The 121,253-nt window shown below is 44.7% G+C and overlaps 1 protein-coding gene across 3 annotated transcripts; it reads right to left on the bottom strand.

The window, feature by feature from the left end:
* Positions 1-28,013: 28,013 nt before the first annotated feature.
* LOC311600691 (uncharacterized protein) lies at positions 28,014-99,140 on the bottom strand. Of its 3 annotated transcripts, none has more exons than XR_014780312.1 (3): positions 99,042-99,140; positions 29,243-29,858; positions 28,014-28,478 (listed from the first exon to the last, which is right to left on the bottom strand). XR_014780312.1 is itself a non-coding variant. In XM_084787696.1 (2 exons), exons 1-2 carry the CDS (start codon positions 80,162-80,164, stop codon positions 29,557-29,559), a joined length of 333 nt encoding a protein of 110 aa, XP_084643822.1. In that variant the 5' UTR covers positions 80,165-80,248; the 3' UTR covers positions 28,990-29,556. The 3 variants fall into 3 exon arrangements, 1 of the variants encoding a protein (XP_084643822.1); XR_014780313.1 differs by lacking the exon at positions 99,042-99,140 and adding an exon at positions 80,134-80,248; XM_084787696.1 differs by lacking the exons at positions 28,014-28,478; positions 99,042-99,140 and adding an exon at positions 80,134-80,248 and having other exon boundaries at positions 28,990-29,858.
* Between the last annotated feature and the right edge of the window lie 22,113 nt (positions 99,141-121,253).

The raw sequence follows: 121,253 nt of genomic DNA, 5'->3' as shown, positions 1-121,253 counted from the left end.
CAACCGACTGTCTCATCTATATTTTTCTCCTAAAAATGACAATAAATTTTGGCTTGTGGAGTAATCTTGGAAAACAAAGTGAAAATGATGAAAAGAATTTAATGGATAACAGAATATCTTCAACTGATTCTTCCACTAACTTTTTTATTTACTATTTATCAAAAATGGGATATTATTTTAAGGCTCTACATTTGATATAGCTATCAGCATCCAAACAATGGTAATAATGGAGAAAATAAATACTTTTAAGTTAATATCACCATAGTTTTTAGCAGAAGCAAGATGAACATTTTTAGCAGTAGCAGATTCATTGTTTAATAATGATTAGATGATGGTATATCATTTAATCAAAAGAAGGCATCTGTGTGTACTTAGGCTTGATGCTGCCTATAAATTGCAAGCTTACTCTAGCTATTACTGGGAATTTGTCTATATGTGTTATAATAAATTGATGATGGCTTTATGATAGAAGTGATGTTTCAAGAAACAAATATGTGTTATATAATCTATTTATTTAATCATATTAAAATAATTTAACTTTTCTTTGTATGTGAGCACTTTATATCTAATGGTTTTGGGAATGACTTTAAAACATCCACGTAAAAAATGGAGTTAAAGTCATCTACGATGCTATCTCTCAGAGAGAATCATTCCCAGAATATTTGTGGGCTTGAGCTATAACACAGTGGCAGAGTACTTGCCTAGAATGAAGCTCTGGATTCAGTTTCCAAGCACCACAAAAATGCAAGTGTGGATACACATCAAAATGAGGCTGCATCATATGTCCTGTTCCTTGGCCTGTTTTCTTTTTCACCTAAAAGCAGTATATTCATATGTTGGGTCTGCAAATATATAACCTTGTTATTGTCATGGTCGCAGGGAACTCCAATGAGAGCATTTAATGCAAGTTATGTCTCCTGTGCCAGTGGGCACTGCGGTCATTTACAAGGGGAGAGATATTACTAAGACTACAGAGAGCAGTTCATATGTTTCTGTGCGTTTATCTAATAATTTCTTTAAGCAAACTCATGGAAGCACAAATGCTCAGTTAAATAAATGATATTTATTGCTTAAGAGATATCTGCAGAAAAGAATTATTCTACTCCCAGAATTCAGCTCAGTGAAAAGCGAATTAAGTCTTGGATTCATTTTTTGTTGTGTCTATCTGTCTTCTATTTATCTATATATCTATCATTCATCTTTATTTATCTACCTATCTATTTAGCTTTCTGTCTATCTATCATCTATCTATACGTGGATGGGGAACACGCCATAGCACACACGTGAAGGCCAGAGGACGACCTGCACCAGTTCTCTTCTCCTGCCTTAGGGATCCCGAGGCTCCAACTCAGGCATCACCAAGCATCATAGCAAGTCTTTTATCTGCCGAGACATCTCACCAGACCTGGGGTTGATTTTTATGAAGTGTGGTAGAAGTTACCATACCGTGAGCACTGTCAGTCCTGCTAAAGCCTGGTTCATCCTGAGACAGTGACACTAACCCACTGACAGCACAGAGGCAACGCATACCACTTCTGCTTATCAGTTTCAGATTTCTGGCTTTCTGGTTCTCTCTCTGTCTCTGTCTCTGTCTCTCTCTGTCTCTGTCTCTGTCTCTGTCTCTGTCTCTGTCTCTGTCCCTCTCCCTCTTCCGCTCCCTCTCCCTCCCTCCCTCCCTCTCTCTCTCTCTCTCTCTCTCTCTCTCTCTCTCTCTTCTCTCTCTCTCTCTCTTTCTCTCTCTCTCTCTCCCTCTCACACACACACACACACACACACTTGCTGTCTTGAGAGAGCTAACCAAATCACATTAGTGGAATCCACAGTGTGTCTATGTGGTTTACTAAAAGTAACCAAAGGTGCAGTGAAACGTCAGCGCCATTAGCTCTTAAACTGAGACCTTCCACAGAGGCAAAACTTAGTCACATGTACTTAACTTTCTCCAGCCACCTTTTGCTTCTCCACCACCAGTGATTAACAGGGCCAGGCTTCTTGTCTTCGTGTGCCTGTTGTCTCCCTGGATTTTCATGAGTTCTGACACCAGGCTAAGTAGAAATTAAAACAGCCTATTCATATACAAAGGTTTATTCTTGAAATGGAGAATTTGAAAACCGAAAAAAAAGTAATGTACACAAGAACACACTTTTATTTAGCTTGGAATCAGTAAGGTAAGGAAATACAATTAATTTTCATAATGAAATCCTTTACGCTTAAACTTCAACAACAACAAAAAAAAGTAACAGGCATTTTTTTTATGTTTTACTGCCAAAAATTAGTATGTCAGAGCAGTGTATATAGAATCACAACAGAAAGTTATAGGAATTCTCCATTCCACAGACCCACGTGAGAAAGCTGTCTTGCCACTAGCCTATAAAAGACCCTATTTTTATTTTTCAACTGCACATGCACTGAAGTTCTACAATGGGAAATTTCCACAGGTAGGTGTATGTCCGAGGAGATGCTTCCACATACAAGACAAAGATGATGAAAATATGCCTGAAAGCTACGGGGATGGGTAGAGAGGGTGGAAAGAATTGGACAAAAGCAATGATGGGGTTTAATCTCCCAATTCTAGGACAGGGTTACCCATGGTTTATACAGCTCCCTGGATCAGCTTAGGGTGAGTGAAAGAAAGTGACCGCAGACAATCTAGCAGCCTGGTTTATCCACTTCCTAGATGTATGAAATAGAAAGTAACAGGTTAAGATAAAAATGACATGATGTAAACCCATTTAATCAAGCAGTAAAAACCAACAAGCCTATTCAACTGTAAAACCAAGTGCGGTTTCAGACCTCAGAACATCCAGTTTACGCTACAATTTATTTAACGATTTAGTGATATGCTGTTTATTTCTGGAATACTTATCTCTAAGAGGTGACCTGACAGTGGTTAAGAGCCCAGGTTCTGATACAAGATTATGATGTTCATACCCAGTTTGGTCATGTCATAGATGCATGGTCTTCTGTGGGTTACCTGATGCCTTTAAATTCTGTGTCTCCATGTCTGTATCTGTGCAAAATACAAGTAACAGTGCTAACTATCATCTGGTACTATTGCAAGAATTAAATGAGATAGCACATATAAAATAACTTAAAATTGTTCTTGGTATGTGTTCAGCCCTCAGTCTACATTGGCTCATGTTATTTTATAATTTTTATTACATTTTACTTATGGGGACACATGTGCCTTTAGCGTGTGTGCTGAGGTCAGAGGACAACTTGCTGGAATCAGTCTTCTCCATCATACATGTGGATCTCAGGAGTCAAACTCAGGTTACCAGGCTTAGAAGCAGGTATCCTTCCCTACCGAGCCATCCCTCCATGGTGCAAGTTTGATGCAAAAATCACGATATGGTGTATCTGAGAGTGAATGCTCTTGAGAGAACTTTCAATGAAAGAATCATGCTATGTGAGGAAAGTCACCAACCTCATTGACTGAAGAGAAGACAGCACACTGCTCTTCTTAAATGATTGACCAATAGAATAGCAGGACTCGATGGCATCTAGAGTTTGCTTTCCAATTAGCATCAAAGCACCAAAGCATGACTGTGCAGCTCCACAGAGGACGCTAGAAAAAGATGCCCACCATTTCTCTCCCAGCCCTCTGGATTCAAGGCGGATTTAACCAAGTGGCTGCTTCTTCCTACGATTCTGAATCTACTGGGAATGAAAGCATGGGCTGGGACAGTCAGAGATTAGTCATGGCTACTGTGCCCTCCTTAGACATGGAGACAGCTGTTGCTGAGAGATGGTGACAGTGATCAGAGCTGGCTTTATGACAGTAACTCTCCAGGACTTCTGGCAACGCGGTGAGTTAGTCAATAGACTTCTCTTCTTCTGTTGTGCACAACTCCTTCCTTTCTTCTTTCCCTCTCTCTTTTCCTTCCTTGAAGAGAATAGTTACCAACCTGTTGTCCTAGAAACTCTTGTATCCAGGCCATTGCTGCTCTTCTCACCCTGAACTCCCCGTATCTTGGTAAATCTCCCTCTATGGAAGAAGTTCTAAGTACAGCCTCATTCCTCTTTGATATGACATGAAATAGCTTTGGTTTCCAAAACACATCTGAGACCCCATGACACTGCTCCAGGCCATCTGTTCCAATCTAGTAACTGAATCATAATTGAATTTGTGCCATATTGTAAGTATGGACTCACCCAGCCCACTGGGAACTTGAGCATCTTATTTCTTCTTTCCCACATCCATGTGCCTTTGGGATACTTCAAGAACACTTGACCCTCTGATGAGCTGTTACTGTTCTTATGTGAATCTAAATATGATCTAAACAATCACAGAAAGGCAATGAGAAGCATTGAATAGTTTCCATTTTCAAACATAAAGGCATGGTAGGTTCCAGAACAACATGGTATTCAGTTTGGTCCAGCCAGCTCCTAGAATAGATTAGTAAATAAATTATTCTATTCATGAGTATTTAGGAAAATGAGCCCAAATTAGCATAAATATATTAGATTCACTTAAAAATGTCACATCGACCTAATTATATACTCCAGAGATTTTCACTACAATACATGAACATAGTTTTCAAAATGTCAAGTAGTTCTCAAAAGCAAGAATTTAAAATGAAACAGGAATATTTGATTCATCTGTTTTCTTGGTTATACTTTTATGTGGTTCTGGTAAAATATTGGGACAAAAGCAATTTAAGGGGAAAAGTTTTCATTTTGATCATAGTTTCAGGGTACAGTTTATCACTGGAGGGAGGCTCATCATGCTGGTAGCAGCTTGAGGAAGCACCTGGTCACCACAACAATAGTCAAGAAGGAGAGAGAACAATGAATGCTTGTGTACAGCTCTCTTTATTCTTTTTATACAACTCAAGAGCAGAGGGAATGCTGCCACCTACAGCAGACAGGTTTCCCAGTTCAGTTAACCTAAATCAGTAGACTCTCACAGGTAAGCCCAGGGGCCCATCTTCCAGGTGATTCTAGATCCCATCAAGTTGAAAATGAGATTAAATATCACACTGGTTCTCAGCTCTTAAGATAGTACTGCATTCAACTCTCCCAGCTATTTATTCCGTAAATTTTAATGACTTCTCCTTTTATTTTATATCTTTCCTATATTTCTACTGTTGCTTACCAATTTTAATGACTTTAAACATATCTATTGACTTGACCTAAAGTTTTCTTTCCTTTAATTTTCCCCATAATGTTTCCTCATGTGCCCTGTCCTTCTCTCACAGAAATGCAGACTGATTTGATAGTTCCTTATGCTAATATGAGTGTAGGCACAGTTAATAGAAAGAGTCAGGTCATGGATAACTATTACAGTTTTTGTCTCAGCTTTATTTTCCTCTTATTTGTTTTGTTTTGTCATATTGTTTTTCTTTGTTTTGAATTGTCTTTCCATCTTGATACAGCATCTCACTATGCAGCCCTGGTTGAACATGAACTTGCCACCATCCTTCCTCAGCCTCCTTGATGCTAGGATAACTGATACACACCCCCATACTTGGCAACTTGGAGGGATTTTTGTCGTTTAAGATATTTTATTTAGCCTAAAACCCTATTGCCTATTTTCTCTTTTTCTTTTTAATTAAGAGTTTCACCATGCGTATAAGATATCTTGATCAAATCTATCCCTCCCCTAGCCCCCTGCCACTTTACCGCCCAACTTCAAGTGCTCTCTCCTTAAAAAAAAAAAAAAAAAAATCCAAGTCCACTAGTCCTGCCCAGGTGCATGGGGGTAGAATCATCTATTAACCATTATTAGTTAATTTAATTAATTAGTTAAATTTCCTGTGCCTTAATCTTTTGCAGCAAATGCTCTCCTTGGCAGGCATCTGCTGTGTGGAGGGTCCCTGCAGGCTTTACAGCTGGCAGGGCAAACGATCAAGGTGAGGACGAATGAAACTCGGTTCAACCCAGTTTGGCACCGGTGCTGGGTCAGAACTTCTAAAGCCAGAGCCCAGGTGGTTTACTTTGGCCATATTTAAGCACAAAACAATTTTTTGGGGAGGGGACAAAACTTTCTCTGATAACAACTCAGTGAGCACAGCAGGGGCTTAAGTCATGTTTATACTGAAATTCTTTATAAAGTACATTTGGTTTCCTTCACAAAAATGGGTTCTGTTGACTCAGATATGGCGCCCAAGATTTAGGGACTAAGAAGATTGACTGAGGTAAATGTAATGCCTATGGCTGTTGGGGTTAGGCTGGCCCAAAGATAATTTAAATGTCACTTAGGCTGTTGTAAAATATGAGTGACATCACTCATTAGTAGGGAGAGGGCCTGGGGTAAGTAAAACTTAAATTCTAGAAGATCTGAGTGGAGCCTGGCTCATCAGACAGCATCGGATCACCAGGTTGTAAACCGATTCCCAGCTTTCCACAAGGAGGACAGTGGGCATCTCTTCCCTCTGGAGGATGCCTGTGAGTGTAACTTCCCTGACTTCTCCAGTGCTTGTCTGTGTGCACAAGGACTTTCTGTCCTGTGGGTATTGAGTCTCACTTATTCTGACAGTCCTCTTCCTGGTTATTTTAAGGCTTCTGCTGCTACTGTCTAATGTTGAGCCCATTATTTCTTGGGGCCCACTTCTTCCTCTTTCTTAATTTATCTCCTTTGTTTTGTTGGAACTTATCATCGAAAAGATTTGTAAGGAAATATCCATGAGGAGGAGGATGAAAAAAGATGAGCGGTAGTTAATTCTGAGTTCTTTTCATAGAGCGTCTCTGGACTAGTGATGTAGTAATTATACAGTGGGTAGCCATGCTCTGTGTGCACATAGTGGAAAAAATATCAAGAGCTGTTTGTCCCTTAAACAATGTATTACCACACGGCCACCATTCTAAGATAGCTACTTCGCACAGTTTTAGCATTTCTAAAATTGGAATTAGTTTTATATTTACACTGGATAGAGAGGCATATTATTTCCTCCTAAAATACCCTATTCAATGGATGCCATGCCATTGGTTTTTAGCTTATAACAGAACAAAGGTGGTGTTTTAATCAAGCATTTGGACACTTTGACATGGAAAAGGGCTCTGAGAATTCCTTTCTAGATCCTCCTGTCATGCCAGGCTCTCAAGTTGCCCACAGTAATGCAAACTGAAATCTGAGCTAGAAGAAGTAGGGGGGGAGGAAGGAGGGAGGAAGAAAGAGGGAAGGAGGGAGGGAAAGAAGGAAGGAAGGAAGAAGGAAGGAAGGAAGGAAGGAAGGAGACAAAACACTTTGAGGGAAATGGGCTAAGAGGAGAGGCAAGTGTGGACAATACCAATCAGTACTGATGAGGCAGCAGTAACAGAAAACCTTGCAGAACTAACTTTAAAAGGGACCATACTGTTATGCGTGGATAAGGTTTGCACACAGACACCCTGGGCATCTGCACAGGCAGGGAAACAGCTGAGAGTAGACTTGAAGCAATTTAGTGAGTTAGGCATTTTCTCTCCATCTTCCATTCTCTTGCAGAAGACTAGCAATCCTTTGCCTCACAAAGGAAGGACCAACTGCACAGTATCTCAGTTTCCATTTTCAGTCCCTGTCAGATTGGACTTGAATTTTTTGGGTCCACTCTGATGTTCCTGGGAGACAGAGTCCCTGCTCAAATGCCTATTTCTGAACTAATCTGCTGCAGACCACAGAATCAGACTCCATCTCATCTGCTTCTCCCCTGAGTCACCAGCAGAATGAGACTCCACCTCTGTGGGAAAGATTAAGCTTTGTCACAGGTGGAAGCAGTCTTGGCGGGCTTTACCCTTGGGGCACCCCATGAATACCTTGTGATAGACTGAGTGGAGCCTTCCTTGGCTTGGAATTCAGGAAGCAGACCTGGGAACCCCACCTTGGTTATTGTTTTCCTAATTGACCCTCAACGGGAGAAGGAGACCGCCCTTTCCATGTGACTCAGGCAGGTGGGGAGGAGAGAACAACAAGTTCAGCGCGTGGGGAGCAGCGATCAGGCCTGACCAGCACGCGGGCCAGAGAGACACCTAAGGACCCGTCCGGTGGAACGGATACCGGAAGGTTCACTCTTTTGTCCCTTTAACCTTTTTTCCTTCTTGTGTAAGCTAGTTGGGTTGTATAATAAAGTTTAATTGTTAAGAAACAGAGCCAACACACCTCTATCAGCTTCTCTCCAGGTCTTTGCTCCTACCAAGTCTGTTCACTAGCACTGCTCCCTAGCACAGTCTGGTTCTCTTTCTTACCTGCCCCTTACAATTGTCCTACCCATGGGCAGCAGATGAGACTGGTACTCAACACCGGAGTTCATGGCCCTTAGAGAAGCTGTCCCATATCCTGTTCCATTCTTAATCTATCTCTGTCCTAGTGTGCAATCTCAGAACAGTTAAGTATTTCACAGTTTGAGGCCATCTACAAGAGGCAGCTGAGCATCTCTGGCATTTTTATCATTCCTTATGGATATAATAATGATGATGATGATGATGATGATGATGATGATGTTGATGATGATAGATGGCAGTAGTATTAATAGCTGCTCTCAACTCCCCATACTACCTAGCAAGCAAACACCCAGGTTCTTTGTGGGGAATAATGTCATCTGCTCCCTTTCTCTCCTTTGGTACTAGATTCTGAATTTCTGGGTAACTGCTAGCAGCAGGTTCAGAAGCAGAGAGCACACATTGCTTTCTACATTCAAAGATCCCCTAGACAAACCTCCCGGATCACTGGCACCTCTGTCCCTCCATTACCTTCAGATGCACAGGGAACAGTGTGTTGCTTTCAGAGACCACATGCATTTCATTTCCTCTTCGTGCTAGCCAGCCAGAGCATAAAGCAAAAGGTTGAAGAGAGGTGTTAAGAGCTCTGGCTGCCCTTCCAGAAGGCCTGGATTCAATTCCCAGCATCTACATGGTGGCTTACAGTTGTCTATAAGCCCAGTCCCATGGGATCCAAGGGCATCAAGAACACAGTGCAGACAAAACATCCACATGCAATGAATGAATGGATAAATAAATAAATAAATAAATGGGTTTTCTTAAAGGTCAAATAAGAACTTTTGTTGGCCTTTCTAGACTAAAATTTCCTCAGCTTAATGTGTATCCTGACCAGAGAGGGCTGGTGAATCCCCCACTGTCAGTCAGAGTGCTTGTGGTAGACCACCTTGAAGCTGAGGTTGGGGGCAGGGAGCAGGGTGGAAACAGTTTCTATTTTGAGTGGAGAAGAGCTAACAGCAGAAGAGGGGAAACTCTTTAACCCACTCCTTGGCGGCTGGGTTTCTCAGCCTTGGCCACTCACTGCCTGAGTCTTACTCATTACACTTTCCATGATAGACTACGGCTCTCAAGACCCTCTGTGGAGCTAGATGTTTCCCATGGGTGTGAGACCACCAGCACAGTCACTCAACTCGAAGGCTGGGGGTGGAACGTGTGCATAAGGTGGGCTGTTCAATAGCAAGCAGGGGTCCCAGTGGAAAAGCTGACCGGTGTTCCACTTGCCTCCACACAAGGGTCACATTACAAATCTCTCCTCATGAGGCCTCATTATACGATGGTGGGCTACAGCACTGGGATTCAATTTGCTTGCTAGGTAATGTACTCTGTGGAGTGCGCATGGCAAAAAAGAACTCTTTCCTCGGAGTTAAAACACCATTACATCACTTTCTCCTTCCTTTTCCTCCCTCCAAGCATATACCCTTTGTGTTTTCTCTCTCTCTCTCTCTCTCTCTCTCTCTCTCTCTCTCTCTCTCTCTCTCTGTCTCTCTCTCCTCTCATCTATGGTCTCTGATATTAATCACAGATAGTCCTAAATATATATTCATAAATAGATAACCATAACTTGCTTGGTCTGCTTGTGTGCAAATCTTGCTAATCTTACTTGTGTGCATATGGTTTCAGGACTGACCACTTGGTTTTGGATAACCAACTGGGCGTGAGGTCCTCCGTGGGAAAGAGTGTTTCTCCCAGTCTCAGAATCCCTTAGCTGTCTATAGGTCTTTGTTTAAGGCTGGGACTCCATGAGATCTCCTCCATCCATGTTGGCATGTCTATTGGTATCATCTTGTTCAGGTCTTCTTTAGGCAGCCATGGTTTTTGAGACTTCCTTGTCATTTCTAGGAAACACATCGCACAGGAACTTCCTGTTCCTCTGACACTTAAAATACCACCCTGTTTTCCTTCTGTGAGGTTCCCTGAGCCTTAGGAGCAGTAGTTGTGTTGTAGGTGTAGCCGCTGGGGCCTCATACCTCACCATCACTTACTCCCTGCATTTTGATCCTCTGTGGTTTTCTGTAATGGTCTCCATCCGGGACACTTACAAGGAAAAGTTTCTTTCCTGAGGGGTGAGGACTTCCCTTTTCTGCGGATATAAGGATAACTATGTAGAATTCAGTCTGGAATTATGCTGGCTTAGTAAAGTGGCAGTAGAGGTTCTCCTCCAAGATCAATGGTTCCCAGAACCAGGCATGAGTTCCCTCTTGACGAGTAGGTCTTGCGCCTGATTAGAGAGCGGTAGTTACCAAGACAGCTGCTTTTATATGGCCCTGAAACTGTTGTCAAAGCATCATGGAGCTCCACTCTGAGACTATTCTTGGCACTCTCTTGGCATCAAGTGAGTTTGGATATCCCTTAAATAAACACTCAAACCACCCTGTCTCAAAGTGTACAAGGGCTGCAGGCCGATGTGAGCGCTGAGTCTGTGGTGCTTCGTTGTATGTTAAGCTCCATCTCTCATGCCATAGACTATATATGCAAAAAAGAGTCGTATGCCACATAAGAGTCTCACACCACATAATTCATTCACTCCTTAGAATCAACACTGATTAAGCATTTAACAACTTTAAGCCCTGTGATATCCCTCGAGACAATGGATGCACCAAACAGAACAATTCAGTAACTGCAAAAAGCACAGAGTTTGGAGGGAAAATAGAGAAGAGACAGTTCCTCTAGTAAGGATAGGATGGGGGGTGGGGATGGGGAGGTGGTAAACCTTGAAGGACCAATCACTAAGACTAGTCTCAAAGGGTGAGGCAAGATTATCCAGAAAAAAGAAAATAACGGAAGGAAGTTCCAAGCCTCCAGAAAAAGACCCAATGGCTGCGAGACCTGGGGAGGTAACAGGTGTGGATATCGGTGGGCAAACCGACAGCACAGTGCTGGGAAGGGCTTCAGTGACCTTTTAAAGGAAGGCACGGGAAGCCTGCACTGGTAATATCTTGCCTGTAATCCGAGAACTCAGTAAACTGAGGCAGAAACATCCTGAGTTCAGAGCCCATCTGGGCTGCGTAGTAAGATCCCTGACTCAAAGAAACAAAACAGAAAGGGAGAGAGGGAGGTTTAAAACCAGCACGTGTGTATTCTGACCTCAAAGGGTTTAGAAGCCACAGCTGAAGCTGTAAACAGTGGTAGTGAAAGCAGAGTCCTAGGCAAGAGAATTGTGGCGATATTGCCAGCCATCCCACTGAAACTGGGGCTCGCTCCAGCTCTCTTACATTCCCCTGGGCATCAGGCAGATACCGGAACCCTTGAGATGTCTTGTTGATTTAACTCACTCCTATTTGAAGGTTCAGCTTCTTGGGGCACTCACGAAAGCTTGAGTATCTTATCACTTCACTGTGTATAAGAGACACTGAAAAGCCCTTGGACTTCTCTGTGATTCTGTGCCTCTTTACCTCCACAGTGGTAGGAGAGGGCAAGGCACCTTAAACTCAGCCAGGAACACCCATGTTGCAAAGGGCAGAGACCAGGTTAAAGGGGAGGTGGGAAGCTCCCAGCTCCTCATCACATTCTCGCCAAGAGAGTTGCGAGGGATCAGAAATACAGTGTAGATGCACTTAAAGCTTGCGGCGTCATCTTAGGCAGATCACTGCCACGAAATCTCAGCCTCCCTTCTAAAAGCTCAAAGAATAATGTCCATGCTGCCTGCCAAGTGTGATTTCAAAAAAGAAATGCCGCCTGAGAAAGCACTTTGTATGCAATAAGAGATTATAAAAGGCAAAATATGGCTGTAGCTGTTTGTGGCTCTGCGTCTATAGAGAGTCAATTAAACCTGTTCATGCGTGTTAAAATCATAATCTGCCATTCGTAGCTCCCTTTATATGTGCTGGTCTCATCCAACCCCCCATTCGAGTAATGGACAGGAAATATTCAAAACTGGTAAAGCACATAAACTGGCTCTTCTTCCTACTGCGATTGTTTTCCCTTGTCACACTATCAAAAAGTGTGCATATATTGAATGTCCATACAGGTTCCAAGAACTCAGAGGTGCATGTGACTCTCTCCTCCAACGAAAGAGACCAGAGTCCAGAGAGACTTTTGTGACTATCAGAGTCACATGGTTGCTAAGCTTAAACCATTTATCACAATCACAAGGGCTACAGTAAAAATTCAGTGGATATTTAAACAGGCAGTTAGCAAATGGTTAAAATAGACAACTATGGTTCCTGCTGTTGCTTATGATAATTGAAATCTCTGTAAGTTAAAGATTATAATGGTTCTGTGGCTATTGAAGGGACTCTGACCAGTTCGAGCATGCCAAGCATGGCTCTGACAGGCCTTGTCCTTCTCCCCTATTCCCTCTGCCTTGCTAAAAACCGTTAGATAGCATTCCCAAAGCCAGCCACCAAGGTCTATTCCTTTATTTGACCACTTCCTCCTGAGCCTGACTACCAAGGTCCAGCTATCAAAGTAATTGAAGTCCAGCAATCAAAAGCCCCCTTTGGCTTCCCTAATTAACATGCCCAATCAAAAACAAAACAAAACCAAAATTGAAACCTCATCATGGGCCCTTTTCCTTTATAAGCCACCATTTGCCTACCGGCCACGTCTGTCTCCTCTCTATGCAGAGGTGGACCTTTGTCCCTGTAGGACAAACACCCCTGCACCCTTTCCTTGTTCTCCTCCCCCTCTTCCTTGTTCTCCACCTCCTGTCTTTGTCTCTCATTCTGTGCCCTCTGTCCCTCTGAGATAAATAAATCTCCTTTGTGCTAAGAACTTGGTCATGGGTGTCCTGAGTCAATACTTTGCCCAACAGTGATTAATGATAAAAACAGTCATAGGGGAGGGGAATAAGGGGAAAATGGGAGGGAGGGAAGAATGGGAGGATACAAGGGATGGGATAACCATTGAGATGTAACAAGAATAAATTAATAAAAATAAAAATAAAAGTTTATTCAACTTAAAAGGATAATAGAATGCTCGTAAATGTGTAGCTTTGGAAATAACAGGGTGGGCTAGAGTTCTGAGAAATGGTTTTATCTTTACCTAGACCTTAGTTCCATTCATTTCCACCACAAATATTAATTGAGGCCTACGGCGTACCATCTGTTGTTTTGTAAGAATAAAATGTCTATGTATCTAAATAAAACAAATAAACCCTTTACTTTGCAGAGCAAGCATTCTCATAGGAAGAAAAGAGAACAGGCAGGCCTGTATATAAAATATATTGGATGTCATGAAGTACTTAAGTATTAAGGAAAAAAACATGAAGATGGAAGATAGAACAAAATATTGGGGAAGGAGTAAGTGATAATGTGGACATGCCATCTGGGAAAACAAGTGTCAGCTGGAGAGAGGGCTCAGCGGTTAAGAGCACTGGCTGTTCTCTCAACACACACGGCAGCTCACAACTGTCTCTAACTCCAGTTATGGTAGATCACACAGCCTCTTCTGGCTTCTGTGGCCACTTCAAAAATGCTATACACAGACATGTGTTCAGGTGCATCAGATAGACAATAACAGGAATATCTACTCCTATGTTTTAACAACTAGAGAAATATTTCCCTCTTGATTCCAACCAAAAGGAAATTTGCCCCTTGGCTCAGACTGAGTCTTTGTCACCCATCTTCAATGGCTACTGTTTAGTATCTGATTTGTTTCCGGATGTTCATGCAAAGTTTCAGTGGGGGTGGAACTGAGTTCTCAAAGTCACACATGCAGCATCTGCATCTCCTAATTGGGGGGCAGGGGGTTCATTTCTGAAGCGATTGCACAGTCGTAGCTGCCCTCACCAGCAGTCACGTTCACAGACACTAGCAATGCTGTTTGCTCATGGTGCTTGCTCACCTTAAGCAATTCTTGCAAGCAGGTCCCATCTTCAAAGTTGTGGTTTCCTGCCCCTTTGTGACACAGACACAACAAACCACTCTTCAACTCTTTTTTGCTATTTCCTCTGCCTTTATCACAAGACAAAAGTAGTCAAAACTCTGCCAAGTGTTTGTTACCGAGTTTCTCTCCCTAGTCAGGAGCCCTGCTTCCCTTCCGGGTGTCATTACTTAGGTCACAACGGTTTGGTGAGTGTCCCTGCAAAGCTCCTGATTTTCCCTCTACTAAGTAGTTAATCTTATGGCGCTTCCATCTTGGCACCACTGCCCTTTTGTAGCCATTTCAGCTCTTCTTCTTAGTGATCCCATCTCCCTACCTGTCTGTAATTTAAAAACTAAAATCATAATTATGCATTTTGAACAGAAAGTAAAAATGAATAATTCTGGACTATAGTTGCCCCACAAGGGTGAGGTGCTGTCTGGCAAAGAAAAATTATCCCTCAGGCCTTTCACTTACAGGCACCTAAACTTGCATACGCATTTCCATGTGTTAAACCACAGCAAACACGACTTAAAATTGCTCCTAACAGCAGCTCCTTTTCTAAGTGCTCACCCTGTATCTGGCAGCCTGTTAGCATTTGGTGTGGATTGCCTTACTTAAGTCCTCACCATATTCCCGACGTGATAGAGACATGAGACCATGGAGAGGTTAAGGCACCTGCCCAAGGCTTCACAGCTAATAAATAACTGACTCGGGGACTAGCGCCCCGCTGGCTTGACTTCTGTGCTTCCAGAATTGACTCCTCAGACAAGAGACAGCCATCTCAGCAGAAAATACCTAAGGGCAATCCCCCCCAACTTACATAACCCAACATCAACTGTGAAGAAAGTCCTTGCAAAGGCGTGATCTTGATGAGAGAAACTTAGAATAAGTCAGTGTGTAATTCTTTGAAGTCTTACAAATTACCTTAAAATCCATGACAATTCTGCATCTGTTCCACAAAACATCCATATTGCTTTTTATAAAAGGAGGAGTTAACTCTCCCAAAGGGTGCAAAACACATTTGTGAAATAGATAGAAAACATTATAAGGAGTTTACTTTCCTCCAGGTGAATAGAATTTATATGAAAAATATCCAAGGACTTTGAAAGGAAATTTTCTACCTCTTTCCTCCTGCCAGGAAACCCACTGGAGCAGTATTATGAATACTGGTGAGCACTGAATTGCTGTAACTTTTGCTGTTAAAGAAAGCTTGCACGGTAAAGGGAGCACTGTGCAGGTGTTGATATGTGGGACACAGTCAGACACATACATCCGTTCTCCATCCTTAGTATCCATGCCCATCTCCGCCAAGACCCCACTCAGTTGCCGAAGGACGAGAGAAGACTAAATCACAAAGCCCATGGCTCGGTCTTGCACACACAGACACACTGAGGGTTTACTCTAGTCCCTCTCTCTCCCTCTCCTTCTCCCTCTCCCTCTCCTCCCCTCCCCCCTTCTCTCTCTCTCTCTCTCTCTCTCTCTCTCTCTCTCTCTCTCTCTCTCTCTCTCTCTCTCTGGAATCTAGCCCCTGCCTTCCTATTTTATATTTATTTGTTTCAATAGTGAGCCTGTGAGAGATAACCTCGCACTAAGAGGAAAGTTGAGCACAGATGTATGGTGCTTGGAGTCACATGCTAACAGTGCTGAGAACTGGTAGGAAGCTGGAGACACACGCGGTGCCTCTCCAGTTGACAGGAGGAGCCCCTCAACCCCGTCCCTCTGTACTACCTCTCTCCCACTACCGTTCCTGGTGCTCGGTGTCAGGAATCTGTAAGAGGGCACCCGAACCTGTCATCATCCTCACCCACTCCCCTGCTCTGCCCTCTGCCCTCCTACCCCGCAGTTCTCTGGCCAGCTGTCTAGTGATGTGTTTACTATAGCGCCCTCTGGTACCACAGCCCCTCCACTGGTGTGATACTCCCCAGAACCTTGTAATGGTGGCTAAAGTGGATATGTGCCTATTTTGTTTACGAAGAGACTGGGATGGAAGCAGGAGGAAGCAACTTGCCTGAATTAGTCACTCTGACAAAGCTAGGCCTCCGAGCAGGCTGTCATCTCCATCTCACCGACCCCACCCCCACCCTTAGAAAAAATAATGGCTCCCGTCAGCCATTCCATCCATGTCAGGCTGAGCAACACTAAGAGGGGTGGCCATGCACGGCTCTTTAGCTGCACTGCAGCGGCAGCACTGCAGAGTCCTCTGAAATGCTGAACGAATGGCAATGTCAGGCCTGGTGCAGTTGATGGAATTCCTGACACATTTTATATTACTCAAATTCTATCCGTGGTCTGAGTCTGGACCCGCCCCACCACTAGCCATCTTTGAGGCAATCAATACAGGAAAACACGAAGGACAGGGACCGGAAATCTAACAACCCAGGAAGCAATGCCCTCTAGAATGCTCGCTTCACCTCTCCAGACACTGTCATCTTCACCTACAAGATAAGGAAGGTAAACACAAAAATCTCGAGTTTCCCATGAAGTTCTAAAAATGCAAGTCCCGTTTTACACGTGAAAAATTAGATGGCTAAACATTGTGCTCTCTAAAATCCTTTCCTGTCTTAACATTTCAAAGTTTCATAAACATATTTTCTGAGTCATGTCTCTCATAGGCTGAACATATGGTCTCTGGTTTTTCCAAGAGGTCCTGTGTGGTAAACATTAGCCCTGTGGGTTGCACTGAACTGGGAGAGTGTGGTGGTCAGCAACGCCATCTGCCAGTTTCTGTCACCTTCATGTAAAATGAGAATCAGCATCCCCTCTGGACACAATGCAGAAGGACGCGCTCCCAAAGTCCTTTTTACAGAGGGCTGAAACGGTAACTCTCTGACTAGATGCCAGCTTCTATGTCTTTCCTCAGCTGGATGCAGATGTCCAGTATACAAGCTTACCTATGAACACAACAGCCCGGGAGAATAAAATAAAAAAAAAAATAAAAATATAAGAATTTGTTTTAAGCCAAAGCCAACCTTTCTGAGGAAAATACTTAAGGGTTGACTCTGGCAACACACAACCTCTAGGCTACCTGAGCTGGACAAATAGGGACTGAGGGACCACTCACATCCAATACTTGCCTGCTACTGATTGGCTAGAGGATAACACAACAGCATCACCCACCAGTCTGCTCTGCAGGATGCTAAAACTGTGATCTCCATGGCCCATGGTGCAAACTGGGCCGATAAACTAAATCTGGCTGATTAACCCGCAGAGGAAATGTGGTCCAGTAAGTTCACCTTTAAAAGACCATGAACTCGTCCAGAGAGCTGAAGGATTTCTCTTTCATTTTTATGGTCCCAGAATGGACCACTGCTTGGTACCAATGAGGTATTGAATAGAAAATTATTGATTGAAGTGGATTTGATTCACACACCCCAAAGCTAGATATTATGGCCATGAGCGACATGGTGAAGAGGGAGTCGAATTGAGGAAAGCCACCCTATGGCTCTGCTCTCAACCTGCAGTTTTACTTTCTAGACACCGGTGGTTTGTCACGTCTCTCCCCACTCTGCGTCTACATCTCCATCATAGGAGACACTTGAAAGGGCTGAAAATTTCCAAACATTAGTTCAGAAGTTCTTCCTGCAGCTCACACAAAGCCACATGCTCCTCAACCTGGCAGGGATACCCGTCAGAACTGTCCCACCACAGCCACCACTGTTCTGATTATGGACTATGGTGACCATTTGTAAGAATAAGACCCTGGGTGATTTGCATTCTGGCTAATGGGCAATTTAGTACTATGTCTTCAGTTGACAAAAAAATAGGTAAATGAAACACTTGTATGTTTCTTTACACGTTTTCTCTTAAAAAAAAAAAAGATAGAAAACATTTTCAACTCAGAGAAAAGCATGGATAATAAAATAACCTAAGTATACTTACTACTCAGAATTTAAAACTAATACAGCTGGGCTGGAGAGATGGCTCAGCCATTAAAGGCTAGGCTCACAACCAAAAATAATGCAGCCATATTTGATTTATTCGATAAGTGAAAGGAATATGGTCACCAAGTTTCCGTCACTGTAACAAAATGCATGGGGTAGGCTACTTGTTTACTTACAAGTTAGTGAAGGTTCCAGTTTAAGATCGTGGGACGTCGTTACTTTGGACTTCTAGTGTAGGTGCCCACAGGCCGTGGTCAGGAGGTGTGGGAACAAACTGCTCGTTATCTCAGGCTAGGAAGCAGAGGGGACTGAGAGACTAGGGTCCTATAGTCCCCTTAAAGGACATACCTCCAAGGGCCCAAGGACCTCTCAGTAGACCCCCACCTCTTAGAAGCCCAGATCGCCTCCAAATATCACTATTCTTGACGCCATGATTTTAATAGACAGACCTTCAGGGGACACTATCTTCATAAACCTATGCCAAGAACATGGGGGAAAAGAGGCCTAACCCAGGAGTTATGAAGTAAAGTTCTCCGTTATCACAGAGAAAAGGTCAAACTTCACCCAGCAACTAAATCACTCACCTACTGTGGCCTCCACGTCATTAGAGTACCCTCTTGGCCTCTGACACCTCAAACACAGCTTTGTAATTTCAAAATTCTTTCTATGTATCCTAGAGGCCTTTTTTCTTATAGTATCTCCTGCCCCTGTTTTCTGCCTGTACTTACATGGCTTTGGGGTCAAGTCCACATCACTGCTCACATGATGCTCGGCTTCTCAGATTTCAGGAAAAAAAAAAATCTCCCATCAAGATTTTAGGAGACCAGAGGCTGGCCTGGTGGAACAGACCTGTAATCCACCTATTACCCCTCAGGAGACGGAGGCAGAAGGATGACAAGTTCAAGGCCAGCCTGTGCCATGGACAGTGAGTTCATGGCCAGCCTGTGCCATGGACAGTGAGTTCAAGACCAGCCTGTGCCATGGACAATGAGTTCAAGGCCAGCCTGTGTCATGGACAATGAGTTCAAGGCCAGCCTGTGTCATGGACAATGAGTTCAAGGCCAGCCTGTGTAATTTAGGGAGACCTTGCCTCCAAAGTTAAAAGTTAAAAAAATAAAAGAGGCCTGGGAATATAGGCTAGTGGCAGATTACTTGCCTAACAAGCTAAAGGCCCTAGGGTCAATTCTCCCTCAAAACTATGAGATCAGTAACCTTCCACCCCCAAACCATGGTCTCCCATGAGTCCTTCTTACTCCCCCTTTTCTCTTCCTCATTCTATTCATTATTATGGCCCCTAGAAGTTAGAGAGAACATTTTATTGCTTGAGCATGTCTGGAAGTCATACCCTCAAACCCAGATAACTGCCAAAGTGCTTCTTCCAAATAAATACAATTCTCTCTCTCTCTAGGAGAGAAATCGGCGAATGGAGGAGTCTTTTTCTTCAGTTCATTGCATTCATATGTGAGATTAATGTGGAGACAGAGTCTGAATATACAGTGGGAGAGTCTTCAGTAGGTGCTGAGCTCAGCCATTAGTGCTCAGCTGGAAGGCAATTCCTTTTCCCCTTCAGAGCAACAGGAAGGATGGGAGAAGAGAGGGAGAATGCCCACATCGTTATATATGGAAAACCAGGAAGTGGAATACGTTATGAAGACTGTGTTCCTTTTAGGAAAATAACCAACACCCCTTCCAGCCCACCACCCCCCAGTGTGGAGGGGGGGTTCACATCCTGCATCATTCATCCCACCCCGCTAAATAAAAGCCCTACCCATAAGATGCCCTAAAAGGTCAACGGAAAAGAGCGAGGGGGAGGCAGGAGAGAGTGTGGTGACATTTACAAGCGGCCCAAAAGCCTGGGACAGTATAAATTTAGAAGAGGTTAGGCAGTGTGCGAAGGATGGGTCATTGTTCTTCCCCGCCCCCCCCCCCCCCCCCCCGTTCTGCCGCGAGGTGACACACCCTAACACAGGAGTACCCATTCACTGGTCACGCCCACAGCTGCCTGCATGATGTGTCATGAGCCTTTCACTGCAGCACCTCCTGACTTCTGACACAGGCCTCCAAGGTGAAGAGAGAGAAACTGTGGGACTAGGGGAGTTGTGGCTTGAGTCTGCTGCTAGGCCAGCACAGTACCGGGAGAGCTGAGGCGGAAGGGGAGAGCGCAGACGGCAGTGTGAGCCGCGCCATGCAAGATCATGTCTGTTCCCTGCCTTTCCCACAAGATTTTCATCTCTTTCATTCCCCAGGCTTCCTGTACGGTCACCTGAGCTGCTTTACCCAAGAAGCAGATAATGAAGGTGAGAAGCCACAGGAAATTACACCTTTAACGTGTGTTCCTGTGTGACAGTCGCAGCCTGGAGGCTTGGAACTCATTAACAGATAAGCCCAGATATTACTTATGCTGAAATAACATGTGATAAGCAAACTAAGTCTAACAGGTAGAAGGATGGTAAAGTAGGGGCAGTCCCTTGTCCCAGAAGTTACTGTTTGCTTTCCTCTGATACACCTCTCATTCATTGTGTCTTATGTGACTTTTCAAACTCTGTAAGAGCAGGAGTCACTGGGGAAAAGGAGAGGGGACACACTTAGCTTTGGCTTTATACACCTTTCTAATTAGAAATGAAGCTCGTGGGTTAGAAACCTGACGAGAAGGAAAGGCATAACCTAGAACATAAGGTTAGCTCTTAGCTTCTGGGACTATAAAGATAACGTGACATTCAGGAGCAGGGCAGCAGGCATGCCTAGAAACACCAAGTGCGCCTCCAACCAACAGGGCACTGCTGACCAGTGGAGAAAGACCACACATGCATGAGTCTGGCCTTGCTCTTGCTATCCCGTCAAACTCTTTGGACTCCAAAATACGAACTTCTATTAGAAACTCTTTTAAAAATTGAATCTCATTCTAAAAAATACTGTGGGGAAGAGATAAATACATGAAATGTCCACAGTATCTTTATCTAAGATTCCTATGAGTTTCATCTCAATGTTTGTCATAGAATCCTAAAGCGAAGGAGAACAGAACCCAAGTTTTTAATTTTGACTTAATGGACATAGGAAATATTTTGAGTTTTGACTTGTAGATTTTTGAACAAAGTTGATCCATATGATATTTGGTCAGCATGGCCTCCATGATAAATTAAATTTTCAAAAGATTTCCCAGGATTCTCACGAATAGCGTTCATACTTAAAATATTATTTCTGGGAACTGAAAGAAGAAAGAAACGAGGGACTGTAAAATGAGCATCGTTGCTTCACCAGACAGAGAAGCAATTCAGTGGATACGTTACAAAGCTCCACAAAATTAGATTAAGAATAGTTGTATCCCCGTCCCTCACCTGCTGAGGCACCCAGAAGAGCAGGCCCTGGGTGTGGGGGTTGCAGAGGAAGGGGCCTGAGACTGTGAGTGCAAGAGAATCTAGGCCCTGCCTCTTGTCTGCTGAGGGAGAAATGCCCTCCTCCCCTTCCTCATTTCGCAACACCTAGGGCAGACCCTGGGGTCATGAGAGCAGAGTGGGTCCTGCTCCTTGCCTGGGCAGCAGGGTAGAGCTGACCCTGGTGAGGTGGGCGGTGCTGGTGAGCAGCCCAGAGAGCTGACCAGCTCAGTACCTCTCAGGCCCACCCCAACATCAATCCCATTGATGAACCCCTGGAGTCCTTGAAGGGGCTGGACCTACAGTTCCAAAGCTGCAGGACCTCCATGACACAGGGCAGCAACAGGAGTCCCAGGGAGGTCCCAGTATTGACAGAGTAGCAGAAGCCAGGGGCCTCGAATCAGACCTAAGAGTCATTGCAACGAACAGGTGCAAGCAAAGAAATGTGAGCAGAAGGGCGTACTGTGGGACACACTATGGCTTCCGCAATGAGCTCTTTTCTTAGGAGTTAGGTTGCCAGGGTGGAAGGTGAGTATGAGAGGAGGGGAAAAATTAGTGGGATTGGGTTATATAATGAGAAAGACATAAAGAACCAATAAAGCATTTTTTAAAAAGAATAGTTTTATACATAGCCCATAGCCCACTGTACCCAAAACTCCACTGTATTAAATACTGTGTAAACTGTCTGTGTTCTCCTCTTCCCTGGGGGCACTGTTGACCACCAGCCCACTGAGGCAAGAGAAGCAGAAGACGAGATGCAGGGCCTGACAGGACATAAACTCGACGAGATCAAACACTCCAGGAACCACTTCAGGAGCTAGTTCAACTTTAATTAGGGAGAACGAAGGCTATGTAGTCCTTGGGAAGTGGGGAGGGGCATCTAGGATAGGTGTTCATAATTGGTTAGGACCAGGCACTATAAGGATGCTTGTTTTGCATTTGCCAGCACGGTCCTATCGTATGAATGGGACACAGTAGCTAGTCATCCTATAGGCACTGGGAGAGGAGAGCTATCAGGGAGATGTGTCAAGGGCCAGAGAGCAAATGTGGTTAGGGGCTTCTATATTTAAGGACACTCTCCAGATGGAGTCAGGCAGAGAGTAGGAAACCCTGCTAGGGAGAGGGAGTCCTGCACCTAACTCCCAGCTCAGAGTGGCTTTCTGGACCTGGAGGACTGCAACCTCAAACAGCAGGATTCTTCCGACAACTGTCCTCCGGTTATCATATAAAGACAGTGTTACAACACCCTCAGCAGAGCTGACCTGAAGTCAGGCTAGTCTTGCTATAGGAACTGTGTAAAAGCATCCTTTGGTTATGAATCATCACTGTCGGGCAGATGACTCGAAATCCTGCTTATCTCTTTTCATTTATTGTTAGCTTTAGATGGTAAGCACTCCCCTACACTAGTTAATATTCTTCAAAAAGCTGCCTTTATGGCTATAAATCCTCCATAGTGAGGTAGGTTAGAAATACAGGGTAAATTAAAGGGACATTCAAAAGGTGTGGAGTCCAACACTTCCCTGAATCTGGCTTAGGTCTCTCAGCGGCTGAAAATGTCACACAAAGCTCCCATGAATCATGTTTAGAGTCAAATCGTGTCTTGACCTTGTGGGACCTATGCATAACAAGACTTCCTTTGACCTAGTTTGGTTTTTTTTTAACCTGTGTTGTTGTTTTATCAGCTATTCTTTTCTGTATGTGCAATGACTATAATGTTTTAAATTTGGATATAGATTATATCCTTTGAAAATATAACTTCAAAGGCTAAAAAAATCACATATGTGTGTGTGTGTGTGTGTGTGTGTGTGTGTGTGTGTGTGTATGAGAATGATACTTTTACCAGTCTCTCTCTGTCTCTGTCTTTCTGTCTCCCTTCCCCCCCCCATACCCCCCACTTCTCTCCTTCTCTTAAGAAGCTACATCCACCCTTTGCATGTGAACTGACTGTCCTTTTCCTAATAAACCAAACTTTGCTTCACACTGACTTAGCTTGAAGCTCTTTTCTGCAGCTTAACCCAGGGTCCCCGCTACACCTGAGTGCTGGTTCCTGGGAGGAACTCTGCAAGCTGTAAGCTGGCAGTTTGCTTCTCTTGCTGTGAGTGCTCAGACAGTGTGATATAACAAATATTCCTCCATGTGGAGACATTTTAATGAGTTTTTTATCATCTTTCTATATCAGAGAAAGCCTTTATCATGTTTCTTTCTTTTGTCTCTTATGGTTGATGATAGACATCAGAACATTTTTTTTAAATATGTTATTGGTATAACTGACAGGGCTAGGGCTAGCAATTAATTCATACATTCTTTCATTCAACAGATAACTAATATGTACTGTAATATGTCATCACTGTTTAGTGTTAAAGATAAAGTCTTAAAGTAGATGAGACAGAAAACAAAGAGATATGTGGTGTTATGGAATAAAGAAAAGCAATCAGGGGAACAAAGAGTGCTTGTGAGTGATGATAGTAGTGGTGGTCTAGTTGGACTTAGGAAAGGCTATCAGGAAATACTCTAAAGTGAAGTTTGAATAGAGATATTATAAAGTGACACCATAGGGAAGCACAAGAGAAGAAAATCCCAGGAGGGCATATCATATGCAAAGACACCGAGGTAGAATAGAAACATATTCAGTGTGCTCAGGGGACATGCAGGCCATTGTGGCTATGGGCACAAAATGGTATGCTAGGTAATGACATGAGAGAAGAAACCAGACTGAGTCCTGGATGGCCCCACCGGCCATCACAAAGTAGTTGTGGCTGATGCTTAATCAATGTGAGAAACAAGCTAGGAAGAGGAAAGCGAGCCAGTAGGTGGCCAAGATGCAGTGCACGAAATCTTAGGGTATCGCCTACTACAGAAATGATAGAGAAGATAGGATAGACAGAGTCAGATGGGGCACATCTGTAAAAAGGACTGCCACGAATCTGTTGCCTGCCTGAGCTGCATAATGAGAGCCTGTCTAAAAGAAATAAAAAGTAAACACAAGAAAGTTGATGGTATCTTTAGACCTGAAAATGAATATCAACAAACACCGAAGACCAGCCTTCAAAGAAGTGGGAGAGAGAGAGGGAAAGAGGAGAGAGGGAAGAGGAGAGAGAGGAAAGAAAATGGAGACCCAGCCGCCAGAGAAGGCAGCAACACCAGATCAAGAGGGAGAGTTGCTGAATTGAATGTGCCTGATTAATGGAAATGAAATTGAGAGTTGACCATAGAGTTGCAAACATGGTAAGTGGTTGACAGCGTGATGACATCATTGCCCAAATCAGCAGATATTTGTAATGAAGCCTGAAGCTCTTGATTAAACTATGACAGAGTGATGGGGACAAGCTTCGACTAATCTAAGCAAAGAGAAAAAATTCTCACCCTAGTGACTGCTGACCTCGACAAAAGCAAGTCTGCTTTCCTTTTCGTTTTGTCTTCTGAGTTATGAAGGGAAAAGGAACTTGGTGGCAATGCATCAGGAGGCAGAATGATGAAAGGAAGTGAAAATGGTGAGAGATAAGCCCTTTGAAGAACTTAGTTGCAAGCGAGAGCAGAGTACTGGACCAAGAGTTCAGGAGTCATGGGAGTTCAAAAGAGACTTCTTCTAGATAAGAGGCAGCAGTCTGTACTTAGATGGTGATGGGAAAAGCCAGAAAAGGAAAAGAGGCTGAAGAGGCAGAAGCCAAGCTAGACTGACATTCTTGGTGGTGTTAGGGATGAACTGGTCTTCCTCCAAGGTCCTACCAATCACAGCGGTGGTAGTCTTAGCTCCTGCGCTCCCAAAGGAGGGGAATTCACATCAGGCCTGGCACAATGAGCCGGCAACCAAGCTCTTTCAGCAGCTGAGAACACAAAAGCAGAAAGTACATTCGCTCTCAAGAGCGGAAGGCAAACAGCTCTGAACAGCAAAAACCAAGGGCTGACTCTATTGTCTGGGCTTGCAAGTCTTGGACTACTATTTCTCTGAACTTTGTCTCCTCCTGGGTGGTCTGTGGTTCTCTCCTTCCTGGAATTGGTAAAGGCTTTCCTAGAAGCTGTCCTTACCCACAGTTCAATCTGTTACAATCAATTAGATGCAGCAGATACAAAATTTTGAGTATAGTAGGTGAAAAGACAGTAGTGTTTTCTGTGTGCTTGGGTGAGGCAGGTCTTCATGAAAGCCAGTCAGAGGCCAGGAGGACTCACGCTGCTGTTTTGCAGAGCTCTGCCCTTCTTATCTAGTAGCCTAGCTACCTCAGACTCAGCCACAAGCCCGCTGCGTTCTTGATCTTGCCATTTTAACTCTTAACATTCACTTACCGCTAACACTCATTTTGTAACAGGGCAATGCAGAGGGTGGATCCTGGAGAAGCTTGCTTGGGTAAAAGTAGGCTTTGGTCCATAAAAGGAGGGGTTGATGGAGAAAAGCAGCAGTGAAACAGGTGGACATCCTCCTCCTTCGATGGTTTTTATCTTCTTGGTGGCTCCAGAAAGCCAAGAAGAATTCAGCCAAGTAGAAAGCATCCTGACTTCAGCAATACAGAAATCAAGCAACCTAGGCTGAATTGGTTTTTTTTCCACTCTAGCTGGTTCAACTCCTGTAGGACAAGTGCTCACATTACCTCATAACACCAACAGAGATCACACAGCTGAAAGGTAAAGAGACCACCCTGAGTAGTTGGTTTTGTCAACTGGATATGATTAAGAAATTCACAGGGAATTGATGAAGCATCTCCCCGAGCCCCTGTCTCTCTATTCCTTTCCTGCTCTCTCTCCCTCCGTGTGTGTGTGTGTGTGTGTGTGTGTGTGTGTGTGTGTGTGTGTGTGTGTGTATGTGTGTGTGTGTGATAGTTTTCAGTGATAATTGGACCATGATGGTCCTTACCTAATCAATAGATTAGTTCCCCTCAATGGATTCACAATATGAAGGCCTCTTCCTCTCTCTCTCTCTCTCTCTCTCTCTCTCTCTCTCTCTCTCTCTCTCTTTCTCTCTCTCTCTCTCTGCTTCCTGGTCCATCATGTTCTAAACTGTTCTGCTTTGCTATGCCCTTCCTGCTAAGATGGACTGGCACCCTTTAAATTGTAAGCCAAGTAAATAATCCCTCCTTAAGTTGCTTATGTGAGGGTCTATGTCCTAGCCCTAAAAAAGTTACTAATACATAGTCCCTCTAGTCAGGCCATTATGAGAACAGTAGGAGGCATTTAAGTGCCCCATGTAGTGACTCTTAGAAGGACAAACTCTGTAGGCATGGATGACTTATCTGTGTCAGAAAGAGAATAAACAGTAAGAAGTGATCTAGGTGCTGTTTTTAAACTCAAATTTATTTGGAGTTCCTTAAGCCTCTGCCTCCCTTCCAATGTCCCAACTCTAGGTAGGAAAGAAAGACAATTAGAAGGGAAAGGGGGCATAGACCTCTTTAGATCTAGTTCTGGCTGGTAAGGGTCACCAGGTTCTTTGGGAAAATGCCTATCTCTGTTGTCAGGATATCTAGCAGTCCGGCAACAGCAAATGGCAAATGCAGAAGGACAAACAAGCTGCCTTCTTCCTCCTCTGTCTCCTCAAAGTTCTCATGCTTTCTTCCCCCACCCCCCACCCTCCACTCCCCCTCCTCTCTCTGGGCTCCAATATTTATACCATCTCAGAGTCCTCAGAATTAAACAATCTTTAGCTGGCAAAGACCATTGCCCCTTTCTGAACCACATGAGGCAGTTATCAGCTATGGATAAACTAAGGCAGTCCCGTATCCCACACTTGGGATTAAAACAGAAACCTGTCTACATAATATAACTGAGTCTTTAAAGAGACCAAAATTTCCACTACAGAATAAATACCCTTGACCTGACAAGAAGAGGCTGGAGGCAGCACTCTAACAGAAGTGTTCTCTACCAAAATGCTTTCAAGCATCCCATTCGGTATTACATCTGGAAATGCCAAGGGAGAGACCCAACTTCCTTGCTCTCCACAAGGAGAGAGACAGAAGGAAATTCAGGAGTCAATTGTTTAGTGGAGATGAGGGTGCAATTGGTAAGATTTAGATATATGTGAGTTGAGGGAAGGACTTCAAAGCAAAGGAAAAAACCAGGCTAAGGTTAGGGGGTCCTCTGGCACCCTCTTACATTAAGGAGTGGACCATACAACATCCTCTCCTCTCCCTGCTCACAATACCCTTTGTGTTAGCCTCTGTGCCACACACTCCCAGTGCTCAGCCTTTTCTAGACTCTCTAAGCCATGACAGGAAATAACTGCCCACAAGTACACTCTATTCTTGTGTGACTCTGGAGTCCCTTAGCATTTGCCAGCACTTTAATTTTAAAATAAGAACAGAGCCATCTGCTTGCATTAGCTACCACAAAGATCTGTTTACCCTTGCCTGATTTGGATGCCCATCCCATGGGCATTACCTGGGGTAGCCAGATGCTGACCCCTGTGGCTTGAATTTGGTGTGTAGCTCATGTTGAAATTTCTCATAATGAGATATTAAGAGATGGGAACCAGTAAATGCCCTTAGAAGGTAATTAGAGCTCTGCCCTCATGACTACACCAATCCACTCTCATGATAAATGGACTGCTGGGTTGCTGGGTTATCTATCTCAGGAGAGGTTGTGCTATAAAAGCCGCTTTGGCTGGTCTTGCATGTTCCATTCTAGTCTCTTTACGATGTGATGACCTATTACACCTGGGGACCCTGACAGCAAGAAGACCCATCACTGGACGAACCACAACAATCCTTTTTTATTTATAAATTAGGCAGCCTGTGGCATTGTATTATTAGTAACAGAGGACTTAGGAAAATACTGCTGGCATTCAAATGTCACAGGTATTATATGATGCTGATGGTGGGAGGAGCCTTTTTCTCAAGGGCTTTAACACTGTTGTCACCATTGCCTTTAGTCTCTTTCTTGACATTTAAGCTTTCGCAACAATTTACCTTTCTCTCCTCTTTGCTTTCTGGAACTTTTTATATGACACTGATGATGTGGGGGAGGAGCCTTTTTCTGAAGGCCTTTAACACTGTTGTCACCATTGCCTTTAGTCTCTTTTCTTGACATTTAAGCTTTCGCAACAATTTACCTTTCTCTCCTCTTTGCTTTCTGGAACTTTGATCTACCACACCCCAGACAGAGGAAATTACCACAACAAGGTGCTGAGACAGGAGCGTGTTTGTGTGTATCCTACAGAATGCAAGTCCATCTCATGGCATCAGCAAACTTCCCAGGAACCCCAGATAGTTCACTGCAAACAGAAGCCCAGAAGTCGATGACTCCGTCCCTGTAAAATGTGACAGGAGGTGACTTTTAATTGAAGATGATAACTGGGAGAATTGGCTAAATCTAAGGGTAAATAAAAAAGGGGGTGTTCAGGTGTCTGAGACAGTGACAGGATTTCCCACGCTTCTCTAAAGTTTTAAACTAGAACAAGACGAATTCTCAGAAATAAAAATAATGCCACAGTTTATCATACCATACAAGTAACTAAAATGTGCTAACCCAGATCTCTTCCACTTCTTAGTAGAGACTGTAAAGATTCACCCCATTAGTATTTTCCATGGTCCACCCTGAGCTCTAGACTTAGAGCTAGCTAAGGCTCCCCGCAATCCCACATGGGATCCCTCACTTCCTAGTTTTCTAACTATTGGTCTATGTGCTCAGATGTTTTAACTTCTACTTCCCCACCTTTAAGATGGAAATAAAAGCAGAGCATACCCTATACAAGGGTGGAAAGAGCACACACAGTGATGTGTGCACAGGCTGGGCCTAACTGACTATAGCACGGGGTATGTGTTAGCTGATATTAGTATTGTTGTTGCTTATATGTCCAGAAGATCACACTCAGTGTGCTCAAAACTTAAAATTGAGTTTACAATTAAAGCTGATCAAAAAAATTAAATTAAAAAAAAACAAAGCTGATTAAAAAAAAGATCACAATTAGATGAATTGTCACCACTCAGAGTGATACTTGTGCATTCCCCTGTAAATTTTTCTAATATTTTAATTAAAATAAATAAAAAACAAATTAGAATTCCTGATGTTAACCTCATAGTGTGACAGAAAAGCATCCCCTGCCTTGCGATTCTACATCACAGCGTGAAAACCTCCGGCTCCTCAGCTGGCTTGTGCACTATGATCTTCACCCTGTGTTTCCTAGCAACAGCTTCCAAGACTTCTGCGAAAGACCTAGGAAGATCATAACAGAAAGCAGCTTTGGCTCATCAAAATCCCAGGATTAAATCCCAGCTCAGCTCATCAGACATGGTGTGAATTTAAATAGATGTCCTGCCCTTCAAAGGCTCAGTTTCCCTGACTGTGGATAATCCTAGAACTCACTTCATGGCCTGCTCTGCACGGTACTACGGGGTTTTCTCAGCGTTCTCAGAGACAGTTAGCTTGGTCTGAGTACTGCCCCCAACATTATCCAGCTCCATGGATGCCAACACAGTAGCTATATCTCCAAGAACCCCCGTGTCCTTATATATGAAGCAAAAGACTGGAATAAGATGACCCGCGTCCTCTCTGGCCCTGGCATGCTCCGTCCGCACTGTGATCCTGGGCCCCAGGTGGTCAGCAGCTATGATTTTATTAAGTTCGCTCTTTCCTCCCCAAGTGTTCTTCGTTTCCTCCGTCAGTTTCTGGCTCTTGATAGCCTCGCAGTCTGTAAGAGAAAGAAAGAAGTATCATTCTTCAACATTTGTTCTAAAAGGTTTTTTTTTTTTAATCTGTATTCCAGAGGGGAAAAAATTGACAATGCCACTTTAAGTAGATCTCAGACCATCTCTGATTTTGGTTTCCACTCCATAATCACAAGAAAGAATAGCCTTCATCCACATGCTCCACACAGCCTCCTGATAAACTGATGAATTATCCTGTTTATAGGCCTTGTCTTTGACAGCTGCAAACCAGGCCTTCCATCACCGTCTCAAGGTGAGCATCGTGGCTGCTCTCTAGGCTCATTCTGCATTGTGCCTTACCTTTTTTGTATGATATTCTACTACTGCTGTAAGTCACTTGGAAGGTAAAGTCTGTGGCCATCTTGCCACACCCATGCCTCAATTATCTCAGCCCCTGCTGGTAGTCAGTGTCAGGGAGCACTTACCTTTTTTTTTTTCAAGGCAGGGTCTCTCTGTACATATCTTGGCTGACCTGGAACTCGCTCAGGAGACCAGGCTAGCCTCAAACTCAAAGATCTGCCTGCTTCTGCCTCCTAAATGCTGGGATTAAAGGTATGTAGCACCATGCTAAGCTTGGGGGATAGTTACTTAATATGAACATTCATTCAACAAAACCTACTAAGCAGTGTCAGGTCGCGAGATATGACAGAGAATGGGACATTCCTGTCTTTGTGGAACAGGATACCAGATGAGTGAGACCTGCTAGACAAATGCAGAATGGGCTAACTATAGCGATCAGCACCAAGAAGAAAATTCACAGCTTGGGATAGTGTCAGAGATACTTTAACATGAAGGAAACTGAAATACAGAGGAAAATCTGAGTGCATCCATTTTGTCACCTTGGTCTGTGGCACAACTCAAACTCCACATGTGTGGCTACTCTGTCACACTGTCCCCTCTCTCAGATCCTGACTAGGATGTGCTCCTCTCCAGCCACACATCGAATCGCACAGCCCGGCTTCCTCCTCTGCCCATCACTTCACAGCACACTACACACAGGTCAAGTCACCTCACTCCCAGATGTCATAGCTCCACCAGTGCCTCCTGTTTCCTCTGCTCATGTTTCCTTCCTTCCCTTCCTTCAACTTCTTGCTCCAATGCTTCACGCCTCACTCACCTCCTTGACAATGAGTTCGGATCCTTGTCCTCCAGCTCATATTTAGCACTGCCACCATTATCCTGAATTTTATTCCCAACCCACATAGCCATCTCATAAGAGAAATGGCTTTACAGTGGCTTCCCTGTGTGACAGGTGTTAATCAACAGGTAACTCCAAGACTCCCCCAACCCACTCCTACTTTATCACTAATTTTAGAAACTTCCTTCCTCATCTGGAGAATCCAGGCCAGGTTTGAGGTCAAGGACTCAGCAGGCTGTAAAAGTCAAATACGCCTGGTGATGCTGTGGAGCCCTGTTCTTTCATAGCTCTGCAGAGAACACACAGACCGCTGAGGTTTCTAGTACTTTCTAAAAGGGTTTGTGGTACTTACACCATTTGTAACCATAGTAACACCTGAAAGGTGGACTTTCCATTGCAGTGACTCAGTGCCACTGTACAATGCTTGGGGGAGGATGTGGGTTAGCTTAAGACTCCACTTTGTTCCAAACTGGACTCCGCAGAATATAAAAACTAATAATGTAACTAATAGGGTAAAGACTAATGATATTGGGGATGAGTATCTATAAACCCTATGTACACTATCAAATAGCACAAATGAACATTTAAATTATACTCTCTCAAACCATGTGGTTTATACTTTCTCAAACCCACATGGTCTTGATTAGGTATGATGTAATGGAGCAATACAAAGTGTCATTAAAACTTTGATATGTATGTAACTTAAAAGTCCTTGACTGTGATAGATTGTTAGCTGCTGAAACTTAGAGAATGCAAACAATTGTAATTGACCTTACTCAGCCATTAAGAAATGAAGTATTTTAAAAGTTGTATCACTAGTCCCAGTCAGTTCAGATTGGCAACTGACAATTCCTATCATTCTAAGGAAGACTGATGATTTAATGACAGTGTAATATCCTCATAAGAAGTAAAAATGACCTGTGCGTCCTATGGTTTTAAGAACAAGTTTTCAGACTTGGAGTTGTGGAATTTCAGTTTGTGTCCACTCACCCCAAATTGTAGTCTTTAGAGTCATGTGTATTGCAAGTTGGATGAGCCAGGGAAATTATTAACAAATAAGTATTTTGTGTGTGTATAGTGGGTGCTTTGTATTGAGAGAAAAGCTTTGAGGTGTGATTAAATCGTAAACTCTAATTCTATGTAGGAGAAACAGGGGGGAAGGTGCCCTTAATTTCTAGCTAAGATGACATAATTTTCAGCTTTTACCCTTAAATTATAATTTCAAGATAATTAGGCATACTATATCTTGTGTTTGATATGCCCCCTCCCAATATTAGGGTTTATTCTTTAATTCCTTTTACTTTGGATATAATAACTTGTACTTCAGATTTCGGTTGCTATCTTGCCAAAATAAGTGTTACTGTGTCCCAAGCTTGATTCCCTTCCCCAATTGTCTTATCTAAAGAAAAACTTAAAATCATACTTCTGAGTCAGAGCCTATATTTTGGTGTAAGACTTGGGATCTCTTTTTACTTCACGTTGAATATAGCTGGGTACCTGAGAAGACCGGTGATAGCCACTGGGTGAGTTCAGTTAGCTAAGGCCTGACCAGTCTTGGACTTCAAACACAAGTGAATTCTTTACCCACTAGTTGGTGTAGGCTCCATCTGGGTTCCTGACTATATTTAAATAGTTGCCTTCAACATTTAAAATAGCACATATTTCTTTCCACAAAAGTGCATTCTGGGAGTTAAGAGCCCACATGGTTAATTTTGTGTGGTCTACTAGCTCATACATCATTTCGATCTTATACTTTGTGTCATCCATCTCACAGATTATAAGACTTTAATAAATGTATATAAGAAAAAAAAACTTCAGTATTGGGGATGGTGAATTGAAGATAAAGAAATTCTTATGGAGAAAATATACACACAGACATACTTCTCTGAAAAAAGATAGACACAGGGAAATGTGGATTGACTGGCCTGTCTGAGATGAGGAGCACACACATCTTCCTCAAGCCTCTCTGCTAGCATAGAGCCCAAAAGAAGGGAGTTGACAGCAACAGTGGTAGTGTGGATGTCACCTAAGTGAAGGCGAGGAAGAAGAAACAAGGGATGGGGGCTGCTTAGCTCCACGCTTAGGACTAAAAGCAGAGAGAAGGACTTCAGAAGAGTTACCAAGCACATCACCCAGGAGTCTGCAGATATTGGCTCATAATGCAGAGAGAATCCAGAAACTACCGCCTCCAGCCACAAGGGATCAGTAAACACAGCTTCACTGATCACCAGCTCACTGCCTCGCTCAGTGCCTGGTCAGGGTCTGTGGTCGATGAGTAAGGCACACGCGTTATCTGAATGTCTGCCACCAAAGTCTGACCTGAAGCGGAAACATCTTTAAGGAATTAAGAATCAAGAGAATGAAACCTCAAATGTATGAGCAGTGAAACTAAATGAATCAAAAATTAAGTAAACAGAAAGCAGAAAGAGAGAAAGTTCCAAGAAACAGGACAGATGTCCAAAAGATCCTGATATATGTTATAATGAGTTTCACATTATTATTATTTCTTGAAGTAAATGCTACACTTATTTTTTCCCCTTCTAACCTTTGGTCCTTCAGTAAAGTCTGCTAGATCCACAAGGATTGTGTATGTACATGTGTGTGTGTGCACGTGTGCACATGCACACATCTGAGTGCATGTACATGCATGAAATCAAATAAAACTAAGTCTTTCCTAACCACACTGACAAGTACGGAATAACAAATGAGTTTGAAGAATTGTCTAGAAATTAAACTGTTTATAGGCAGCAGATGCTCATTATTGCAGACTGTCAAGAAACATAAACCCCTTTATAAAATCACAGAAAACTTCAGAAAGATTTCCACGTAAAATTGGTTTTAACCAGTTCAACTCTAAACCAGCAAGGTGGCTCAGGCCTATAGTCTCAGCACTTAGGAAGCTGAGTCAGGAGGTGTGGCAAAGTTGGGGACTACTCTGAGCTACACAATGAGCTCCAGGACAACCTGTGCTATTCTGTCAGACTGCTCTCTCGCTCTCTCTCTCTCTCTCTCTCTCTCTCTCTCTCTCTCTCTCTCTCTCTCTCTCTCTCTCTCTGTGTGTGTGTGTGTGTGTGTGTGTGTGTGTGTGTGTATGTGTGTGTGAGTGAGTGTGTGTGTGTGTGTGTGTGTGTGTGTGTTGGACACAGACACCAAAACTGATTAAGCAGTCATAGCAAACATTTGAACCACATATGTGCTATTAGCACACTGAAAAGGCACACAGGCAGAATGTTAGGACAGCTGACTAAAATCACTGTTATCTCTGATGGTTTAGGGAACAAGCATGAACTGTGACAGTAGGCATCATGGAGATTGTCATCTCAGTCAGACTGACAAGAAAGCCATGCTTGCTCAGACCCTTTGACACCAGAATCCCCAAAGCCAATGACAGCGCTCAGTCTGTTAGGATCATGAGTGTCTATAATGGTATATGCGATGGTTGATCTTATTGTAAACCATTGACATAGAATGGTCAAAAGGAAGCATCTCTCTTTGTGTCTATAAAGGCATTTTCAGAGATATTTGACTACGGAAGGAAGATCTACTGTGAATGAGCAGCTCCACCCCCATTGGCTGGAATCGTGGTTGGACACAAAGGAAGAAGCAAGTGGGGCATCACCATTCATCTCTCTCAGCTTCCTGACTGAGGACTCAATGTCACCAGTCACCTCACTCTCCTGACACTGTGCTCTCCCTGTCATGGTGGACTTTGTTCCTCTGAATTGTGAGCCAAAATAAACTCTTCATTTCTTAAGTAAATTTGTCAAATACTTTATTACATCAAGGAGAAAAAAAAACTAATTCAATACGGAGCCCAAGAGGAATGATCCCTAACATATCTCACAGTCAATTTCGTGGTTTCTGGGCTGCCAATTTTAGCCAACACTATGACACTTGGATAGCCATGGTTCTTAGCAGGAACTTGGAACAGATCACTTGGAATTGTCCAGGGACAGAGTTTAGAAAGACATAAAGTAGTGCTGCATGCATTGTCTTCCTCTTGAGTCACCATAAAACAAGACCAAACACCACTGAGCTCTTCACAAATCAAAGTATGGTATGGTCAGAACTTCTTCGGGACTGGTTGACTAGAGTGGAGAAAGTTCTAGTCATAAATGACTCATAGGCCTCATGGGCTACATCTATTTCACCCTACTCAATCTTTCAGGACACTATTTCTGTTTTGTAGGAAACTATTATACACAGACTAGTTTTCTCTCCACAGACTAAACACCAGGGCCTTCCTTCAGAATAAAGATTAGGCGTCACCAGTGCAGTGTTCCAAATGGTGCAGCTTTGGAGTCAGATTAAATGTCTGAAATTGACTTTCTAACACTTAGAACTCCCCAAGAGCTAGAAAATGAGAGAGGTAAGGTAGGACAAACACCCAGGCACCCAGCTTCCATCCAGAAGAAGCAGCAACACTGGTCTGACTGCCCGGGACGCCTCAGGCCACACACCAGGCAGAGAGGTAGAAGCCAGAGCTTATAGAACCCTCAACTTCACACCCAGGCTGAGCAGAAGCCCGAGCCCATAGAGGCTGCAACTTCACTCCCTCAATTTGCTGAAACAAATATAATCAGAGCTGAGAAGAGCCTCAACCAGCTCTTTCAGCTCTGATAGAAGCACCAAGCCTTCCTCAAGTTGGCCTCTTTGTTAAGCCAAAAAACGCTAAGTGGAAACCAACAAACACCCTGCAGCTTTGTGGCTGGAAAGAATCTAAGCTAATCTTGCCAATCCTTCTGCTTTACAGATGAGGGAGCTGAGGGCAGGAGCTTGTATCACCCAGGGTTTCAGTCTAGGAAAGACAGAATCGGAGCTACTAGCCAGGTCTCTGGACTCAAGACTAAAGGCTTGAATTAGATCCACAACCTGGCACTCCAGGAATGCTGCAAAGCCAGGACTCTCTACAATTCCCAACAACACATTTAACAATGTGTGTTTCCTCGGGCTGAAAGAGAATCCCCTGGCCTGTCACCAGTGGTTCTGAAACAACAGCCAGATAACATCTGTGAATACTTTTTCAATCTGCTGGGCATTTTACCTCCATCGTTCATTCAGCCCCTCTAATAACCTGATGAGGTGGATACCATTGCTACTCACACTTTACTGGAAAGGAACCTGAGACATCGAACTAAAAATTTTCCCTTGGCCTTAGAGCAAGAGGTCTGTGGTAATAAGATTCAAATATAGGCCATCTTCCTTCGTGACCCAGCACTTGGTCACTGCTATGCTGACAAGACTAACAAAAATACAGTCTAAATTTAACCAAGATAAAAATGGAGTGTGGACCTTTCATTTCTTTATTCACAATTTCCTTTGTTCCCTGGATACTCAACATCTAGGGTTCTGACCCTCTAAACTATATCTATCACCATGGGAGACGGGTCTATAGTCTTGTTCTGTGCTAGCAACCCTCTCAAGCCACCAAGTCAAGATTCTGATGAAGTTGGGAAATTCTAGTGTCTTGAAACCTTGAGCCTCTGTGCAGCTCCAGCTTTGGATCCAGGCCACATCAAGTCTCTGGGATGCAATTAGCGTCTGCCTCTCCTCCCACACTCTGCTCTCTATAGTCTGCAAATGAGAGCTTTAGGGCATGTAAGCAATCCTAAATCCTAAATATTCTCTTAAGAAAGGGGTGGGAGGCGGGGAGCAACCACAAATCAGGCCTGTGTAGGCCTCAGGATGGAAGCTACAAAGGAAATGTTGTGTGAACATTGCTTGGATTAAAGTTTATTGGTTTATTTTAGTCTGTTGTGGGTGGGATTATCAAAATGCTGTGGGTGTCTAATGGTCTTTAGGAGAATCTGTTGCGGTCAGGAATATAACAGCCCTTCCAGGGATCTCTGGATCTGCCCGAGGTCAACTTCTTCCCAAACAAACTTATTTGGGGGAAGGAGGAAAAGAAAGGCTCTTGAAGTGGGGATGTAGAAGAGGACACAGAGAGATACAAGGGTGCTTTGGTCATGATTCTGCGATGTTCTATGGTAGCGACTAAAGACCTCAGGATGAGCAGAAGCAAGGATTGGTAGTAAAGCAAGAGGAAGGATGCATGCGCAGTATAAGTAGAGTGGTATCATTTTTATATCAGGCACAAAAGCAAGTCAGGCAGTTCCCATATACAGCCCCATAGAGCCTCATGCCAGCCGTGTGAGGAAGGCCCTTTAAGGGCCGCCTGGACCGACCTTACATGATGTGCCAGCCAAGGGAGCCAGCGCAGGCTCATATCAAGCCTACATTCAGCTTGCCAAACTACGGTCCCACAGGCCAAAAGTATTGAGTATCTAACTCACACAAAAGTGCTCTAGGAGCTAGCTTGAAGCTCGGGGTATTATTGTCTCACTTACTGACGGAAAACTAAGACTGTAGAGGATGAGCCATTGCTCAGGGTCACCACAGAATATTTTCTGGTGACAAATCAAAGTCTGTATCCTCCCTCGTTTTGTTCCTTCTGCTAGATTGTCACCATATTTGGTGAGTAGGGAGGAAAAGGCAAAGTCAAGAAAACTCAAGTCTAATGCGCTGAGCATCACTGCAAGTGCCTAGTGACATAGTCTGAAACAATCAGAAAGTTCCAGAACAATGCTAATTATGAGAAAGCACAATAGAGGGCAGATATGTACAGTCCCCTCTGTCGTCACCTATTAACACTAGTCAGCTATGTAACAATCAAAAACCTCTGTCTTCAACAAAGATAGGAAGAAGACGACAGCCCTGTGCTTACAGAGCTTGTAACTGATAGCTCCAACAGACAGGTGGAAAACTGAAAATCAAGCAGCTCAAAGTGGAGTCCATCAGATTGTTTGTGTTAGAGAGGGATGGGGAAACTCCACAGAGATACCCTAGAACTTGAACTTGGCCTTTAGAGTTAAGAAAGAAAACTCTCTCTGTGGTAGAGAAGTAAGCATCCAGCCTCAGCCCTGTAAGCGCCATCACTGTGCTGAGCAGTGCTGTGAGCTGGGTAGAGATGACTGTGTCTCGCCTCAGTCTATGCTGGGCTTTCCAGCTGGAAAGACCCAGGTCACTACTCCAACCCCCAACCCCACCTACAATCTCTCTGCTGCTGAAGGTGTTACAGGACAAACAGAAAGGAAAATGGCTGTAGAGAGTTAAAATGAGCTATGACTTAACACATTGGACTTCCTAGGAACTGGAGCACCCTCTCTTTTTATTTTTTATTTTTCTCAAGCCAGGGTTTCTCTGTGTAGAACTGGCTGAACTGGAACTCACTATGGAGACCAGGCTGGCCTTGAACTCAGACACCCACCTGCCTCTGCCTCTCGAGTGCTGGGATTAAAGGTATGTGCCACCATGCCAGACTTCAGCATCTCACTGTCTTGGGGGTGGTAGTGGAAAATGCCAGTTCTTCCTCTGAAGTGACTCGGGCATAGCTATGGTGTTGTGGTAAGGAGCCCAGGCCAGTTCTTTGCTGGGTATATTTGAGAGGCTCGTTTCTGCTGGAAGATAATAGCCAGATGGCACTCCAAAAGCTAACGTTGGGCCTCACAGGGACTATGGCAAGTCTTTTAATGTCCTCTCTTCTTACTTCGTTTGGTTTTGGTTTTTGTTTTTTGGAGACAGGGTTTCTCTGTGTAGCCTTGGCTGTCCTGGACTTGCTTTGTAGACCACACTGACCTCAAGCTCACAGCAATCTGCCTGCCTTTGCCTTCCGAGTGCTGGGAATAAAGGCATGCGCCACCACACCTGGGTTAATGTCCTCTCTTATCCTGCCCTACAGGGAAGGGAGAATAAGCGACAAGCGCACCCCAACACGCACATTTCTCATTCCATCCTTCTGCAGCGATGTTCAGGAAGGGTTTGCCTGTCCTGATCAGGCAGTATATACTTCACTAAGGTCACATGAGGCCTAAGGAACAAAGGCAGAAGTTTAATGCAACTCTCCGTTTAATAAGACAGCTCAGCATGTTGGTAAAGAACACAGAGGCAGGTATCTGGCTGCCATGGTTTTAGGTCTGGTCTTGCTGGCTGTGAGACTCTGAGAATCTCTTTAAACTAATCATTACCTCAGTTTCTTCAACTGGAATGTGCAGATCTATAATAGTAAGGACTATATGTGCTACTGGAGAAACCCACCTAAAGTTATACCTGACGTATAGAAAGTGTTGTATAAAAAGAACAATGCCTCCATGTACTAAAACAAGCAATTTTTTTAAAATCTGAAAACTGGGAAACTGTGGAATCAGAAGGTTTTTGGGAGGCTGGAGAGATGGCCATGCAAGCACGAGGACCAGATTTTGATCTCCATCACCCAAAATGTCCTGGATAGTTTTTATTGTCGACTTAACACAACCTAGAGTCACCTTGGAATAAGAAATCTTAGTTGAATCATTATCTCAATAAAACTCACCTGTGGACATGTCTGCGAGATATTTTCTCACCATTGTTAATTGTTATAGGAGGGCACAACCCACTATGGGCCGTACCAACCCTAGGTAGATGGTCCTGGGCTATATATGAAAGGTAGCTGAGCAGAAGACAGAGAGATAGGCACTAAGCATGTTCTTCCATGGTTTCTGCTTCAGGTCTGTGACCTGGAAGTATAAACCAAATAAACACTTTTCTCTCCTAAGTTGATTTTGATCAGCATTTTATCACAGCAACAGAAAAGAAAGTGGAACACTATGTTAAAAAAAGAATGATGTGGCAGCATCCTGTAATCCTAGTACTAATGTGGAAGCATCCTATAATCCCAGCACTGGTAAAGCAAAGACAGGAGGATCATCAAGGCCTGTTGACCCGCCAGTCTAGCCAAATCAGTGAGTGACAGATCAGTGAAAGGTTATGCGTTAAAATAGAGAATAATTGAGAAAAACACGAAATATGAATGGCTTCCACACATTCAAGCACACACATGCACATACACATACACTGAGCATACACACAATAGAGAAAACAAAAAAAGAAACCACGCTAGAAAAATCATTCACTTATCTTTCCGCCATGCCTACAACCTTGCACCTTACCTATGTGAATGTCACTATAGGAAACAGGCCATAGACAACCCAGTCCTTGAAACACCTGGAAGCTTCTCAGTGGGTGATAGGCAAATAGTCAGAAACACAGATGGGCAGACAAGAGGAATAGATGGTGAAATAATCCAGGTAAACAGGCTTCTAAAAAATGCTCTAATCATGAGTAGAGGTTCCCCTGCTAACAACAAGGCCACTTAAGTTGGGCGTTTATGGCTCCTTTGCTCCATTCTTCCCCAGAGTTGAACAAATGAGGCATCATTTGCCTGCAACTCACATTCAAAGTCTGCAAAGATGTGAGCAGCTGTCACAGAATGGGCATCCTGAGCACTGAGCTGCCAATTTTATATTCAGCATCAATAGGCTCCACCCCCAGGAGGAAGAGCACTTGATAGCCATTGAGAACATAATCGTGGCTCATGGTTACATGTAATTCCTGATTCAGTTATAGAGAGACATTTGAAGGCTGCAATGACAGTGATGGTAGGACATTACTCTGATTGTTGGGGATTCACCCTGGGGTATCGGAAAGAAATAGAAACTTGAGGTCAGAGGTCAGGGGCTGGTACTCTGGAGCACCACTGTCCATCCATGTGACTTACACAACTCATTCACCATCCTCAGCGTCACCTACAAAATGAAGATAGCACTTTTATTTTCCACCATTGCTTAATAAACAATTTACCTGATCTTTGTCCACTGGTTGCTGGGAAAGAGTCTTATAAATCTCTAGAGTTATCTAAAGGTCATCTTCCCATTAGGCCCCTGAACCATGCCAGAGCCCATGCTGAAAAGATGACTCAGGAAGAGGGTACTGGTACCAGCAAGGCTAGCCATGTGATTAACTTTGAACTGCTGTTATCATTTTGAACTTATGACTCTAGAAATCACATTCAGCTATGAGGCCAGTGAGTCAACCAACCATTCCTGTCTAGTGAAACCTCAGTAGAAATCCTAAACTGAGGCTCGGATGAGCTTCCTGATGACAAGTGCTCTCTGACTCCATCGTGAGGGAACACTGGAAGCATTGTGTCTTGACCCCACCCCCCATTCACCACCCACCCAAGACTGAGAAAGAACACTCCAGTTTGAGAGGACAACGATAAAAGGGCACAAATGCAGAAGCTCACAGGCATCCATGGAGAGGAACCCTCATACAAACAGGTGTCACAGCAGGCCAGAAAGATGCCTCGAAGCCAAATGACCCAGGTGAAATGAAAGCATCTGTAGCACCCCATAGGCAAAAGGGAACTGATGAACAACTTGGAGTGATCCAATGTACAAGCTCATGTATACACTGCGTGGTAGTCTTCTAAGAAAGGAAATCTTGTTAAAAAGATTGAGATCACTGCCCAGCTCCCTTGTTTTAGAGATACAAGCAAAGACCTAGGGTGATGCGCCTAAGTTCACCACATGGACTCAGCCATTCAGGGGCAGCACCACAGACTTCTAACTCGATATCACCACTCCCCGCAGGTGCTTTCTCTCACAGTTTCAGATTCCAGTAAATAAGAAGCTAAAAGCCTGCCTTTCGGAATGTCAGGATGTCCCTAGTCTCTCCTCTGGCTATTCACTCCTGAAACAGCAATACACAGGACAACAGCACAAGATGATAGGGGACAAGAGGAGGCTGGAAGGCATTGCTCACGGAGAAAGAATCCAGTTTAACAAAACTGAGCCCACTCTACTGGCTCCAATGACACCAGCCAGCAGCAGAGTTGAATGATGCTGCAAAGAAATCCAGTGTCTGCAGGGTGTCAACTAAAAATAGCGACAGGGCTGTTCAACAAAAACCATGAGCCATATCCTCCTGGAGCAGCTGGATTGTGTGACAGGTGAAGTCAAACACTGCATTCCTCTGCGCTGAGAAGAGACTGAACTTGAACTGTGTGCTACAATACCCTAGGGGACAGAACTTATTCTCTGTCTCTGTCTCCGTCTCTCTGTCTCTGTCTGTCTGTCTGTCTGTCTGTCTGTCTGTCTGTCTGTCTCTCTCTCTCTCTCTCTCTCTCTCTCTCTCTCTCTCTGATTTTCCTCTCTCTCCTCTGTGTCTGTCTGTCTCTGTTTCTCCATCTCTCTCTGTCTTTTTGTGTGTCTCTGTGTATAGGTCTCTGTCTCTCCCTCCCTCCCTTCCTTCTCCTCTCTCCCTTTCTCCTTCCCTACCCCTTCCCTCCGTGTCTCTCTCTCTCCCCCTCTGTTTCTCTCTGTGTCTCTCTCTCAGTCTTTCTCTGTCTCTCTCTCTCTGTCTCTGTCTCTCTCTCTCTCTCTGTCTCTCTCTCTCCCTCACTCCTCCTCCCCACCTTTTCCTTTCCCTTCCCTTCCCCCTCCCTCTCAGCAGTGCTGAACGTCAAACCCAAGCCCTCACTCATGCTAGGTAAACTCTTTACTATAAACTACAACTACAACCCCAGCTCTTCCCCCCCCCCCTGCTGCACCTCTACTCCACTCTCCCCTACATTTTATTGGTCTTTCTACAACACCTAAATTCATTGATCCTATTGCATTGGAAATTCCTGAAGGGCCTTTGACTTGTAAAGGACAGCCAGGGAGCCAAGAACCTGGAATTTGCCTTCCCCACCACCTCCTTTTCCAACACAGGAGACTCCCCAAACAAAAAGGTAAAGCCATGCTGGCTTTAGTGAAGAGAGATACTGATTTGATGACATCTGAGGTTTTTGCTTTTTGTTTTGGTTTGGTTTGGTGTTTTTTGAGATTGGTTGGTTGGTTGGTTGGTTGGTTGGTTGGTTGGTTAGTTTTTTGAGACAGGATTTCTCTGCATAGCCTTGGCTGTCCTGGGGTCACTTTGTAGACCAGGCTGGCCTCCAACTCACAGTGATCCACCTGCCTCTGCCTCCCAAGTGCTTGGATTAAAGGCCTGTGCCGCCACACCCTGCCTGCCATCTGGGTTTTATTATCATTCTTTAAAGGCCATACATAACAGGTCAATGCATATTTTCATGAGAAAAAGATCGAGTCTTATGACCAAGTTCAGAGTAGAGTCGTTAAGTGACCCACCTTGGTTTGGGAGACCCTGTGGTGAATGTCACAAGCCAGTACAGGATGGAGAAGCAGTCTTCTACAAGGTTTCAGATTCACAGCCTTGCACTCAGCTTAAAGGAGCCTCCCACATTCCCCTCTACACCACAACTTGTTTTGTAGTTTATTTTTCTTATGTATCCATGTAAACCCATATGGATAGACCATCCAATCTACAGGATTGCATCACTTAACAGAGATCAGAGACATAACATGGGATACCACTTTAGGGTAAAGTTGCTTTTAAGTAAATAGAAGAAACACAGTAAAATGATAAAAGTAAATGCATGATCCAAAATCAAATGTCTCACACTACACAATAATTGCCTACATTGGATCCGTGTAACTGCCAGCCTCACCACTTATGCTTGAGTGATGGGTTGCAAGACAACACTTGGTGACAAGACCCTCTGAGGTCATTATAATCTTATGGAGCACCCTCCTACATGCAGTTACATCCCTGACCAAATGCCATCATGTGGCATGTCGCCATGGTTACAGCCAGCTATTGCAGGTTAAGAATGTCCCTTTCAGAGCAGTTTGTGTACTAGGGAGGCTCTGATGGAGAAGACCAAATTTTCCTTTGTAAATGGTTATCAATTGGAGACAGCTTCTGGATTAGAGATGGGAGCATGTGTCCATTTTTTTCCTTTCAGCTCTAGGACCCTATCTGGTGTAGACCCATGCAGGCTCTGTGCATACTGCCTCAGTTTCTGCAAATTCATATGTCCATTGGTCCTGTTGTGACTAGAAGGCCTTGTTTCCCTGGTGTCCTGTATCCCTTCTGGCTCTTACACTTTTCCTGCTTCCTCTTCCACAAAGTTCCCTGAGCCCTAAGGGGTAGGAGAGGTGGATTTAATGGAGACATCCCATTTAGGGCTGAGCGGTCCAATGTCTGCCACTCTCTGCCTATTGTCTGGCTGTGGCTCGATGTATTTGTTCCCATCTGATGCAAGAAAAAGCTGTTCTGACAATGGCTGGGTAAGGTACTGATCTGTGAGTATAAAAGAATGTCATCATATTGTTACATTCCCTTAGCAGAACAGGCATTGTGTTTTCCCCTAAGCCTGGGATATCTAGTCTTGGGTTTTTGCTCACCCAAGCAGTGTCAGGTACAGGTTCCATTCCATGGAGTTCGATTAAAAAGGCAGTTGCTGTCCTCAAGCATGTTGAAAGGGGATAGAAAGGATTCTGGGATAGTACCAGGTATTCGAGTTCCATCCAGGAAGATGTGAGGAGGACAGACACATGGTACCTGAGCACAGGTAACCACACATGTGGCAGAATGCAGATTAGTATAAGTGGGTTACTTTACGTTATGAGCTAGTCAGAGAAGAGCCCAGCTGTACGGCCTAGTTATTTATAAATATATGTTGGGTCTCATGAGTCATTATTCTGGGAGCTTGGGGACAGGACGAAAAAACACAATGGTGGTGTGCAGAGTACCTTCTGGTACCAAGAACACTAGCCAGGACAGGTAAAGGCTCTACTCTTAAGCATAAGCCGTACGCTGAGCCATAGATGTCAACAGAAAATGAACTCAAAGGCATATTTGGAGGTTTCTTGGCTCATTATGTCGTGTCAGGGCTTTCTCTTTTTTCTTTTGCTAATTTTATCTTTTTCACTTTTCATTTTTGCTTTTATTCTCTATTCATTTTTCCTGTTATTTTAACCCAACAGGTCCTTTGCATATATATTATGGCTTCTAGTTTTCTCTTTTTATGGGTTTCCTCGATATGCAAATGATTGAGTCTTCTCTCTCTCTCTCTCTCTCTCTCTCTCTCTCTCTCTCTCTCTCTCTCTCCATGTATGTGTGTGTGTGTGTGTGTGTGTGTGTGTGTGTGTGTGTGTGTGTGCGTATGTGTGTGTACCTTGTACCTTCTCTTGGGCTGTTTTCCTTTTATTTATTTGTTTTGTCCTATTGTGATGTGTTTGTTTTTGTTTTGTCTTATTATATATTTTTTATTATTATCCCTTAGAAGCCTATTTGCTATTTACTGAGAGATAGGAAGGGGTGAATCAGAAGGGAAGGGAAGTGGGGAGGAACTTAGAGGACAAAAGAAAGAGGAAATTGTAATCAGGATACATTATGTGAAAAAAAAACTATAAAAGAAAAACAAAAGAATATATTTTTAGTCCTGCAGGTAGAGAATTTCCAATTTGTTCTTAAAAGGTAGGCAGGAAGTCATAATGAGTCTTTTCTTAGGGTTTTCCTATCAGGATTGTCTCTATTTTATTTTATCTAAAAAGAAGTAGGTGGTTCCCTGGGCTTGTACAACATACAGCATCAATGTATGTGTTCAAGAAACAATTCTTGTGTCATCTACTGTTTCAATCACCAGGGATCAAACAATGAAATCAAGGCCTTTCTGTCCTCAAGCCTAAACCACAGAAATGAAAATCAGTAAAGAGTTTTCAGGGCGAGCAAGCAGACAGACGCTGATTGTTAAGTAGTGGTAAGCCCTGTGTAGAGACCAGATTAGCAGAGAGTGAGGAATGTAGGCTGTTATTGTCAGCCTCAGTTCCATTGCACGCTCTCCTAAGGACTGAGCTGAGCCATCATCAAATAAATCAAGAGCACAAGCCCTCAATCGTGAGGACTCTTCCTGTCTATACGAGCAGCATCTTCAAACAGGCATTGGACCGGTTTTGAAAGGAGACCCAAGGTTTTCACTGTGACATAATGAACCTACATAGCATCCTATAAGGACCCGATAAACACTTATCTGCATGGAAATGCCATGTTAAATACCTGCTAGATTAACTCTTTCTTATTGTCCTCACGAAACAGCTCTAATCACTCCAGTACCACATTCCTCTAGAGAAACAAACACCGTGAGGATAAATCGGCGAGATGCTCTTTTACAGTATCTCTCCGCAAACCTGAGCAAAGTTAATTGGAAGCACATGGTGCAGACAGCCCCACTAACCAGGGAGGAGAGACCTGTGTCAGAAAACACTGGGGTTTATTATTATAATTATTATTCTTTTATCTTATTTTTTTTATACATCTTGCTGGGAGAAACCCCTGTATCATGCCATCTGTTTGAAATCCAAAACTAATTACATTAAGAAGCAGACACAGAGTCTGGCAAGAGTGTAGCAGGTTAGAGAGCTTGCTGCCAAGCTGACCTCCATGGTGGAAAGAAACAACTGCTGAGAGTTCTCTTCTGCCCTCTAGATGCATACTGTGGCTCATGTTATGTACACACACACACACACACACACACACACACACACACAAATACATACATACACACATACATACATATTTCTAAAGATGTAAATACATAGATTTTTTTTTAAGCAGTGGCATGCTCAAGTTTCTTAGCTATTGTGGGTAAAGAGAAACAATACCTCAGGGTGTGATGCCTACCTGAGCAGCCTGCTATTGCTCTAGCAGAGACTAGTGTTTTTAAAAGAAAATGTTGCTTTTTTGTCTAAGTAACCAAAAGAAGTGTTTTTCTATATCTAGTTCTGGGCACATTACAAGCACACGGAAGGTAGACATGAAATCTGCAGCTGTTGAAAATGTTGCCTGGCCAGCATAGTCTTTCTCTGCAGCGTCCGGGGTAAACGGGCCTCCTACCCTGCAAAACTGCTCACTTTTCCCAGAGCAGAAGTCTAATCCTTCTGTGGGAAAGCCCAGTAATCTCAAGTTTGGAGAGCAAAGCAATTTCCCTGACTGAACGCAAAGGCATTTGCTCTGTGAGATTGGGTTCTTCTGTAATAGGGTTTGAAGCAGGAAGAGAAGGATTTATAGCCAAACCATGACCAGTAAAATTATAAAGGGAACGGCCTCTACTGAAAATGCCAAACAAACAGTCTTTCTGGGTCACGGTCCCTCTGGTGCTTCTGAAATGGCCTTTCTCAGAAACCTGAGAAGCTGAAAGTTGCACTTAAACAACTTTGCCTAAGCCAAGGCACAAAATCTGAACTGTTTATGAAGAAGCCATAGCAAGAGTAATACATGCAGTCTCCTAAAGGCGGCTATTTCTGTGCTGTTTTCCTTCCTTTTTCAAGTCACCTATGAAAACGTGGAGATTTGTTGTTGAAGAAGAAGATGAGTGAAGATTCACTGGGTGTCTGAATCACTTTTTTTTAACCATGCTATGACAAAATACCTGACCTATGGGAGGAGCCATAGAATTGCCCGCAGCTTCAGTGATTTCAGTCCACGCCCCTTAGCTCCTGAGTAGCTGGGCCCATAGCGAGCCAGAGCACCTTAGAGGAAGTAGAGGACAATCCCAGCCAGCAACACAACCCCCAGGGACCCCAAGGACACTTCCCAGTGCTTCTTCTACCTTTAGCTCATTTCCTTAAGTTCCCACCTGCTCTCCCCCACCCCTCCTCCTCTCCCCCTCCCCCTCCTCCTCTCCCCCTCCTCCTCCTCCTCTCCCCCTCCCCCTCCTCTCCTCACCCCTCCACCCCTCCTCCTCTCCCCCTCCTCCTCTCCCCCTCCTCCTCTCCCCCTCCCCCTCCTCTCCCCCTCCCCCTCCCCCTCCTCTCCTCACCCCTCCACCCCTCCTCCTCTCCCCCTCCCCCTCCTCTCCCCCTCCCCCTCCCCCTCCTCTCCTCACCCCTCCACCCCTCCTCCTCTCCCCCTCCTCCTCTCCCCCTCCTCCTCTCCCCCTCCTCCTCTCCCCCTCCCCCTCCTCTCCCCCTCCCCCTCCCCCCAACCCCACCACAGCACCTCCAGCTGAGGACCAAGCATTCAATCAGCCTGTCGGAGCCGCGGAAAGTCAACCCTCACACCACCACGCACATTGTACTTGACACAACCCAGAGCAAAAACAAGAGGAGATAAATTGTTTTCTTTTCCCTGAGCCGTGGGAAATGAGAGCCCGCTGGCAACAGCAGGGACGCTGACTAGGTTTCTGTGAATGTTTCATTTCTCTTGGAAACCATGGAACCCACAGTGATTTAGTGTCTGACTTTCATGGACAAGGCCGTTTTCCAGGATCTAATCTCCAAGAGGCGCTAAATCAAGAGAAGACTCACCTGGTTATAAAAAGCCCGAACGGCAAATGCTCCCTGAAAGAAACACTTCACCTACTTGCTCACACACATAGGAGCATGAGGAACGCACGTAAGTGCAATGTATTAAGAGTCCTCAGGAAACTGCTTTAATGAATAGAGATCATTTATAAGTAGGCATTATTATCGTGCTAAATACTTGAAAACACGTTTCTCTTAAAGTCGCCGTTACTCCATCCTGCCTTCCCCAGTACTGTCTTAAATTATGTAACAGCTTAAACAGCTGTAATCCCTGATCCAAAGAGCTAGATGTGTTATCACTAACAGTCTGAATCTCTTCTTCCTGCTCACCAAAGATATACAAAGAAGACAAAAAGCATGCTAGAGAGAGGGCTCTATCTGGAAAGAAGAGACAGAAGGGAGAAATAATGTAGTTTAAATTTTTTTGGTTTTTCAAGACAGGGTTTCTCTGTGTAGCCTTGGCTGTCCTGGACTCACTTTGTAGACCAGACGAGCCTCAAACTCACAGAGATCTGCCTGCCTCTGCCTCCCAAGTGCTGGGATTAAAGGTGTGTGCCACCATGCCCGCCTCTAGTTTAATTTTTTTTTTTTAAGAAAAACGAAAGTCAGAAGACCTGTGCATCTAATTGACCTCACTTGGCAAGTGATCAAATGAAGAGCCGCCTTACCCATTAAGTCAGAAGCCTAATTAACATAGAAATAGCTTAAATTGCCCTTTGGGTACTATGACAAAACAGTCATAATATTATTTTCCCTCCCATTTTTTTTTATTCCAGAAAGTTCTTGACCTCATTTGAGCAACTTAGCACTACAGGAACATCAACATTCATGACCCCAAAACTAAATTTCCACTATCATTGGCCAAGGAATTTCTATGATTTCTTTCAACACTAAATATAGAAATTAGATTTATGTTACCATTTGGATTATTTTTTTCTATTTTTCATTTGTACTAAGCCTTAAAACCACTTTAAATGCCTCTTAATATTTTATGAGCAGCATTTAGTGCCTGAGAGTGCTGTCTTAGGTGTTCATGCAGCTGACCTGACCTGGATTCTAGAACTGTCCCAGCCTGACTCTCCAAGCGCATTTTTGCAAATGGCCACCTTGAGTGTCGTTTTCTACGCCTTTTCTTCCTTTGGTATCAGAACGACAGATCGGGTCCAGCATAACTCACTACCAAGGCAAGGGATTGGGTGGATGTTAAAGGGAAGGAACATCATCCCAGAAAAGCCCCTCGTCCTTCGCATTTACAAAAATTCTTTATATGGTTGAACCAACTGAGACAATCTAGGGTAGCAATGTACGGCTCAGAGACGAGACTGGCACTCCGTACTCTGCAGTAGTGTGTTTCATTTGCTTTAAACCTGGAAGTGGTGGTGGTTGTTGTTGTAGTTGCTATTGTTGTTGTTGTTGTTTTCATGCTTTTAAAGGAAAATAATGATACAGATAAAGAGGAGACAAACGTTCCTGGAAGAGAGTAGCAACTACTGAAATGGAAGAAAGCGAGCTGCATGCACTGACGTCCTGTGATGCCAACAGCAGCCATTCTCTGTCCACAAGTGATGGAAAGGCTGGGATGAATGGAGGGGCACTGTGTGCGCTGGTGACAGACAGGAAATGGACTATCTAGACTGGTGCCTTGTGATCCTGAAACCTCGGTACGTCCATAAAATCACAAGCGATTTGTATTAGGAATAGGACCACAGCCAAGAGCCCATGAGATGACCTCAGATTATTCAAGTAAATATGTTGGAACATCAGTTCTCAAAAAGACATCAAGGTGGCTAAGGAGACGTTTATAAGATACTGTTCATCTTACAAGTACACGGATCTGCATTTGGTCCCCACATTTATAAAAAGCTGGGTGTGGTGGCAGAGGTTCCCAATGCTAGGAAGGCAGACGCAGGTGTATCTCTGGGCAAAACTGGCCAAATAGCCCAAGCTAGTAGTAGTCTTCAGGCCAGTAAGATGCTGTTTGAGTCAAAAAAGTGAACAAGACCTAAAGAATGTACTAACCCAAGTATACATATATAAACACATACACACACACACACACACACACACACACACACACACACACACACAGTAAAGTAAGATTATCCTGACAGATAGATAACAAGAAAGATAAGGAAACTGGAGATTGCTGAAGCCAGACCCACTCACTTACTGTAAGTGTGTCATCAGAGATAGTGTGTTAGCCTACCAACAATATCTCAAGTCCAGTATCGTTGACCTTGTTAAAGCATTAAATGCGTCTGTCTTCTGGAGACCTGGGGCTCTTGATTATTGAGAAGATGCCAGCTATAAGAATAAGTGTCACTTGAAACACTTCAGAAAGGCAGTTTGGAATTGGCATGCAGGCCTGTGTTGAAGTTTATGTGGGGGACTTATGAAAATAAGAGGACACTTCAGTCTGTTCTAAACCCAGAAATCTTGTCTTTGCTTCCATGAGCAAGCCATTTAAGTCTCAAGTGCCAAGTCCAGAAGGCAGCCATAGCCCAGCAAGCTATGTATGTGAAGAGGTATAGCAACCTCAAGGAGTCTAGGTATTAATTCAACATGACGGCACTTGATATATTTATTGACTATCTACTCTGGTAGCTGTTGGGAATTCTATAATGAACAAAATCAATCATATCTCCTGTTGCATCACTGTTTCCTCTGAAATTAGAACATTCCATCCTCCAGAAAGTTCCTTAAGCAGGAAGGTAAACAACTCAAAACAGCTTCAGGAAGTCCCTGAAAATGATCAGAATCATTGCCAGAGAGGACAATAAAAGCTGAGATTCCCCCCCACCCCACCCCCACACACCCAGGAGAAAAAAGAGAGGCTACAAAGAAGACTCTCAAAGGAGAAAAGCTGCCAAGAAAACGCTCAAGGACCGGGCCAGCTGCCTGGAAGTAGCAGAAATCAGCCGAGCTGCCTGGAAGGGGTTTAAACTAACCAAGGCTCCTGGAAAGGACGTCCTGCAGCCTCTAGAGCTGCCTACAAGCAGCTGTGTGTTCCAGGTTCCCAGCCTTGTGAGCTGCCACCCATGCTGGGGTGGAATTTGGTGAAGCAGCTCCCTTTGAGTCATTTCTGCTCCTGTAAGTAACCCCTCACCCACATCCCCGTAACCCCAATAAAACTCATTAGTTTCAGCGAGTTCGCCTTTGGTGTTGTCTTCACTCTGTCATGGGCTCCCTATCTGGGGTGACTAGACATGTGTGGTGGTCCCTGCAGGAAAAGCTTTATCACACAACGTTCCTCTCTTGATTTTTTCACTGTCTACAGGGAGATGCGAACAGATAACTTCAGTATGCCATCGGAAGGATTGTCACACAGATAAAAATCAAGACTAGTACAATTTATGCAGAAAATTTTGCTGTAAGAGCTGATTGAAATATACTATAATAAAGTAAGCTATGGGGCAATGGAAACGCACAGAAGAGTTTTATAGGAACACTTACATTAGAGGGAAACCAGGTCCATGCTTGTAATCCCAGCAATTGGGGTGTGGAGGCAGGGGGATTAGGAGTTCAAGATAAGCTTGGTATATTGCAAGTTTGAGACCAGTATGATCTATGTGAGACACTGTCTGAATAGTTGATGATGAGACAGATAGATAGATAATAAAATTTGAACGTACAATAGGGCTTGCTGCAAGAGTACTTTGTTCAAATAGCCATTATTAGTTATTAGATTTTATTAGCTACCAAAAAATTGTTGTCAACAACCATAAAAGAAAGTAGCAAACAAAACACAGAAGAATCCAACCAACAAGATTATCTCATCTTCTGACTGATGTTTATCTGACAAGACACAGTCATTTAATTTGTCCCCAGATCTGATTTCCAAACAAAACTTAGATCTTGCCTGCGATGCAGAAATGTTAGCAAGGTCCTATGGGAAAAAGAGAAGGGGGCAGGGAGGCAGATGACAGGGTAATAGAATAAATTCATACGCAAAAGTGTGTGGCATTGCAGTCATTCTGATCGAAATGAAGTTTCGGTGAAAATACCTGACACCTGACCTGTTCACGAGATGCTTTGTAACCTGATGCTCGCAGGACTTGGAGAAGAAACCACTGCATCATCCCCCACTCTACTTCCCGCCAGAATGGAGTGCCTGTACATTCAGCGGCTCAGCCTGTACTTATTAGCACTTTGAAGACCTTCCCTAAGTATGTTTGCTATCAAACTGGACAGCTTCTGGATTACCTCTTATGCCAAGCATCAGATTCATTGAGGCAAGGCAGGAAGCAACTCTCTGTTACATTACGTCTCGAGTTACTTCATTTCTGGTTAATAATCAAATTTCTCCCCATTATATTTGTTATTGCTTCAACTTTCTCCATATGTGATTGTTATGCACTTATTACATTTATTCCAATCATTCTTTGGAATTATAGTAAACCTCTATTAGCTGGAGAATATGATATTAGCTAATAGAGCCTTTTGATTTCCTAAATGGTACCCACAGAACGTGACCATGCTATGAGAGGTAAACAAATACTCTACCACAAGGGATGGAAGGGGAGAGAGAAAGTAAGAATGAAGCAAAGAAGGCTAAGCTGAAGGACGTTTTTCTCACTCCAATAAACCTGAAAGGCATTTTGCTGCAGAACTCCACTAGTGAGCTTCTTCAATACAAGGATATGTATTGTAATTCTCTGAGAAACGAAACTGTCATTTTAAAAACTTATATGAACAAAGTGCTTTTTCCAAGAAGTTACCAAGCCTTATAGATGGTTATACTTGGTGGACAGTTTGAAGAAATTGTATTATAGGCTATGTCTTATTGCCAGGAGCAGCAGACTTCTCTGTGTCATGTGTTTGAACAAAATTTTCACTGCACTGTGAATTATTTTTTTTAATTATTTTTGCCTGTGTCCCTCATGACTCCTCCTGTATTAATTTGCTGGAGCATCTCAGAGAACTTGGGGAAATGTTAACATTTACCAGTTGCTCAGAGAGGACATTACAAGGGACACGGATGAAGCAATCATGGGGCAGAGTGCATGGGAAATGGTACTGAGCCTTAGTCCTCTGGGAACACCGTCCTGTTCAGCTGCTAGAGGCTCCACCACCTGTGTCCTTTGGGGTTTTATAGACCTCATGACATACACTGCTAGCAGTAGAGACCGGGGAGGGGTCTATTCAGACTCTCATTGGTCTCTTTGTGTGATACTGCTCCATCAGAGTTTGGAGCAGGACCCATAAAAAAAAATGCAGAGGGTCTTACAACCATCAGACCAGGTTGCTTCAAAGAATTCCAGTATGGCCAGGTTCAAAACAGAAAAATAAGGGGAAATTAAGCGGTTCGTAACCAGCCTTAGGGAGGGTGTTATGAGCCAGGAAATGGGAACAAAACCTAAAACACTATGTATGACAATATCACAGGATGACAAAGTGCCTGCCCTGCTTAATTCCAATGCTGCTAAAGAGCTCATGTGTGAAACATAAATAACAGTAAGAAAACTTTGTATCCAGATGACACAGCACCAAAGTTTCGTGATTTATAAGGCTTCCTATTGCTGTTTTCAACAAAACATCTCCTCTAAGTAACCACGGTACTTTCAAGCATCCTCCCTATTAATCATCTCTCCCAGGGAAGGAAATGGACTGAACACACCAGTGTCCTAATTTCTCAGAGGTAGAAAAAAAGGGGTTGCAGGATCAAAGGGGTTTTTTAAGGTTACCTAGGATCCTACTGTGCTAGTGGTTTGGAAAGAACGAGATGCCTGGCTTCCCGCCAGTCAGGAGAGTCTGTTCTTTCTGATTCAAACTTTCATCCAGAGTATGAGACAGCAGGCAATTTAATATCTGGCGTTGCCAATGCATCAAGTATGTGGTAGAAGGCAGAGCCGCATTAATATGCAAATATATGAATATAAAATGACTTTCTTTACTAAGCACAGAGCCTCCCACTTCTCAGAGGCAAAAAAAAAAATCATGTCTATATGAAAAGAGAATAGAACTGAGAAAGATAGCAAGCTACTCAATTTATTTTCATTAGCATACGAGGGAGTGCATGCAGCTATAACTCACTCTTGGGAATAGCTCTCAGAGTGTGGGGAGGAAACGATTCACTGTTCCTGCGGGTGCGCTGTGCCAGCATGCTCTCTCCAAATATTAGCTCTCTTAAAAGGATTTAAAGATCTAAGAAAAAAATCCAAACAAATGCCTAAAGATTGGCCCTACAATACCTCAGTAATAAACCCTGAATCATTTTCCGATCCTCACTCGCTTGCACTGAAAGTGTTGTTAGAGCTGAGCAGATGGGTCTATTCGGAAGCCAGGGCGTAGGAACAGATCCTGTGACGCACCGTGCACAGGTGTAGACCACGCCCCTGTGTCCAGAGAGAAACTGAGTCCAGCCTGTTCTCCCCAGTGTTCCTGACGTCGTTGTCCCCGTTCTGTCCAGCAAAAGAAAGCAACACCAGAAAAACGCTTTCTCGGGCTCTTAGGAAAAGATGACGAGAGAGACAGATCTGGCTTCATTTGGTTGCTTGACTTGGTGAGTTTTAAATTATAAATGCAAACAGGCAGAGTAGAAGGAACAATGTTATGTACTTCACAATAAAGGTTGCTATGCATAGAAGTCCTTTTTAAAAAAAAACCATTCTAACAAATGGCAAGCCACATGTCAATAACCCTTTCTCAAAATAGCCAGTCTTGATTATCAACTTGATGGTCTTTAAAGTCATCATGGAAACACACCTGTGGATGTATGGACAAGGATGTTTCCATGAAAGTGTGCATAAAGGGCGAAGACCCAATCCTCATGTAGGTGGCACCATCTCTTGAGCAGGGCTCATAAACTGGATTAACAAGAGAAAGCAAGGTGTGTGCCAGCACTCATCTTTCTCAGCTTCCTGTTTGTGAGTGTGACTGGCTGCCTCCTGCTTCTGCCACCATGCCTTGGCTGCCATGAGGGGTTGTAGCACCTTGAATTGTAAGTCAGAATAAACCATTCCTTCCTCAATTTGCTTCTTCTTGTCAGGTACTTAATCACAGAAATAAGGAAAGTGAAAAAATATATTAAAATAATAAAATTCATTTTTCTCCAACATTATTTTATTATTGCCATATAATTGTCATGTGTCCCCCTATAATCTGGTGATTATGACATTCTCATTTTATAGATTTTTTTTTTACATAAAGTGAACAAATAGGCTCAAAGACACACATAATGTAAAGAATGGATCCAAAAACATCTTATTTCTGGATCCAAACCTCTATTTTGAACAGAGTTCATTAAAAATACTTAATCAGAAGAAATATAAGAACACACTTAGAATTCCGTGGCCTCGGAGCAGGTCATAATGGTTCATCTTCATCGTTGGCATAACTGGAATTAGCATCACCTAGGAGACACCTGTAAGTTTGCCCACACATAGTTTACACAGAGGTATAACAGAGGAGGGAAGATCCATCCTAAAAATGCATGACACCATCCCATATGCCAGAATCATGCTGTGAATAAAAATGAAAACTTTAAAAAAAAGGGGGTGAGAGTGAGCTGAGCACTGTCATTAGTCTTTTTGTACATCTTGACTGGAATAAAATTTGAGCAGCTGTCTCAAGCTGCCACCACTATGCCTTCCCCTACATGGCAGATTCCATCCTTTCAAGCCATGTGCCCAAATAAACGCACCATCCCTTAAATCACTTCTTGATGAGTATTTGGTCACAGCAATGAGTAAAGTAACCAGGGAGCCAAGAATGTCCTCACAAAACATTAAATGAATACTTAATATAATTGGAATTAAATCACCAATAAGTTCTCTCTCTCTCTCTCTCTCTCTCTCTCTCTCTCTCTCTCTCTCTCTCTCTCTCTCTCTCTCTCTCCCCTCTCTCTCTCTCTCCCTACCCCTTTCAACCCCTCCCCTCTCTTGTTACTAGCAAACTCTGTTTAATACCACCCTTGTACATGAGTGAGGCTTGCCTAAGTGACTCACTGACATTAACTACCCCATAAAAGTGATGGCAAAGATATGCAGACAGAAAATATCAAGAAGACCCAAGGAGCTCATTCTTGAGAGTGGCTACTGTTACTGGTACCATATCCCTATCCATATATCTCTGGGATAATATAGAGATGGAAGCATTTTGCCTCGTTGAATATTAGGATAAATTATATAGACACTATGATTCTATAAGCATAAGGAGCATTCGCAGTACATTTTTGCATAGCTCAGACGGATCCATCCAAGCCCTTTCCATCCACATGGACAAACGTTTCCTTTTTAATTAAAGTGCATTTAGGTCTTCTCTCAAATTCAGCCACTCCCTTTTCTTCCTCACTAGCACTCACAACCAGGGTGAACTCAGCTGCCCTTCAGCCTTCACCTCATGCCCAGAAATGTTCACAATTTCTTCTTCAGAGTTCTTGGCATTTTCCTCTGGGTGACAGACAAAACACACAAGAGAGCAAAACATATTAAAACAAAAAACAAGCTCTGGCCACTGCAAGCAATTCTGGAAATGTGAGATGGCAAAACAATGCCTAGTTCTCCCATCCTACAGACCAAGAAAGGAGAGACAGTCTGCTGCAAGAGAAAATCTAATTCCAGACCCTTAGGCAGGAATGTGTGTGTGTGTGTATGTGTGTGTAGTGAACTCCCACTATCCTCTTCAAAGGCATACCCCCAGTGACCTAAAAGGCCCTACCTTTTAAAGATTACTCCATCCCATAATAGTCCCATAAGCTGGCAGCCAAGCCTTTGACACATACGTCTTTGGAGGACACTTATACAAACTTGTGCTGTAAGATGACTAAGTTCTGACAATATAGGGTACAGCATGGGTGATGATGGCTGTGGTAACTAATTTGATTTTGGAGCTCATTACACAGTGGATGCATATTAAATCATCACACAGTACAACTTGAATGTAAACAACCTTTATCTGTCAAACATTTGTCTAAAAAAATAAAGCAACCATTACTTGGGAAGCAATATGGAGGTTGAATTGGAGGAAGACAAGATCATTTTTAATCAAGATACAAACTGAAAATAGGAATGGCGGGACGAGGGGAAAAGAGAGCGCCGTCTCCCCACCGTTAACTTCCACCACAGCATCCCTCCTCCTGGGCTTGGATACTGACAGTAATTAGGGAAGAGTCTAGAACAGAATTCAAGAGACAGAGATCAGCATGACTTGGTCATTTATCGGATAGTGACGAAGGGCCATTCTCAAGAGTACCAGCCCCAGCAGCTGCATGGGCGTGGCCATCCCTGGCATCACACAGTACACGTCTTGTTGTAAGTTACCCCAGGGCAGATCTCCAGGAGCATCCTCGGTCTGGAGAAGATACAGGGCTTGAGAGATGCACAGAATGAGATCGATGGAGGGGTGCCTTAAGAACTGTACACTCACTGGGCTCCAGGTAGTTCAGGTTCCACTTTGTCAGCGGTCACCATCCTGGAGTTCCATGGGACCAAAACTTAAAGGACAAACAACAGCCATAGAATAGAGAAAAGGCTAACCTAGACCAAAGAGGCATCCTCCCTAGGTTGGGAAGGAAAACTTAAGAGGAGGAGATGACTCTGTTGTGGAACAACTGCATTGTTTACTTTCAAGCAAGGCAGTTGAATCAGTCTGGCAGCCTTGAATTGGCCATGCTAAGCATAAACACATACAACATGATCATACTAAACACTTTCCAAATCTGCCGAGCACCTTTCTAATTGCTCTAACATGTTAAGGGATTTCACCCTATTACAACCCAATGGGGGAGGGCATGTGTTACCTATCCCCACACTGGACATAGAAAAGCAGAGGCACTAGGAGTCAGGTAGCTTGGGCAGTCAGGCTGCCTCCGAGCCTGGGCTCTGGACCCTTGCAGAGCACAGTCTCTCCACAGTGGATGCTGAAATCAGGTTTAGAGGGAGCCTGGAGTGAGTCCAGCTGGCCTCAGACAGCAGCTTGATGGCTTCCTCCTCCCAGCTGAGGGAGATAAATGCCTGAGGACTGCCTCTTGCTGGATCTAGAGGCAGATCTGCCTAGTATTCAGCAGGCCCCTAAGTCTTTTTTTTTTTAATCAATGTGTATTGTTCGAACTATTAACAGCTTGAGGAGGAAGTGTTATAGCCTTGTGATAGGCTAGGGGAGAAAACCCATTAAAATACTCTCTCCCATTTCCTATCCCAGAGAATGCAATCCAAATGCTATCATTTGCAAGGGTTTTTCTTTCTTCTCAACATAATAAAAAATTTCCAGTGGCAGTCTAGCATGTAAGATACCATGCTACCCTTATTTCGAAAAGGGAGAAATACAAATCGGACCAACTTGGTTTTATCAAAAGAAATTGAGATCAACTCTCCCCTTGCTCATGTGACTTATCCCACAGAAAGCAGGAAGCAAAGTTCTTGAATCTGATTTCTCCTAGATACATGTCACTTCTAAGATATCTTCGTTTTGACAAAGGTCTTCCCATCTTCCCAGAGGGAAACCAAACATGGACAGAATTCATCTCACTTACTGTAGCTAGAAGTCTATGAATCTAACCCTGCTGCCCACAGTCACTGCATAGTAATAGATTGGTCATAATCAAGGCCAACCAGATCGTGTTTCTCTGCAATTACCAGCAACACCCATTGGCTTTTACCCAAAGCTCAAAACATTGCTGGAAGATGGGATCGTCAAAGTACCACTGTTCTCTATGTCTTCTTGCTGATTTATACTCCATCCCTTCCTAGTCACGCCTTCTCCTTAGTGGACTATAGCAAAATTATAAGTTGGGAAGTCCCCAATGTCCAAAGCTAAAAATCTGAATAGGACCCAGGACCAAACCCAAAAGTGAGGCAACTCCATACGTACATTCTACTAAAGCAGGAAATATAGCAGTGGGTAATCCATGATTATACTTCACCCTTTGTTTCTTTTATTTATTCACAAAATATGTACCACGCATCGGCTACTATACGGCAGGTGCTATGTGAGGTGCTAAGAATTTGGCGATGAAGATTTAGTCCCTAAGCTAAGGTTTGGTCATTGAGTTTATAATCCGCTGTCTCCTTTCCCATCTCCCCTGAAAGATACCATCCTCACGAGCTGGTCTGAAAGACTAGCCCAGCTAAGCTATTGCTAACAGAGGCTCTGCCTGGTGAGGATCTTCAAATTGGTACCACACAGGAAACGATTTGGCCAGGTGCATGGGTACAACTCTAGAACAGGTCTTTGAATGATGACTTACTTCAGAGTATCTGCAGTCTGTAGGCCCATCCTATCTGGAAAGATGGTCTCTTAGCTACTTGTAAGTAGCTACTAATATCAAGTCCCTCAGCCTCATGTTTCCTTCCAGAAAATGCTGTTCTTTTCAAGCTTAGCCAAGAAAAAAATATCATATTCTGGACATTATTGTGATGGTGGCATGCAAGTGGGGATGCTGTTAGAGTGCCTCCTCTTTCACTTAGAGGAGAACTAAGCTGTGCGGATATGGGGAGGTTTCTGTTTCTCTAGGTGCGTAGAGAACCAGAATCCGAGCCTCTGGCCTCTGAGACAGTATGGCTGAGTTAGCTGTCTGGGATGAGGACAGACCCTTCACAGCCAGCACGTGTGTGTCTCCACCACACAAAGCCAGCCCCAAGCAAATGCCTAAGTCTATGAAGCTGACTATTAAGCATCTAGCACCCACTTTCTCCTTTGGAAAATTTCTTCTGCCTTGGATAGCTCCTTCATTCCCCAGATTCCATGTAACTAAGAACATTTTGTTGTCACTAGAATTCATGTTGAAGGGTAATATTAAGCAGAGATAAAATATATTCAGGAATCCCCCTTGAGCCCCTAGTTCACAAGGTGTGAAAATTACCAAATATTTCACTCTGGTCACTGTTTCCTGAACTTGCAAAGCCGCATTGTTTCCTTTACCAAGTCAAGGTGCAGGAAATAGTTCTATGGTCATGGTTCTAAGAACTGGTTTGTAAGTAAAGAGGCAGACTATTTCCTGTCAGGATAAATTAACAAGAAAGACCATTTATGCTGGTAAACGGTGACTATAATGGATGTCTCCCTCACTTCAAACTGCAAACCTCTCACTGCATCCACTGGGACACGTCTACTAGTTAATACTATTATTATGGAGCAAGATGTGGACTCTGGAGCATCCCATCACAGCTGGAGGGTGTTGGACACGTGGCCGAATCTCCATGGAGTTCAGTTTCTGCACTCAACAACTCTGAGACTTCAATACTGCTCACCTTTTGGCTATAAATGAAAGACTCAGTGAAACGCATGGAAGAACTGAGTGCCGGTCACAAGAGCAGGTTCCTTCTAGGTGTCTGTCATTGTTCCAACTGTCCTGCCTCACTATTGTCCTTCTGCTGGTACTTAAGAAGGGACACTTGAGAGAGGTGTGAGGAGGGTCTCCTCTTCATGCATAAGAACCCAGCACATGTACCATAGGGTTCCCAGCACCCTAAAGGGATATTAGCAATTGAAGGCCAGTTCTTATGATCCTGATTCTTTTTTTGTCACAGTCCCTCTCCCCAGTGACAGCCAGTGGAGATGTCACCTCTTTCCTTTCAGAGGGTAAGGAGGTGAGGATATAGGAAACTGTTATTTTTCTCTGAGGTCCATTTTTTTTTTTAAGTATAAAGAGAACCAAGAAATATAATGAGGAGGAAAGACTTTTCTTCTTTATCTTTGAAAAGAAAGGGACAAATTTAATTCAAACACATGGAACTATTTAGAGAGGTTGTTGCCAACTGTAAGTGAGCAAGAACCCCAACATGAGATGCACTCACAGCCACTCTAAGACAGATCTCAAGAAGAATAGGGTGCTTCGAGGCATGGGGGAGGCAGCCCCAGGGTGCTGACTGTAAAATGTGAGGCTGGGAAAGAGGCTTGTGCAGTGGAGAACGGGATGCTAGGGGAAGGAGAGAGAGGAAGACCGGTGAGAACGTCACAGCATTTACAATAAGTACTTCGTCCTTAGGCAGCAGACACGTCCTGGGCTTTGTGCCAGCTGACCATCACCTGCTCAGAAACCACAGTGGAAGGCAATTTTCCTACCTCAGATTCTTGTCAAGCTGGTCCTCTTCCCACTCAGTTCTACCTCCCTTTGTGCTCTCCAAAAATCATGTCCCCAGACTCAATTGAAATGGGGATCATCTCTTTCCAGCTAATTAACAGGGCACTTCAGAGATGTCTGGATGAACAGCCCACCAGAGCCTGGGACTTGGTGTTTACCTTCTGCTGAGCCAAGCTATGTCCTGTAATCTGAAGTGTGTCCCTCCCAGCGAGCACATAGAGACTTTATTCACCCATAATTTCCCTTGAGATCCTGCATTCTTACTCCCTCTTCTTGCGTCACGTGTCTTTGGGTCACAGAGATAAGGTGCAGGTTCATCGAGGCTAGATTATGTATTTGTTCTGAGAATGCGCACTGAGGTCCATGTTGGTCCTCCCACTGCGGTGACCTGGGGGAATGGAGAACAGGCAGGTGAGCTTTGCTGGGCCAGAGGAAGGGTGAGTTCTGGATTGCACATATCAGTATTCGTTCATTCACCTACATTGGTGTCAATGGGATGTCTAACAACATGGCAAAAGATACAAGGTCTCTCTCTACCCAAACCAACCAGCCTGCAGCCAAAAGGACATCATAGTGCCGTACAGTCAGTGCTGTAGTGGGAAAGCCACAGGGAAATAAAGTCAAATATGCGACAGAGAAGTAACTCCAACTCATGGGGTTGAGGGAATTTTCTGGAAAGGAGGAAGATCCATGTTTGAGGCATAGCCAGCCCTTGCCACATAAAGCATCTTAGGTAAAACCTTGCTCACTCCAAACACACGAGCAAAGAGGGAAGAGAAAAGAGCAATCTTTATGTGAAACTGTGGCCGCTAAGCCATTTCAGATGTGACTTCCTTGTGACCTCGCAAGGACAGGAAGTTGATGTTAAGTGCCCTATGCCTTACAGATTTCAGAAAGCAAACTCGGGCTGGTGGACCAGAGATAGAATTTACAAAAAGAGCTGCTTCCTGAATATTTCAAAATCTCTCCATTAGGGGAAGGAAAATAATGTCAAAAAATAAGTCAAGATGACATCTGTATCAGTGGAAGACAGACTGGGCATAGGTCCCTAGATCCTAATGGTGGTTAGTGTCCTCTCAAAATGTCACTTTGTATGAAGGTGTTAACAGGGGTTCATGGACATCTATAAACAACTGGCCTTGATCTTGATGCTATTGAGTTTGGTGGTCTTCCCTACACTTTCCTCCTCCTCTGGAGACACCATCCTTTGGCTTGATTATTCCTTTAGCTGCCATGTTAGCACCTCATAAACAAGTTTCCCACTCTAATTCTTCCCTGTTTGAGGATGCCTCAAATTGAAGAATATATAGTCATGCATGGTGGTGAGAAACCATGACCTGCACAAGAAAAAAAGAGAAAAGAAGGAAGGAAGGAAGGAAGGAAGGAGGAAGGAAGGAAGGAAGGAAGGAAGGAAGGAAGGAAGGAAGGAAAGCAGAAGAGAGCAACCTAGAACCAGAGTACCACAGACTCAAGGCTAATTGCAGCCCTAGGAAGGGAACAGACCCTACTGAGGGGCGAGCCTTCCACCATGAGGTCCAAGCTTTCACTTACCAGCCAGAGAGACAACTGTGGGTTTCCCTGGCTTGCAGTAGGGGATAAAAGGAAACGCAGCCTTTGTGTCTGCCTCATGCCAGTACTCTCGTTGCACTCTCAGTCTGCTAACAATGTTCAGGATCTATTTGGCTTCATCTCTTAGGTGCAACCTCTCCTAGAAGAGACTCCAAGTGAGCACAAGTGTGTCTTCTACTTATGGGTACAAAAGAGCAAAAGTTGGAAGAGAAAGAGCAAAGACACAGGGGTGCTCGTAGGTCTGTCTTGGCCAACTGCTGTCATGCCATCACTGACACAATACAGAGAGGACACTGAAGTTCTCGTGATTAAATGTTTTCTGAAAGAAGCCTCTGCCATCTATCTACACAGGACCCTGAAGCCTCACCTTCTAGGGCCAGCCTCTATTATCTAGTCTCGAAGTCTCCCCTTTGTGGACCACTTTGCCAACATCTGCCATCCACTCGCAATCCTGAAGCCTCTTCCTTGTGGACTACTTTACTACAGCATCTGACACTCTTCTGATATATATATATATTGATTCATGCAATTTTATTTACCCCTTTTATGACATTTTACAATCTCTGTCTTGACATGTTATCTTGACATGAGCTTCAAGGTAATATTCTGGGGTAAGAAACCCTCAATTGTGACTTTAAATTTCTGTTCCTATAATAGTTACCTAATGAGCACACCTCTCTTATTTTGAAGACTATATAATTCACACACTGGCAATAACCAAGAAGAATTCACTGCCACTGATCATTTATAGCACTATCCCTAAAGTTTTTTGATCATCTGCCTCATGAGTAAAAGTTCTGATCACGTACACTTACTTATAAATGTTATATCTAGCAAATATTTTTAGAGCTCATCTTATTTATTATTCATAGAACTAGAAATTCCAATTTTTACTCCTCTACCACAGCAGATTTTTCTCCCATGAAGGATGTTTGCACCTATTGTGGAGGCTATAATGAAAAAAAAAAAGGTTCTTATTCACCAGGTTTCTTATTGATGTGAATGAGTATCTAGCAAGAAGCAACAGGAGAGGGGAAAAAGGTTTCTTTTGGCTCGCAGTTTGCAGCCACCACAGTGGGGAAGACACGGCAGCAGGTGGCTGCACAGCAATGGGGCAGGTAGTAAGTGAATCACATCTCAGTGGCTGAGAAGGGAGAGGCTAGGGCTGAGCCAGGTTCTAACCTTCAAAGCTCACCCCTCAGCAATTTACTTTGTCCAGCCAAGCCCCACTGCCTAAAGACCTCCACCCTCCCAAGCTGCATCACCTGCTGAGAACCAAGTGCTCACACGCATGAGCCTGTGAGTGCTATTTTATATCCAATCCAGAGGAGATGCCCTGATCATTCCTGCAGTGGCAGTAGCAGCATCCGCAGCCCATCCAATAGTCTTGACACTAACAGATGCTTGGTATGAGGGCCTCTCAGCCAACAGAACAGAACTCTCCATCTACTTAACAAGTGCTGTACAAAAATAAGCTCAAGTGATTCTCTTACCCGCTCGTTCCGGCCTCTCCTCCTCCCAGCACATGCGTGTTGCACTACCCAGCTACAGCAACACTGACAGGCTTGCCGACTGCCTCCCTTCTTTGAGCAATCAATCCCTCGACAGGAACACCTGTGATTAGTGACATGGTCAGGCTCATAGGGAAGAGAGGGAAGTGTTCCCCAACTAGGAAGCTGTTTTCAGTCACCAGTGGGAGGCAGGGGAGTAGGTGTTGTGTTAAACAGCTCTGTGGCCCTCGGTATCACGTCACGTGAAGCCGGTCTGCTCATGAGAAGAAAATGTATGTGAAAAGGCCTGTCTAGGACAGAGAGGGAAAGGAGTCCATTTTCCTGTAACTCTGGTGGAGACTCTTTCTGTAAACTGAAAATGCAAGAGGGAAAACAAACAAGGCATTGCCTTCATGCACTCTTCCTGCAGGTTCTCAGTAATCTTTGAATAAAAGATATTCTGTAGAGATCCACACAGCTGTTCTGACCTCACACTTCTCAAGTGCAGTGCCTCAGACAAAACACAAACACCAATGCAACAAAGCAAGTGGCAGAGGAAGCCTTCTAACCAGCAGGGGTGGGAGGGATCATTAGTGTTACTTAAGCGGAAACATCTTTTCCCACAGTTTTTTATGTAGTCGGGGAGCATTATTTTTCATTATTTCCTCAAGTACAAACTGCCCATATCAAAGCATACTGAAGTCTAAGGAGATGTTCAATCTTTCTTTGTTCCTTTCTGACCTTGGGACAGAAACAGAGCTGCCATGAGCTACACCAGCATCTAGCAATCAGTGCTGAAAAATTACCTGAACACGTGAGAGTCAATCCTCATTGTTAAACCTAACTAAATTTAGGATCACCTAGGAGACATAGTTCTAAGTGCATCTGTGAAGGCGCTTCTACAGAGGGCCACTGGGAGGGGGAGATGAGCCCTAGGTAGGGGTAGCACCAACCTATGGGCTGGGGTCACAGATGAATGGGGGAGGGAAAGGCACTCCTTCCTCTCTCTCTCTCTCTCTCTCTCTCTCTCTCTCTCTCTCTCTCTTCTCTCTCTCTCTCTCTCACTCTCTCTCTCTCTCTCTCTCTGCCTCTTGACTGTGGGCACAGTGTAATCAGCTGCCTCACACTCTCAGAACCATCATAAACACACACACATATATAATCATACTGGACTATACACTACACCTCGTAAATCATGCAGCAAAATCAACTTTCTTCTCTTACTTTGCTTTTTACAGTTATTTTGTCTCCTTCTACCTTTACTGCAGACCTATCTCTCAACTCACAGAGAATTAGTTCCAAGACCCCCAGTTGCCTTGTGAATACCATATCCAAGCACCCTGTGTAAAATTGCCTGACATTTGCATATGAACTATTCTCACCCTCCTGTGTGCTTTAAATAATAGGCAAGACAATGCTAAATTATAACTGCTCTGCGCTGACAGAAACGTGAAGCAGCCACTGCTCCCACTGTGGTAGATGGGGAAGGTGAGGCCAGGCTACCTATACTCAGCACCCCTAGTGCCCCTATCCTACAGCAGGCCCACCTCCTAGTGTCTCCAGTCCCCTACTCTCCCCCCACCCCACCCCCAAAAAAGCCACCAGCTCAGAACAGGTGCCCAAAATATGAGCCAGTGAGAAACATTGAAGATTTAAAGGGTACCATTTTCTTTTACCCATCTTTACCATTCTCCCTCTCCTGTGCCCAATTCTGTTTCAATGCCTGGGGGTGCGGAGGGGCACCCGGAGAAGGCAATTTTCACATGCAGAGGAGCCATACTAAAAATAAAACCCAGAGTCCTTTGCAATGCCGTCCTACCTCACTGACTCATGTTGTACTCCATCTCTCTCCCCATTCTACTCCCTCGCCTGCTCATCTCCTCTCAGATTTCCCCACTGCTCCCACGAGCCCTTCCCTGTCTGTTTCCACACTGACCCTGCCTGCTTTCCTTAAGAGGCCTTATGGATTGGCCAGCTCCTTGGAAGACAGCTACTTTAACTATGGTATGTAAGTGCTAACTTATTACTTTGATTTGTTGTTGTTTTTGTTTTTTGTTTTGTTTTTCAAGACAGGCTTTCTCTGTGTAGCCTTGACTGTCCTGGACTTGCTTTGTAGACCAGGTTGGCCTCGAACTCACAACGACCCACCTGCCTCTGCTTCCCAAGTGCTGGGATTAAAGGCGTGCGCCACCACCACCTGGCTCAGTCTTTTGTTTTTTTCTAAAAGCACTGGTCACCACTAAGTATTTAACAACTTTGTTGTCTGGTCACCATAAGAACTACATTTTCTCTATGGCAGGAATTCCGTTTTGACCCTGCTGTACTCCAAGCCCACAGGGTTTAAGGCTGGTGTACAACAGAAATTTACTCAATCTCTTTCTCTTCCAAAAACAATGTAAAATATGTTTTCATAGCCTGTCAAAAAGTAATAACACCAAAATAGAGAAAATTTATAGACTTTTGAGTAAAAATTAGGTTTGCAAAGAACCAATAAATCCTTGAAAATTGCTGAGAAATCCTCTTCAGAGTTTTTATGTGCCTCTTATCCCTTTTTAATTAAAAGTGTTGTTCCTCAAAGGCTTCCACTCAAAATAAGTATGGTTTAATTTAATTTCCTTCTGCCTTCTTCTGTTTAATCTCTGGCCTCATACCCTTGTGATCATAAACTATTTCAAATGCATCTTATTTTAGTTTTATTTTGAATTATCCTTCACCTGGGCAAGTACACCATTTTTATGTGGAAATATTCCTGATAAGGTCCAAACACCCAGCTTGGAAAAAAACCCACATTTTAAACATTAATCCTTCTGAAAACTAGGAACACTGTTTAGATGGCTTTTAAAGTCTGTAGAATCCCAAGTTAATTTTGCTATTCCCTCTATTTGGAGAAGCAAAACAAAAATAAAACAGCCACAGCAAACACAGCAAGGAGAGATAGACGTGGCCCAGTTAAGCTGCTAGTTCTGCGCACAATTGGTTTTAGATACATCGCTAGCAACCATACTTCTGGACAGGCATAATCATGGAAGTAAGCTACTCCTGTTCAGGGCCCAGATAGAATGACAAGATACCTCAATTTTTTTCTTCTATCAGTATGCACAGGTGACATCACTCACCAGTCACCAGCTCTCACCAGCACTGCAGGGCTCTCTTAAGCCTGCAGGGTCTGAGGTCTGGAAAGCAAATGATGTGTTTGTACAGCCTGCACTGCAGAGGCCTCAGTCCACAACGTGACACCTACCGGCCACCTCTATCACCAGTAAAGGACCAAACTTCAGGATTCTTCTCACTCTGCCAACAACCAAGGACCCGGGGAAGCTGTGCTAGAAGAGGTCTCCTGCTGGGACCGCCCTGAAGTCGCCATGGTAATGCTCTCAGAACTCCCTTCCTGGTGCTCTACTAGGGCTGGGTTCCAGGCGGCACAATGTGCAGCCTCCCAGCTGGTGAGGCTCATTCAGAAGGCAGACATGGTGCAAAGGCGGAGGGACACGGCGTGTCTGTTACACTCAGAGGAATTCTCGTGCAAGGTAACTCACACTGTAGAGACAGACTGGACCTGTGGCCAGAGAACAGACTTCAGAGCATCGACGGTTCTTGAGGCCTAGGAAGAAATGGCAGTATCAGCTCATGCTTAAGAAGGGTCCCCCTGGCTCCCGTGCACACAGAGGGCAGAGGGCAGAGGTTGTGAGAAAAGAGCAACGGAAGTGGCTAACACTGCCTGCTTTGTGCCATGTATATATTTACCCCTCACAACAGCCCTGTGAGGTAAACATGAGTGTCTTCCTGTCATAGAAAGAGGCTGAGGCAGAGAGAGGCTTGGAAGCCCTCTCAGCATCCATCTGCTATTTGAAAACTCCAGAATCCAGGCTGTTGCAATAATCCTGGTAAGGGCGATGGTGACTTCAGTTTCAGTAGAGGATTGTGGGAGGCAGAACAGTATCACCTCCCCCCAATGTGTACCGCTCCTAACCCCCGGAAACTGTCTTGGAGCTTGTTGCAAAGGGAGACGAAGGTTGTAAATGAAGCCCTTCAACTCATGTCAAAATAGGAAGATTACCCCGGCCTATCAGGGTGGGTCAATGACATCACTGGGGTCCTGAAAAATGGAAGAGGGTAGCAAAGTAGATGAGTCCGAGAAATGACTGTGACAGGAAAGCAGAGGCGCGGAGCAGCAACATAACACAGGGGATGGGCACCAGCTAAGGCTGTAAAAAAACAGCTGGAAAAGGCAAAGAAAGTCTCTCTTAGACTCTCCGGAAAGAAAGACAACCCAGCACCCGCTGATGCCTTGAGCTGGCGCCAGTGAGCAGCATGTGCGACCTCTCCCTGCAGAACGGCAGGCTAGTACACCTGCTCTATTGTAAGCCTCCAGGTTGGTGGTCAGGGCAGCAGCAGAAACTCCTTAGGAGTGGAGAAGAAACCACAGATCAGAAGACCCCGGGGAAGGGAAGTTCCCGGAATTCAGAGAGTCAGAGGTAACTAGTGCCCCACTTTTTGAAACTAGTTTCAGGGTAGTGTAGAAGCAACAGAAAAAGAAAAAAAGAAGAATGCTAAAGAAATGCTGGGGTGACCTTTCTATGCACTGTGTAAAGGTAGTCCTTGTATATTCAAGTGCTGATTTCTGTACCGAGAGAGCCCTGAGCACAGACCAGACTCTGGGATTGTCGTTTTTTTGTAAACATTTCCTCCAACACCTTCTGATTGGTTTACTAAAGACCTGACCAACCTATAGCAAAGGCAGGAGAGGAAGATGGGACTTCCGGCAGAGATAGGAATTCTGGGAAGGATCAGGCGTGGGAAGAGTTGGCAGCTAGCCACAGAAGACGAAACAGGTCACACGGTGGGACATAGGCCAGGCCAGTTAGAATAGCTGAGAATCTGCCCAGCCATAGTGCCTAAGCGTATAATAAATATAAAAGGTCTCTGTGTCACTATCGGGGAGCTGGCGGTCCAAAGAATGTCCCCTTTTAACCTTGTTCTCACGACCTAAGAGCACATAGCTGAGACCCTTGTCCCTTTGACCCATACTTTTTTACACTGTCATGTGACTGCTCACGTCCAGCTTTTCAATCGGCAAAAACTGCCTCACCAGAAGAAATACTGAGCTATTTTTTAATGCATTTTTAAAAAAATGTATTCAAAATATCACAATCTCTATACTTAAAACCTGCTTGGAATTACCACTGCTATTTTCTCCCTTCAGTTATTATTTTTAATTACCATTAAAAAAAAAAAACAGGTTTCCTCACGGTGTTTTCATTCGTGCTTAGTTTGGGTCAAATCTCTAACCTCTCTCCCCTATGTCCCTGTCCCCATTACACTGTCCCTCCCTCAGTATGTCCCTTCTGCTTTCACATGACTGCCCGCCCCACTTTCCTCTCTGAAAGCCCTGAAGTCCTCCCTCCTCCCTCCTCCCTCCTCCCTCCTCCTGCCTCCCTCCTCCGGTTACCAGAGACAGAGAGCTTCAGTAGACAGGGAAGGTAGCGCGTGATCCTCATCTCCTGGTACATTCTGTATCTTCTCCTCACGCTGCTGGATGAGCGATTACCTGCTGAGGTGTGAATGCTCCAGGGACTTGGCGTTCCTGGGGATCACAGAGGAGCAAGTCCTAACCTTGGCGTGGTGGGGCTTTCTTCCTTATCTACCTGAGGAGGAAGAAGGGGAGGCCCCAGGAGAACACACTTCTGCGTTTATGAACTTAGAAAGCAGTTCCTTGTCACATCTCCCTCGGCTTCTCCACTTTTAGACTTTGCAAGTAGCAAAGCATCCAACCGGACAGCTATGAACTGGTCTCTGGTGGACCGAATGCAAAAAGTATAGTCATCATCACAGCTGCCCCAGGAGGAGGACCCTGGCAAGAGCTTCTACTTATCCTGTTAAAGGAAAAGCCAAACGGGAAACCTATTGTGTTCCTCCTGTTTAAATTTTATTTATAACAAAAAGAAAATTTCTCAGTTAATGAGAATGGACAATGGATTTAAAGCCATAAATATATTACCAGGGGGTTATTATCACTGGCTATTTCTTTTATTTGACTATATGTTTTCTATAACCAGAATGGCTGTACTTACTGAGCTGAGTGCTGTGACAATGGCATAGGTCCTGGCCACTTAGGACTTATAGTCTGCTTGGGAAAACAAAGCACACAGTTTAGGGCACTGTGTTAGCAGCAACAATCATGGTTTTTTTGTTTTGTTTTGTTTTGTTGGGTTGTTGTTGTTGTTGTTGTTGTTGTTTACCAGGCCTCATCTTTGATTTCACCTGGAGCTAAATCTCTAAGGGCATCTGAGCAAATTAAGCCAGCAGAACCTGAGAGGTGGGAGGTGGAAGGAGAGCAGAGCCAGCCATGGAACAGTGGGAGAGGGGCCTTAGTTTAGGTTAGGGAAGGGTTAATTCAGCCAAGCTGTGAGGATGTCAAAGTGGAAGAGCATCTTTTTAAAAATTAATTTATTCAGATTACATCTCAATTGTTATCCCATCACTTGTATCCTCCCATTCCTTCCTCCCTCCCACTTTCACCCTATTCCCCTCCCCTAGGTTTATGACCAAGGGGGACCTCCTCCTCTACTTTATGGTCATAGGCTATCAAGTCTCATCTTGGTAGCCTACTTATTCTTTCTTTGAGTGCCACCAGGGCTCTCCACAAAGGGGAGGTCGTCAAATATGGGGCACCAGAGTTCATGTCAGAGTCAGTCCCCACTCTCCACCCAACTGTGGAAAATGTCCTGTCCATTGGCTAGGTGCGAGTAGGGGTTCGATGTTTACTACTTGTAATGTCCTTGGTTAGTGCAACAGTTTGAACAGATCACCCATTACGATGTTGGAAGAGCATCTTAACATAAGCAAAATCAGAGACAGTGAGTATTTGCTTGCCAATGCAGAGGGGACCATCAAAATCCTGTTGGCCAAAATGAAAATTGGAGAAGACACCCATACTCCTGAGAAGCGGCCATGTTGGGAGCATCAACAATCACACAGAGCCACTGCTCCCTGCTCTCAAGTCAAGAATCCATTTCCTCTGAAGCTTTCTAGCTGCTCTTGCACAGTATTTTCACAGAAATACACACATCAGTGCACTGTCACGCCAAAGACAAACATTTGAATGCACTTTTAGCACACAAACACTAGAAAGGATGTTGTCCCCTGCTGCAAGCCCTCTAGCCCCGACTGCCTGTCCCTAGACTCCTCTGCACGGCCAGCCCCAGTCAGTTTATAAACTCAGCCAAGTGTAACTACTCTTATTTCCAGGCTTGCTCCTCTCTCTGCTCCCTGCCCTGCCGCCGCTGCTGCTCAGGTTCTTAGCACAGCTCCGTTAGGCTATTTCTCTGCCTGTTCCTTTTGTCTCTGGTCAGTTCTTCTCACCCTTATTCTTCTACAACATGTTTTGGCTTATCTTTCTAAGAGAAGGTGGAGTGCCCCACCGCTCGCCCATTCAGCCTCCTTTCCACCTGTGCTTGGCTACACCAAGCCCCACATTCGCCGGGTAAAAGCCCCTACTGGACACTCTATCTTTTCCACCCAGCCAATACTATGGCTTTTCTGGAAACACTATGCACTCCTCAGAGAAACCGAAAACATAATAAATTCTCCTGGTAGGACTTTGATTTTTTTTTTTTCCCGATTTGGGGAATAATTTATCCTCTATATTTTTTAACTCCTGTTTCTTGAGAATCTTCAGGGATCCACCAACATTTTATGATCTAGAGAATTATTTTTGCTAGGATTAAAGCGGTAGCTAAGTGGTGAAGAGCACTTGCTGCTCTTCCACAGGAGCAGAGTTCAGTTCCCAGCACCATGTCAGGTAGCTCACAGCCACGTACAAACTTTAGCTCCAGGGGAGCAGGCGCCCTCTTCTGGCCTCTGTGCACAACTGCACACATGAGTCATATGCTTATTCAGAAACACACACATGCATATTAATAAAAGTAAATCTTTTTTTAAAATTACTTTGCTGGTACCCATGCCTATAATCCCAATAGGCCAATGCAGTACTACTACCATGAATTTGAGACCAGCCTGGGGAAAAAATTATATGTATATAATATAATATATAGAATATATTTCCTAGCCAGGCTTCAGAATGGACTCTCTCTCAAAGGGCCAAAAACAATGAAATAATTGATTGATTTTTAAAAATTTTAGTAAAAACCAATTCAGAGACAACAGAGCTGAGGTGCCACTTTTTTTTTAAAGCTCTTGTACTTCCAATATGCCCAGTCACAAAGTACAAGCCGCCTAAAATGATCCAATAAGCACACATCATTGACTTGCTGCTGTGGTAGGGATTCTTTCAGGTGCCAGGGATGAAGAGGTGAATGAGACACAAGCTGCTTTGGAGAAACCACGGTTTCATGAAATATCCATCTCCTGTACCACATTCCCAGGGCCAGTTCTTGGCTATGGGTGAGAGTATGGTTGTCACTGTATATCAAGAAACAGACCTACTGGAACTCCAACGAAACAGCTGCCCAGAACACTTTCCTGCACAGAGGCAAGTCTCCACCACACGAACAAGATATGAGGTGACTTCCCTCAGCCTTCTGTATAGTCTGCAGCAGCCTGGCACATGAAATCTGCAGAACAGATACATGGGATTCCTAGCCAACGTTTCCTTTTCTGAACAGACTTTAGAATATAATACATAACATATGGAATAAAGTATATAACATATATGTGATCTATAGATATAAAACTCCATCACTGTAATTCAACCTTCAGTATTTCCCTTAGCCTGGGCCCAATTAATGCGGCTGTGTGTTACCTCTAGCAAGCCCTGTCTGTTCTCAGTTTTAATGGACTCACTCTTCCTCACCCATAACCACCTCATTCATGCATTTAATTTACTCCCATGGGCCGGCACCAGAGCTATTTCTTGAAGGTGTGAGGTACTTAGCATCTCTATGCTTGTCTGTACTTGATGCTACTTTCCCCATAGACACCTGTATCCCTGTGGAGCTGCATCTCAGGCTCTGTCCAGGGGTCCCTCTGTAATTGTTAATCACTCTCCTGTCATTCTGCCAAAGCAATTTTACCTAAGAGCATCTCCTCGCCAAATCATATTCATCTCTTTAGTCTGCCTTACGGTTTGTAAGCTCCTAACACCACCACCACCCCTCTATGTCTCGGCCACCTGGATGAAGTCAACAGGCTGCCTGGTAAAGATCCACACACTAACTGTGCACAGAACAGGAGTAGAACTAGACTGGAGGAAAGGAGACCCTGTGCGCTCTAAGTCCACAGGTCCTCACAGTGCCCTGGAAAGTATAGGAAAGGAACCTTGGGAGTTGGGTCTGGAATCCTGAACACAAGTATCAGAGGGAGTGCTAAAACTACCAGCCTAGATGCAAAGAAATTTCACTGGCTGCACAGGAAAAGTTGTTCACACAGCTGCCCAAGATCACCCACCACCCCAGAATTTAGAGGGTCCTGGGTAGCTCTGACCAGGCCCACCACACACATGTGTCCAGGTGGTTAAAAAAAATCCACACATTCCTTGACTCAAAGGTCAACTCACTGAGACTAAGTAGGGTCAACCTTCATTACCCCTCATAATTCCTCTTTTTCCCCACTTACTTTCCTAATAACTCCCAGGTCCATTAACTGGCCAAGTAACTGCAAGCAGACTAACGCCGAAAAGGCCAAACCATGTTTAATGGTCTCTGTTTTCCCCAGCAACAAGAGCCATTCTAGGCATGCTGTGACCTGAGACACACAGACAGGTCACCTGAAACTGCTCCTAATCCATAATCTACTTGGCAGCCTGACGAGGACTGAGCCCTCTCAACAAGCCCCTCCACTGTCTCAGTATCTACTTAAACAAGCATATTAGCGCATTCCAGTTAACAGGGGCTGTGGGTGGGGTGTCTGGACTGTTGTGGTTAAGTTATCAGTATAGCCTAATAATGTTTATTATCAGGCTTATAATTATTATTACAGTGATATTTTCTTTTTCTTTTTTTTTCTTTTTTTCTTTTTTTGGGGGGGGGGGGTTTGAGACAGGGTCTCTCTGTGAAGCCTTGACTGTCCTGCACTCACTTTGTAGACCAGGCTAGCCTCAAACTCACAGCCTGCCTCTGCCTCCCAAGTCCTGGGATTAAAGGCATGCGCCACCACTGCCTGGTTACAGTGGTATTTTCTAACCCGCTAGCAATCAATGAAAGCACAGACACCTGTTATACTTTAAAATAGCTTTAGTTAACGTGGGGCAGGGCAGATATGAATCCCCTAAAGTTCATCCCATACTGAGGCTGGTATGAGATACCTGACCCAATCTCATGCCATCTGCTTCTAGTAATTTCTATCGAGCTACCTCCCATCCATGATCCCAAATACTTGCTAATTATCATCATCTGGGCCAAGTCTCCATCCATGCTGGCCATGTGCTTCTCCTCCACTAAGCCATGGCCCAGCCTTCTTCTTCCTCTCCTCTCCTCTCTTCTCCTCAGGTCTCGTCCTCCTAAGATTCTCTCTGTCTCCCCCAAGCCCAGGAACCTTAGCCACGCCTATCCTATTTGTCCTGCCCAGGTGTGATGGTCTTTTATTGGTCAAGCAAGTTAGGATCTTAGGCAAGGTACAGGAGGGTCACAGAGACAGCAAGCAGTAATTAGCATCAAAATACATCAGACCAACCTACAACACTGGAGATTGGCTCTGAGCCCTTTATATTGTCATAGCAACATGATTCAGCCCCTAGCTATGCATCATCCTCTGTTACCTTCCAGTTGTTGTGGACACCTCTATCAATTCTGTTTCCGCAAACACGAGAACAGTGTGTGGTCAAAAGCTCTGACACCCAACAGACATGGGTTCAGTTCCTAGCTCCTCAACTTACGTTAGAATGAAACTGAAATAGCCAAGCCTGTCTTTCAGTGCTACTGTAGGATCTCGTCGTACATTAATATATGCGGAATGCCTGAGAGCGAGGCTGTGGAACACTCCCCATGTAGACAACGGCAGCCTTGCACGTCTCATTTTCTCTTATTATCCACACACATACAGTTGCCAGGGGACTAATACGCACGTGCCAGGTGATTCCTCCAAAGTGGATGAACCTTCCTACATCTGTGTATTGTTTTTAATGCCTGCCCCAAAACTCTGGTGCTCAGCCTACCTACAGCCGCTATTTAGGATCACATTTGACAACATCACTCCTTTTTCCTCCCTGGACCACCTATTCTTTTTAAATAGCAAAGAATTCCCCCTTGCTGTTCCAGTTTGATAATGGCAACATGGCCACTGAAATATGTCGGCAACTCACCTGCAGCCTGCAGCTCAGAACTGGCCCAGGCTCACAATTCTTGGCGTGTCTTGAAGGCCCTTTGTTTGTGCCCAGGGACCCTCAGCAGCGGCCACCTGAGGTGCTACAGCTGCCTCAGGGACATGCTTCACTGCACCTTCTAGCATTTGCAGCCCTGTGCCTGCTGAGTGTGTTTCGCTTAGCGCCTTTATACTTTTGGTCATGCCCGATCCCTAAAGCCTTCGGTTCAGGAATCAGCATACATTTCTGTCAAGTAGAATCCTCAACAGGAAGCCCTGGACGCCATGTGAATACCAGGGCACAGCGAATGCAGTGTTTCATTCCTCAGCCTCAAAAATCATCCTTTTCATGACTAACTGTATCTAGCCAAACCTAAAAAGTGGGATGGAAGCCAGCTTCCCTGGGATCCACACAGCAGAAGGAAAGAACTGACTCCCATAAGATCTCTCTCTCTCTCTCTCTCTCTCTCTCTCTCTCTCTCTCTCTCTCTCTCTCTCCCTCTCTCACTAGTAATTAATCATGATAAACTAAGGATCACTAATAAGTTACCCACTGAAAGCCAAGTGACCTTACGGGCTCCATAATCTCCTTTTCAGTGAACTCTTCACTTCATTATGGAACTGTTTGGTCTTATTCATGAGGCAGAGGGCTTCTCTTCCTTTGTCCTCAAAGATGTTTCCTACTTGAGATGTCCAATATCTTTCAAATAAAACCTCATTCCTCTGGGCCAAAGGGTCATCCAGAATCCTACCCTCCTTATATCGCCTGGGGGCTACCATCTCATTCAACATGGTACCCCAAACCCCAAGCCTCTCACCTCTCTATATGACCTGTGATAAGTATATTTGTTGGTTTTGTTTTGTGTGTGGTATGTACATGTATATTTGCATGTATCTACAGGTATGTACATATCTGTTTTCACATATGCACAGGTCATGTTTTCATGTATGCACAGGTGCGTGTTTGTGTCTGTATATGTATCTGTGTGTGTGGCTGTGTGTGGCTGTACGTGTGTATCTGTGTGTGTCTGTATATGTATGTGTCTGTGTGTGTGTGTGTCTGTGTGTGTGTTTAAGCCAGAAGTTGGTGCCAAGTATCTTCCTTGATTACTCTCTACCTTATACATTGAGGCAAGCTTTCTCACTTGAACCCAGACTCAGCAAGTCAACAAGTCTGGTTAGCCCTCTTGCCTCAAGGATCCCCAGTCTCTGACTCCCCAGCAACACTGAGATAGGAAGGCCACACCCAGCATTTACATGGATGCTAGGGATCCAGGCTCCTCCAGTGCTCATGGTATGCAGAAGCAGCACATCACACACTGAGCCAGCTCCCCAGCTCCCTGTGGCAGCAGACTTATCACACCGAGAGGCCACGAGACTCTCCTCCATCACAGTCTAGAGCCCAGGAAGATACAGAAGGTGTCTTAAGCTGAAGATTAATTACCCATTCTAAGCAGTCGCTATGCTAAGGTCAGGGGATGGGGAGCCTGCCTATCCACTGTAGCTAGAGCCCAAGCCCAGCTAAAGCCTCCAGGTGTGTTCAGGTCATAGAATGCTTACATCTGGCCAACAGTTATGAGAAGCTGATTCTTGCCCTGTTGCCCTTGAGTACTTGAAGGCTATCAAGCTCTTAAAGTGCTTGCATCCATCCCCTGCTCAGTCTGCAAGGCAAGCGCAGCGGGCAGCCATCTGTTTCAGGAGAAGGAGCGCCACCTGCTGTTTCTTAACCCTCTCTGCCTGAAGCAGACGTAGCTACAGCTGTATAGATAGATCAACTACTATTTGAAGGGTTTGATTTGTTGCTTGTTTGCTTTTTTTTTTTTTTTTTTTTTTTTTTTAAGAAAAAAACCCATGAACTGCTCAGGCTAACCTCAAACTCACGATCGTCCTGCCTCAGTTTCCTGCTGACTGAGATAACAGGCATACGCCCTGACATTCGGTCAAAGGCTGTACTTCCAAACACTTCTAATTAACAGACAAGACAGGGAACAAATGGTTTTCAGCTGACACAGTTACCTGGTGTTTCTGAGTAGACATTTCTTGAAACAAAAGAAAGAAGGTCTAGTTTTGGTCTCTGTTTGTCTGCACTAATAAAGGACCTTGGGGACCGCTGCTTAGGTATGGGTAGGAAACAGCTTCACACAATGACTGGATTTCTAACGCTTCAGAGCCCACAGAGCCTCGTGGAACCTCTGCGTCTCACGTCCAGTGTCTGTAGAACAGGACTAATAAAAGGGTTTACCTATAGGAAAATCCTCATGTTAATGAGGGTTAAATGAAATAACTATATGCTTAAATTTCACATGTCATAAGCACCCAAAGGAGGCGGCTATCTATCATTCAGTCTACAAGCCTGACCTCTACATCAGCTCCGTCTTCCTCACTGGTCCTCGGTGTTCTAACAAAACCTAGGACTACTGTGAATAGTGATTTAGTTAGGACAATGATTTCATAAAGCAAGCTGTTGATGGCAACAGAAGGGAACAGAAAGGACAAAAAAAAAACCCTCAAGGAAATCGACAGGTGCTCAGCTAAAATAACAGGAGTAATGATTTGGAGAAGGTGCCAGGGACTGAGTGCCAGGAGGGAGGTTGCGTTTCAAAGCCCGGGGGGGGGGGGGGGAGGCCGGAGAAGGCAGGGGAAAGTCTACAAATCTCACCATTCCATTCCGGCCAAAAGCGGCCAGGAGGCAGAACACGGACTTCGTATTCTGCTCGTAGGACTTATCTATGGAGCTTTGTCCGGAGACATCTGGGCCAATTCCCTCCTTGAAGAAGGAATACAGGACTACTGTATTCCTGGCAGAATCCCAGCTCCCAGCCCACCCCCCTGCCTTCCATGCCCCTTGCGAGCTCCACATGCTGAAGGGCACTTGCCATCTGCACTTTCCCAGCTTGCATAAAGCCAGCAAGTGGCCAAGACTTGCTGTGCAGGTCCTAGGTCAGCTGTGTGAAGAAGTCAGCTCTTTCCCCAAGCCCCAGGGGGCAGGGAGAGGCCCCGGGAGAAGGCACACCTGCTGTGGAATGCCGAGGGATGCGCGGTTCATCTTATTTATCTCCCGATGATGAGCAAGCAAAGGCAACTACACTCTCCGGGGGTGAAGACTGTCATGTACACGTGGCAGGGAGCAGGGTTTATGAGGACATTCTATATTCACTCTCCTCCTCAGCCCACCCTGTACGCTGGGGCTCTGGAACTTTCTTTGCCAAGCATCAAGGACATCTATTATGCAGCTGGCAGTGAGCAGGGGGCTGAAATAGAGTCTTTCTGAGAAGGGGTCCAGCAGGTGAGCCATCTGGATACACTTAGAAGGGATGAGTCTATTTTCTCTTAAGCAAGGAAAGCCATCAAGCAGAATGCTGGTGTTAACTAGGATAGCATCTCACATAAGGCCTGCAATGAAGCTTGCAGGTGTTCTTAAAGACTTAGCTGCCACAGCCTCCGTCTGCAACATCATCCTCAGTTTTGCCAGAATCGCACAACTGCAAAACGACTTCATGACAAGTCACAAGCAGGCATTGACATCCATCAGCATGGGACAGAGAGGAAGCTGTGAAATTGCCAGGAAAACGAAAACTACTTTGGAAAATATACTTTATAAGGAAGCACATCTTTACTTCTGCCTTTTGGTTGTTTGAATTAAGCTGCAACCCTTTGGGGCCACTGTTTTAAGGTGTTAGTGCTGCCTTCTATGGTTGGGTTGTATATGACAACGTAAGGTGAATGCTATGTCTACTCGCAGCAGTCGGTGTCTGCAATAACACCTACCTAGGTCACAGTTGGACTTCATGCAGCAGGACATGCTGCCTGTTCAGCTTAATCATGACCCCAAATGTGATTCTCAAAATATGGGTAGATGCCCCAATTGTATAAGACTTTGCTAAAATTAGAAAAACTTCAGCTATACTAAATTTATTTCAGTATAGGGGAAGGTCAATCAGTTCCTAGGCATTCCTCTGAGTTTGAGAGTTGCTCTCTAAATGTGAACAGTCAGTCAGAAGCACCTAGAGACGCATCAGAAACTGTTGTACAACAGTTTCCTTGGAGACTGTACCATTGCACCATGCAGGGAAAGTCCTTAAGGCAGGAAGCAGACAACTCAAACTAGCTTCAGGAAGCCCCTGAAACTGACCAGATTCATTACCTTCCTCCATCTTCACATTGTACAAACAAAAAAGGCTGCTGCAAGTCTAACCAACCACCTGGAAAAAGCAGAGACTAACCAACGAGCCTGAAAAGAGAAACAGTTCAAAAGCCCTAGAAGAAACAATGGCCACTGACCCACTTGGACAACACTCTCAGAACCTTTGAGCTGCCTGCAGGCTGTGCAGTGTTGCTCCAGGCTCCCAGCTTGCATGAGCTGTCACCCATGTAAGGGTGGAATTCAGTGAGAGAAGAGGTTTTGAGTCTATTCTGCTCCTGGAGGTAACCCCTCACTCATATTTCTATAAGCAACCCCAATAAAACTCATTGTTTTGCCAAGCCAGACTTGGGTAGCATCTATGTTTTGGTCTGCCATGAGCTCCCTATCTGGGGCGACTGGACAAGTATTTGTTGCCGCTCCCCAAGAGGTCTGTCACGCAACAGAAATGGGGAAGCTCTGTTCCTCTCCTGGAGGCCCACTGAACAGGTGTTTCCCCAGAAGCTTAGGTAGTCCATCTGAACACTGAAGTCTTGAAAACATGAGGTAAGCGAATCAGAATTTCCCCCCTGATTATCAAGGGCAGCAGCCCATGACAATAAAGTAGGTCCCTGTCTTACCTTCTGGACACTGGAGCCCAGACCTAAACATGGCGCAAACTGTAGCTGATAGGGCCCTCCCGCCAAGTCTTAAACTCCTTCTTCCTTTGTTTCGTGCATCATAGTAGACATCAGAGATGCAGGGGAGGTGAAGACACTGAATCAGACATTATATCGTTGGGTCAGCTTCCAATCCCTCACTTCTGTTTTGTAAAATAATATTTAATAATATTTTTAATTTTTAATTTAAATTTTTTAAAAAAATCTTCAAATTTGTCAAAGATGTATGCAATGTGCTTTTGTCTTACCCATCCCCAGACCTCCCTTCCACTCCCCTCAAAACCCACTACCTTCTCCTCCTCCTGACCCTCATGCCTTCCTCTTATTATTGCGGGTATAATAAGTGATGAGTGTAGGGATATCTGCGGAGGCAACCTACCAGCGGTCACAACTCCATAGAAAAGGGACTCTTACTCTTTCTGCAGCCATTAACTTCCAAGGCTCCTCCGCCTGGTGGGGAAGGTGGGGTGCTCAGGCGTCCCTCCCCCATCCATGATGGAATTTTGACTGGCTCGATCTTGTGCAGGTCTTGCACAGACCACCACAGCTGCCCTGAGTTGACTGTGTATCAGCCGTATCATGTCCAGAAGACAGTATCTCACAGTTCACCGCCCCACCCCCACCCCCCCATTCCCCAGCTCTTCCATTCACTCGCTTTTCAAGACGCCATGTTCCCTGAGCTTTGGGTGGGGGTGGGGTTTGATACAGTGGTCCCATATATGGCTGAGCACTCCTGGTCCTTGACTCTCAGCACCCGAGCCAATTATAAGTTCATTTACAAAAAGAAGCTTCTCTGACCATGGTTAAGAGCAACTCAAATCTGGTGCCTGCATGTGTTCCAGGTTAAACATTCAAAGCAAGAGCTGAGCTAGGAAAGCACATGTGCCAGTTCTGATGCCTTCTAAATGGGACAGCCAATGGAAAAACCACTCAACCTTCAGATATCATATATGATATATAGGTAGTTGTGATGATAGATAGATAGATAGGTAGATAGATAGATAGATAGATAGATAGATAGATAGATAGATAGATAACCTGGGCCAGCCTGGCCACCTATAAGGTGCTAGAGTAGGCTACGCCTCGGGTTTCCAAGCTGAGTTCAGTGTTGCCTTAGGTGATGCTGCCGATATAGGTGGGGTAATCCAGGAAATGCACTCAAAGACAGATTAGCATGCAGGGAGTGCATGGGGGCGGGGTGGATGCTCTAAAGAACTAAGGGAGGATGAAAGCAAGACTGAGCTCACAGAAAGCTCAGGAGCTGGGATGTCCTGCAATGCTGTCCTTGGTCCAGACAAATGATATTCCATATCAGTCAGTCATTGGATATGGGTTTCCCTTCGAGGAAAGCTATAACCTTGGGCTCCCTCAGACGACAGTAAATCAAGGAAGTTCTCGGGGGTGCCATTAGTAGCCAACACTCTCAGCATCTGGGAGACAAGTACTTGAGTCCTTCAGGAGAAGTCTGGATAATATTCAAACTCCAGCACAGTGTCTCATCACTGGCCTTTCTCTGTTACTCTGGCTGCTTTATTCACCTGGAGAAATGCTTGGATCAGTGGGAGTGGACCAAACCACCACTGCTGCGTTTGACATGGAGGCATCAGCTGATTTTTTTTCCTAGATTGTAGACTCCTTCACTACCCATTTTAGATTCTTTTTACCCTTGCGAAGACACCTCTGGCAGCCTAAGGGCCAAGTGAAGCTCTACAAACCTTCATCCCTGAAGCAAACGAGCCCCTAATCACCCCTGTCTTTGGCCATGGCTGCTGTGCTTTCCCACTTCTTTCACCTGGGCAATACCACGAGGGGTCCTAGTGCCAACCATATTCCTTACAGCTCTATTTCCTCCTCCTATGGGGTCTTTCATACCTGTCAGGGTGATGGATCTTTTTTCCCTCTTATTGATCTCTTATACAAAGAGCTGGGGGAGGGGCAGTAGCAGCTTAGAATGCAGTGAGCTCTTATCATAGGCTGAGGAAAGCTCTCATCTGTGAGCCTGTTCCTCTGACTCAGACTTTCCATTGTTGGGGAGTGAGGTTACGTAGTCCACAATGAGACATAGAGAGCAAGACCACCCTTGCTAGTACTCTTCTCTTGGGTCCATGAATTCTACCTCTTGAGGTCACAATCCCCTACGCTGGCTGGTTGTTTACAATAAGTGACATAGATCATCCCAAGCCCTAGCACCATGCCATGGCTACTGTAACTCAGATATGCATTGCCTGGATATGCATTATCTGGATACTAGGTGACAGAAGGCAGAGGCTAGTGTCATTCTCTTGGGTTGCCTGGGGCTTGTTCCAAGGTGGTATTAACATGCAATACAAAGATTCTACCTCTTTGGGTGCTCTCCCATAGACCCATCTGCAAGTCTCTTCCTGTGCCCCTTTCTCTTAACAGGCCCCTGACCTGCTCAAGCCACATGCTCCTTCTCAGGAACTCATGCCTATTTCTACTTCAACCCATCTCCACAAGATGAATGATTGAGTCTACTGCCCAAAGCATTGCCCATTTAGGGTATTTTGAAGATTTGCTCATGGCAGTTCACTTGCAAGTTTGCACTTACATGCAAAGCCAGTTGCTATGGTTTCTTGTGGGTTGAGTGTGGTGATGTTGAGAGGTGAAGCCTAATAGAAGGTAATTAATTCATTGGAGGGGCTGCTTTCAAAAGGATTTGAATAGTTCTCCTGGGACTTCAGTTTTAAGAAAAAGAACAGGGAAAGACCAGCCCCTTCCTGCTCTCTGGCTTCCTATCTGGCCGTGATTTCGCCTGCTCACACATGCTTCTGCCACACAATGACATAATAAAGGCAGGAAGCCCTTGCAATGCGGTTTGACTTTGCAGCCTCCAAAACCATGAGCCATATAAACCTCTCCTCTATACAAAGTCTCCAGCCTTATGTATCTCATTTATGGCAATGGAGAATGAGCTAGCATACCAACCCATTTGTAATGCAAACTTGGCTTTTTCTTCTCCTATAGGATGTTCATAAGGCAGTATCCACCAAAACCCTTCACATAAGGGCCTGCCGGGGGAGAGAAAAAATGGGGGAAGTGAGCCACTTGCTCATGTAATCTCTGGCCATGGTGTGGTTCATAGTCAACAAGTTGTATCTTACAAATCCATCTCAAAGAACCCTGCTCAGGCTGAGTTATACTTTCACTGACAGCCAGTTCCTGAGGAATGACTCAGCTAGAATTAAACAAACACTGGCGGCTGGGGAAATGAGTACCTTGACCTTAGAGAAAACTCTGCAGAGGGCCCTGCAGAGTATCCTGGAGCACTGAATGTGCATCCGTGAGCTCCGAGAATTCCAGAGAGGGCCCTAACCCCTCCATCTTTCCAGTAAAGGATCTTAGGGAGGTTGAACAACTCTTCCAAGGCAATGGAGAACAATCCAGCTTCAGAACAGTCTCAGAACCAGAGCACCCAACAGAAATACGGTGTGAGCCACACACAGGATTTTAAATCATCTACCAGCAGCATTGGCAGGAATAGGTAGAATTGTTTCAATGTCATATCTTTACTTAATATATCCAAAATATTGCCAACTCAAGGTGATGAGTATTTTATAAGACATATCTTTCCTATCATGCTGTCTTTGAAGTCTGGTATATGGGTTTCACATGGGCATGACACCTTAAACAAGCCACCCGCGAGAAGTCAGTAGCCACGTGCACCTAGTGGCATATGTCTCAAAAAAAAAAAAAAACCGCTCTAAACTCTGCTCGACTCTCTGATCTCTCCTCTGGTAGACTCCTTCCATAGCAGAACCTAGAGGCTAGGAGAGAGATGCTTGGACAATAATCATGACTTCGGTAGAAATCTGAGTCCTTGGCATATTCCAAGCCTCCGCAGCCCTCATCCCAACGCCCTTGGCAGCTGCGTGCTCTGCTGCCCGCATCCAGCTTCACAGGCGCCGCCGCCCGCAACTTTCTGGGAAGGCTCAGTTTGAAAAGACAAAAAGAAAACGAGGCAGGGAAGACAAATGTTTCACTCCATCTCTCTGTGTGCCCGGTGATTTAACGCTAAATCCAGCACCATTTGGTTTCTGTGGCAACCGAAAGAGCCAGCTTCCCCACGGCTCAGCTCATCACTCCTTGTCAGATTCCTAAACACAGGGCGCCTACAAAACATTCAGCTTCCCAAATATCACAGAGCATGTTGGAAAGGCAGGGGCAAGAGTACGGGGGCTTTTCTTCATAGCGGCCTTTATAAATGGGACCAATTTTCTCTACCTGAGAAGACTCTCCTCAAATCACGATTTAGGCCAGCATATGAATTCATTCTTGCAGTCCTAGCACTCAGGAGGGTACAGCAGGATTGTGAGTTCCTGGCCAGCCTGGGCTGTGTAATAAGACCCTGACTTTTAAAAAATATATTTAATTTAATTTTTAAAATAGACAAGCCAAGCAAAAGGGTGCACGCCTTTAACACCAGCACCAGAGACATGTGGATCCCTGTGAGTTCCAAGCCAGCATGGTCTGTAATGGGAGTCCAGGACAGCCAAGACTACACAAAGAAAGCCTGTTTCAGAAAAACCAATATATATCCCTTGACATTCATGCAGGTCTTTATACAGACCAGTCATTCTGGGGTTGTAATTTACTATCTCAAATCCCTGGAAAATCAGTGGTAAAATCAACCAAGCCTCTTTCTGGTCTTTTTCCAGTGAGACACGAGTGCATGACCTCAGGACACAGGAGAGCGCAGGAGTTGGCTGGGTGTTATAGTTTGAATCCGAAAGGCCCTCACCCAACAAGTTCACGTTACAAACATTTGGTCTTCTGCTAGTTATTCAGGGTGGTTCTGGGAACCTAATGGGGGGTGAGACCAGGTGGTAAGACGTAGGTTACCAGAATGAGTCCTTGGCATATCCAATCCCTGTCCACTTTCTGTCATTTCTGGAGAACTTCAATGCGCTGCCCCACCGTGCTTTGCGCACCATGGCAGACAAAGCCCTCTGAAACTGTGAGTTAAAAGTTAACTCTTGCTTCTGTTGAGTTGTCTTACTAGGTACTTGACACAAAAGCAATGAATACAGTGGGAGAATATGTATTCTTTGCTCGCTGTTTTTCATACAGAAAGGCTGCCTGACCATAGCATCAATCAGCAGATGGCCCTAGGAGCTTTCTGACACAGGGCTGTTACCTCTCTCTTTCTACTCTATGATGCTATGGTTCGTACACACTAGTTACTACAAGGGCTGGGGGGGGGGTAGGGGGTGGGGAGGCGCAGAGGGGATGAGGGGCGGTCCTTACTCTTAAAGTTATGCTAGAAAGTTCTTAGGGAACATATTCTGTTCTTGGAGCATTCTGTGAAAGAGGAAGGCAACTGGCTAACAATAGCAGAGTGAATGAAGAAAATGTGGTATCTATAAACGATGGAATTTTTCCGTCATAAAGAGTGAAGCCAGGTCCGTTTACAAGAAAGTAAATATAACTGGAAATCATCATACTTGTCTCAGAAAGATGGATATCACATATTTTCTCTCATATGTGGTTCCTATGTCGCCTATGGACATAAAACTGTGTATATATGACATGAAAGTAGATTTAAAGTTATCTAGAGGGCTGAAGGGGAGTGCTAGGAGGAGTGGGGACGGTTTACAACATATACTTGGATGAAGCTTAAAAACTAAATCAAAACAAAGAAAACCCCTTTCTATGTGACCCCGGGCTGTCTTACAGATGACTTGTCACCTATAAATTGTAGCTCACAGGACATACCATTGTCAGATTACAGTAAATAATTCCGTGTTGTGCTGCCCGACACAAAATTATGAAAGTATTAGGCCCTTATCAAGCCTCCTGTTTAATTCAGCATGAGATGTGTCTGTCACAGAGACATGGCATCTTCTGCAGCTTTGATTGCAGGTAGAGAATTCCAGTGTGGGGACATCATGGCCCCACTGAAATACAGGACACACCTTCGTTTACTTATCTCTCAGCTTTCCAATTTTATAATCCTGATCTCTCAAGTGCTAAGGTCCCTTCTGCATCTGGGTTAGAAGGGCCTGCAGATGCCCTGCTACATAGTTCTGCATACTTGGTGCACAGACCCTGGCATGATGTTGGGCACAGGGTGAATGTGCCACTACAGGCAAGTGGTTTTGGACGTGGGCTTTCATATAAGGCAGGCTCTGGCTGCCTCTGACAAAGGCTGCAAAGCACCAGCTGGTCAGGCGTCAGCTGTCTCATGGGGCCACTCACTTGGCAGTGGCAATCAGGCAAGCTGCTAGTGGCACCTTAGGTGAGTCAGCCGTTAATTACAAAGTCATACAAATTCTGCAGGAGCAGAAAGGCCTGAGCCCCGGCCCCAGGTGAAAAGAACAACGCTGAGCATTTTGTATTTAGCCTCTGTAGCTGTTTTAGGAGCTGCCCTAATTTTCTAGACAAGGAAATTGAGGCCTAGACGAGCTCATCCAAGGTCATATATCTAAGAGACCAATCTCACGAGAGGGGGGTGAGGGGGAAGGAGAGGGTTGAAATGAGATGGCTGGAGGGAGAAGTGAAGGGAGAAAGGCTGCCTGCTCCAGCTAGCTTCCTGCCGTGGACTGAGCATAGGAAAGATGCTAAGGCCCCTACCCAGGGGAGGCAGTGAGGCCTTGCCTGCTCTGGACAGGAACCTCAGTGAGTTCCCATCCATTCTTTGTGTCCCCACCCCCCCCACCCCCCCACCTCCCCCCCCACCCCACCCCCCCACCTCCCCCCCCCGCCCCACCCCCCCACCCCTTCTCTTCTGCACATGCTCCTGGCTGGCCTTGCTGCAGTGTCCTTGCTCCCTGTCTGCAGAGCAGCATTTGTCTTTGGCAGATCTGGGCTGCTAGGCTCCTCCCCTGCAGACAGGCTGCAGTGGTTCCTTAGAAGGTACGCTGCCTGCAGTGGGACCTGTCAGAATGAAGGATTCCAGGGAGGCTGGCTCTCTCTCAGCTTATCTCTCAGATCTGCCCCCTGCTCTTGTTCTCACGCTTGCTGTCCATTCCCTGTGTCCTTCCCTCCCCGCTTTTCATTTTCCTGATATAGTACACCAGTGGACCACGCCTGCATTCCAAAAACAACCTGGACCAGGGCTTTTTTTTTTTTTTCCTGTTGGCTTGTCACAGGCCTTTTTCTAAGGCTCTCGGTGTTTCAACAGCAGGGTATAACCCTTGGTTTACTGGACAACACTTAGCTGGAGATGGGTAGATTGCCTTTAAAAATTAACCCACAGAAAGTATGCCAGAATAAACATTTGTAGGTATGATTATGTCTTTTTAAAAGTAAGTAAATAAATAAACTTCACACACAAATCATGAGAATAGAGACAGAGGCAGAGATTAGATCAATTGAGTTAAGTGTCCCTAGAGAGCTCTAAGCCAACCTCTGACCTCATCTGAATACTGCGTTTGCATATTTATGTGGTTCTGTTGTCATTTTATGGTTCTTGTTTGTGTTTTGTTCTGTTACATAGGTTCTCACTTTATAGCCCAGGTTGGCCTCGAACTCATTATGTAGTCTAGGTTGACTTCTAGCTCACGGCGCCTGCCCCAGCCGCCCGTGCTCATATTACAGCATGAGCCAGCACACTGGCTTCAGTCTGGCTCCTCCTTCTGTAATTGCCACCACCGATCTAACTTCCCCCATTGTCCCTATTGTTCCCCTCCTAGCTCAGGGACCCTTGCCTTGAGTCCAAGCACATCCAGTAGCTCTCATTACCCACAAAATAAAGCCCAGCCCTGCCCGAGTGCACGGCAACACCCAAAGGTGCTCTGGTTTTGCCTTTGCCTTTTATATTCCCTTCTCTGCCAGGCAAACTCCTACCCATGCTTCCAGGTAAACACACACACACACACACACACACGCACACACACACACACACACACACGCACACTGACACACACACACACACACACACACACACACACACACACACACACACATCACCTTCCCTACCTCTGCTTCTCCATTACAGTTTTTTGCCTGCAGCATTAAAAGAAAATCACATTGTTTCTATATATCCATCCATCAATCCATCCATCCATCCATTCCCCAGCTCTCTAATAATGTGGACCATGCCTTATTTTTCCTTGGTTTAATCATTGACTGTTACATGAAGATTTGAACGTAAGTGCTCAACTGGATACTTACTAAACTGATTTCAACACACACACACACACACATGCATGCACAAACACACACAACTACAAATGGATACATAACAAACTGTACTCTTTCCAGCAACCATTACAGAATTACAAACTTTCTCTCACGCTATCATAGGATCCAAACCATGCTTGAGGAATTGGCTGGTTTTCGCCTCCTGCCTATAGAGTGACTACTTCCTATCCAATAGCTCTCTGAGGCTCTGACTGCCTACACGGCTGGAATCGAGCTGTCTGACAAGGCAGCTGTAACTTCACACTCCACAGAACGTTTCCACAAAAACCGTCCCAAATACTAAATCTTTCATTAGTGGAAGAGCTGATTCAAGAGATTTAAATCAAGAAGTCTATGTAGCAGAATAATTCTGTTGAAGCAAATAGAAAGAAAAAAGAAAGAATTGTCCTAGTTGGATCCTTCCAGTGAAGCCAAGTCTGGGCACAAAGCATAGTGGACGCTGGGGGACCAGCTGAAAGGAGGGAATATTGGAAGTGAACCTGGAAGGTTCACCCCCATCTTAGTGTTGAAAGATTCTGCACAAGTGCACTGCTCTTTGAAGTTCATTGAGCTATCTCCTCTCTAGGACAACGTAAAAGTCCAAAGCAAATCACACTGGCCTTCCGAAGACTAAGACGTCTGCACCCGACGCTAACACCTGATTTCTGCCACCAACTCAGAAATATATTTTAGTGACAATGCCGTAGAACTACTGTGGGGTAGGGTGGTGGCACCCATCCCCGGCTGCTTCCTACTACATTTTGTTTTCATCTCTCCTCGGGCAACCCTTTCTGTCAATGGGTGTCTTCGGTTGACTTCGATGACTAAGTTCTTTTCATGATAGAAGTGAGTTCCTTCAGCTCTCTCCGTGGTGGCTCCTCCTTCTCCCCTTTACATCCTAGGACTCCTCGGGAATCATCCTTGTCCTCTGACTGCCACAACTCTACCTCTCTTCCATCTCTGGAAAAAACTTAATTTCACTGCTTCCACTACCATCAACTCCCACATGACACAGCTCTCCAGGTGCAGCCCATATCCTCCCCTCTGTTCTGTTCCCACGGGCATGATGACCTCTGAAGAACTCTCTTTGCTGTCTCAAAGCAGCCAAAGTTAATAGGACCAAAATCAAGTTGCCTTTACCACATCCCAATCCTCAGACACAGAAACAAAACAATAAGGCGAGACTCTATTCTTTCAGCACCTCTACCTTTCTCAATAATGCCAGCCAGGTCTGGGATCAACCGGGTGGGTGAGCATAAACTGTAAAACCATCTTCAGATGACAGCCTCTTCTCCCTGCTCTTTTCCATCACCTTTCTAGCATCAAATCTTACCAATATGCCACCTGAATATCTCATGGACCCCTGAGGTATCTCCACAGGTGTTTCTTCCCATTACAGACCTTTCATGTGCTGTTATTCCACATTCTAGAACATTCTTCCTTCTACCTAGATATTTAGATCAATGGTCATGAACTCAAGAAAGGTCAAAAATCTCCCATCACTGCTAAACTGCCGTAGGTCTGTTAACCTCTGCAGGTTTCTGTTGGTGGGATGGTGATTTGGTGGATATGCCTCTTCTAACACTGAAAGCTTCTGTAGACACTCACAGACTCTAGAATCCTCTGCAGAAAGTAGAAAGCACATCAGTTTTGTGCCACTATATCATCAGCACCAGCCATAGCTCCTTTCACCCAACCATTTCTCATATAAATATGTGTTTAATGAGAGGAATCAACAAATGAAGTATTTGGCACTGGGCGTGGTGGCGCACGCCTTTAATACCAGCACTCAGCAGGCAGAGGCAGGTGGGTCGCTGTAAGTTCAAGGCCAGCCTGGTCTACAAAGTGAGTCCAAGACAGCCAAGGCTACACAGAGAAACTTTGTCTTGAAAAACAACCAAAAAATTTTTATTTGGAGCAATGGTCACTGCCACTGAGGAGGTTCTGCAGGACACTGTTACCCATAGGCATCCTGATCACCTGGGACTGATTTCACCAAAATCTCTTAGGATTAAAAAGTAACACAAAGTATGAAGTAAGTCAATACCATGTTTTTATTCCTTATGTTAAAAATTATTAATATTCCTAAAAGTCTCTTCCGAAATGTTAATCTATGAGATATCTGGACATGGACACACACACACACACAGACACCTGTTTCAAGAAATGGCTGTGGAGGCCTACATTGCTGGGCTATGCTGGGAAATTTCCTTTAGACATTTATTTCCCAGTTTCTGGTCAAATCACCATACACCAATCAAAACCCAGAAAATCAATTCCACAGACTGGCTTTTGGAGAAAACTGGTGGGCCTCTGTGCAGAGAGAGGTGCCATCCAGAATGCTGACTGAGAACACTGCAATTACCTGGCAGCCTGAGTTAAACACCAGGCAGTTCTCATGTAAGCTGAAATCCAAACACAGGACTGTGGCTCTCAAGTAGACAGCCGGATTCACATCCTTTGAGGGTCTCCTAGCAACTCCTTGAGTCATGACAGGAGCCTGGCAACTGCTATAGTGAAAACATCTCCCCTGGAAAACAAAGATGTCTTGGTTTCTCAATCCTGTAGGAATGAAGTTGCTTTAGCAAAAGATCATTTGGATCCCAAAGCAATTAGAGAAAATATTTCTCTCCCTGAAGCTGAATTGAGGGTGCTGTTGCTTCTAAGACCCTCTGGCTAATGGGAAGTGGGGCCAGCAAGATGCAAACCTCACAGGGCTTTGGAAGCACACGTTAGGGAGATACCTCAGCTGTGAAGAACAGTAGAATTTGCATGTGAACTACAAGGATTCAGAGATGAATCAGAAGAGAACTGATTTCAAGCTTTGATTGAAAACCCTTATCTTGCAATAAAGACCTATGTTTCCTATACTTATTCTGCTATGGGCATAACTGTCTCTGAGAAGTCCTCATCACTAGGTGAGGAGGACATATAAACCATGGGAGGGAAGATATTACAGTAGTGGTGTGCTCTCTCCACAGTGTGGTTATGACACCCAGCCCACAGCTATAAAGCTAAAACAGCCATGACAAGTTGGCCAAATTATTAGTAGTTTTCATAAAAGGAAGCTAAAATTTGAGATGTTTAGAGACAGTGAGGTAGCTTAGCAGGTAGAAGCATCTGCTTCTGTATTCCTGAATCCCATCCTCAGAACTCACAGAAGAGCCAGTTCCTGGAAGTTATCCCTGATCTACACACAGCTATGTCACATAGGTAGCCACCACATGCACACACACACACACACATACCCACATACACACACATATGCACACACCACTCACCACACACGAACATATACACCACACACCATACACACACAAACCCCACATACACACATACCACACAGCACACACACACACACATACATACCACACAATACATACACACACATGTACACATATACACACATACACACACATCACACAATACATATACACACATACACCACACATACACATACATCATTATACACACATATATAATAATTATAGTAATAAAGTAAATATTTTTAAAACCTTGGCATATTTGGTGATTTTCCCCAAAGCCATGCAGCCACAGAAGTGGAACTGGAATCTGATTCCATATCTTTCCCTTCCTCTCAAACCACACACAGGCAAGGAAACAGCAATTGCCTCCTGCCCTTGTCCAAAGCACTCCCAGATCTCTCCAAGTCATGATTCTCTGCTCAAGATCAAGGCTAAATTCTATTCCTTGGCTCTCATGGAGCATGAGGAGCTACAGCCCTGGTGCAAGATTCTGATTCATAATTGCTGGGTAGTCCTGACTACAGTCTTTTTTTTTCTTTTAAGAAAAAAAATATGTGTGTGTGTGTATACATTCACACACACACACACACACACATATGGCACAGACAACAATAAGGACCACATTATTCAGAGTGGTTCTTCCCGTAAAGAATGCACAATCGAATGAGGGCATGAATAAGATGCGCACATAAACAACACAAGTGAAATGGAGATGACCGTGGGCTTTGTGCAGAGAGTGCGGTTTGTACACAAGATCTCCAGGATACAGAATCCTTCCAACTACATTCCCACTAGCCTAGAACTTGTCCGTTGCATGAGCAAGGGTAAGCAAACTTAAACCCAGAGGCTGCTAATTCAGCTAGTCTAGCTAACTGGCTTGCTCAGGGGATCCCCTGTCTCTGCTTCCCAAATACTGGGATGATAGTCAGGCCACCACGCCACCGAGCATTTACACAGGTGATGGGGGATCTAAACTACAATTCCCACACTTACACAGCAAACATTGAGTCATTTCCCCAGCCCAAGACATATCATCATATATGTGTGTGTTTATACATGTGTGTGATATAGTATGTATATGTATGTGTATATAGAGATATACGTACTGTTAAAACATAATTTGATAATCAAACTATTAGCAATTAGAAGATCCTTCCTTGTCTTCATTTGTGTGGAGCAAAGAAAAGGGTGAGCAGATTTAAACATAATTTCTCATTGTTAAATATTGTCACCTTGTCATATAGTGGGACATCAGAATTATCTCTTTTCTAACTGTAATGTTTAATCTGCTGATCAACATTCCACCTTTCCCCACCTCACCCAACCTCCTGCATTTTTGAGTCTGACCTTTTTAGATTCCACATATTAAATGAAGTCATGTGGCATTTGTCTCTTTGTGCTGGCTTACTTTATGTAACATAATGCAGTCATTGTACTGGTAGTTTCAAAACAGTTGAGAGGGAGGCATTTAAATGTTTCACACATTAAAAAAAATTGAATATTTGATGTGGTTCATGTGCTAGTAAATGTCAAACTATTACTTTGCAACCCATCAGTAGATGCAATTATTTGCCAATTAAAAATCACACTAGAATCTACTCTTTCAGCAATCTGTAAGTATCCAATACAGTATTGTCAAATATATCCTCGCCTCATTCATTGGGTTGCTAACATTTATCTTTCATAATGACAGCTTTGTACTTTTTTGACTGACATCATCCATTTTTCCTCCTTCCAGCTTCTGGAAACTCCCATGATCACCTGCTTCTGTGGTCTGGACTATTCTAGATGCCACATATAAAGGAGGTGTTCATCCTCCCCTCTTTGTATAACCCCAGGTCCACTAACACTATACATCTTTTGTTCAAATAGCTAAAACATTCTGTGGATCTGCATCAAGAAACACTAAAATCACAACTCTCAGTGTTCAGCTAGCCTCTGACATGCATATGTCAACAGTTGTGAATAAGAGACCCATTTACGCTTGCTTGCCAGGTTAGCAGAAAGCATGTTCCTGGGCTAACTTGTGGGGGAATTTCAAATCTACTGACTGGCAAATCGCAAATAAGGTTGGCTTCCCTAAGTGGTCAACACCAAGAACTAGAGCTCCCTAACTGTGGCTTGTATTTGTACCTTTTTTAAATAACCCAGCTTTGAAAGGTTGTTAGAAACCAATGGAAAAAATCTGCACACAGACTAAGTATTGACTGGTAGTGGAAAATTATCATTTACTTTGTTAGATTAAAATGGTAGTGTGAGCTGGGTGTGGCAGCAAATGGCTGTGATCCCAGCACTCACAAGGTGCCTCAATTCCAGGTCCAAGGAATTGCATGCCTCTTCAGACACCAAGTACACACAAGGTACATAAACACACAGCAGGCAAAGGCACTCATACACAAAATAAAATAAGAAAAAAATTAAAGGATGCATGTTCAGTAGAATTAAAATAGAATGTCTTCAGTGCTGAGGGTGTGGCTTAGCTGGCAAAGTGTTTGCCAGGCAAGTATAAAGCCCTGGGTTCAATCTCCATACCCAAATGAATGAGGCATGGTGACACATGCCTGTGAAGCCAGCAATACAAAGGTAGGGGACAAGAGGATTAGAAGTCCAAGTTATCCTCAACTACATAGCAAGATTTTAGCCATCTTGGGCTACCTGGGACCCTACCATAAAACAAACAAAAAAAGCAATAACAAAAAAAACCCAGTGTCTTTACTTCAAAAGTCTTTAGCAAAGTAGAGCATGGTAGAATTAATTTAAGACCTGGAATCCCAGGACTGGGAGTAGGGGAACTGTACAGAGGCAGGAGAATTACCATTACCACACATTCTAGTCAGGCCAAGACTACATAGTGAGACCCTATTTCAAAAAAAATAATATTTTCAGTCAAAATAAAACTGAAAAAGAGGTTAATATACATTGTAAAATACTAATAATTAAATGTAATATGTAGATGAGTTAATTTCACTATTCTCTTTCTACTTTTCAAAACATTCTAAATATTAATAGTAATAGTATTTTAAGAGTTGTGGTAGCAAGGACCAGAAAAAGCAATCCAGTATTTATATGATTGGCCTTTTATGGACCCCTCTCTTATATGGTCTGATTTTACTGTGATGTTAAGAAGTGAAATGTTGCCGGGCATGGTCGCTGTTGGTGGTGGTCTGCTTTCCTGATCAGATGGGACAGTGTCCAGGAAACCCACAACTCCAAGGGCTGGGAAGGTATCCCAGCTCTGAGGTGGAGCAGCATCCCAAGGGAAGGGTGTCTGAGTCATGGCACAAAATGTTGTTGCTTGGTTAGCCCTCCTGGTACTCAGGACTTGGGGCCCAGAAATCACACAGCTCTGAGGTAGGACAGTGTCCCAAGGGCATCCTGAGGCACTGGAGCCTAGGAACCACACAGCTCTGAGAGGATTCTTCCTCTACAGAGACATTGCAGCTCCCAGGGGAGGGTTACCCCAACCCCTGAGGAGCTGAGGAGCTTAGGAGCCTAAGCCCCACTCCATCTCCAGTCAAGGTAGCTCCCAAAGGAAGGTTTACCCACCCTAGCTGAGCTAAGGAACTGAGGGGCCTAAGCTCTACCCCTAATCTTTTTTCTTCTCTTCTTCATTGCTTCACACCAGGAAGTAAATCTCTCAAAAAACATTGGACAGGCTGCCTCAGCTCCCAGAGGGCATCAGGGAACTGAGCAGACACAGCCTTTATAGAGGGTTTCTTAGGGGGTGGGGCTTTCTAGGGTAGGGGATTTCCAGAGTGAGGATTGATGGGATTTCAAGTCCTGAGAGTAAAGAGCTCAGGGATTGGTGGGGTCTTGTCTAGACTTTTCACCCCAAATTAGCATAATCTGGGATAAGTCCTACTGAGGGACCACAGTTAGGGAGGTCTGGGGTAGAAGCTGGGCTGCTGGAGCTTTCTCGGGGTGGGGGGGGAGGGGGGTCTGGCCACTTTTTCCTTGAGGGGCAATAAAGTTTACAAAGTATACAAGATATACAATATTTACAGAGTCCTCAGCAAGAGAGCCTTTCCCTGCAGCATGAGTAGCTGAGAGGTGCTGCCCTCATGGACAGCTCCTGTGAAGGCAGTAGGCATTCTAAGACAGGAAAGGTGTCTGTTCCCATCATAAGCAGTCGGATGAGGCAGGAAAAGCCACTGTGGACAGCTCCCACTGAGCAGCCAACAGGAGCTGCCATTTTGTCTCTTCCTGTCTCCATAGTCCCAGAGCAGGAAAGAGCAGCTGGCAGTGTGCCACTAAAGCTTTAGTGATCTGCTGCTCAGGGACTAAACACAGCTCTTAGGAGCAGGAAGTCTATCTGGCTACTCTTACCCAAGTGGGGGAACAGGAGGTGGCTTGGAGGGGCAGACCTGTGGCAATGAGGTGGGCTGCTATCTCCACCCTGACCTCTGCTGCAGTGACAGAGGCCCTACAGTAGCGCACACCTTTAATCCCAGCACTTGGGAGGCAGAGGCAGGCCGATCTCTTTGAGTTCAAGGTCAGTCTGGTCTACAAAGCAAGTCTAGGACAGCCAGGGCTCTGTTAAACAGAGAAACCCTAACTGAGAAAAACCAAAAAGAAGAAGAGGAGGAGGGCGGGAGAAGAAGTAGAAGTGGTGAAATGCCAACTTTTCTAGGATTTTTGAATCTCCACTTCACAGCATCGTAGGTGCAAGTTTAGACCTTGGGTTAAGGGACTCCCTCGGCCTTGCTTATAAAGTCCTCTCTGCAGCTAAGGCCTCCACTTCCTGGGAGTGACACTGGATCGGTCCAAAGGTGCTCTGTCCATTGTCCCTTCTGAATCACTGTGATTCTGAGTGTGTTTCCCAGACTGCAATAGGAAGATTCAGTATTATCTTGTTACTAAACAAGTCTTTTATATATGATGGAGAAGCTCAAGACAATCCCTTCATAAAAATGTTGAGGGCCTCTCTGATGGAAGTAGATAGCTTTAAAGCAGCTGGACAGGAAAGAGGCGAGCTCTCCTGTGACCACAGCATCTGACTATTTGAAAACAAAAACAAAAAATAATGCTTAGAAACTCATGTAAAGTTGCTTCTCAACAAACCTTCAGTTTTCAAAAACACAGTATCTGTGATTCATAATAAAGCAAATCACAATGAAACAATGTACATCTGTTTCTGCAACATATGGCAGTAAAAATAAGAATTATTTTTACAAAATACCTGTCTCAGCAACTGTGTGTTACTTCTAATGAAATCCCTGATCTCAGGATTTGTGTGTTACTTCTAATGAAATCCCTGTCTCAGGAGTTGTGTGTTACTTCTAACAAAGTCCTGTCTTGAGCTTCTATCAGGACTGACATTGCGCAAAGGTCAGTCAGCTATGTTATGAATGAACTGATATTTGCAGTTCTGAAACAAGGACCTTGATTGGTCCCTGCATCCTTTTAAAACAGCTTGAGGATTTGGACTTTTGGCAAAATGAAACAGAAAGCAGAAAATATTCTTGATGTGGTCATCAGACATTTATACTATAGAAGGAGGGAGAGAGAGAGAGAGAGAGAGAGAGAGAGAGAGAGAGAGAGAATGAACACAATGTCTTACTTCTTTTATAATGACACTAACCCCATTCATGAACTAGCTGCTTCCTAAAGCCTTCTGTGCATCACACTGGAAGCCAGGGCTTCACAATACAAAGCTGGGGGCACACAAATAGTATGTAGCACTGTGATGCTATGACAAACAAGGACAGAGCTGACTGCATGGGAACCATGCAAAAATGCAAAATTTTCTAAGTGCATTACAGAAGAGAGAGACATGTGTGCCTGAGATATGAGAAGGCTCTGAAGATGGCTGGATGATGACAGAGAGCCTGTTGACTGCAGAAGAGAAAGGCATCAACAGCATGCACAGGTCTGCATACGTTCAAGGTAGAGGGGATCTCAGCACTGAGAGGAGGGAAGCGGACACAATCTCCCATGGCTAATCAGTAAACTATCTCCAACTGACAACTAAAGTCATTTTCTCCAATGAGGTCTCACTGAGTATATAAGCCATACTTAAGGACAGGCCCCATGCCCAACAGTTAAGACGGCCAACACAAAATGAACTCAATGGTAAATTTGTAGACTTTTGTCTCATATTGTTTTGTTTGGGCATTTTTATCTTACTGGTCTTCTGCCCACATGTAATGGTTTCTGATTCTGTATTTTTACAGGTTTTAGTTTTTCATGCCTTTTGTTTGTTTTTATTCTGGCTTGTTTGTTTTTTTTAATTTACCCACTTGTTTTCTAAAGAGACAATGAAGGCACAGAGTTGGATGGGTAGAGAGCTGGGGAAGACCTGGGAGGAGTTGGGGGAGAGGAAATCATGATCAAATATAACAAAAAAATTTTTTTTCAATTTAAAAAATTCATACTGTAAGGTCAAGGGTCAAAATGGTATCCAACATGGGGTGTTCAACCTTCAGAGGAAGTTTTAAATAGAAACCAAGGGTAGGAGTTTAGTCCTCTCACCCAAGGAGTCACAACCCAGCTGTAAGTGAGAGAGTGAAACAGCAGGGCCTCTTCTCAGCCCTCTAAGACAAAGCATTTCATACAGTTACTGAGATGTCTACCAAGATTCAGGGGAGCAAAATATTCAGAGCAACTTTGTACAAGTGACTGTAAAATCCAATCCTTGGTTTCCTGACCGAGGAACCACAGATGCTGATAACTGGAAACACAGAGAGACTACTGTAAAAAGAGGACATGAAAGAGGATAAAATCCCTGTCCGTTATTTTGCAATCTGGACTGCAGTATTGTATTGCTTGTACCCCATTCTTGGGGATAACAAAATAAAGAACAAACCAACAAACAAAAACCCCATACATCTCAGCAGTGAACTCTACAGCTGCTCCGCCTTCCTTGGTCCTGACACCGCTACAGACCCAGGCTCACACAGGGCTGGCCCTCTTGAGCAATCTACCAGGAACTTAGAGCCTTCCCCACTGTTCCTCATCCCATGGCCCTTTCTGCCCACTGGGGTCCAGCCAAGCACCCCCATGTGTGTGGGTTGCTGATACCTCTACACCAGGGTTTGCCTTTCCCCAACAACCCCTTAGTTTTTTAATTTAACCTTCTCAGTAGAATGACTCAGTGTAATTGACCAGTGGCCCCTTTATGGTGAAAAGTTAAAACAGTCCCAATTTCTAGAACTGGAGCAATTGCAGCTAGGACATACAGAACTTTCAGTGAGTCCTTAGAATCCTCTATTTTTGTGATTCAAAAAGAAAGAAGAAAAAAGAAAAAGAATAAATTCCAACTGTCACATGATATCCAGGGCACAAATGCTACCATGAAAGCAATAGGGACCTCCAGTAAGGGCTCCCAGCCCCTAGCATGATTCCTCAAGGGCATTATATTATACTTGAGTTAAAAGACTGCCGTTCCTCTGTACCTTCATCCTAATGATAAGAAGTGTTAGCATTCTCTGTTATTACTTTAAATAACCAGCATTCAATGACCTGATATCAGTGGCACGTTTTACCATGAGGGATGAACAATAGCCCCAATGTTGAGTTTCAGTGTCAGGGGTCTCTGCAACCTCCACAGGCCTGCAGAGAGATCACCTACAGGAAGCAGAAGGCAGTTCAGTTCAGCACAAGGCAGTAGCAAGCACTAGTTCAAACTTCAAGTCTGACCCCAAGTGGTTTACTTTAGGCATATTTAAGCTCAGCACAATTTGGTGAAAACTTAATCTGGTGATAACTACCTAAGTCCCTCATATACAACAAAGCATACACTTAAATAAGTCTCCTTGAGAAACAAAGTAAGCTAAATACAGATCAAATGTAGCTACATCAAAACTCTTTGCAAAGTCCATAAAGATGAGTTCTATTGATTGACAAAAGCAACCTTATGATAAGGGTCTGGGGGAGGGTCCATTGTGGTCTCCAGCCACACAGAGAGTGCAAAGGTCACCAGGCCAAAAAGCATGTTAATCCCCAACCCCTGCCTTCTGGGCAGAGAACAGGAATTGCATTCCTTCCCGTGAAGGGACAACAAAGAGCCCGTGCCCCTACAACACAACAGAATCCAAATGCTATTATTTTTTAAAAAAAAAATTTAAGCTCAGAAAAAAAGTAGAAAGAAGACCTCAGAATGTGAACAGCAGTTCTCTCTAAACGGTGGGAATATAATATTATTTTCTTACTTTGTCTCTTCTACAATGCACATGTCATCTTCAAAGTCAGGAAAATAATTTCAGCTGGAGGAGCTGGTACTCAGAAAAAAATAAAGCCAGCTTTTCATCTCATACAAGACCAAGGAAGGAGTCTGTACATGAAGACAGAAATGCCTGGAGGAAGGAAGAAAGCAGGGCCTGTTAGGGAGCCTGCGCCAGATAAACAATGCGAGTCAAATCAAGAACTCGGTAATTAGGAGGCTGCAGTGGCTGAGCTTGGTTGCCAGTCTGACCACATCTGGAATTGCCTAAAACCCAAGCAGCTGGGCACTCCTGAGAGCAACTTTCCCAACATTTGAGGTGGGAAGACCCACCCTAAGTCTAGGCCACACTTTCTGGTACCAGCTCACTTAAAAGGATGTGGAAGAAGGGAGCTTTTGCTTTGCCTACTTGCCCTCACTCTCGCTAGCAAGTTCATCTGTCCCGTTGCTGAGGCATTCCTTCACTGGTGGTGGAACCTGCTGATTAGGGATTCCAAGGCAGACTGAACCTCAGCTGATACATCAAGCCTGGTGGACTGAGCCAACTTCAAGATTCTTGGCCTTTCTTTTGGACAGCCATTGTTGGACTAGCTGGGCCACACAGCCTATGAACCACTCTAATAAGTCCCCTTGTAAAACATATATTCAGGTTGGAGAGATGACCCAATAGTTAAGAGTGCTGGTTGCTTTTCCAGGGGACCTGAGTTCAATTCCCAACACCCATACACTGGCTCACAACCATCTGTAAATCTAGCTCCAGGGGATCCAAGGCCCTCTGCTGGCCCCTGCCTCTGTGGACACCAGCTATTCATGTATGCACAGACATACATGTAAGCCAAGCACTCAACACAGAAAATAAAATAAAAATAATTTTAAAAATAAAATTATCTATAATAGATATATTAGTTTTACATATTAATATGTACATAATTATGCACATATAGTTTATTCTATCAGTTCTGTTCCTTTAAAGAACCCTGACAAAATATGGAAGTTTTTCCGCAAGAAGACAAGTCTCTCATTGGGCAAAACAGACACTTGCTAACTTTTGTTCATTTTAGAATTTTAGCACCGTTTAAATGAGAAGCATCTGGAAGAATGATGCTGAAATTAATCTGTGGTTCCACTTTTTCCAATTTTAACAAAATCATTAGAAGTCCACAGCCTCTACAGCAGCTGATTAATTTTAATAAGCCGAGTGGGGCAGGCCTCTTGGTTTTCTGGCAATTACTCCCAGCCACCCTCACAACAGCTGCCCATCATTGGCGATGCATTTGCCCTGCAAATTAAGTACTCAACAGTAGCTCAGAGTTCATATCCAGTCGACGGGCTTAGCTCTCTCATCCGAAAAAGGAAGACATGACTTGGACATCTGAGAGCAGCCACATCCTAGGAATTCAACAGTCCCTGACACCAGCAGGGGGCTCCTGCTTTTCCCAGTGGGCTTCCTAGCTTTCTATTAAAACGATCCAAGGTTGGGGAAACCAAAGCCTGGAGAAGTGAACTGACGTGTCCCCAAAGTCTCACAGCTGGTTGGTGTGACAGTCAAGGAGAGAATCCAAGCCTACAGCTAGGAGGCGTCTCCCCCTCATCACCCACTTTGGCAGAAAGAGCAGCACCCTGCATTTTCCAGCACAATTACTGAAGATGCCCCACCCCCAGGACTGAGCAAAACATCACCCGAGGAGAACATGGAAAAATAAAAGGAACTAGCCTTAGGAGCCTTGGTCCTGGTATTTCAGAGCAAAAACTCCTGGATAAACTTCTCTAAATACTTTCTAAAACCCATTTCTATCTTGAGGCTGTTTTGCTTAAGAGGTGTCAGGTGCCACATATTTATCACCAGCTTTACAAAACAGCACATTGCCATAGCCTTGTCAACAGACAGGGTAATAAAAACAAAAAGTCCCTGAGCGTTCGAATGTGACAGGGTACATCAAGCCTCACACACTAAGCTCACATTTGCTTTGGCAAACTGATGAAGAAAACACGTAAAGAGTTAGACATGAGAGCCCAGGAGGCAGAGTGTCTGCGGACCTCGCAGAGCGCTGGTAGGTGAGCGTACGGCTAGAGAAAGGCCTGTCCTTCCTCAGCTGAACCTGTTTCTTTGACTGTGAAATGGGAGTAAGCCCTTTTTTGCTTATGTGATCATTCTTTCAAATTAAAAAGATAGTGCTTATGTAAAGCAAGCAGCATAGAATTGAACATATAGCCAATCTTTCATAAGTAAAGACTAACGTAATTCTAGAAAATAGTACTCAGTTGTGGCACTAAAAAGAGAGATAATATTTCCATTTTCCATAATATTATTTAGTTCCAGAGAAAAGTTTCAGCTACAAAAAAATAACGGTGATGGTGATGGTGGCGGTGGTAGTGATGACGATGACGATGACGACGACGACGACGACGACGACGACGACGACGATGATGATGATGATGATGATGATATGACCAGAATGACATTGCTGAACTAGAGAGAGCTATATCATTGTATCATGCCCATAAACTGCAACGTCAAGTGACACATAGCAGTTTGAAGTGTAGTGACAACTTTGGTTACTTTAAAAACACAGACATGTTATGTGAATATGTTTCTGTGGGATATAGGGCTGCTTCAGATCGTCCACAGCAGCTAAGTGCCCTGTGGCCTGACAGGGGTGTGATTTTTGACAGCTGCAGATAGTTTATGTTTGGAATTCTGGGGACTCTTCAAAGGGTATATAAATGTCAGAGCCACGAGAGGCGTGGTGGCTGCTCCTCCCCTGCTGTTGCTGGTTTGCTGCTGTTGCTCGTAGGAGGTAACCCTGAAAGCAGCTTGGCGCCCCTAGTCAGCAGGAAGTGGTCTAATGAGGTAGACACCCCCTCTGTCCTTCTTTCTCTCCTACCTAGTGTTGGGTAGTTGGAAGGGACTGGGGTGGAAAAGGGTGGTAGGAAAAAGAACCCAATTAAGTAACTAAAAGTTACTGAAGTCATTTGTAAGACTGAGAGCAACTTCCTTCACCCACCTCCTTTCTTGGAAGGGAAGGTTTCACAGAAGCAGTGACCGTAGGTAGTACATACCTTGTCCCAAACCATAGAGACACCCCCAGACCTTGGAGAGGGCAGGACCCACACCTCCACTGACAAAATTCATTTTTTTTTTAAATAATACTGAAGAGACCCTGGAGAAAGGCACCGACTCGCTCCTTCAGAGTCTGTACTAGTTAGGGTTATTATTGCTGTGATGAAATGCCACAGCCAAAAGCAAGCTGGGATGGAAAGGGTTTATTTGGCTTACACTCCTACATCACTGTTCGTCCTTAGAGGAGGTCAGGTCAGGACAGGAACACGGAGGGAAGAACTAATGCAGAGACCATGGAGGGGCGCTGCTGACTGCCTTGCTCAGCCTGCTTTCTCATGGAACCCAAGACCACCAGCCCAGAGGCCGCACTGCTCACCGTGGGCTGGGCCCTCTTTCATTGATCATTAATTTTAAAAGATGCTCCTTGGGGGCCTCCCCTTCTCTGAGAAGGAGAGAGGGTAATGGGGGGCAGGAGATGTGAGAGTAAAGGGTTCAGCTTCTTCTGGTGCCAACTCTTAACTTTGTGATAATACAAGAAAATATACATTATAGCTAATGCCGTCCCACTGCACTCCGTGGGGTGATATGTTTCCCAATAAATATTTAAGATGTGCACAAAATATGATTACAGTGGTTATGGAGGACACTCACCATTATCAACATTAGCCATTTTTTTTTTAAATCTGCACTTTTTCATTCTAATCTTTCCTGCTGACCCAAAACAAAGCAATTGCTCTCACACACTTTGGGGTTACCGTGCTTTCCCAGCATCTGTTCTTTTCAGACTTAGTCCATCTCCTCTATGGCTAGCAAAGCACGGGGATGTTACGTGGACCTCCCAGATCCTGCACCCTCATGACGCTCATGAGCTCCTTCCTCCCTCCACACCCTTAAGCACAGGGCATAGCACTGAAAGAAGCCATGGCACACCTAGCCTGGGGATAAGGAAGGAGACTTCTAAAGAATGATGCAGGACTCAGAAGATGGCCCAGTCAGCAAAGTGCTTGCTGTGCAAACATGAGGGCCTGTGCTTGACCCCAGCACCTATGTAAAAAGTCTCAGTGAGGACTGTTTGTAATCCCAATGCTGGAGCAGTAAAAACACGTAGATCCCTAAGACTCACTGGATAGCCAGGCAACCTGATGGTGAACCCCCAATTCCAATGAGGGATCCTGTTTCAGTAAGCAAGGTGGGCAGTGCCTAAACAACAGCAACCCACAGTAACTTCTGGACTCCATATTTATGCACTTGCATATGCAAAGCCACCTGCACACACATCCATACGCACACACACACACACACACACAAGCACACCCTTCCACACACACACACACACACACACACACACACACACACAAGCACACCCTTCCATACACACACAGATACCCACATCAAAGGAATGAATGTCGATTCACTACAGAGAATTGGTGAAGCGGTATTTGTTTTCTATTGTTCTTCCTTTGTTTGGGAGGTTGCTGGGTGTCTTTTTGTTTTGATTTGGTTTGGTTTTTAAGATAAGGTCTCACTGTGTGTCCCTGGCTAGCCTGGAACTTGCTATGTAGACCTGCATGCCCTCAAACTCACTGAGATCTACTTGCCTATGCCTCCCCAGTGCTGGGATTAAAAGTGTTTTATGCTAACTTCAAGTTCTATTTAGACAACAAATCACTGACCGATGAGGAGTGAACCATTGATTTGTTAACTCAATAAGGGAACTGTTTCCTCAGATTCAGGCATTAGTTTGGGGACATATGATCAGAAAATGCCAGGTACCTGTGGTTAGGCGGTAAAAGAGGCAAAAAGACTGTCGGGAGTACAAAGGGTTAAGGCTGAAGACATAAAATGCTGCCATCTACCCTTTTGTTCCATCTCCTACTTCCTCAGTAGCAATGCCTGTTCCACCCCCCTAAGGCCCAACCAACCAACCCTCTTATTCACTCCCAAGGTCTTGTATTCTTCACAACAATGAAAATGAAGGCCAGGTACTTTCAGCCTCTTGGGTCCTCACACCTACTCTTTCTCTCTTCTCTATGACACAAGGGGAAAAAATGTCTCTTCTCCAGTCTGGGGTGAGCCTCACAGCCATGCTCTAAATCTATCTGCCGCCTCTTCCTCAGACCTCTGTTTGTCACAGTCTCGGGATTGCACATTTATATGTGCCCCATGTTTGCTCGCCTTTAACAAAGGAAAATTTCCCTTAACACAATCCCATTTCTTTACTACCGTATCTCTGGTTTATCTGGTTTCATTGAGGGGTTGGGCTTTCTTTTATGTAGCCAGACTCCAAATCTACTTATTGCTTTTCTCCTTCCTCTGCTATCTTTTTGCACCACAGTCATGTTCACTTAGCACTGTGGCCTGATGTTACGGCCGTCCAGTTGTAAGATGTTGAAACTGACCCCCTGACGCAGTGCTATTTGGAGGTGGGCCTTTGAAAGCCAATGAGGTTAGAAGAGTTGGGCTTCATGAATGAAGCCCCTTACCTTCCATCATGTGAGGACACAGCTAGTACGTGTCATCAGGGAACCAGAAAATGGACCCACTGTAGACACCAAACCTGCCAGTGACTTGATCTTAGCGCCCTTCCCTCTAAGAACCCTAAGAAGTACGTTTTCTGCTGTTGATTTTCAAATCTGCTCAGATCTTGGTGTTTTGTTAGAGTAACCCAAATGGGTTAAGACACTTACATGTGAATGACTCCCTTTTAGGCCCAGACCCAAATAGCCGATCACTACAAGCCATTGTCACTTGCCTTTCTCATGGGTACTATAAACACCAGGGCTGCTGAACTATCTTTCGGCACTCTTCAAATCTTGGCCTCGTAGTATCCTTCTGCTAAGGCCCTCCAAACACCTCCCAACTCAAAGCAGAAACTGACAGCTACTTCTCCTTCCACACTGGAGCTGATCCAGTCCCATCCCCCAGTCTACACCCCAGACATCTCTTAGATCTGTTTCTATTTGTCTTTTCTTCCACCACCCACTAACTGCTGACTGAAGCGCTCGCACATATCTTACACCATCCAGTCCATTCTCGGCAGCATGATCTTTAGAAAGATACAGATCTGAATGCTTCACACTCTTGCTCAAAAAAATGCTTGGATGATTTCTCAGTGGTCTTGGGGAAAACACCCCAAAGGCCTTCTAATAGTGTGGTGACTGGAGTCCTATTTTGGAACATATGCACACCTCATACACTTTTTTGCCTTTTGCTTTCTCTACAAAATAAATTTCTCTCTCGATAGCCAGAAGCAACCATCTGCTCAAAGAATGATCTGGATTGCGAGGGAAAAACACAAAGAAGACGGTGGGGGTGCGGGGGAGGGGCGGGAATGTGCATGTTCCAAGTTTAGATTTTCAAAATGCTATTTTACAGCAAGCTACTAGCTGGGTTAGACAAGATTTTCTGAATTCTTTTACTCCCCACCCCTACAGCCACCCCCTTGGCTTAATCCATGATCAAGTCTGGATGTCTAGACCATTGAATTCCCCCAAAGTACAAAGAAGGATGCCCTTCCACATTCTACAAGGCGTCAGGTGCAGTGAACTGCTCATGGCGTCCAACAGCTCCTCCTATCCAATAAGCAAGTCAGTGGACTAACAAGAAATAAGGGCTTTTTCAGACCATGGCCACTGAGGGAGGATTGTTTTTCCATTCATTGCTAGTACTGTGGTGTGGGTGTGTGTTTACGTGCATGCATGTATGTATGTATATATATTTTACATGCATATGTGTGGATGGGGTACATATATAAAGACAAGAATGGGACACAAAATTGAGGCACCATCTGATGTCCGACAATAAATTTTCTAAATCAACATCAGAAACAACATAAGTGCTACAGAAAGATTGGAAGGAAAGCGTCGTCTCTCAACAGGGCTGCTACCCAAGCCCCTCTCCTTAAACCTGTAATTCAAAAGGCTAGTTGGAATAATTTTTTGTCTCTGCAAAAGCTTTAATAAAATTTAAATGCTTTGGGAAGGGAACTACTTAAGCTTCTGTCGCTGTATTTGAAGAGGATTAGAAGAGATAATTAAGAAGGGCCTGGAAAAACAGACTGTGGGTTATGGGTGGTGGACAAGACAGGACAAGAGGAGCCGAAACTGTGCCGAGAGAAAGTGCGGCAAAGGTGAGCTCTCAACAGCATTCACACTGTTTGTGTGTACAATCCTAGTGGGCAACTGCCTCTCAAGAAACATGCTGCAGATCACTGAGACAAATGAGTGATCTCAGGCTGGAATAGACCAAAAAGCAAAGGAGCTAGCCCGGTTTCCTGATTGAGAATAAACAAACAGTGGTTGGCCTGGAGAGATGGCTCAGTCATATAAAGGCGAGGCTTACGACCAAAACACCAGGAACAAACGGTGGCTTCTCAGGATCTGTCTGGCCTCAACCTGTTTGCAGCCTAGCCTCTGCTAGGTGCCATTAGTGCTGATGCATCAAAGCACAGACGGGTGTTTGGATGGGACTTGCAATATCTATAAGGGGACAGTGCTCAAGTGGGCAGCCTCCAGAGAAGGCAGCCTTAGCGAGTAACTGTGGAGAAAACAATGAAGGGTGAAGGAAGGAAGGAGGGAGAGGAAGAGAGAGAGGGAGGGAGGGAGAGAGAGAGAGAGAGAGAGAGAGAGAGAGAGAGAGAGAGAGAAAGAGAGAGAGAGAGAGAGAGCGCGCGCAGAGGAGTGGGGAGAGGAGGGGAGAGGAGGTTAAGCATCTGGAAAATTACTGCAGTCTCAGGGCTTTAACTGCCTCAAAGCCCAATGAGTCATCAGCTGGTTGCCTAGGCAACGGCTATTTTCCTTCTGCTGCTGATCAATTTCATCTGCACAAATGTCCCATGAAACTGTGGGCTGTGAAGATAATAGACCCGAGTCATAGAAATCCCTGCCAAACGAGGTCTGCATTTTAAATGCTCTGAGCCAGACTTTATATGCATATCCAACTGTATCCAGCCGTTGCCTCCAACCATGTGAGACAGCCAAAGAGGGGCGCGGACAGGAAAGAGGGGACTGTCGCCTCTGTTACCCTTGTCCTGAGCTCAAGGACTGCAGCAGCCCCACCTCACCATCTCCAGTTTGACACAGTAGATGTATAGCCATCTTTGTTTCGTTCTTCTGAACAGACATGGATGCCTGAAGGAGATGCAGCCCCAGCAGTCGCTCCGGTGCCCTTCAGCCTGTGCTCCTGGGTTCAGACCGGAAGACAGTGCTCAATGATGCAGGCTTCATTCTCGATCCTGCTTTATTTTCCCTCCTAGCATTTGTCGCTGCATTCAATATATGAACGTGTAAAAAAAATTTTTTTGTGCTTTCCCCTTTAAGGCAAATGAGGACGGTCATTTTTTCCTACTCGCTATGCATACTTGTCTTCTGGCCTTCCTCAGCATCCTGCGCGTACCAGATAATCAGGAAAAGTGTATTGAGTATCAAGTGTCATCAAACAGATGACAATGGTTTGTTTTTATTTTTTATCAACTCTAAGACCACTCTGTAAAATTAAATCAATCCTTAAACCTCCCACTGAATGGGCTAAATCCATTGCTTTGGTTGGTTGGTTGCTTGGTTTTGTTTTTTGAGACAGGGTTTCTCTCTGTAGCTTTGGCTATCCTGGACTCACTTTGTAGACCAGGCTGGCCTCAAACTCACAGTGAACTGCCTGCCCCTGCTTCCCTGAGTGCTTGGATTATAGGCATATGCTTCTGTGCCCTACTAGCTAAATCCATTTCTAAGGCCACCTCAACACTACAGATATGGCAGTAGTTATAATATTAAAAACTCAAAATTTGTCATAACTTTTCTGTTTTCTCCCACCCAGCTTTGTACCCACCCCCAACAAAAAGATCTGAATTTCATATATACTTGGCAAGCTGGTAGCACAAAAAAAAAGAAGTGCCATGCCCTTCACATGTCATTGTTGTTCAGGTCAAGCATAGTCCGTGCATGTTCTCATTACATAAAGTATTTTATAATTCCCATTTTACAGATGACAAAAGTGAGACTGAGAAAAGTGACCTAGCATGTGGACAGCCGCCTCAGCCTCCACCCCTGGCCTGAAACTCCTCTCTGCTTCCTAACAGCACCTCTCTGGTTGCATACGAGGTGCCACTGTATCCCATAGGTGGCATTTCTAAGAGCACATTACTCCTCGTTCCAACAGCCTGGATGCCATGTCAGCCTGAAGTGTTTTCACGTGCACCGTGCTTCCTTGTGTTCCCAGCGCCTTCGGATAAAGCCTGGGCACTGACGTAATCACGCGAGCCTCCATTCAGTCCTGTGTGATGACCGGGCAGATATCATCGGCCACGTATCTCATGGACAGTAATTAAAAGGCTAATGACTTACTTGAAGTCACCGAGTTGAATGTGCCCAGGAGTGACACCTTGGTGCTCAAACGCTCGGACACACTAGCTCAAGGGCTCCCTGGATAAACACATCCCTGAGGGCCGCCGGGTGTGATGACCTCAAGCCCTGAACCACACACCACCTTGGGTTTTGAGTTCCTGATCTTCAGCGCTGTCCCTGGAAAGCTTCAGGGTAGCAAAGCGCCCTGTCAGCTGCCTGCAGGCACCCTCTGCCAGAAGCCATAGGAACAGTAAAGCAATCTAAGATTGAAGAGAAAATCTGAATATCTGAAGGAGAAATCAAAGTGCATAAAAAAAAAAAACGGTGCCAGATACTGCAGCTAATTTTAGCCTTTTCTTCCTTGTCCTGGTTCCCCAAGCCCAGTTCACTCCCTCTCAGCCTCACTCCCTTCCAAAATGAAGCGACACCGCATTATACAGGATGAAATAAAAAGACGTCAAGTCATACCACTATGGATGTGATTCTTAAAAGGGAGTGTGATTCCCTACTCGTTAGCCTGCAGGCTAGATAGGAATGAGTAATGAGAAAACAACAGAATTACACATGCTAATGAAAATTTTTATGAGATATCATCTCTATCCAGAAATTCAGGCACATAAAATGAATCTTTTAATGAATGATGACCCATTTGCCATTTTGCTGCTAAGTGTTTTTTTTTAATAATCATCTTACTTAAGAAAAATATATTATAATTCAAAATTAAATCTGAATTTAGATTTATCTGTGTGACTTTTGCTTCCATGCTTGAGCCCATGTGTTTTGTACAAGTATCTGCACATTGTCGTGAGCAAGCATTGGGTTGAGGACCAGTGATCCACGGAGCTGTCTAGACTGAATACTCTTCTAGGACAGATACTAGCGTTTCAAATTCATGCTCTCCATTGCTGTTTTTCCCCTTAGGTAACACCACAGCCCCCTCGCTTGCCCCCTTTTCAAGGTCTGTTCTTTTCGCTTCTGGTGCTTCCTCTTTGCCAGTTCATGCATCCTCTGTAACCCCTGGCATATCTGTCACCATGTCCCAGTTCCCACAGTCTGCTTCTAGTTTGTCCCTCATTGCTTCTCATGTGGGTTGCTGTAACCATTCATTCTTCCTGCCCCACAGTGTGCCTTCCTACTGTTGACCGTCATCACCCTCAGATACAGTAGCTGAGCTTCTCACGTGACCATCCCCCAGCGGACTCTTCTGCACATGCCACAAGCCTTAACCCAAACACAACACCTAGTGTGCACACCTTGACCAGTACAGCCTGTAGTACACTCTGTAGTCACTTATCGGTAGTAGGTCCGTCTGCAGATCTAAAGCCAGTTGCTCTAACTAGTGTTTCTCTCTCTTACATAGATTCATGAACGTGCCTTTAGCTCCAACATGGCGTTCCAAACAGGTAAGAGAGAGAGAGAGAGAGAGAGAGAGAGAGAGAGAGAGAGAGAGAGAGAGAGAGAGAGAGAGAGAGAGAGATCCCAACTCTTTGGATCGTACCCAGAAAGATGTGAAAACTTCTGAGACGAACCAGCTCCCCAACATACAGGTGAGGAGACTGAAGCCAAAAGGGAGGACACAAAGGCTCAAGTCACACAGCTGATGCCAAACAAAGACGTCCGAACTTCCAGTGCCTTCCCGGACGCTACATCAGAGCTGCCCAGGTTGCCTTCTCTGTTTACACGGACTGCTTTAAAAGACACATCCCTTGGGGACCCTGAAGCCATCTGTCTGGATCTGGACATTGGTGCTGTATGTCACCTCGGCACCGAGAACAGCGCACACCGAGAGCGGGAGAGCGGGGCAGATGCAGCTCTCTCTCTCTGTAGCTTCTCTGCCTCCTTCCCCGCACCCGACCCCGTGGAGACTTAGAATTTAGGACTCAATTTTAAGTGGCCCGAAAGAGCTGAGTCAGCACTCGTTAATAAACAATGAAGTTCAATTGCGTTAATTCTCTCCTGGTCCCTCCCGAGTGCACGAGCAGAGTGCTTATCACTACTTCACCACTGGAAACGAGAAGAGCAGAGGGGTTGTGAGCAAGCCGACTTTTCTGTGGGGACTCCTCAACCGCGGGGCCTTCGAGAGCGTTGTCGAGTACCTCCTCCATCTCTGTGCCTTGCACGCACGGAGTGTAAAAGCTCTTTGTCACCGCTGTTGGTCCTTCTAGTGTCTGTTTTGTCCTCCCTGACTATATCTGAATAAGCTTGATTAAAATCAAGGGTTATTTTTTTTTTATAGACACCCTAATTCTGATCATTTCAACAACCCAAGGCAGAATAAGAGCTAAGAGCATAGGACCATGGGAATAAGGTGTGATAGTGACCAGTATGTGGCTTCAATGACTGCAAAGCAACAGGGCAAGTCTTGGCCAGAACTTGGTGTGTTACTCTACCCTTTCATTCTTCGTTGGTTGTTGTTGTTGTTGTTGTTGTTGTTTCTCCCGCCAGAGGCATCTCTTCAACATCCCATTCCCAAGAGCCACACCTCACTAGCCATGCTCTCTCACTTTGGTCCCATCAAAGATGTTTGCTTAATCAAGTTCTTGTGCTGCTCTGAACCCCCCCTGTCCACATGTGTAGCAATACTGACTCATATAACTGTTGGAAAATTGACTAGCATGCTGAGTAAAAGGTGCCCAGCATGGTGCCAGATATTAAACAGTTCTCCGTGGCTATTAAACAATTAGTGCTATTTTTCTATGGCCATTGTCCCTTAATACTACTTCCTTTCTCTGGGGTATTTGTGGTCAGTGGAAGACAAAAGACTGATAAATTGAAGTTGAGTAGCTTCCTAATGGAGAACAATAGTCAAGCAAGGTTCATGGTCTCCTCAAATACCCCCCTTCTCCATGAGTGACACCCACTTAGGGTTTGTGGAAGCTTGTCCCCAGGTCTGAACTCCTTCCCAATGTGGGTCACGTCTGTAGCTTATCCCCAGAGGCCCACATAGCTCTGCCGCCTATGAACAGGCAGCTTAGCGCAGAGACACAATGGGCCAAGGAGCAGTGGGGCAGGCAGATTCTTGGGTGCAGCGTCTGTCACCCAGAACCTACAATCTCTAGATGACAGTTCATTCCAGTTCTGCTGCTATCCTTGAGAGTCCAGGATGGCCCAAGGTTAAGTAGCTCAGGGCCTCATGTGAAATTCATAAGGAAACCGGCAGAGCGGGCTCAGCCCAGCAAATGTCAGCATAAAACCGCTTTCAGCTTCAGGCAAGCGCCATGATTCAGCATCTGTGTCTGCCAGGGCTGTCTTTTCCATCCCCTCCTAAGCCAGGGTTTGCAAAAATCAGTCCCCAAGTGAATAGTGAACCGCTAATATTTACTAAGCACTTATTGTGTGCCATATGGTGCACACAGATTTTTTTTTCATGTGATTCTTCTATAAAACTTCATGAAAGAGAACGTTTGTCCATTTTGAAGATTAAAGGACGCTCAAAGAAATGAACTTGGACCTAAACTGTTGTCCTCCTGTCTTTTGGGAGCCTCCTTTACTCCACTGTGTCTGCCAATGTGGATTACTATCCAGTCTCTGCTTTGAGCCTCCTCCAAGCCACTCAGCAACCACTTGAGAGAATTCCTTCCTGCACCATGAATCCTAGAAATTCTTCAAAGACTCCATTAGGTCCAAATGAAGTTGGGGCTGCCTAACGTGGTACCCTGAAACTACTCCCAGCTTTACTCCAACCACCTTCCCAGCTCCATGCCCGGCTTCCCCGACAAGTTCTGTGACAGGAAACTGCTCAGCATGGTTCTCTGCTGCAGTAGCTCCATCCTCACTTCCTTCTCTGGGGGAATTTGGCTTTCCTTTTGATTTCCTGGCAAATAGCTGTTGAAGACCCAACTCAAGTGTCAGCTCCTCTGAACCTCTTCTCCCGAGGTTAGTCTCATCCATTTGGTAGGTTGAAAGCTGCCATAGAGGGTACCAAATCGTGCCGTTAGGAATGTTAGTTAGGGAGGCTTTTCCTAGAGACCATTCCCCCATAGGCTGAAGGCCAGATGGAACAAAATACAAGAGGAAGGACTCCTAAAATCAGGGACGCGCTTTCTTCTCGTGCCTCTGAGAACTGAGCCTCTTTGCCGTGAGACATCCTTCCTCCGTGATGTTCTGTGTCTCCACGGCCCAGAAGCAGCTCTGCCTCTAGAAGTGTGAGCCCTAATAAACCGCCCTTCCTTTAAGGTGTTTTAATCAGGTATCTGCCGTTCCTGCTGGGTCCAACAGCACTGTTGCCACTGACTGGCTTGTTACTTTATAAAACTGCCTGCCCTTGTGCGTTGGTGACTGGTCACCCTGTCAGGCTGGAAGCATTCCCGTGTCGGAAGCTGTAGCTTTTCCACATCTTTTGAGTCCAGTATCTGGAATCTGGATTAGGAAAGTTTGTTGAAAATGCTTTGCATATGAGGGTGGAGGAAGCATTTACCTGTTTATCCACAGAACTGGTTAAGCGTCTTCTATGTGCAGGCTCTGTGTTAGAGACCTGGGAAGGCGAACATGAATAAACGTGAGACTTCCCACGTCCTTGCCTTGCTCTCAAACACTTATGTAATCAAGGGCTTTTGTTGCTTCTTTCTTGACTTCTTTCCCAGAAAACAAACCGAACTGCAGAGCCTGCAAAATACCACCTAATTTCATTCTGTTTAACCTAGACACAAGTGCCATCAATTTAACTGCCACACGTTGTTTACAAAGGAAGGAGGAAAAAAAAAAAAAACAACTCCATTGTCAGGTCAAAATCATAGCTTGTGCAAACATCCAGAATTATTAAGCTCTGTAAATTGAATCAACTTCCCTGATTAATCACAGATTAATTAACTGAACTGTGCCAGAAAGAAAGTGTTGAGGCTCCAAGTTGTTATTTTCCTAGAGACAAGAATAGGTAACATACAGCTGTCTTGTTGCATTGAATCACTCTTGAAATCTTTGCTTTCTGCCTGCTCTGAGTTGTTATCATATTATCATTTGATAATATGCTGCTTGGTCCTCAATACTAATGGGCCTTCTCTCAAACCTGGTAGGCAAGGACAGAGAGGCAGCATCTGGAGATGGCAGGAGCTGGAAAGCCTAGAGCCCCTCCCCCCAAACCCCCTCCTTATACAGAGAACAAGTGGTCAGGGAGCCTCAACCACACACCCAGTACTATTATCTAGCCTAATAAACTCCGCCAATAACAACAGCAACACCCTGGCTACCCTCCACTTATTCTTTCAGTTATTACATATATGTCTGCTAATTTACAGGCAGGCTGAGGCCAGAGACTGAAATGTCAATAAGTGACAGCAAAGAGCCATATAGTAGAACTTCCTGCTAAAACAGCAGCCCAGGGAGAGAAGAGAAGAAGTGAAGAGGAGCAAATGCTGAATTCTTGTTCTCCAGGAAGTTGCTGATCTGTTAGGAACAATTAGGAGCCCAGGGTCGAGACACTGGATACAAGGCAGAGGCCTCATGTTGCCATAGAGACAGAGTAGCTAGCTGTCAGGATTCACCAGAAAGATGCTCTACGAAACACTCAAGACTTTCAGCTGAGATCTAAATGAAGTCACCAAATAACAGGAGAGACGGAGACCTAATTGGGCATCTCTCATAACCAAATGGCACTTCCGGTACTGGAAATGGATTACAGCTAACCAAGTTCGCGACCAACGGGATTCCCATAGGAAACCCCAAACAACCAGGTTTATTTCCAAAGCCACTGGCAGCTCTCCACACACTGACGGTAAGGCTCCATTGCTGAAGACAGCACCTACACAACTCACTGAACACGGAGAGGTCTACCTAGAGCCTTCACCCCTATGGACTAGTTGTTAATGGTACTAGAATGCGATCTGCATGCTACCAAGGAAGAAAGGTAAACGCTGACCTAGCCACAAACCTTTCGATCTACAAGAGTGACCTGCCTGCAAGATATGCTGATGCAGTAGTGGCACAAAGCTTATGGGAGTAACCAACCAATATCTGATTTGATTTAAGGCCCACTCCACGAAATGGAACCCATACCCAGTGCTGCTTGGGTGGCCAAGAATCTGAAGCTAGATATCCCAGTGACCTAGAGGAAACCTCCTTAAGGGGGATAGCAAGAAAATGACTGGTAGATCCATGCCTTGCTCAGCCATAGTCAGAGAAGTTTCTTCCCACCGCAAACAGGAACAAAATAGAGACCCACAGCCTGATATTATGCAGAGTGTAAGAGACCTGGAAACACTCAGCCCTAAAAGGGAAGTGTCTATCAAATCCTTCCCCTCAGGGCTCAGGGAACTGTGCAGAAAAGGAGGCAGAAAGTGTGTAAGAGCCAGGGAGGATGAAGGACATCACGGAATCAAGGCTTTCTAGACTAGGGCTGGTACACATAGGAACTCACAGAGACTGAGGCAGCACGCACAGGTCAGCACCAAATAGGGTCCTAGAGCTAAAAGAAATGGACACATGTCCTTATTTCTAACCCAGAGACGATCTCCAATTTATAGCCATTTGCTAATGAAAACTTAGTTTACGCCAAGAGAGTCTCACTGGGGAAACAAACCACTAAGGATAGGTCCCATGCCCAGCAGTAGATAGCCAACGTGAGACTAACTAAATGGCATCTTTGGGGGATCTTGGTCTTACAGTGCTGTCAGGACATTTGTTTTCACCTTACAGTTCCCCTTGAGTATATATTATGGCTTCTGGCTTAGGGTTTTTATGAGATTCCTGAATGTGCACGCATGTGTATCTCTATGTGTTTCTTCTGCGTTTTCTTTAGCTCACTTTCTTGATTGGCTGTTTTGTCATATTCCACTTTTTTATTTATCTTATTGTATTTTATTTCATTATTATTCCTCAGATACTTGTTTGTTTTCCCTAAGCAGAGACAGAAAGGGTGTGGACCCAGATGGGAGGTGAGATGGGAAGCAACTGAGAGGAATAGGAGAAGGGGAGCTGTAGTCAGAATATATTGCATAAAAATTATATTATCGATAAGAGGAAAAAAGATTTTTTTCACCCAGAATTCCTTGCATTAGTCCCCTATTGCAACAAGCTACCACTAATATAGTGGCTAAAACCACGCGCATTTAGTGTCACACCGTTCTGAGGAGAGAGTTCTGACACGAGGCTCACTGAGCTCAAACCAAAGTGAGTACGGGGTTTCATGTCTTCTGGGGGGGTTCCTTAGGAGCACGAGTCTGTGTCTTTTCCAGACTGTAGAAACAGGTGGCATTCCCTGGCTGTGGCACATTTCTTCCACCTTCATAGCCAGTAGTAGCAGGTTGAAGTCCTTTCACAGGGCATCATGTTGGCCTCCACCGAGGCCTCCTTCTGCCACTTGGAAGGGCCCTGTGGTTAGCCTGGAATGACTCAGTCTAGCAGCATTTTCCTATTTAGGATCAGCTGACCTGAACTTTAACGCCATCTGTAACTTCAGCTCCCCTTTATCATGTGACCTAACACATTCACATTCCGGAGATCAAAACATGGCAGACATCTTTGCAAAGCTATTATTTGGAGAGGGGGAAAAAATGAGTAAGAACTACACAGCTTCCCACAACACTTAAAAATAGCTCTGAATCATCTCACTCACAAACGGGAAGAAGGTGATATATCGCCAGCCAACTCCCGCCAGAAACAAACACAAACTCCCCACAGACAACTTTTGTCTCATCCAGAGTTTGCCCATAAAATGCCCCAGCATTCGCAGATGGCTAGGCACATACAAGAGAGGGTGACACATGGGCTTTTCCCCACTTCCTTCACTAGAACATAAGCCCCCTGAGAAAATAAATCATATACCGTGGGGTCTGTAGTCCAGAGTCACCCATACTGGGGCTTGTGATAGTGTTCTGCAAATTAGTGTTGCGGAAATGACTGTACCACTCTTCTTGGCTGCCACAGTGGGCGACACTGAGCAGGGGCTTCCGAGTTCTGCATCCTCACAGTAAGCCCACGCCTCATCCAGAACAACAACACAAAAAGCCAATCTAAAGCAATAGCATTAATAAGAGCAAATGGATATGAGAGAAAAGGAGGCTGGAGCAGCCACATGGCGCTTGCAACTGATAGGTGCTGGAAGATGGCCGGCCTGGTGACAGAAGAAGACACAGTACTGAACTGTCACCTGGCTACCATGGTCACAGCTACTGAAATTTCAACACCTCTGTCTCTTACAAAATGTGGAGGTATGTATGTATGTATGTATGTATGTATGTATTAGACTTGCCTTTTCCTCTGCAGGAAAACTGCTGGGGAAGTAGAAATGTGTGAGGACAAAGGGAACTTCGCTGCCCTCTGACCTGCCCATCATTGCTCGCTGAGATATACTAACAGTAGACAATGTTGACAACAGGAAAGGTACCCATGTTTATTACAAAGCCAACACAACATGAGCTCCCAGTTACCCAGTGAGATTTAAACACTTCTTCGCAGGAGATGGGGGGGTGGGAGCAAAGTGAGGGCAAGCTCAGTAAATGAGTTCCATTTGCTTTTAAACAAGATTCTATTGTTTCTCCCTTCCCAGCATCTCTTGGTTTGTTGACTAAGGTTTCTTTTGCATGTGAATATCCATGCCTGTATATGTGCATGAGTTTGCGTTTATGGATATGGGGGCCAGAGATGAGCACCAGGCTCTTTCTCAATCCCTGTGCATGTGGTGTTTCGACATAGAGGCTCCCACAGAACCTGAGGCATAGCAACGATTTAGCTGGGCTGGCTCGCCAGCAAGACCCAGGCATTCTCCCGGCTCTGCCTCCCTTGCACTGGGGTGAGAAGCACACTGTCAGCTCCAGCTTTTACACAGATGCTGGGACCTGAAGTCAGATTCTTATCCTCACACTACACAAGTGCTTTACCCACTTGAGCCATCTCCTCAGCCGCTGATGAACGAGTTTTACAGGACATGAGTGGACCAAAGGAAGACATGATGCCCTGGGACTGTTTGTTTGGGCTTTGGGTATGGTCTCTGCCAGTTTTCCCTGCAGACTGATCTTCCTCTTGGGTGAGACTATGGCACAGGTGGTGGGACACAAGAACAGTTATTGCTGAAGAGAACAGATAAGAAAAAAAGCACCTCCCTTCACCTCTCCTGGAGTGTGTGGCCAGGGAGACTGGCTCTGAAACTGTTTTAGTTCAAGGGACTGAGTATTTCAAAGCACAGTACTCTGAGGTACTGTTTCTTGAGCCAGGCCCACCTAATGCCCGTGAGAAGCCGTGCGCTCCTGAAAGCCTGCACAAGGTCACAATGAGATGAGGGAAAACCTGTCATTTTCTCTGCCAGTGGAAACACTTGGTTTTTTGTTTATTTGTTTTTGTTTTTGTTCTCTAATTTGTTCAAAGCTTTGGTGTACAGGACCAGGAACATTTTAGGAATTGTTCCAAACGGGAAAAATACCGGTCATGAGTTTGGGGACATGCCCTAAGAGTACTTCATGCGTCATGTCAGCATTTCTTTAAAGTTCTGTGGAGCAGACTTCAGGTTTCACAAAGATCCTCAAGTTCAGTCATGACAGTTAGCTGGGTCAAGATTGCACAGCCAGGAAACAGCCGAGCTTCCTCTCCCAGTGGTGGGACAGCTTGTGGGTGCCAACGCCTGCTTCTCACATATGATCCAAATTGTAAACTGAGCCTTTTCTGCATCCCAGAACGAGATCAGGAGGTGCACACTCACTTAAGGTGAATAGACGAGAAATCTTAGGCTGCAAGGAGGACTTTCCGGGGTGTCTGCCATACTTGCTTCTCCTGAATCTCAGCTCTGGGATGTTTCCAGAGCCATCAGCCCTAAAGCATGGCTCCAGGGTGACACACCACGCAAGTCAATAGGAAACTTCCTGTGGAACAGAGGAAATGAGTTTTGTTAGAAGATGAACCCACACTTTCCTTTTTCTGGAACATTAAGAGTTTCTGTGAAAGAAATTGTGTCCCCTACGTGTCCTTCAGGTCACTGTGGCATCATCCACTCCCCCGGCTGCCTCCACCCGCAGGTGCCTAGTACTGGGTAGTAACGCCTTATGATTGCCATGTTTTTTATGGGATAGTGAGATTCATTTTTAGCTCTTCCTCATTAAAGGAAAGAGCCTTGAAATCAGCATGTACACCCACAGCCCTGGATCAGGTGAAGTTACCAGGGCAACAGCAGCCACCTCTGACGTCACTAAGGGAGGACACCTCCGCAGAGAAGCGGCTGCCAACGCTGCCACCGCAACCCCCACCCCCTATCCCTGCAGAGCTCCTCTGCCTTTCAGGATTTATTGATTCCCTGAGTTGCCGAGCTCCCTAAGTGCTGCCTCTCCCGTCCCCTCACCCAAGGCAGGAGGGGAGGAAGCTGTCTTTACTACAAGTACTTGGAGTCCCAGGCAACCCTCTGGCTAAAATCATCAGAAAGAAACCCCTTAAAAGGGAAGTGAGAGCCAGCTGGACAAGGTGGCACACACCAGCACTCAGGGAGGCAGAGGCAGGAGGATTGCTGTGAGTTTGAGGCCAGCCTGGTCTACAAAGCGAGTCCAGGACAGCCAAGGCTACACAGGGAAACCCTGTCTCTAAAAAACCAAAACAAACAAGCAAAACAGAGGGAACCGAGGAAGGACTCCCGGTCTCCATGCCCACTTGCTGTGACTTTGGTTTGGGATTCCAAGAAAGAAGAAATGGTGTTGTTATGTGGGTTGTGTACGTGGCCTACCTTCTGGTACTCTGGTGGAAGAGTGTCCACAACTCCAAGGGCTTCCCAGCCCTGAGGTTGGACAGTGTCCCAAGGGTATCTGAAACATGGGATCCCAGGGACCTCACAGCTCTGAGAGGAGGCCTCCCCTCAACAGAGATGATACAGTTCCCAGGGGAGGGTCCCTCTGTTATGCCCAAATTTTGAGAGACTCCCTGAACAGACCATCCAAAAGCCAAGTCCAGATGCAATCGCAAGGAAATCTTTAAAAGTGTACCTCCTGTACACTGACACAGCAGATGCAGGGAAGTGGCCCCGAGTCTCAATTGAGAGGGGTTTTTTGTAGGTTTTAGACAAAGAAATGGGTTTTGCAGTATATGGTTGGATGACATTTGGGCAGAAAAGCTGCAAGCAGGGAGTTACAAGCCTTGGCATTTCATGGTTGGTTAATAGGTATAGGGGCAAGTTGACCTATAGAAAAGATCAGTTAAAGCAGTCATAGGGGGCGTTAGGAACTTTGGCCTGGCTCCTCCTAATTGGTTGTTGCTATGTGCTGGACCACCTGCTGGTCACCTTGACCAGCAAAGAGTATATTTGGACCTTCCCAAGGTGAGCTGATTGTGTTGCTAGGGGAACATTTTTCTGTACTTTGTGGATTTTCTGGAATCCATAGCCCTTGGCCAGATTTAACATGAAATGGAGTTTCTTTTTCAAAATGAAATTTGTCTGGTCCTTACAACCCTAAACCTTGAGGAACTGAGAAACCTTGGAGCTTGAGTTCTGCTCCTTCTCCACCTGATGCAACTCCCGGGGGGGGGGGGGTCACCCCAAACGCTGAGGAGCTGAGGAGCCTTGGAGTTTGAGCTTCACTTCTCCTCCTCCTCCTCCTCCTCCTCCTCCTCCTCCTCCTCTTCCTCCTCTCCCTCCTCCTCCACTTCTTCCTCCTCCAATGAGAGAGTCACAGCAAGCAGCAAATCTCTTAAAAGAGATTTATTGGAAGGACGAACCCAGGAGAGGAGGGACGAATCGAGGAGTGGCTACCTCTGCTTCCAGAAGAAAAAAGCAGGGAACTGGGCAGACACCGTCTTAATATAGGGTTTGTGTTAGGGTTTCTGGAGCAGGGATTTCCAGAGTGTGGATTGGTGGGATCTCAAGCCTGAGCTGTGGGGACATCAGGGGTTTGGAGTTTTGTCCAGACTTCTCATCCCAAATTAGCATAATCTGGGATGAGTCCTACTGCGGGGCTGAAGATGACAGCTACAGAGGTGAGGCTTGGCTGCTGGAGCTTTCTTAGGCAGAGGTCTAGCCACTTTTCTGCTTTGAGGGGTAATGAATTTTACAGTGTGTAGGCTGAAGCAGGAAAGGTTGTCATCATCGTGGACAGTTCCCATGGCGGTGGCAGCAGGCTTTCTGAAGCAGAAAAGGGTTTTCTGAGAGCAATGGGGGAGGCAGGAATAGTCACCATGGACAGCTCCCGCTGAGGCGCTTCCAAGTCACT

The sequence above is a fragment of the Acomys minous genome (genome assembly GCF_964271855.1).
Source record: "Acomys minous genome assembly, chromosome: 1".
Taxonomy (NCBI): Eukaryota; Metazoa; Chordata; class Mammalia; order Rodentia; family Muridae; genus Acomys; species Acomys minous.
This window is presented reverse-complemented; position numbering and strand designations above follow the sequence as displayed.

Bases quoted from the DNA above. Each gene is read 5' to 3' on its own strand.
- LOC311600691 (XM_084787696.1), bottom strand. From the start codon at position 80,164: ATGTTTAGGTCTGGGCTCCAGTGTCCAGAAG. The intron at 29,859-80,133 runs GTAAGACAGGGA...TTTCTCTTACAG, and splicing joins TGGGCTCCAGTGTCCAGAAG to ACTGCGAGGCTATCAAGAGC.